This window comes from Balaenoptera physalus, assembly GCF_965194825.1.
Source record: "Balaenoptera physalus genome assembly, chromosome: 12".
Lineage (NCBI taxonomy): Eukaryota > Metazoa > Chordata > Mammalia > Artiodactyla > Balaenopteridae > Balaenoptera > Balaenoptera physalus.
Window position 1 is genome coordinate 96,627,414 of NC_138897.1, and position 104,908 is coordinate 96,732,321.

Consider the following 104,908-nt stretch of genomic DNA (forward strand, 5'->3'; position numbering starts at 1 on the left):
GGGGTGCAGGGTGGTGAGGGGCCGAGAAACTCTCACCCGACTTTCACACGCCCCCACTCGGGGCGGAGGTGGTCTGTGCCCCTCCACGAGCGGAGTAAGACCCTTACCCGCCCCTGTATCAGGAGTGGCGGCGAGGACGCCCCACCCTCGGCCCTCGCATCAGGGCTGGGACAAGGACGCCTCATCCGTGCTCACCCTGCGGGGGCGGGGTGGGGTGACGGTGAGCGTGGAGAGGCCCCCCACTTTTCTGCTCATGCGCTCCCATTTAAAGATTCTTCGGAACGAGGCTGCGCCTGGGGAGGCGCAAAGACGCCCCCCTCACCCCGCAACTGAAATAGCGGGCAGCGCTCCAGCTCCCCACACCTCCCACTTTCAGGGACGCCTGCCCAGGTGCGAGCGGAGGGGCGGGAAGGGGGGCGGCTTCCCAGCTCCCTCCCCCGAGGGGCGGGGTGAGGGCGGGGCGGAGCGCCGCTTGGGCGGGGCGGGGCCGGAGGCGGGGCGGCGGGGCAAGGCCGAGGGGCAGAACGCGGCCTGGGCGGGGCTAGGAGGGGCGGGGCCATGGCGGGGCGGGGCTTGCGTCGGCCCCGCTGAAGCGCCCACTTCCTCTGGCGCCGGCTGCCTGGCGGAAGTACGTCAGTTGTTATCCGCTCGGGGCGCCGCTGCCACCGCCGCCTCACGAGCCCAGGCGCCTCAGCTCCGGTCCGCGCCCAGCCCGCCCACCGGGCCTCCGCCCAGCCTTCGCCCGCCGCCAGCTGCCCGCCGCCAGTCGCGCATGGGGCGTGCCCCCGGGGCCGCGGCCGAGGGCCGCTGAGCGCCGGCCGCCCCGCCGATGCGCGCGGCCTCCCGCGCCGAGGCGCCCAGGCCGCGCCGGGCCCGGGGCTGAGGCCACCCGCGCGGCATGTCTGGCCCGGCCCGCCGCCCGCCGCCGCCCACGGCCGGAGTCCGCGCGGTCCGCACCGAGCCCGGCGGTGCCGCGTAGCGCAGCGGCAGCGGAGCGGGAACCCGACGGCGCGGCCGCAAGGTCACCGCGCGCCATGGAGGCCAAGGTCCGCCAGAGCCGGCGCTCGCGCGCGCAGCGGGACCGCGGCCGGCGCCGGGAGGCGGCCCGCGACGCCCGCGACCAGAGCGCGTCGTCGGGGGAGGAGCCCGAGCCCGGGCCCGGCAAGGAGAACACGGGCCTGCCCCGCGCGCCCCCGCCCCGCGCCGCCGCCGCGCGCCCCCCGCGCCGCCGCCGCCGCGAGTCCAGCTCGCAGGAGGAAGAGGTCATCGATGGCTTCGCCATCGCCAGCTTCAGCACGCTGGAGGCCTTGGAGGTAGGTGGGCCCCCGCGAGCGTGCTGCCGCGGGGTCGCGAGCGGGAAGCCCCTGGGGCATGGGCACACCCACCCCTTAGGGCTCCCCGGGCTGCGTGGGCCCCGCGCGCCCGGCGGGTTGCTCCTGGAGCACCCGGCAGCCTGCGTTGGGTGCAGGTGTGTTTGTGTCTTGAGGTGCTGGGGAGAAAAATCTCTAAATTACACTGTCCGAACTGGAGGCCGTTTAGCTACTCAGCCGGTCTTTTTTCAGTTGTGTTTCTGTTGCCAAAATATCACTTGATTCGGTTCAGGATGTGCTAGGGAGGTGGACACTGCTGGACTTGGTGGAGGCCGTGATAAAGTGGATACACGGGGAATTCCTCCTGTTCCTCTCCTCCTCCTCGAGGTTTCTGTTCAGACGGGGAGAGGGAGGGTCATGTTTTATCTCCCTCTCTGCGACTGCTGTTTGCTGCGTGGTTAATAAGATGGCAAAAAAATATCGTTTCTCTGGTTGAGTTATCATGGAAGTATCTGTTGAGCAAATGCTTCCCTTCTCGCCTGGAACCAAGTGAGTGGAGAAGGAAATGGACGCTGTCAGAGTTGGCAAGTGGACCGGTTGGGAGCTGCTGTCTCCTAGAACTGGCCTGGGTAGGAATGCCGCCTGGCCGCGGAGTCCCGTGAGCCGCAGCCAGCTGGCCAGCCCGCCAGCCCCTCCACCCTCCAGGGGCCCCAGGCAGCACTTACTTTGGGGGACCGGCACCCACTGGGTTTGGGGCCCCAGGGGCCGCTCAGTTAACAGCTCTCCTTTTCCTGGGGGTTGGGGGCCAGTGGCCTAGGACTCACCGGTCGCAGAGGCTGAGCTTTGGGGGAAGGGAAGCCCCCACAGTTCAGGTCTCTGCAGTGAGCCCCCTCCCAGGGGTGCCCCGGGTCCGTAGAGAGCCTCAGGGTCGGGTGCTGACAGCCAGGGAGAGGTGGCCCAGGGACAGGTTTGCCCCTTCTTGTCTGGGCACATGGATGTACAGAGGTGGGGCACCTGTGTCAGAGCTTGTGCTAACACAGAGCCCCAGGATCGTCTGTTGTGCACATCTGGGGGGCCTGAGATGGCTCCTGGGCCTAGGGGGTCCTCAGCGAACGCACTTTGTTGGGGTGTGGTGGCACGTGCCTTGGCTCCGTTCTGGGCAGGGGAGGTCCCAGGGCTGAGTTTTCTGCCTTTGTACAAGCCAGGTCCTGCCCTGCGGCCTCTGACAGGGGATACACCACCCACCTTCCAGGTGTGTAACCGCTCTGCCCCGTGGGGAAAAGACAAAACCCCTACTGGGGCCTCCAAGGCCCTGCGGCCCATCAGCTGGCCTCTGCCACCTGACATCCTCTCACACCAGCATATCAGCCCCTTTCAGGTTTTGCCTCAGGGCCTCCGTACTTGCTGTTCCCTCTGCCTGGGTTGTTTGGCGCCTTCATGTCTCAGGCGCAGATGTCACTCTGAGAGGCCCTCTCCGGGCATGGCCTGAAGCAGCGTGCCTTTCCCCCCAGCTGTCCATCTCCCCGTTTTATTTCACAGACTTTCTTTGCTGTCAGTTACCACTCTTTCCGAAGCTGTCTGCTCTGTTGTGACGCTCTCCCCACCAGAACTTGTAGCTGAAAGAGAGCAGGCCCCATGTCCGTGTGTGTGTGTGTCCCCTGCGGGGTCCTAGTGCCCCATACGTGTTTGTGGAATGAACCAGTGAGAGGAGATACTGAGGTTCAGGAAAGCTGCGCCCAGGGTCACTCAGCGCACCTGCTGGGCCCACACGCTGCCTGCAGTGGCTCTGGCTGCACCCCTTCTGCATCAGGGGCCGGAAAGTGCGGCCTCGGCTGTAGGGGACTTCTGCAGGCTCAGACCAGCCCCGGCCGGGTCATAGTGAGACTGAGCTTGCTTTCTGCTTGGCATTCACGCGGCCGCATCACCCCAGGGCCACTCCATGCACCTTTCTCTGCCCTGCTGGGCCAGGGAGGAGTCTGCCTGCCTTGGAAAGTACGGGACTTCTGGACGAGTCATAACTCCTAGATCAGCCCCGCTTGTTTGGCCTCATTTCTTGCTAAAGTGTAGTGGTTTTCCCCCAGAGTTCAGATAGTTGATAACGAGGCTGATAGTGACAGCTGGCACTCAGCAAATGAGTGCGCTCTACCAGGTGCTGTTCTGAGGCCTGCTTGTCCCCACGGCACAGATAGGGACACTGAGGCCCGGCACCGTGAGCGTGGAGGCCTCAGCCTGCCTGGTCTCAGAGCTCTGCCAGGCCCTTGGGAGTCCGTCTTGGCCTCCATGCGGACACAGGCTGCCACCCCTGGAGCATAACCTAATGTTAGGTGTGGCCCTGCTCCGGAGGTGGGACCTGTGCACGGTGCCAATGTCCCTCGAGTCCTCCTTGCCTTTGTCCTGGGGATGCAGGCCCCCCCCCCCCGCCGCCACATCCCGACAGGCCCCTCCCCCTCTCTGCCCGGGGAAGGCCTTCCCGCCCCCTGCGTCCCGGGCAGGTCCCAGGCACCCTCACCCTCTACCCTGTGTACCTGAGTGTGCCCCTGAGGGAGGACGAGACCGATCCCTCCCTCTGGGGCAGCCGAGAGGATCACCGGCCGCCTCCGTCAGGTGCTGTGGACACAGCAGGAGCTCCACAACGTGGCAGTGATGTTGTCGGCTGAGGGCAGCACCTGCTTTGGCCTGGCTCAGGATGTGTACACAGTCCTGGAGATAGAGTTGTCTCCTGGGATCCTGGGTCGGGCGGCTGGAGTCCAGCATCTGCGCTGAGGGTGTGCAGAGGCCACAGTCTGGGCAGGGGGTCACACAGCTGAGCCCTGGTCCCCATCGGCTTTCTGAGTCTCCATCTATCCGTGTGGGGGCAGTGAGCAGGTAGCAGTGGGACAGCGGTCTTGTGGTTTGGGCAGGACAGGGGCTCTTTCTTCTGTTCTCACTGAGCAGGGACATTTGGGACAGACTGATGGACAGCCCTTGCTGTCCCTCTGGTTCCTGTGATGTCTCCGCCTCCCGGTGTGTTGACCAGAGGTGATGGGAAGGCCCTTGGGGGCAGGCCAGAGCAGCACTGTGGGTCTCTCCCCAGGTCCTCTCAACCTTTTTTCCCTGTGGCAAATCTGCCCTCCGACCGCAGGGCAGGTTGTGCGGGCCCCGAGGTCTCCCAAGAGGTCGCCTCGCAGGCAGTCAGGACGTGCCCAGCAGACCTACTGTGCGCCTCCTGGGGCTTTCCCTCAGGGCCGCCAGCCCTTGCCCTCAGCTCCGTCTCTGCAGGTCTGGAGAGAAAGCATTTGCCGCTAGAACCACTCTTCTGGTTAGGCATCCACATGATTCTTTGTTAATTTGCTTTTCGAACAGCAGAATACTTTTACGTGCTTCAGAAGTCAAGCTTTATGACAAGGTGTATTTTGAAAAAAGTCAGCTCCAAACTCAGCCTCCTTCAGTGACCACTCTCGCCAGCCCCTGGCCTTTCCAGAGCATGTTGTGCAGCTGTAACCACGCTTTCGGTCTTGTGTCTCCTTTTTTGCAGCAGGAAAAGGTTATTTACCACATCTGTACACACGTCTGGGAGGTGTGTACCCGGGAATAGAGATGGAAAGGAAAAGACCCCCCATTTTAGCTGTGGTCGCAGGTGACTTCCTTTCTCTAATTCTGTTTCCTACACGCTGACCAACACGTGTTACTCTCATGAGCACAAAGCAGACCCCGAGGCCGCACGTGAGCTGCTGCACGTGGAGTCGTGCCTGCTCCACACCACGCGGGGGCTGCCCAGGGGCTCGCTGCGCATTTCCCCTGAAAACAGCGGCGCTCTTCCAGCTTGGGATGCGAGCCTCACGCCCGCGGAGGGGTGGGTTCCGGTCTGGACCTGGCCCCGTGGCGGGTCGGGGAGTCGGTGAGGGGTGCCGAGGAGGCTCAGTGGTGGCGGTCTGTCTGCGAGCCGGGTTCAGCGGCCCACGGGGGCGGAGGGCACGTGGTCTGTGCCGCCTCTGGGTGCTCAGGGCCAGGAGTGTAGGGAGCTGGGGTGTAGTCCCCGTGGCCCGTGGACGGAAGCCCATGCTGTTGGTGTGCCTGGAGGGCCACGTGTCCAGCCCAGCCCTCTGACGGGGAAGCAGGGCTGAGACCACGCAGATGATTGGGCTCTGTGAGGAGAGCCAGCAGCCAGAGAAGCCTTCAGCTTGGAGAGCGCCTGAGCCTCCAGGCCAGAGCACCTCCTCCAGGCTGCCTTCTAGTCTTCAGATGGGGAAACTGAGGCTGGGCCAGGGGACAAGTCCTCGCCCAGGATCTGCCCGCCACAGTCCCAGTCCGCAGATGGGAAGAGGCAGAGGGTGGTCCTGCGCGGCATCGAAGGGGCAGCCTTTCCTGGGCTGCAGGAGCAGCACTGTGGCTCGGGCCGGCTGTCCCACCTCTAGGGAAGGGCCGTCCCCTCTGAGCACCGTGGGGATTGACCAGACTGCAGAGCCTGAGGCTGCACCAGGCTGGGAGGGCTCAGCTGCGTTCCCCCCCCCGCCGCCCGTCACCACGTATCCATCGCGGGCAGTAGGATCACAGAGCAGACACTCAGAGGTGACACCCAGCGTGGAGGCAGCCGCTGTCCCGACGGACGGTCAGCTCATTACCCTTACCTGCCCCTGAGCACAGGTGAGGGTCTTGAGCCCCATGCGGGGGGCCAGGGCCATCTCCGCTCCGGCACGCTGGCCCACTCCCCTGCTCCCATGGCTGGGGCTTGCGCGCACAGCACTTGTGGCCCCTGGGCCTTGGTTTCCCTATGTGTCCCACCCACACTGTGAAGGCCGGCGGGGGGCTGACAACAGGAAAGGTGGCAGACATCCGTCTCCCCACTGCCACCCTCTCCCGGGCGCCTGGAGGCTGTGCTGCGCCTGGGGCAGAGCGTCGTGGACCCCCGCGGCCTGCAGCCTCCCCTTCCCACAAGCTGAGTTTGCCCCGGTGGCGCAGCCCGGGGGCAGCTGTAGCCCGCTTTCCCTTTGCGCCGCCCTGGCTTCTGGGCAGTGTGCGCATGTCTGCGCCGCGGAGGGCTGGGGGGCCGGGTACGCGTGTCAGGCGGGCAGAGTCGGCCTTCTGTAGGAGCGATGCTGGCGCCTGGACACCACCCCTACCGTGGGCGTGGGGTCACTGTGAGCTGGGGCCGCCAGAGTGACAACAGTGGCACGCAGTGAGACACCCGCTGGGGGACACCACCGTCCTGGCCTTGACCCGTGTGGTTTCACGTGCTCTGCGCGGAGCCCTGGGAGCGGGGAGCCGTGGTCACGGGGGCCCTGTGCAGATGGGGAGACGGAAGCATTGGTCTGGCCTCTGCCGCTCACCTGGGGCCCGAGTCCAGAGCCGGTCAGGGGCAGGGCCCAGGTGCCTGTTGTGGTCTTGCTGCCCAGGCCGTGCTGCCCGCCGACCCGCACTCCTCTGCCGAGAGCCCCTTTCTGCCTCCTTGGTGACCGGCGTACCTGCTGGTCCTGGTGCCCTGAGGACGCGTCCCCGGGTGCAGTCTCGTGAGGCCCCTGGGCAGCCGGGCCGCCTCCCAGTCTGAGGTTTTCAGCACCGTGGGTTGCGTAGCTGAGCCGTGGCCTCCCTCATCCAGCCCTGGCAGCCCTTCTCTCCTGGACTGCTGCTCGGGACGGTCTCTCATCGCTCTCGCTCCTTGGGGCCCAGGCAGTGGTGGCCCCGAGGCAGGCGAAGGCAGGCTCGCATGAGGCTGCCGGGCCTCTGGCAGCGACCGCTGGCCACCAGGGAGGGCTCTGACCCGTCCTTCTCTCCTGACTCACTGAGCATCGATAAGCAGTGGCCATGCCCCGAGCCGGCCGCGGGCTTGGCTCCAGGCAGATAGGTGACTAGACTCGAGGGAGGCTGGGGGGAGGTCATGGGCTGTCGTGACAGCGGCTGCTGGGCGGGAGCCGGCGCGGGTGGGGCTCTCAGGTGGAGAGGCCTGGGGAAGGTGGGTGCGGCGCTCGGCGGCTGGGGTGAGGGTGGGGACGTGGGTGGTCACTGGGGTCACCTGAGGTGCTTTCTCCCTCGGGAGCTGGAATCTGAAACCCGCATGGAGTCAAGTGCTTTGGGGACTTGGGGCAAATGTATTTGACTCCAGTTGGGTGTGGAGAACCTTCCAGTGCCCTGGTTTCCCACATTAGTCCTGGAAGGAAAACACACTGCGCTACTCCCTTCATTCAGCTCACCAGGACTCTGTGTGAATGTGCCGGGAGAGCTGATGGGATCCTGGTGCGCACGGAATGTTTGTGAGGGCAGGGACTGCCGGGTCACACCCTGTCCTGGGGAAGCGTCTCAGTGGCCCCGGCTCTGCTCCTTCCTTGGAGCAGTCGTCTGGGGCAGTCGCTGCCCTCTGGACGCTGCACAGAGCAGCACATGCTGACCGGCCGCAGGTGCCTGCAGGTCCCAGACAAGGGAGGGTTCTCTGGTGAGAGCTTAGCGTCAGCCGGTGGCTGTGGGGAGCAGAGCAGCCATCTGTGCGAGGCACACGTGTGGCCCTGGCAGGGGGCCGCCACTCATACACCGTTGGCAGGGAGGAGTGGGAGGCCCGAGTCCGGCCCGATCCGTGGTGATGCCGAAAGTCACGGGAATAGGAGCGATGGCAGTCCGGGCCTCGGCTCACTTCATCCTCCTAGCAGCCCTTGCAGTGGATGCTTGCTGTTCCATTGTATAGAAGAGAAAACTGAGGCATGGGGGTTAAGTCACTTTTTGAGTCTACATGGCTGGCAAGTGGCAGAGCGGGATGGGAACCAGGCACAGGGCGTGGGTCTGCGCTGCACCTTAGGGTCTGGGGGTGGAGGCCATGTGACCAGAGAGCGGCAGGGCTCCCACGTGTCCAGCCTGGGCCTCACCTTTCTGGCGTAGGGCTGCGTGTCTGCCACCCTGCCTTTCCTGTCCTTGGGAGGGACGGTCCTCACAGTTTCACGCTGAGTCAAGAGTTGACCCTATGGGGATCAGGTTCCTGGTGGGTCCTCCAGACCAGCTTCCATGGGAGCTCCAGCCCTGCGTGGCCATCAGCCACGTCCTGAATCCTCTCCCCTGGCCCTGTCCCACTGGTCGCCCCCAATCTGACATATTGTGCCACCTCGGGTGCCTGGCAGCTGCCACCCTCCCTGCAAATACTCTGCAGCCTTGGGTGGGGTGTTCTTGTGGCCCCAGGGGTCCCGCCTCTCTGTACGAGCCAGTCCCCACAGGGACCGTGGGTCTGCCACGACCCCATCACTCAGCTGACCTCACACACCACAGCTGTCCCTTCTGCCCCCCAGCCCTGGACCCACGTGCTGGTCCTCAGACCCTGGCAGGCCCCTGGCCGATGCTTTTCCCACGTGCTGCCTGGCCTGCCCTCAGCCCTGGCTCCGCCTGCGGCCCCAGTGAGGATTTGTCAGACAGGAATGCTCATAGACTCGTCTGGATACAGCCAGTGGCCCCTGGCTCCGGAGATCACATCTCTGCCTGGCCCAGATCCCCTAGGGGTCCCCTGTCTGTCATCTGTGGAATGAACCCATGTTCCCCTCGAGGCCTGGCCCTGCCCATCTCCTCACCTCGGTCCCAGCACCCAGGAACGTCTGCCTTGGGGCCTTTGCCCACCTCTCGCCATCACCCAGGAGCAAGTTCAGGTTGCTTCCTCCAAGGCCCTCCCCGCCAGCTGAGGTGGCCGGTGAAGCTAGTGAGTGTCTCCCTCTCCTCACGTGTGGCCCCTGGCAGCCCTGTGCCTGCTCCGGGTCTCAGTTTCCTCTAGGGAGTCTAGGGAGTGACAAGGTGGAAGTACCTGCCGTGTGGTCCTGCGCCCTCCCCACCTCCTCTTCGAGGCCCTTCTCTGAGCTTGTTTCTCTTCGTGCCCCACCCGGACGGAAGGCAGGCACGAGGTGCTTCAGCAGCAGCGGCCCCGGCCCCCGCAGCTTCCCCGGCCCCCGCAGCTTCCCCTGCCGGGCCAGGCAGGCCTCGGCAGCAGCTGTGCACATTCCGGGGCCGAGGGGGAGCTCCCAGGGCCACGAGCGTGAGAGCAACTGTGGCAGTCGTGGGCGAGTGCGGGATGCGCTGTCTGGGCGTGGAGGGACTGGCGGTCATGCTGAGAGGGGCCTGGACAGGCTGACCTTGCAACGTCACTGTCAGGACAGTGGCTGTGACCGTAAATCCCAGTCGAGTGCGGGGCAGAGGGTGGCCCAGGCCGTCGGCCAGGGTCGCGGTGGGGGACCCACACGTGGACATGGTCTTGGGTGGCGGCTCAAGGGGATCCACAGGGCGCAGACCTGGGCAGGCGGCCACCTTCTTCCACCAGGCGGCGTCTGGCTTGTCTTCAGCAACGGGGTAGGTCTGTGTTTTGTTTCCAGGTGACTCTTCTCTGTCCCGGCACACGGCGGGGGCTCACTGGATGTGTGAAGGGGTGGGTACAGGGCCTGGGAGGGGCGTCCCTCCCGGAGGCGCTCCCCACTGGCGTGCAGGGGGCTGGCGCTCGGGAAGCACTCCAGATGCCGTGGTCGTCCTGCTGAAGGCCCGGCTCCTGACTCCTGGCTCCCTGACCGTCTGCCATCCAGCCGTGCCGGCCTCACCAGGTGTTCAGTGCCTGGCGCCCACTGTGGGCGGGTGCTCGGGGCAGGGCACTGAGGAGGAGCACAGCGGGCCAGCGGGAAACGGACCCAGGGACCAGGATGCAACGAGTCAGGTTCCGGAAGCTTCTGGAGCAGCTGAGGTGTCAGTAAGGCCTTCAGGAAATGGTCCTCAAGGGCCAGGTGACTCTCAGGCAGGATGACTTGCCTGGGGGGTTGGCGCACTGAGCGTGGGATTGAGGAGAAGACGGGCAGCGGTGCCTGTGCGGTGTGAGTGTGACTTAGGCGGTGGACGGGTCAGGGAGGACAGTTTTGTCCCAGCAGCATAGCTGGAGGGGGTGACTGGACCTGGTCCCCACACCAGAGTTGGGACAGCCGGGCCAGCTCCCAGTTCAGTGTTCAAGCCCGGAGAGAGGTCAGCGGCAGGTGCTGGAGGTGTCCCCGGCCTTCCTGCACCTGGAGCAGGGCCCGGGGTGGGGGTCAGGCCAGGCAGAGGGACCTTCCCACCCCTCCATCCTGGCCCCCAGCCCACTGTGTGGGCAGGGAGGGGCTCTGGCGAAGGCTGTCTAAATGATGGAAGATGCTGTCGTCGTGGTTCACGGGGCCTCCCCAGTTTCTCTAGGACTTCCCTGATATTGGCACCGAAGTCCCACGTCGTCGCCAGAACCTTCTTAGTCCCAGGTAGGCATGGAGAGTTGGTCACTTGGGGGTGTCGGGCACCAGTTGCTGGTGGGTGGTGCAGAAGCTGCCTCCTGTCTGGCCGCCTGGGGAGAGACCCTGCGCTAAGCCACGTGCTCCCCCGACCACAGGAAAGGAGCGCCTGCACGTTGAGTTTCTGAGGAGTGGGGAGGCGGGGCGGGGCATGGGGGCTGCGGATTTACCCTGGGTGGGGTAAGGGAAGTTTGAGCCAGAACTTGCAGGTGAAGGGGAGTGAGCCATGTGGGTGCCAGGGCAGAGGGAACAGCCGCGCCAAGGCCCTGAGGCAGACGTGCTCTGAAGGGCGTCCAGGTCGGGGGTGACAGCCTGCCCGGTGAGCCATGGGCGAGGCCCTGAAGGTGGAGTGGGTGGGGCCGCACTCAGACTGGACGTGGGTGGCATGTGGCGCGAGCTCCCGGAACCATGGAGAGCAGGTGCCTGAACCATGCGTCGGGAGGGCTGCTGGGGCCCTCAGGTCCAGAGGCTCTGGGAGAAGGCAACCTCTGCCACCCGCAGCCTCCTGGCACCTTACGGGGACGGGTCTCCAGGACTGGCCCTGTCCCAGGGTGACATGGACAATCCCACAAAGCCTCCCTCCGGGAAGTGGAGCGACAAGTGGGGTGGGGTGGGGGGCAGTGGTGAGGGCTCAGGTGAGCCATCTGCCTTCTTGCCCCCGGCGGCGAGAGTTGCCCAAGTTTGGTGACGAGGGGTGAGCTCTATGGGCTGGAGCCCAGGTACTGGGGAGCAGACCCCAGCGTGGTTCGCAGAGTAGAGGGGCCCCCCGCCTGGTCAGAGGGGTGTGGCCGCGCTTTTGCCTGCAGGGTCTGGGGGCCTGAAAGGGCCTGATCCAGGTGGGAGCAGGCAGCCTCAGCCCCCGGTGAGGTGAATCGTTCTGAGTCTGTGTTTACTAGTTGTCATTGCTTTTATCTCTCCGCGGTCGGTTTACAGAAGCGAGTTAGAAATTCTGTCGGTGCTGCATAGTAATCGTGTTTAGGGGAGCTACAGGTGGTCACGTAAAATCGCTGCAGGAGGATCGAGTCTGATTTCACAGCAACGTGCACACCGCCGCCCCCGTGGTCCGGGAGGGTCAGAGGGCCTGGCTACTGCGGGGGGCTTCGCTGCAGGGCCGTTGCCTCAGGTCCCAGGGCTTGTCACCGCCGTGCCTGGCAGCGCCTGCTCTGGAGGGTCCCCTGCATGCGGGCGTGGGTGCTGGGGTCTGTGTGGCCGCGTCTGCCCATCTGTCCCTGTGTGCTCACAGGTGTGACTGCACGGGGAGATCTGGAGGGGATGGTGCCCCGAGGCTCTGTGGTGACTGAGGCCCTGCCTGGACACCCCCTTGGGTTTCCCCACTTGCAGCCGGACACCCTCTGGTGATGGCAAGAGCTGGCCACTTCCGGGGGACATGACTCCAGACCCTGGAGCACTGGAGTTCGTCCTGGCTCACCCTGAATTGTCGCAGCCTTGGCGGTGCCTCAGTTTCCCCATTTGTACTCGGGAGCACTCGTAGCATCAACTTCGTGGGCCCGCAGTGTGGCTCAGAAGTGTGGCTGTGGGTAAAACCCCCGCACGCCCCAGCTTCGCTCTTCCCTGCAGGCCTGGGCACAGCTGCCGCGCCAGTCTACAGATGAGGAAACTGAGGCCAGTGAGGGCAGAACTCTGGCACTGCATGTGCCCAAGCATGGCTGAGCCTTCAAAACGGGCCCAGACACACACCCCCACGGGTCTGGCGTCACAGGTGAGGGCAGCCCCATCCTTGGGCACCAAGCTCAGGCCTGGCTCGCGCTCACCAGCAGTGCGGTACAGAACAGAAGCCCAGGGAGCTCCGCGGTCGTTCTCATGGCAGTGGCTCGGTGTAGGAGCGGCTGCATCTGGACCCTGGTAAGCCCTGCTCCAGAGAAATCCTTCTGAGATGGCGATTTTCCTTCCAGGAGAGGAAACTGGCAGGGCCGTTGGCTTAGAGTTCATCCTCTCGAACCTTCAGGCGGGAAACACTATGGGCCTCTCTTGGAGCCGGGACGTGTGCAGCACGAGGCCTCCTGCCTGCGGAAGCCAGGAGAGAGCCCGTGGTCCTGCCGTCCCCTCCGTCTGCACAAGGCCCACGCCTGGTGCACCTCAGCCCGGCCGAGGCAGGTGGCTTTGCTGCTCCCCCAACTCTTCCAGGTGCAGGAGGTCCTGCCCTGGGCCCCACCTGCCACTGTGGGCTGTGGCCAGCATGGAGCTGGACTGAGTGGAGGCCAGGGGAGAGGCACTGGTGGTTCAAAGATTCTGACAGTCTAGTTGTTTCTAACGAAAGACAACAATGCCAAAAACAGGTTTACAGATGTGACGAGTTAGAACAATCTGTGGTTGACAGATGCGTCCTTTTTACCACATGAACGATGCGGTGGCCGGATGTGTCTGGAGAGATGACCTAGAATTTTCCTGAGGCCCTTCCAGAACCTGTGGAGGGGCCGAGGTGGGCCCCGGAGCGCGGCGGGGGGCGGGTCTGTCTGAGGTGCTCACCACGTAAGTCAGCACCACGCTTGCTTCGCTGCACGCCTGCCCTTCCCTGTCCTTCTTCTTTGTTCACAAATGCTTGTTAGAAAGACAGGTCCCAGGTGTCCCCCTGGGGCAGGCTGCCCCTGGAGATTCATGGTTAGTAGTGGACACGTTCTCTGTGTTTGCTCAGACGCGCCACAGGCAGCCCTGTTCTGTTCCAGGGCTCAGACCTGAGAGCTCAGAGGTTATCCCGCGGGCTAGAAGCAGTCTTTGTGACTTTAGCCAGGTAGGTCAAAAGTGGCCTCGGGCGGCCCTAGAAAGACCCTGAGGAGGGTTCTTGCTCCCTTCCTGCCCTGTAAAGGCGAGGCTCACCCCGCAGTGACGTGGGACATGCGCATCTCGGGACCAGGTCGCACGGGGGCAAGATGGTTAGTTAGTTACTCTTTCCGGAAGGAGGTGGCCCGTGGGGAGGTGGGGAGAGATAACTTGCCACTTTCTGTGGCGATGAGAAGGTCAAGGTGGCCCACGGTGGGGGGGCTCCGAGGTGTGGGAGTCGAGAGGCCCGTTGTCAGGGCAGGCTTAGGCCCGGGGCCTGACCAGCACGGCCGCAGCCCAGAGACTCGCGTCCTGCCCGGGGCCCCAGGGTCTCCAGGGTCCCGGGTGTGCGGGGTGGGGCTGCGTCAAAGCCCCGCATCCCCATGCCCGCGGGCCCCTCAGGTGGCACCTGCCGGGCCAGCCGTGCCAGCCTGGCCCCAGACGGGAGGGCGTGTGGACGGGGCTGCGTTTCCACCGCAGACTGAGTGCGGCAGGCGTCCTCTGCATGCGGGCGGGCCTCGTCCTGTCTGCTGAAGGCCGTGTGGAGCCAAAAGGCCCGCCGTGCCCCGAGGAAGACGGGGCTCCTGCCTGAGGGCCTTTCCTCCGCCTCCCGCGGCCCTCTGGGGTCACGAGGCCGCCCGCAGCGGGTCTCGGGACGTCGGCCTGCACGGTCGTGCCGCCGCCTCCTTCTAATCGAGCTTCACCTGCGCACGCACGCGGGGGGCCCTGACTGACGCACCCCTTACAGCGTGGTGCCTGGGGACTTGCCCTGTGTCTTCCCTGGGGCCTCTGACCGCAGCCTGCTGGGCCCACCCTCTGCACCACGATGGGGCTGGGGGGAGGTGGGCGCCCACGGGCGGGCAGTGAGGCTCTGAGGCAACGGAGCTGCAGGCTGGCGCCCCGTAGTCGGGAGGTGGCATCCAGGCTGGACAGGTAGGGACTCTGGGGGCCTCGCTGCGCTCCAGGGCCTGTGTGGCAGCAGCCTGTTAGCAGGGAGACCCTTGCGCGCTGGGTGACCGGGAACGTCGCTGGGCCTCTCTGGGCCTCGGCCTCTGTCTGTGGGGGGTGACATTCACGTGTCACGGGCGCACCAGGAGCCCATGCGTATTAAGTCCTTGGCGTGTGGAAAGCGAGCCGTCTTCACCAGTGCTTCCTCGCCGCCGGAGGGGCGGCCTCAGCGTTCTTCGCCAGGGAAACCCTGGCCGTATGCTGGGCCGGCTGCTGACCAGTAGAGCCTCCCTCCTGGCATCACCGTCCTGAGGAGACGGGCACCAGAGAGGGAGCATGGAACTCCTCGTCACCTCAGGGGCTTGGCACTGGCTGCTCCCTGAGGGAGGCTCCCTGGGCTCTGACCAAGGGTCCTCCCCGAGCAGCTCTGAAGCGGCTCCTTCCTTTCCGCTTCCCTGCCTGTGTCACCCTCCTGCCTTTTTGGGTGTCATGACAACGCTCCTGTTGGCCCAGCTCCCTCCCGATCTGGTCCCAGGTGCCTGGCGCCAAGCTAGCGTAGAGTCGGCGCTCACTGCCAGTTTAATGAGTTGGCCTGTGGGCATGGCAGGCGCTGGGAAGTCCTGGGGTCAGCAGGGGCTCTGTCGGCAGGGCGTGAGGGAGAGCGACCCCCTCGGGCTGAGATGAGCTGGTGCCCTTGGGGATTCCGGCAGTGGCCCCGGAAGTGTAGATGACCTGTGGGTGTCCCTGGGGTCTGATAGCCCAGAGTGTGAGCAGGGGGAAGGGTCAGTCCTGCATCCAGGACGTTGGGGTCCCACCTGCTGCTCAGGCGGAAGCCTGTGGAACTTTGGGCAGATCCACATGTGGTGGGAGCGCGCTTCTGCGTGGAAGGGTGTCTGACCTCACAGATGCACCAGGACGAGCGCCCTGCCTGCGGCCTCACGGTTCAGCTGACCTTTAGGAGCCCCCACTGGCACACCATCCCTCTCTCTCTTCCCGGTTGACGCTGATTCAACCCCTGAGTTGACACTGGGGACAGGGCAGGGATGCAGGGCGTGCAGGAAGGTGAGTACGCCAGCCCTTGGTGTGGGGTCAGAGGTCAAGGGGTGCCACATGCCCCCTCTTGAGAGGCCATGGATGGCCCTTCCCTCCCCAGATCCTGCTTGAGCCGCAGGTCTTTGGGCCTGGGAGAGGGGAGGGATCTGCTGCTGCCGCCGCCTTGTGCAGCCGCGACTGTGTGCAGCCGCCGAGGGGGGGTGGTCAGTCAGCCTGCGATTGGACGTGGCTGCTCCCAGGCCGGCCCGCGGGCCACACCAGGCGGGGCAGCTGGGGGGCTTCCGTGCCTGGAGGGGCAGCTCCAGTCTGGCTGACCTCATTGGCACTCCTCTCGAATTCTGGGAGTTGTGGGCCCCCTTCACTGGACGGGAGGAGGGGCGCGGGGAGTCACCCTGAGGGAGCTGCTGGCTCCAGGTCAGAGGACCCCGCGCGGCCAGCACAGCACACCCCTTTCCCTGCTGCCGGCCCAGGGGCCCTTTCCTGGGGGCCGTGAGGGTGTCGCCTGGGACAAGTCACCGTCGCCCTCGTTCAGGCTTTCCTCTTTCCCTCCTTCTTGGGCAGAGGCTTTCGGAACCTTCTGGGTCCCTTGTTGGCATTTCCTTAGCTCTCTCTTCAGCAGCCCAGTGGCGCTGGCGCTGCCCCTGCTTCCCCATGGACCCAAGCAAGAGGCCGGTGGGTGCCCCTTGCCTCTTCACCACCAGTGAATGCCAGCATCTCTGGGCACATTGGCAGAGCTGCAGGTGGGGGCGGGTCCAGGCCCCCTTGGCCCAGTAGGAGCTGCGCGGGCAGTGCAGAGGCCCAGCCGCCCATGCTGCCATTGTCGGCATCGTTTTAGCACGTGCTTATTACACACCCACTGTGTGTCAGGCCCGGCTCCAGGCACTGGGCACAGCTGTGAGCAAGGCGGGCCCAGGTCCCTGCTCTAGGGATGACATCTGGGGTCGCTGAAGCTCTGCACACCTGGCTGACATGGAGACTGCTTTCCCAAGACAGGCTCCCATTGGGTCAGGATGCCAGTTGGGCATCCTGGAGTTGGGCTGATAAACCCACGGGTGGCTCAGGACCAGGGGATGGGGCAGCTGGAGTTGCAGCATCTCTGCCTATGGCCAGCTACTGCGGCGGTGATGGCCCTCAGCCCAGGGCTCGCCCTGGTCTCAGACCAGGGATCCAGAGGGCACCCCCAGGATGGGCCATGCCGCCTGAAGGCCAGCACAGCTGCCGGTCTCAGGAGCTGCTTCCTGCTGAGCTTGGGTGAGGCCTCACACCGGGCCAAGGATCAGGGCCCCACGGTACTGGCTGGGCTCCTCGGGAAACTCACCCCAGTCACCCTCCTCAGACCCCCAGTCCTGACAGGCCCACCCACGCTCATCAGACCCGTCTGCCCCCTACCATTCATCCATCTCCCTTCATTCCCCCTCGTGCGGCCCTCCCAGGATGGGAGGCTCCTTCCCGAGGTGTGGCAGCCTGACAGCCCACTGTGGGGGGGTGGCAGGGAGTGGCATCTCCAGGTAGGTGCTGTCACATGCCCAGGGCCCCACCTTTGGCACAACGTAGTCTCTCCTGGTGTCACTGGTGGGATAGCACTTGGAATCGTGTCACCGCCGATTAACTGGCTTTGTCCTTCCTCACCCCACAGAAGGACATGGCCCTGAAGCCACACGAGCGGAAGGAGAAGTGGGAACGTCGCCTTGTCAAGAAGCCCCGTGAGTCAGAAAACTGCCCGTCTGCAGAGCCTGGTGAGAACGGGCGGCCCCTGGAGGCAGGCAGCTCCGAGCAGGACCTGGAGCCCACCTGTGACCGAGGGGAGAAGAAGGCCCCGCTGCAGCCCGCCAAGCAGGTGAGCGCTGGGCCCTCCCACTCCGAATCAAGGGCTCCCGGGCGGCCTGGGGGCCACAGCAGCACCTGGACACCACCCATCGGCATCTGGGCCTGCCTGGCAACGTGCTCCATCGTTGTCGGGTGTGGGATTAGGGGCACACGTGGATCGGGGCCGGGGGCAGCCGCCTGCTGGAAGTCTGAGGGCTCTGAGCGGAGGCAGGAGGCACCCCGGGAGGGGGGTGGCAAACCAGGCCAGGAACCCAGGAACGGGGCAGGGGGTGCTTGGCTCGGGCGGGGCTGGAGGGCGCACCCGCGGATAGGCTGGCCCCGTTTCCCCATTGCGTCTGTCAGGCTCCGCCGACTGTGGGGTGTCCAGCGTGTCTGTAACACGTGGGGACCGGGCTCGTCGCTGGGCGCTCTCCACGCGCTAAACTTACGCGAAACGCAGTGGGTCTGCAAGACAGGGAGGGAGTCACGTCAGTTGTGGTTGGTGGACCAGGTGCAAGGAGCAGCCCCGCTGGGAGCGGGCCCTCGGTGGGGGAGCCATCCTTGCTGTCACCCAGAGCTCAGCTGGCATGGGGCAGGGAGACTGGGGCCAGGGGCTTTCTCCCAGAGTACAGGGTTCTGTCCTAGGTGTCGGCTCAGCACTACAGCTGTTTTCCTCTCCAGGGACTCATTGGTTTGCGCCTTCTTTTCCGAGAGGGGTTTTTCTTGGTGTTTCACACTCCACTTTCAACTCCCTTGGGGATTGGAATGCTGGTGAGGGGGCAGCATGTCTCAGGGGCCTGGGCTGGATGGGGGGTCTACAGGCACACCTGCCCAGGTGGACACGTGCTCTTTCTTCCATGCAGGTGTGCTCCCCAGAAGGGGGGCCGCTCCCAGCCAACCACTGGGACCAGAACGGCCCGGCCCAGCGCCAGCAGCAGCTCCAGCCCAGCCAGCCCCAGGGGTCACTCCCAGCCCCGTGTCAGCGCTGCCAGCCCCGTCGGGCTCTCCCGGACCCTGGGCAGCCCTTCCAGCCCCAGCGGCCACTCCCGGGTCAGCGCAGCTGGCCCCAGCGGTCACTTCTGGGCCCAAGACAGCCCAGCCAGCCCCGGCGGTCACTTCTGGGTCCAGGTCAGCCCTGCCGGCCCCAGCAGCTGCTTCCAGCCCCAGATCAGCCCTGCCGGCCCCAGCGGTCACTCCCGGCTCAGCCCCGCCAGCCGCGTTGGGCACTCCTAGCCCCCAGGCAGCGCTGCCGGCGCCTGCGCTCCCTCCTGGCCCCGTGGCAGCGCTGCCGGCCCCTGCGGTCCATCCTGGCCCCGTGTCACCTCTGTCGACCCCTGCGGTCCATCCTGGCCCCGTGGCACCGCTGCCGGCCCCTGCGGTCTGTCCTGGCCCCATGCCACCTCTGTCGGTCCCTGCTGGCCCTCTGGCACCGCTGCTGGCCCACGCGGTCGTGGATGGGCCCGTGTCTCCGTGGCCAGCCCGGCAGGGCATCCTCAGGACAGCGGTGCCGGCCGCTTCGGTCACTGCTAGCCCAGTGCCAGCGGTGCCAGCCCCCACAGTCACTCCTCATGCTGCGTCCACGTCGCCGGCCCACCAGCTCACTCTCAGGCCAGTGCTGCTGCCCCCGGCGGGTGTCCCTAGCCCCGTGCCAGCCCCGAAGGTCCCTCCTGGGCCAGCCCAGCCGCCCCCGGCGGTCACTCCTGGGCCTCAGTCAGCCCCAGCAATTAGTCGAAACCCCAGAGCAGCCTGGCCCCCCCAAGCCTTCACTGTTGGGCCCTGGACAGCCGTGCCAGCAAAAGCGGCCACTCATGGACCCAGAACAGCCTCACCCGCCCAAGCGGCCACTCTTGGGCCCAGAACAGCCGTGCCGACGAAAGCGGCCACTTCTGGGCCCGAAACAGCCCTGCCAGCCCCTGCGGTCACTTCTGGGTCCGAGCCAGCCCTGCCAGCCCCAGCCGTTACTCCCCATACCTGAGCGCCCGTCACTCCTGGGCCGGCCAGCCCCACCCCGCCGGCCTCTCCTGGGGCCCCCGAGCCAGCCACGGCAGTCCCTGCTGGACCTGGTCCGGGCCCATCAGCCCCAGCTCTCCCTCCTGGCCCCAGGCCAACCCTGCCGGCCCCTGAGGTCACGACGGACTCGATCCTCCACCCCTGCAGTGGCCCGCCAGGCCCCATCTGTGAGCCCTGGAGCCTGACGCCCGTTTTCCCAGACCACCCCAGGTGTGGCTGTGCTGGGCCGGGCCAAGGCCCCCTCAGCCTGTGGCCCGAGATGTGTTGTCGGACTGGCCGGAGGCCTTCTCCGGACAGGCCGGGCCGTTTGCAGCTGGAGGCTGAGGCCCAGCAGACAGGAGCCCCTGCAGGGCCACCACCGAGCTGAGGCCCCCCACGCCGGGAAGAGCGGAGAGGACCACAGCGCCTTCCCACCTCCCACCAGGCTGGCCCCCGCCGTGCCCGCTGCTTTGTGACGCGCACGCCCCCGGGAGAGAGCGCACAGCCACCCCCAGGGGCTCAGGCTTGTGGGGTGGGGGGTCCTTTAGCATCTGTCTGTGCCTCTAAAGTGCCCACGTGTCCTTGAATGTTGGCCTTCCATGCCCGGGTGTGCTGCACAGCCAGTGTGTGAGTGTGTGTGTGCATATACGCGGCGTGTGGTCTGCAAGTGTCTGCGTGTGCGTGGAGTGTGTGCATGTGCGACTTTGGGGGGCGTGCCGGCTGTAGGCCTTGCCCTCCTCGGGCCCCACCCCATCTGGCCAGCGTGCATTCCCGCCCCCCACCAGGCAGAATGTGGGCACGACCAGAGCCCGGCCTGCGGTCCTGCTGCTTCCCTCTGCAAAGGGTGCTGTTCGTCCGGCTCTAGAGCCCTGTGACTGTGGAGGGGGACACGGGCGGTGCTCAGGGCTGTCTGTGGTTGAGTGGCGGCTGCTGCTGAGACAGCAGGCCCCCGTCAGCGCTCTTCCTCCACCCCAGTGACTGAGCACTGAAGCCGGGGCAGTCTCCTGTCCACCCCCCAGCTTTGGACCAAGAAAGCCTGCAGGGCCTGAGGCCATTCCCACAGTGTCCCCTCCCAGCATCCCATTCGTCCCCTACAGCTTTCCGGCGCCTGGCCCCCTAGGACGTCCCCTATCAGGACAGACCTCACACTACAAAACTTTCTCTGCTGCCCCCCACTCCCACCCGACCCGCACCTGCGCTCAAGGGTCACCACCCCTTGCCCCTGACGTCTGGCTCAGGGCAGCCCCACGCTAGTGCTCCTGGAGTCCTGGGCACAAGGTGGGAGAGCAGCGTCGGCCACCAGGGATGCCCTGGCCAGGCTCCCACTCAGTGCTCTGTGCGCCCAGTCTCATCCGGCTGTGACAGCCACCTCTAATACCGACCCGGTTCATGGAGGCCACGGAGGTGCCCCCCGGTTTCCAGACCCGAGCCTTCCTCCCTGCTTGGTCATGAGGGCCCTGGCCCTCCGGGGGTCCTGACACCTAGAGCAGAGCCTACAGATAACCTGGTCTCCCTCCCAGAAACATGGGGCTTATTTTTCTGATTAAAGAAAATAAAAAGTGCTGTGCCATTATTTTTATAACAGCATCAGTGTTTGTAATTTAACAGAGTATGTGTCGTACGGGAAGTGATTTACTCCGACAAGTGGTTTTCTGCACATCTGGACTTGCCTGTCGTTCATTCCGTTCCGGCTGAGCTGCGGGAGAGCAACCAGGGGAGGGGGCGCCTGGCCTGGACCTGGCTCACTGCGTCACATGGTGTGGGCCTGGGGGCACTCAGCTGGCCATAATCACCCTCCAGGCCTCCCTGGCAGCCTCCTTGATGGACTGGCTCCACCTGTCCTGTTTTGGAGCCCCGGCTCTGGAAGGGGTCATTTTCTAGATGCCACTGAAGGCGCTTCTGAGGTCTTGTCGTTGACCCTTCACGTTCGTTCCCACTGTTACCTGTCGTCATGCACTGAGGGTGGCAAGGCTTCAGGCCGCCCCCTCCCTCCCGCTGCCCTGACCTCCCAGCCCGAGGGGCAGCGCGAGCATCGCTGCACCGCCCGCGCCCCTGGCCCCATGCTCTTTTCTGGGCGTGGCACAGGCAGGCCAGGACTGGACGGGTGCAGCTGCTGCCTTTCTAGGCCTTTCTGCTCTGGGCATGTTGGCTGCAGTGCTTGGGTGCCACTTAGTGGGGCAGACAGGACTGTCGGGGCACCGTCTCTGATGGCAGAAGGGGGGTGGGGAAGAGGGCTGAGCCCACAGGGACGCCACGGCTGGGGCCACCCTCCTTCTTCCCCTCCGGAAGTGCTCCGGCCATGGGGGAGCTCCGTGGTGACTGGGGTGGGGCTGTTCCCTGCGTGATCGCTGCTGAGGAAGGGGCTTGGCTTCCGCCTGAACCTGCAGGGGCCCTCTAACCCCTCCGGGGCTCCGCACGGCCGCGGCTGGCCTCAGGTTCAGAGTGCTGGGACCCTGAGGGGTGTGCACTTTGGTGAGGCACCCACTGGCCACGGAGGAGACTGGGCTGCGTGTGTCGTGTCCTGGGGGACCCGTGTTGCCATGAGAATATGTAGGTCCAGTGTGGCCAGATCTTTGTTTCTGCGAACAACTGGAAACCTGGGTTTTTCTGTGGATTCAGTGATTTTTGAAACTTTGGTGGCTAATTCTAATTTGATGACTCACTTTGTTGGCCAAAGGACACAGCTGTGTGGGCTCTGCGTGGCCTGGTGGCAGAGGTTGGGGCCCTGGCAATTGACCTGGCCCCGAGGTCAGGGTTGTGGGGTGTGGCCCACCCCGTCACAGGGAGAGTAGGGCAGCCCAGCCTGATGGGTGGGGCTGGAGTGAGTCTTTGGGGGTGTCGTGGGGCTGTGGGGGAGGCCCCATGCTGCCCCAGGGAGCCCTCGGACGGAGACCAGAGCCTGGGCACAGTGCTCTACTGGGACCTCTCCTCCGGCCCTGCAGCCCACCTCCCCTTCTGCAGACTGGGCCGTGGGGAGGGGACAGGCACCTTCTGGGCGGGAGCCCCTGACTCGGCGCCTCGTCCCTGTTAAACCTGTGATGGGCAAGGGCAGTGGTGGTTGTGATTTGCTGCCAGGTTGAAGAGGGAGGGGTGAGCAGGTGGTCCATCCAAAAGCAGCCAGAGATGGAGCGTACTGTGCAGGTGCTTACTAAGGAGACCCCTTGGGATCCACCCCGTGGGTGGCAGGGCAGCCCCGGGAGGTGAGCGTGGGCGACCCCTGATGAGTCCCCGGCCCTCACAGGGGACCACACGCCACTTGCAGCGCCCACCTGGGGCACCCAGTCCAGGCTGGCAGTTTCCTGGGGAAGATGGCTCGTCTGCTGCTGTGCGCAGGCCTTCCCCACGTGTGCGTGTGCACGCACCTTTTCTGAGCACGGAGGTGCTCCACACGTGAACGCCTGGTCGCTCCCAACACGGTCTGCTCCTTCACGTGGGAGACACCCTGGGGAGGACAGGCCCCTGGACCGGCCGCTCCCTGCACGAGGACTTCGTCAGCACCTAAGGCGCCAACGCTGAGGATGCGTCCCGACTGAAGCAGATCACCCGCGCCCCGTGAAGCCTCTGTCCCAGCAGACGCGGAACGTGACTCAGTCCCCCAGTACGTTAGGAGAGGCAAGCGTGCGTCTGGTGTGCACAGACGTCTGGCTCGCCCGCCTCCTCCCAGCCAGGGGCTGCATTGACCGCAAGACGCCCCTAGCAGCTCGTCAGAGCAGGGGTGGTGGTGTCTAAGGAAGATGGTGTCCATGCCCAGCCACCTGCCCTTGCCTGGGGGGCTTGGCAAGAAACCTATCCCAGGGGTGGGACTGGGGAGCCTGGAGGGGTGCACAGCCCAAACCCCTGGAAGGGTCCCAGGGGCCTTGTCAAAAGGCAGGTCCTGACCCTGCAGACGAAGCTTGGAGCAGCGCTCTTTGATAGGACTGTAATAGGACCCACATTGCAAGTGTGAAGAGAAGAGACAAAATTAACCCTAATGTATTTTAAATCCATGTACCGTCAGCTCTGTGTATCCGCGGACGCAGCAGGCTGACTGGGCTACATCATTTTATATGAGGGACCTGAGCAACCGTGGATTTCAGTATCTGCAGGGGGCTCCTGGAACCAGCCCCCCACGGACACCGAGGGCCAGCTACATTCTAAGTAGTATCGTTTCAATATGTAGTCAGTATGAAAACTATCAATGGGATATTCCAGTGTTTTTTTGTACCAAGTCTTGGAAAAGCAGCGTGTATCTTACTCTGCCCTTATGCAGCCCTTCTCAGTTGAGACTGGCCTCAGACTGGTCCAGTGTGTCTCAGAGCTGGCAGGCCGGGGAGGTGACCTTCCCAAGGTCACTTTCTCCCCACACTTGCTGCTCTTGTTGGTTTCCTCATTCTCTCGCTCAGCCAGCCTTGGTTTGACCCCTCACCACTGGACCGCAAAGCCGAGCGCGTGTCAGCCTAGAACCTCCCCTTGAGCACCAGGCCTGTGTATCCAGAGCCGAGACCCTCCACTCAGATGTCACGGCCCCCGCACTGAGCGAGAACAAGCCAGAACACAGCTCTAAAGCTTCCCCGCACTTCAGTGGGGAGCCTTGCGTCTGCCCCGGTGATTGGGCCAGAAACGGGGAGCAATCTTCCACTGCTCACTCCTACCCAGGCCGGTCCTTCGCTTCTGCCTCCTGACTGTCCTTCTGAGCAGGATTTCATTAGAAAATTCAAATGGAAACAAAAATTCACCGTATAGAATATGTGGGGTGCAGCTAAAGTAGTGTTCGGAGTGAGACCTCCAGTTTCAGTGCTCGTGTTAGAAAAGAAGACGGGTTCAAGATCAGTGACCTGAAGAAGCTAGAAAGAGAAGAGGAAAGTATCCTAAAGAAGAAAGGCGAATACAAATGAGAGCGTAATTAGTGAACCAGAAAGCAAACAATAGAGAAAATAAAGCCAAAAATTGTTTCTTGGAAAACACCAACAAAATTGAGAACTCCCTAGTTAGACTGATCAAGCAAAAAAGAACACAGATTACCAATGTTAGGAACGAAAAAGGAACTACCACTGCAGGTGCTACAGACATGGAAAGGATGGCACAGAAACAGTTTTATTCCAGTAATTGAACAACTTAGGTGAAATGAACAAATTTTTTGAAAAATACAACTTGCCAAAACTGACATAAGATGAAATAGGTGATCTGAATAGTCCTGTACCTGTTAAAGAAATTGACTTTGTCACCGGATGCCGTGCCTACCCGTCACGGCCAGCCCACCACCGTCTCACCAGCAAAGACAAGCTGACCCCACAGTCGGCCCAGGGGCTGTGTTCAGCGACCACGCCTGTGAGGCAGCGTGTTGCTAGTGCCATTTTCAGGTGAGGGCACTGAAGCAGAAAACAAGCAATAGCAACACGAGGAAGCATATCCGTAACTTGCCCAAGACAAGCAGGAAAAGTGGCTGAGCCAGAATTCAAACCAGGTGGCTCGGCTCCAGCGTCTCTGCCCTTGACCCTGACCTTTCCGTGGAAGACAGCAGCAGCTGGCCGGCCCCCGTCTCCCTGCCCGTCTGCGGGCAGTGAGGTTCCTCTAAGGAGCTCATTTGAGCATGCCCTTCCCTTGCTGAAAGCATTCTGGAAGGTCCCCTCCACCCTCGGGAAGTCCTGGCTCCTGGATATGGCCTGAGCTCCCCCCTCCCCCCACAGCCTGCCTCCCAGCTCACTCACCCTGTGGCTCAGCTCCCGCACCGCCCACCCCTCCGCGCACGCCCTCCCTCCCCTGTGCCCGTGCCCCTCTCCAGCTTTTTTTTTTTTTTTTTTTTTTATTTTGGCTGCGCTGGGCCTTCGTTGCAGCACGTGGACTTCTCTAGTTGCGGTGCGCGGGCTTAGTTGCCCCGCGGCATGTGGGATCTTAGTTCCCTGCACAGGGATCCAGCCCGCATCCCCTGCATTGGAAGGCGGATTCTTAACCGCTGGACCACCAGGGAAGTCCCCCGTGCCCCTCTCTTCAGCTCACCCTTCTGCGGTGTGGTTATTTCTCATCTGCACCCCTCCACCAGGCCTGGTAACCCCGAGGCTGGCAGAGGGCTGGGCCCCTGGAGCCTCCGTAAACGCCGAGAGAGTGAGACAGAGAGGGACAGAGTTCTGGGTGCACTCCACGTTGGCCCGTCCGTGCTCCTCACCATCACATCTGTCGGCTGGGCCCATATTTGTTTGCCAGTTTGTTCAGGGGTTTTCTAATCACTCACAAGACAGTTTCCAGACTGGGCCGGGTAGAGTCCTTCCAGAAGATTCACACTTGGCCTCTGGCAGATGAGCATCGTGGTGGGGAATAAGCTCTGACACCTACTAGCGGTGTGGCCTTGGGCAGGTGACTGCCCCTCGGTGCCTCAGTTTTCTCATCTGTACAGTGGGGTAATGACACCCCTCCCTAAGGATTTTCGGTGAGTCAATTTAAAGTCAGAACCATTCTGGGTCCTGGCTAGCTGCTGTAAATGCCTGGCTCCTTTAATGTGGATGGTTTCTCCCACCTCCACCTGTTCTGAGGCCTGGGCTGCAGCTTGTGGGGAGGGGCAGCCGCGGGGGGCTTTCCTGGGTCGCTCTTCATCCTCTCCCCCTCCCCCCCCATCATGCCGTCATCGTCATTGTCATCGTCGGCTCTGCGCCAGCCTGGCTGGGACCACACACGCGGAGGTGCAGTTCCAGGGTTAGGGGCCCGGGCTCTGCAGTGGCCCCAGGCAAGGACTCCTCCTTTCAGATGGCCTGTTTCCTCATGTGTGAAGTGGGGCTGTCACTACTGCATGCGCCTCAGGTTGCTGAGATGAAAAACTGAGTTGGCGTGCACGGTCCGTGCTAGATACGCTTGTTTGCTGCTCTTATTGTGGTTACTGCTTTATCGTTATTCCTTGTAGAAGGGTTCCTCCCGCCTCCTGGGTGAGGCCTGGCCGGGCGAGGCTCAGCTTTGGCCTCCTTGGCAAACTCACCTGGCCCCATCCTGCGGGGGGAATCCGGCGGCCTGGCAGGGCCTAAGGGCAGAGTGCTTGGCCTTTCCGTGGCTTTGGCGCCTGTGCCCGGGGCCTGCAGCCTAGGGCGCAGCAGGCTAGGTGCCGAGGCGGCCTGCAACACGGGCCCCCACCCCAGACAGGACCCTCACGCGGACGGAGCATGGGAGACTTGCTGAGGGGCGCTGTTGGGAGGAGGGCGGAGGGGAGTGGACGCCTGGGGCGCAGCCGGCACCCACCCCACGTCCCCGGCCCGCCATGCTGTCACAGCCTGTTCGGCGTGTACTTCTTTGGGCTCTGTTGTCAGTCCCTGTCTGGGCCCAGGAATGCCTCGGTGACTATGACACCCATTGGAGTTCCAGACAGGCGTGACAGGAGTGGGGAGATTTGGGGGTGACAACAGGCCTGCCTGGAAACGGAAGGGGGCTGCTTTAGACCAGGGGATTGGGGCGGCCTCACCCAGGAGGTGACCCGAGCTGAGGCCCGAGTGACGAGGAGCCAGCTGGCCAGTACCCTGGGATGGGGGTGGCGCAGGGCCTGGGCAAGTGTGAATGCCACTCACCCACAGAGGGCCACTGGGGGGTTTTAAGCTGCACAGTGACATGAGCTGAGTTATGTGTTTCAAAATTCACACTGGAGGAGGGCTGGGCAGCTGCGGGGAGGTGCTTGTGGCTTGACTCAGCAGACAGATGGGGACAGCAATGGAGCAGGCTGAGTGGCTCAGCCAAAGAGTGGAGGTGAGATGGAGCCCAGGGGACCCTGCTCTGGTGGCACACACACCTAGAGTCCACTGGCACGACTGGGGGCAGGGCACGGCACACCACCGCTGTCCCCCAGCAAGAGGGACCACACTGAGGCACAGGCAGGGTGTCGCGGACACTCACATGCACTTGCTTACATAGAGCTCCCAGAGCCTGCTGGCTCCCCGGGTTGTAGCCTCAACTCAGCCAGCGTCCCATATACAATCTGTTGTACGTCTCCATCCCCCATCTGTCCATCCATCCATCAATCACCCATCTGTCCATCTGCCCACCTGGCCGAGTCCCAGGGGAAGGATGTGGAGCAGCGGGAGGGGTGGCCAGCCTCAGAGGGCAGCAGCTCGCTCCCTGACCCTGTGCTGGCGTGGGACCCCTCCTCACTGTGCCAGGCCCCATGCCAGGTAGTGGGGACTTAGGACAGCCCCTGCCTATTGGGCACTCGCGGTCCAGCGACCCTGCTTCACTCTCAGAGGGACACGTGGTGACGCAGGAGTGGAGGGAGCATCGGGAAGGATTCCTGGGAGAAGCAGGGCCCACGCCCACAGCCGGGGCTCCTTAGGGCTGACTGCATGGTTCTGGAGCCTCCACCCCCTCGCAGCCTGGAGGACCGCCCCCCTCCCTCCCCCTTCCCCGGGTCACCCGGCAGCTGCAGTGCCACACTTCACCAGCAGGCGCTGCTGTCAGTCGCGGACGCCAGCCTGCAGTGCTGCACTTGGGGTGACCGTCCTCCACGCGGAACTGGGGGGTGTGCTGTGCGCATGCGGAGGAGAGGCCGTTCAGGCCGCCTTGTCGGGTGGGGCGGGGGCCCTGGCCTTCCTCGCCCACCCCAGTGTCTGACCCGCCCACCAGCCCCCTCGCGGGTGTGTTTGCCCAGTCTGCGAGAAGGGCCCCTCCCTGGGCCAGCCTTGCTCTGTGGCCCTGCCCGAAGCCCGGGCTCCCCAGAGTGGGAGGTAGAGCACAGACCTGGAGCTCGGAGGGTGGGGGCGGGGGGCTGAACAGAGTAAAGTATGTGATGTCCTCACTGCTGTCACATGCCAGACGGGGCGGGGTGCAGGTTCAGTGGGGTCAGGCGGCCCCCTGAGCGACAGGGAACCAGGTACAGAGCAAGTAGTCGGGCGGCAAGGGGCTTCCTGGGCAGAGCTTTGGGTTTACAGCCCTGGGGCACTGATGTAGCGGGGGTGACAGAGGGGCTAGGGGGCGGGGCACCGGGGGGAAGGGGGCACCATCCCCGGCACAGCCTGGGCCTCGGACCCTGCTGCAGTCCAGGCTTCAGGTGGACATGACAGGCTGTCGCCCCCCACTTAGCTGTGCCGGGCACCTGCTCCGAGGGGTCACGGAAGGCTTCGGAGCCCCCAGAACGCACTGGACACTGGGGATGGGCTGGAACGAGCAGGGACCGCGAGGGGGGGGCGAGAAGGCAGGTGGGTTCTCGTGGATGAGCGCGGCGCGGCCTCCCCGTCCAGCCCGCGGGGGCCACTCAGGGCCATGGGCTTGGCCTGTGGCTGCCCAGTCGCCCTTGAGGTGCCCAGGGGAGTCACCTGGGGGGCCCACACGGTCTCTGAGACCCAGACCCACGGTGTCCAATCCCTGAGGAGGCCCAGGAGCGCTTGCTTTGCACGGGGGTGGTCCCTGAGAGGAAACTGGGGTGCTGGGAGGAGTGGGGAGTGAAGGAGGAGGGGCCTCCGCCGCAGGCCTGGGTTGCCATGTGGCCCCGGCACGGAGAGGCCAGGTGTGTGCACATGCGTGTTTGTGCGTGTTTGCTGAGTGGACACGGGATGGGGCGCCTGGGCTCTCGGGAGCCTGTGCTCGGTTTCTGCAGGGGCGTCGTGGAGTTGGCCACGGGGGCACTTTTCCCGACTCCCTTCTCGCTGGGATGTGCCTGACCCTTGCCCCACCCTCCCAGAGCCTGTCCCCTGACTGGTTTGAAGGAGACTCTGGGTGGCCTCAGCCACAGCCCCCTTCTCAGGGTTCCCCAGGGTCTGCACTAGGCCATCCTCCACCCCTTCCCCTCCCAGGCCTGCAGGTGTGGAGGCCAAGTGGGCCTCTCCTTATCCTGGAGGCCAGTGCAGACCAGCCGTGGGCCAGAGGGCACCTCCCAGCCCTGCGGGGCAGTGGGGAGAGGCATGGGGCAGAGCCCAGAGCCCCTGAGAACGTGTGTGCTCGCGTGCACTCCTGAGAGCTCCACGGGCTGATGGTCGTCTGCGGGCAGAACGGTGTGGCGGGGCGCCAGCTCCTGCAGGGGCTGTCACGTGCGGCTGTCCAGGTTGTGCACTGCACAGCTCCAGGGCCGCCACCCCACTGTCGCCAGAGGTGGCGTGTGCATCTGCACGCGCGCGCAGCAGTCGGGTGTGCGGAGGGAGGGCGCCTCTATTCCGTCTGCGCAGCAGGGCTCTAGGGGTCGCGGGGGCCCTGTGTGCGCCCTGCTTCAGCCAAGGGTCTCGGCAGGGTGGTGTGCGTGTGGGGCACTGGGCAGGTGTCAGGAGCAGGTGGGTGATGGTCGGGCAGGAGGGGCCGGGTTGGGTTCATGCAGGGCCGTCCGGGGCTCTCAGTCGCCCTCGTATCTGTGCGCTCTGGTGGGTGCTGGTCTGTGAAGGGTCTGGACTCCCTGTGAGCCTGCTCACTGCTGGAGAGAGGGGTTCCGGGCGCCCCCAGCCAGCCCCAGGGCATCCCAGGCCCAGGGCGTTTCCTCTCCGCACCAGGGGGGAAGCCACCTGGTGTGCAGCTTGAGGGGCAGCCTGGGGACACCGCTGGGTCCCACCTCTTGAGCCCCTTCTCAGCCGCACCCCCTGGGCTGGCCGCCCGCCCCCCACACTCTGGGGGTCTGATCACCAAGTGGAACCACATGCTGCCTGTCTGCGGCCAAGTGCGCTTGGCGGCCGGCCCGGGAGACAGACGCTTCCTCCTGGGATGTGCCACAGAACCCAGGGCGGGGAGGGGAGCCCTGCTGGCCAGAAAGCCCAGGACCCCAGGTGCTCCTGGGGTGCCTCAGTCTGAGGGCGGTGCCCCTGACCCTGCTGGTCTGAGGGAAGTGTCCTCTCGCCACCCTTCTGAGGGCCGTGAGCTCACCCTGCCAGCTGGAGAGCAAAGCCCTGCTTCCACATATCCACCCGTCTAAAGGGGAGTCCTGGCCCCGCCAGCCTGAGGACACGTTCTGGTGGTGTGCCAGCTTGCACGAGCCGATTGGTACGTGCTCAGGAATTTTGCACACCTCGCGGAAACCGCTAGGGCTCTCCTCTCCCCATTGCTCCCAGCGGTGCCGTCCCCCCCTCTTCCCGATAGCCCCGTGACCCACCTCCTCGCCTTTCAGAAGTGTCACCTTCTCAGTGAGGCCCGCCCTGGCGACCCTTCTTAGCTCTTCTCCGCTGCTGTCCTTCCAAAGCACCTGTGGCCGTCTGCCGACCGTGTGCCGGCCTCTTTGTGGCTTCAGGAGGGCGGGGGCTTGGATCTGTTTGTGTTCACTGCCCAGAATAGAGCCAGCTCATAGGCACGCAGTAAGCCTTGGGTGGGTGGATGGATGGATGGGTGGACGATGGGTGGGTGAATGGATAGGTGGATAGATAGGTGAATGGATGGTGGATGGATGGATGAGTGGACAGGTAGATGGGTGGATGGATGGATGGATGGGTGAGTGGATGGGTAGGTGGGTGGATAGGTGGAAGGGTGAATGGATAGATGGATGGGTGGATGGATGGATGGGCAGATGGATAGACCACAAGGCCCAGGGGTGGGCACAGGCACAGGGGCTCCCAGCTGCCCTCCCAGGACAATCAGTGCCCAGGGACTCTGATCTTATCTCTCCAGCTCCAGCTAGAAATGGAGGCATGGCATCCCTGGCCTTCTGGCATAGCTGGCTAGCAGCATTTCTGAGCCGCTAGGAAGCAGGTAGGGCTACAGGACAGCCAGACGCCAGCTTGGGCTGTTTGGGGTCCTGGCCTAGGAAGAGAAGGTGACCAGCCATCCCAGGCCAGGGTTGGGGTGGTTCCCAGGGCACAGGACTCAGTTTTACAGGATTTTCTGGGAAATGGGGATTTCAGAGCTAAAACTGACTGCCTGAGGAAGGATGACAGACCCCAGCCTGCCCCCCTCTGCAGGGCACCACCAAGGAGTCAGGATAAGGCATCCTCTCTGAGGCCCAGCTTAGAGAGGAGACAACTTGTGTGAATGTATGAAGTGGAATGTGGCATCCTCCCTCCTCACGTTTCAGCTGTGTGTGGGTTGTTCTTCAGCCTCTGCTTCCCCTCCTGCTTTGTTGGGTGTCCTTGTGCAGTGAGCAACCTGCACAACTATACAGAGCGGCCCTGCGCCAGGCCTTTCCTGTCCTCGCAGTGTCTCTGGGTCCAGCCTTCTTCTTCTTGGGCAGGGACCCTGCTCCGAGCCCAACCCGAAATACTGTCCCCCAGCAGTGAGTTGGGGCTCATGGTGATTACTAATGATCAGAGCTGTGAGTCTCAACTGGAGCCACAGCAGAATCCCCCGAGGGCCTGATGGCACAGCAGGTCTGGGGCGGGGCCTGAAGGTGCGTGTTTGCATTGCTAACCAGCTCTTGGGTCCTCCTGCTGCTGGTCCGGGGACCCCACTTTGAAAACCACGGGACTAGGGCGTTTGTTTTCTCTCAGAGGCTGCCTGCCAGCAAGGTGGTGAGGAAGGTCCCCCAGGCTCCCATATTCCCTCCTTTTGGTGAGACCTGTCTCGGGGTCCAGAGGCAAGAAACGCCCATCCCTGCGGGGCAGTTAGAGCCCACTGGGGACAACAGGGACACCTGGTGGCTTCTCGGTGCTGGAGAAGGGTTCCGGCTCACAAACAGAACCTCTTACCCCCATAGTGCCTGTGAAGGGCTCTGTCGGCACCCCCATTTCACAGATGAGGAAACAGGCTCAAGCACAGTCAGAAGAGGCAGCGCTGGCCCAGGGGCTGCGCATTCACCGCTTGGCTGAGCACGATGGAGCTAGTGAGGCTGGGGTGCCACGGGCTCACGATGGGGGTGCTGCTGCCTGGGGTAGGACTGGAACCCCGCCCTGGGCCTGCCGTGGGGAGCGAGGGTGGTATTGAGGCCTGGGCTCCCCCCGGTGTGACTGTTCCAGCTTCCCAAGAGGGTCCTTGCACCCAGGGCCCGGGCTGTGGATGGACACTGGTTCTGTGTTTTGTCATTACACTCTGCTGGCCACACAGTGTAGGGGCCTGTGGCTTTGGGGAGTTGTACCCCATCTCAGGGCTTAGGTTGGCCCTGGGGAGCAGGGGCTCTGAGGGGCTGCCTCGAGAGAGGCTTCTGGCCGAGCCCACCCTGGGGTCTGCAGGAAGAAGGGCTCAGGCCATAAGGGGGTTTCCTGGGGACTCGAGAATATTCCAGAGCATAGCTGGTGCACCTTGCTGACCCGTCCTGACCTCCCGCCCCGGCTGGGGTCTCTGGGGCTGAAGGATGCTTATGAATAAACGGCTGGGCGTGGAGGACTGGGCCTGCCTGACCCCGGTCGTGGCGCAGCTTCTGAGCACTCCTGAGCTCCGCGAGCTTGTGCGCTGGGCTGGGCGGCCTGGGGGTGGAGAGGGGGGCAGGCCGTCCGCACGCCCCGCACGCCCCCCACGCTGCCCCACAGGGACAGTGGCAGCCCCTGGAGCAGGGGTCATCGGGTGCTAGGCAGCATGCCGGCCAAAAGCCACGGCCTCGGTCTGCCGCTAGGAGGCGTCAGACACGCAGATGAAGGTGTGGGCCGTCAGTGCGTGTCCAGACGAAGCTGCGGGAACGTTCCAACACAGGGAGGCTGGAGAGACCGGGAGGTGGTGGGATGGCCGAGCTCAGCGGGTCCTGCCGGGAGGGCACCAGGAGCTGGCAAGACATGGGTGGAGGCTGGCCTGGTTCAGGGGTGGTGAGTTCCTGGGCCTGGGAGGGTGGAGGTCTGGGGCCGTGATGGGCACCCCTGCCCCGCAGTTTTGTGAGGTTTGAAACTATTTCCGAGTAAAAAGAAAGATGCAAGCAGGATTTTGGGTCCACTTTCCACACTGTCACGTAACCTCTCTAGGCCTTGGTTTCCTCCTCTAAAGTGGGCACAAAGCATCTAACAGGGCTTTTGTGTGAGGAGCAAAGAGCTGAGGGCCCGCCAGGTCTACAGAAATTCTGGCAGATACATGACCTAGCAGCACCTGTCCTAGTGAGTACTACTTGCTTCGTTCTGCAGATGACAGAACTGAGGCACAGAGAGGTTGAGTAATGGCCCTAGGACACAGAGCGGGGAGTGGCTCTGCAGCCCTTGCAGCCCTGACTGCCCACCATGGGTTGTGGTGAGGACTGAAGGGGCCCGGGAGTGGTGTGCGTGCCGGGAGCGGGGGTGAATTGCCGCCGGCCTGTCTTGACGCCCCCTGACCGGCCCTGGTGGAGTGGAAGAGGGCAGGGCGGCCCACGGGCCCGCTCCGCAGCCAGGAGTCTTTACAGTCGCCCGCTGGGCCAGCGGGAGGAGAGGAGAGACCGAGCTGGCAGCAGTTCATGCTGCTGAGTGCTCGCCCTTCGCTCCCTGAGGCGTCTCTTTCCCATGCTGGGTAGGAATGGGTGGTACTGGGTTGTAAATGCTTGGCTCTGCCCCTGCCGCCCCCTCCCCAGGTTTCAGCCCAGAGGGACCGGGTCGCGGAGGGGGGAGGAGCCCGAGCCTGGCTGTGCCCCGGCCCTACCCTGCAGGGTGTTTGCTGAGCCTGTGTCTCCCGTTCCCCAGATGAAGGTCACAGTGTCCAGAGGGGGCGACCACAACAGTGACGGCGACAGCGTCCGAGAAGCCACCAGCTCCCGGAGGAGCAGTTCTCGGGACCAGCTCAGTGACGTGAGTAGCCCAGCTGCTCACTGGAGCATTTCTGGGTCCCTGGGGTGACTGCCAGACCAGCCCCCAACCTTCAGACACTGTAAGCCGTTTGCTTAGGGGCCCAGAGTCTCAACTGAGGGTTTTGTGCTCACAATTAGCATCTGCCTTCATTAAAACATGATTTTTCACTAATTAGGGCTTCCCCGTTAGGAGGGATTTGAATGAGGCGCAACCATGAGGCACTGGCCGGGGCCCGTGGAGGCGACCGTGCCGGAGTGCAGGTCCTGTGTCCCGCTGGGGGCGGGCTCGGGGTTGGTGCCAGGCAGGCAGCTTGCAGGGATGTGGATGGGGAATGACTCGCACAGATGTGTTTATTAAGAAGGGCAGGGGGAGCGTCTCTGGCCCGGTGAGCAGGTCTGGAACTGCAGGGAACAAGCTGGAAGCACTCCCACCTGCCCAGGCGGACCGGCCTGTCAGCTCAGGCTGGCAGTGGCCTGCGTGTCCAGCAGTCCAGGTCTCTGCCTGGATGCTGAGGTGGCCACTGGGGGCCACGCGGAGGGGAGGGTGCCCCGCCGAGGCACAAGCTGGCCTGTCAGGGGACACCCTTCGGTGTCCTGCCTAAAAGACAGGTCCCTGAGCTCAGGTCCCGGGGTAGGTGTTCTTGGGGCCCAGTGTGGGGATGACCCAGGCAGGCAACACACAGGAGCTGCCGCTGGGATTTGGCCCACAGTGGGGATGCTGGGTAGCCCTCCAGGGCCCCTGGGTCTCCCTGGACCTTGGAGAAGGGGATGGGCAGGTGATGTAAGGGCTAGGGGTGGGGACAGAGGGGCCCCAGGGGGAGGGACGACTCAGGCAGAAGGGTTCCCAGGAGGAGGCATTGCTCCTGGAAGAGGCCTTTGTCTTCTTGACCCCCAGCTGCAGAAGTGGCCGCAGAGCAGAGACGGGTTTTCTGCAGGGCTAAATGGAACGAGCCGTATCTCATTATCATTTAAATGGGGGCTGGGGGAGGGCGGGCACGGGAGGCCGGGAGGAGGGCCTAATTGCCCGGCTCCGATCTTGTTGCCACAAGATGGGAAAATAGGCTGGTAATTGTCTGGGGCCGCGGGGGCTGCCCTAGTTCGAACTCCTCTAATTGCCAGCCGCGGTAAATGAACGGAGACAGATTCTGAGCACAGTGCCAGCGGTGTGAGGGCGCAAGCTTGGGGGCAATTATGGCACCCTACCCACCCCCATCAGCAGGGCCTGGGGCTGGGCCACCCCTGGTGGTGAGGGACCCCCACTGCGGTGAGCTCGGCCTGGCAGACCCCCAGGGGCTGGCCCGGGCCGGCCAGGGTCTGCCTGGGGCGGGGAGGGGTGGCCTGGCCTCAGCTGAGCAGAGCAGAGTGGGCCAGGCTGCAGTGGTCGCCCCTCCCAGAAGAATCTTGGCATCTGGACCTCAGTGTGGCCTGGACCCTGGTCTGTGGGTCCCACACACCTCAGACAAGCCCACTCTCGCTGACTGTGCCAATGTCCCCCGCACACACACCTGCCCGGTCACCATGTCCTGTCCGCCTGGACCTCAGGGCTCAGCCCTGGGGAGCTGGTGAAATGCACTTGACTGGTCTCTCCCATCGGATCCGAAATGCCCTTTTGAACCAGAGGGAGCTCCATCAAGCATTGCTGGGGTCCCCTCACAGGGCCTCTGGGGTGGCTGCCAGCCTCCAGGCCACAGCTGACCCCCACATCTTGACATCTGAGGCCCCAGTTGCCCAGCTCCTCCTCCAGGAAGGCTTCCCGAGGTTTCCCGCTGGACCCTGTGACCTGGGAGGCTGGTGGGTGGTGAGGGAAAGGTCGACCTGAGCACAGAGAGGGGTTCGACCCCTGGCCCAGAACCCTGTGTGGAAAGGTGGGGTTGGTCCTCTGGGAGGGGCTGAAATCTGGCCAAGGGCTGAGCCCCTCCCCGAGGAACGTGGGGAGGCCCCTCTGGGCTGGACCACATCTCCAGGTCTCGGGGTGGAAGGCTCCTGGTGCAGGTCTTTAAGCCAGGCCCCAGGCTGATCTGGGCTCCATGGTGCTCGGCGTGGCCCCAGGCCAGAGTTCCAGCAAAGACCCTGGAGGGGGCTGCCGGGCTCTGCCTGCTCAGGTCCTCGGAGGAGAGGGTGGCCATCAGGGGCTGCCGCCGGTTCCTGACTGTCCTTCTTCCTTCCCTGCAGAGCTCGGCGCAGGCGGTCTCAGGCAGAGGTTACTCCGTAAGTGTCCCGCCCTGCTTCTGCTGTCTGCTCCCCGCACCCCGGCCCTCAGGAGCCCCGACTGTGCCAGGCGCTGCCCCCAGGCTGGAGGGGGGGCTGGTGCAGGTTGGGGATGGGGCCAGAGTGGGCGGAGGTTCCGAGGGAGCATCCCTCCTGGGGTCCTGCCCTGCAGCCCTGGCCTGCGAGGAGTGTGGGTGGGCCGGACACTCTGCCTCTGGGTCCTGTGGGGCAGCGCTTGGTGTCAGGGGTCCCACCCGTGGAGCAGCTGCCCCCCAGTGCCCTGACACCATCTCCCGGACCATACTCGGCCGGGCCGGAGAGTCTGGACCGGGGTGTGTGGCCCCAGTCCCTTAGCTGTCGTCTGGAGCCCAGGGGCAGGAGGGGGACGGCCTGCTGCCGCCTGATACTCCAGCCAGGGGGGGGCCCCGTCCCTGTCCCCCAGCCCCCTCCTCACGACTTTATTTCATTTCCTCTTAAGTATCGGGAGGACTGTTAATGACACCATAAAACCCAGAGCTCCATAAAAGCCATTTCTGCAGATTTACAGCCGTTTCGGCTCATTGGAGGGCAGGGTCCTGGGCTCCGCCCGCCTCATCCCCGCAGCCCCTGATTTACTGCGAGTTCCAGAGTTCCAGGGTTTGACAGGCAGCCTCTCTAAATCACAGGGGCTTTTTATAGGGTGTGTAATTAACCCATTAATTCCCCGGGTGGCAGGGACAGCCATGGATCCCTGGCCGTCCTCTCCCCCAGCTCCCCGACCCCCAGGGTCCGCTGGCCCAGGCAGCCCTGCCTTCTGCCTCTAACCCCGGGCCAGGCCATAGCGTCTTCGAGCCTTTGACCTGGGGGGCTGGACACTTCTGGGTGGTGGTCCCAGGGCCGCCCGAGGGGTGTCTTCCTGGGGAGGCCTCTGCCCTCCTTGGGCAGCCTTGGTGCTCTCATCTGCGGTCACGGTCATGGTCGGTGGCCCGTGCTGCTCCTTCCTCCCGCGGGCCTGGGCGGTCCTGACACACCAGCCTCCCCGGGAGCTGACTGTGTTGGCAGTGGCATTCAGGCCAGGAGCTGGGCCAGGACCAGGGCTGTGGGAGATGGTTGGCAGTGTGGTGCAGGTCGGCACTGGGGCGAGCTGGCACGGTAACGGGGACAGTGGGGGCCAGAACGCCCACCGGCCTGCATCGGTCCCAGAGGGTCCAGGAGTCCCGAGAGGCTGGGCCCAGGGAGGCCCTGTGTGGAGCTTCCCGCTGTGTCTGAGACGCCCAGGGCAGCTGGGGTCTCCCTGCCCCAAGTCTCCTTGCCAGAGCTGCTGGGCGGCCCTTCTGCTTCCAAATCACCATGTGTCATTCGTGGTTTCTCCCCAGAACGCTGCTTTGAATGTTTCCTGGAGAAGAACCTGTAATTAACATGCCAGCTGCTTGCAGCTTAGCTCTCTGCCGCCGCTGCACGGGAGTGACAGATGGTGGCGGGCAGGGGCCCAGCCTGCTGTTCAGCCGTGGGGTGTTCCTGAACCATGTCTGCAGACGCCTGCGTGTGCGCACCAGGCCCTGGTGTGAGCAGATGTGTCCGCAGGTCCTGACGTGTGCCGGCCAGCGCTGCAGGGCACGCATGGTCAACCCGGCCCTGGTGGCCCTCTTGCCCAGTTGGCGTGGTAGCAGGTGGGGCTGCCCCTGGGGCTGGAGGAATGGAAACAGGCCCAGAGGACCCTTGCCCAGCAGGCAGCGGCTCGGGGCTGGGGGCAGGCAGGCGGCCCTGCCAGGAGCCAGGGGGCTGGGGTTTGGAGGCCAGCTGGGCCGAGCTCAGGGCGGCTGCAGTCCTGCCTCTAGATCCAGATTTCACTGTGGAGGCCTCAGACACACCTGAGGGTGCCACTCAGGTTGGGGGCCATGTCTGTGTGTGGCTCTCAGTGAAAGGGGAGTGTGTGTTGTGTATCCCTGTGTGTTGACATGTGTCGGTCACATGCACGTGCCTTGAGGCGGTGTCTCTGTGTGGCCGTGCGGCTGCACGCCTACGCGTAGAAGCGTAACGTGTTTCTCTCTGGCCATCTGTGTGTGTGTCTGGGTCTTGTCCTCTCGAATGTCTGTCTGGAGGTGCCCGGATGTGTCTGTGGGTGTAGCAGGTGGGTGTGTGCCTGCCACACGTGTGTATCTGCATGTAAGTGTCCATCTGAGAGCCTGTGTCTGGACGTGGCACGGGTGCCTCTGTACATGTACAACTGTGATTCTGCAGTGCGTGTGTGTGTGTGTGTGTCTGGCCACGTGGCATTGCGTGTAGGTGTGTACCTTGGCCTGTATGTCCCTTGCCGTCTGTGCGTGTCTGCAGTTGGGGCCTCAGGCCCAGCAGGGGTCATGCTTGTGCTTGCCTCTCCCCAACAGTGTCCCTCCCCCCGTACTAGGTGACAGGGCGGGGGGCGGGGGCATTTGTCATCTGACCTGGTTTATAGACCGTACTTAAAAGAGTTTAATTTGCCGAGATTTATCCCCAGCAAATCCCCAATTGCCGTTCATCCCCAACAGCGTCCGTCCCGAAAGCTCTGTGCAGCCTCCCCAGCCCGCCGTCAGAGGTGCGTTAGTGCCATAGGATTACTTAGAAAGTAATTTTCCTAATTTGGCTGCTTGCAACCAAGGACACGAGGATTCGTCTCCCGCCGAAGCTGGGGACTTGGGGCTTTCCTCTCTTAAAGAGAAATGAGTATCTAGACTCCTGCCGAGGCGGGAGGCCGGCCCTGCCCCCACCCTGAGCGTGCTGCCCGGGGACGGGAGCGGAGGACGCCGAGCAGCAGTGACGCCGCAGTGACCCGGGCAGGTGTCCCACGGCCACCCTCCGGGGTGGACGTTGTTATCCTGGCGATGACTGCCCACCCTGTAGATGAGGACGCTGAGGCACGGGGGCAGAGACCCCGCTGCAGCGCCCACTGTCAGGAGGGGTCTCTGCTAAGGGACCCCCGGCACTGGCCACACCCCGACGTCCCTGCCGTCCCCTCCCACCCAGCCCCGCCCCGCCCCGGCCCCTGGTTGTCACCAATGGGAGGACGCCTGCCCTCCACCTCGCCCGCCTGAGCCCAAGGCACAGCACCTCTCCCACCCTCACTGGCCAGTCCCAGCTGAGCCGCGGTCCTCCCGCCCTCCCCTGGGCTTGGGTGCATTTGTTTCTTCCCTCCTCCCCTCAACACACCTGGGTTGAGCGTCTGCTCTGCACCGGTCACCGCCCACCGCCCGTCATGGCGGCTGGAAAGGAATCAAACAGCCAACGCCCCTGCCCCGGGGATAAGTAGCGTCCCCCATGGAGGTGGTGAGCTCTGCGGAGGAGTTTGCGTGGCGTGGCGGGAAGGCCTCCCCACCTCGCCCTGACACCGGAGCGGCCCCGACACACACGCACACACCGGGAGCGAAGGCCCTGGGCCGGGGGGCCCACGTGTGTCGGGAACAGTGCGGGGGCGGCCAGTGAGCCTCTAACTCTGGTTCCCAGTAGAGCGGCGGAGGGCTGGGAGGAAGGGGCACCTGCCTGCACCCCGGCCTCCAGGATGCCCAGGCTCACCTGGGTCGGGCGGGGCCCCACCTGCCGAACCTGCTGGGGTGGCCCCCATACACACATACACACAAGGCATCGTTAGCTGATGGGCGTGACTGCCTCAAGGGGGTTTCTGGAAATGACCTCTGAGCTGTTGGCCGGGCTGCAGAGAGCCTGCCAATCTCACATCACCTGCACTGCAGCACCAGCCCCGGGTCTCAGGGACCTCCACACCTCGCATTCCTGGCGCAAGTGGGCGAATAAGACGTGCCAAGGCCCAGCTGGCGCCCTGCCCTGGGGCCGCGGAGGGGGCTGCTGCGGCCTGTGGCGCGCCCCTGGCTGGTCCCTTCCCCTCGGAGCCTGGGCAGTAGGGCAGAGTTAAAACTAGCAGCTGGCGTGGCCCAGGCAGAGCCGACACCAGGGCTGGCAGGGCCCAGGCTGGCGCTGTGCCCAGCCAGCTGTTGCCGAGGACGTCTGTCTGGAGGGGCGGGGAGGGGTGCGGGGGCTCATTGTCGAGGAAACACCTCGACATCTGGGGGTCACGGGAGGCTCCTTTCCTCCCCCGTCTGGGGCTTGCTGCCAGCTCGTGGTTGGTGGCCTCAGTTCCTCTGACGTGGCCTCGCCCGGCGGGCTGCTTGGGCTTCCTCGAGCGCGGTGGCTGGTTCCCGGGGTCCCGAGAGCTAGGAGGAAGCGGCAGCGGTGCTGTGGCCTCAGCTCCGGGTGGCACGGCGTGGCTTCCTGAGGCTCTGTTGTTGTAAGCAGCCCTTAGGCTCGTGGGGAGGGGCTGTGGACGCCCCCCTCTCTGGTGGGAGTGTCAGCACCTCATGAGAGGGCTGCAGGCACCTGGGCAGCCTGGGGACGCACAGGCCGCTCACGCAGCGGAGCCCCTACCCACCCTGACGAGGCCTCTCACACTCGGGGCGCAGCGGCTTCTGCGGGGGAGGTCCGCCGTGCACGCGTGTGTGACAGCTGGCACCAGCCCGCGCACAGCCCTGGGAGGTGCGGCAGTGCACGAGGCCAGCTGAGCTCCAGCCGCGCCGGCAGGGCCGTGTCCCGTGAGCCGCGTGTGCACGCGCCCGCGCCCTGTAGGTCCTGCCAGCCTTCCTCCCGGGCGCGCTCGTCGTGGCTCCCGGCTCCACGCTCAGGTTTCTGCCCCGTCACCCTCTCTGGCAGGAGCGAGCGTCTCAGCCCTGCCTGCTGGGAGCCCCGGTGTGGGACGCGGGAGGGCAGAGCAGGTGGCCCCCCGGGGACGGGGTACCTGGTTGGCCGCCTGCAGGTCACTTGCCAGCTTTGCCCGTAAGCCAGGGGCGATCGTGGCTGAAGATGAGGTGCGGCACGTGGCGGGGGAGTTGGCTCCCGTGAGCCCTCAGGGGCGGGAGGGCTGGTGGACGCAGGCGGCGAGTCCTGCAGGCTGGCAGGGGCGCCCGGGGGGCCCTGGGCCGTCCTGAGGCCTGCCTGCCCCTGTGCCCACCGCGGCCGCGGCTCAGCGCCCTCAGCCCCTGCAGCGGCCCCTGCTCGTTCTGGCGGCCGGGCCTCCTCTGACCCGCCCCGCTGCCCCACTCGCAGCCCTGCAGCAGGCTCCGTCTTTACGAGGCGGGTTTACGACACCCGTTACCCTGCTCCTCGGGCCTCTTCCGAGCAGAGCAGCCGTAATTTGTACAAAAGCAATGAAAGCCCGTCAGGCTCTCCCTGGAGCCGGGAAGTGCACCCTCCTCCCACCTCTGAGCACAGGACCGTCCTCAGCCGGGAAGGGGCCGCTGGGAAGGGGTCGCCAGGGACGGCAGGTGTGCGGTGGGCCGTGTCCTCACCTGTGATGCAACCCCAGCCCGTGCCCAGCCAGCCTTCTGTCAGGAGGCACCGTCTGCCCATACATCAGTCCGTCTGTTCGTCCGTTCTTCCATCGTCTGTCCTTCACTTGGCCCACCTCTCCGGGTCCTGGGGTACAGCCGTGCCCCACATCTGACCAGGTGGAGGACCCGGAAGTCCTTCCCTGTGGGCTGATAGAGAGCCTGCGTCCCGCTGCCCCTGTCATCCAGCACCTCTCCTGGCCTGGCCTGGGGCAGGGGGGTCAGCACCGCCTCCTCGGCCAGTTGTGAGGGATTCTGAATGTGGCATGTGGGTACATCCGCGGTTGTTATTCCCAGGGAAGCAGACCGTGATGTGTTCGCCTTGGGGGCCTTCGCCGCTGGGAGGAGGGCCAGGAGGGGAGAGTGCCCAGGACAGCGGGACCGTTCTTCATCGCTGACCTGGGTCGGTGGATGTGGCACCAGGAAGGGCATGGCCCTCAGGGCCTCTGCTCGGCTTCCTGTGAGCGGGCACTGGGTGGGGGGCCTCTCCAGGCAGAGGGCAGCAGGTTCTTCCTAAAAGGGGTCTAGGCCCCAGATAGAGCAGGGACAGAGTAAGTGATAAATAAGAGGAGCAGGTGACCTGCACGGTGCTGTAGGCGTAGGTGGTGCAGGCAGAGGGGTGCTGGTATGGGGGGTGGGTGCTAGCTTTAGAGGGGGTGCTGGTGTAGAGGGAGGAGTGGTCAAGGACTCGGGATTTCACCGACACGAGCGGCCCTGAGTGGAGCCGTGCGCGGCTGACAGGTCTGCCTGCCGGGGCTTCCCGTGGGCACACTCTGGGCCCCTCTGCCTGTGGCCATCCTCTGCAGGCAGCCGGGTCCTTGGCCCCTGACTCTGCTGTCCCGCATAGAGGTCAACCTGCCAGGGCGGGGTGTGCAGCAGGCAGGCCAGGGCGGCACGCCCTCCCCCTGAGGGCTCCAGCATCTGGGCCCCTCCGGGGTCCTGGGGACCCGCCCTCCCGGCCAGGAAACTTCCTGCGGCCACCCTCTGTCCGGCCAGACGCTGGGGTGGGAGAAGGAGGCGTCCTGTGCTCCCCGGGGGTCCCTGGCCCAACCTCTTGGCCCTGAGCCCGCATCACTCTCTCCGCCCCACTGCTGTATCCTGCTCGCCCTCTCATGAAGCAGCGCCCCAGCGTGTGCTGGGGGGAGGCCGTCTCAGAGCCCCCGCGGGTCACAGTCAGGTTGGGGTGGCACAGACCTGGACAGCCACCTGCCTCTGGGAGCCCTGGGCCCTCAGGCCCCTTGGCCTTTGGGCGCTCGACCCAGCAGGACGGCTTGGCCCTCCGGGTCGGTGAATATTCTGGCTCCTAGCTCTGCTCTATCAGGAACACGCTGGAGCCACCTCCGGGAAGGTCATGTGTGGCCCCCAGGTGTCGAGCAGGGGAGGAGCAGGGATGGCAGAGCCAGAGGCCACTAGCCCCTGCCCGCCTGGAGGCTGCACTGCCAGTCCGAGGTCCTGCGAAGCCTGAGGGGGTGAGCGGCCCGCTGGGCAGGGCCTAGCAGGGTCTCAGGTCGGGAGAGGAGGTGAAGCCGCCGGGCCGGGTGCCGGGACCCGGTGCCCCAGTCTTCTCATCTGTAAGACAGTGGAGCCCCGGGACCCGCCCCACAGGGCTGCGGGGAGAATCCGCGCGCCTGCCAGGCACCTGCTGTTACTCTCTGCGCTGTGCGGCGGGTCGCTGTCACGTCACGTGTCTGCCTAGGCCTGTGGCCTCTGCGCCGCCCGCCCTTGGGGCCGTGCTCCACCGGGGGCACAGCAGAGCGAGTCTTGGGGTCCCTGCCCTGGCGGGGAGATGGTGGGAGAAAGCAGATGCATCAGCGGCAGGTGCTTCCAGGAGTGCTGGCTGCTGCGGAGGGCATCTGGGGCAACTGTGCCAGCGGTCAGGGGCAGCGTCCCAGGAAGAGCCAGCAGGGAGGTGGGGCCAAGGGCAAATGCAAGCTGGGGTGCAGGTGCGCCAGGGGCCCGAAAGGAGGAAGGGAGGGGCCCGCCAGCCCATGGCTTCAGCAAGGCTCGTCCCAGCTGCCCACACACGTCAGGCGTTGGCGCCCCTCTGGGTGGGTGGCTCCACGGGAGCTCTGGGGAGTGGTCGGCAAGGCAGACTGGAAGCTGGGGGCCTGAAGCTTCAGGCTGGGTTGTCCGGGCCTCGGGGGTGACATGGGTGTGTCACCCGTGTGTATCTTGTGCTGTCATCTGAGCAAGCGTCGGATTTAGTGGCAAGAGAGCATTCATTCGTGAGAAAACCTCAAGTCTCCGTGGCATTTTGCAACCATCTTTAAAAGGCTCCCCCCCACCCCCCATTATTTTATTTCAAACCGGCAGCAGACCCATGAAGAGGCCTCAGCCCGCTGCAGAGGTAGGAGCTGCGGCGCACGCACCAGCCCGCCTAGCGTTATGGAGCCGCTGACGGGAGAACACCCGCAGCCGGCGCTTGCGGGGTCAGGCCTTCAGTGGGCCTTGGATTTGGGCCCCCCTTGGGCACTTTGCAGGCACTACCAGGAGAAACCACCCCGGACACCCTACCGTGCCCCTGCCCTACAAGCTCCTCCATCCCGATGCCGAGCCCCTGGCCTCCGTACGGGGTCCCTCCCCTCCCCTGCTCTCCATATGGAAGGCTCTGGGACATTCTAGAAACCACTGGCCCCCAGAGCTGCACGTGTTCTAGCTGTCTTGTCGTATCCCACTGCTTTGTGCACTCAGCTCTGGGCGTGCTGCCCCCGTAGCTGGGCGGCAGGCCGCAAGGTGGCCTCACTCACACCCTTGGCTCCTGGGTGGGCACGGACCCACCCTCTCCATGGCAGCTCGAGGCCCTCCACGGGGGTCTCCCTGTGGGACAGTGGGGCAGCGCGGGGCTCTCAGAGGGCAAGGCAGCCCTGGGGCTGGCCTGCTGGCACGTGTGCCGCTTTCCATCGGTCAGCTCAGCCTCGCCAGCCCAGGCCCAAGGGGAGGGGATGGGCCTCGGCCCTCAGTGGGAGGGTGACCAAGAACATGCCTGCTGCGGTGTGGCCCTGCCACCTCAGGACCCCCCTCGCCAGGCCAGCGAGCTTCTCACTCGTGTGTTTGTCATCGGTTGCTAAGTAACCAGTTGCCCTGACTTAGTTGCTTAGGGCAGCAGCGTTCACCATGACCGTTTCTGAGGGCGGGCATTCAGGGGCGCTTGGCTGCGGACCTCTCCAGAGCGCAGCCTGCGGGGGGGTGTGAGGCCGAGCTCTGGACGGCGTGGTCACTCCGCAGTGGGATCTGGGAGGGCTCGTGGGGGCCACCACAGCCCCCTCCCCAGGTTCCTCCCCCGCCCCTCCGGGCAGGCGGCAGCTTCTGCCCCCCGGCCGCACCCCTCCCGCCCCTCTCGGCCTGCTCCCACCCTGAGGCGGCTGCAGAGGCGGAGATGCGGGGGCGCCCTCCCCTCCTGGCCCAGCCTGGGGTGCGGGCAGACCCTGGCCCCTCAGGTTAGCCCAGAGCAATTCAGGCCCCTGGAGGCCCCGCCCCCCTCGCACCTTCAGGCAGCACGAGCCAAAGACTCTCGTCCAGTCGGGTCCTGTCCCTAGAGGCTGGACGCCGACGCTCTAGGGAACCCCTCAAGGCCACGGCCACGTGTGCCAGGAGCCACGGCTGGAGGGAACGGTCATTCTGGGGAGCGGGTGGGCGGCGGGCAGGCCGCTGGGAGTGAAATTCAATTATGTGGAACAGGCGGGGCTGCCTGGACCCAGAAGGTTAGGAATTAATGTTAACACCATTCTGGTTAAGACTTTTTGTGTTGATAAATAATTCATAAGGCAGTTAGCGCTTTGAGTCTGACAACAGGAGAATATATTAATACGGTCGACTCCAAAAAGGTCAGCGGCGGGCGGCAGGGCCAGGGGCCATCTTTTATTCATTCCTGACATGGGATCGTTCATTATTCCAGCCCAGCGAGGGCTGTGGGGAGAGCCGCTGATGAGAAAAGGGAGAGCGGGTTTGGTGTGACCCACCGTCCTAGGTGTGGACCCAGGCCCCAGCAAGGCCCCTGAGACGGAGCCGAAAGCGGCGGGGTCTGCAGCTCAGGCGGGGCCAGGGGTGGGCGGGAAGTGGGTCCTAAAGCGGCGACTGCTGGCCGTCCCCAAGTATTTGTGGCACCCTCGCTGTGGGCCAGGTGCCACTCCAGGCCCCAAGGTCAGAGGATTGAAGAGAACCCAGAAATCCCTGCTCTCGTGGAGGCCATGGAGGGAGGGGCAAATGGGACAGGGGAAGCGAGTCAGAGGGGTGTCGTGTCAGCAAAAGTGCACAGAGCGGATGTGGAGGGCGCCCTGAAGCTCCGGGTCCAAGGGTGCCATCCATCCGAGGAGAGGCTCGGAGGAGGGGCCCGGCCTCTCGGGGTACCTGCGGCATGGGCGTTCCTAAGGGGAACAGAGTGCACGGGACCCTAGCCATCACGTGAGCATTTGTGTGTCAGTGTGTGTGTGCTTGGGCATGTGTGCAAGTATGTGTACAGGTGTGCGCGTGTACACGACAACGTGAGTACACGTGCGTGCATGCAGGTGTAATTACAGTCACAACGTGGCCGGCCAGTGGCGGGGGGATGTCAGGTGAGCTGGTGGCCCGTGAGGCCTGTGGAGATTCGGGGACGTCACGTTTGCCCCGGGCATGAGGCGATGTCACCCTTGGCACTGAGCAGTGACGTGGCCGCCGCTCTGTTGCCAGGAGCTGCTGGAGGGGACCGATGAGGCACGGAGCGGAGGAGGGGGGCTGCAGGGACAGACACGTTTGGCCCATCTGGGGGCAGCAGATTTGCCTGTCGGCTGGCGGCGCCTGCAGGGAGGGCTTAGGGAGGGCTCCCCGGAAGGACGGGGCTGCCCTCCGCGCCCAGTGTCACAGCACCCTGCATCGCCCCTCACGGTGGGACCACGCAACCCCGGCACAGAATTAGAAAGCTACAGGGGCAGAACTGATGGGAAGAGAAGTTGCTGGGGGAAAAGGGCTCGTTCATGATGTGAGTGCCGGGCCTGAGTCCCGGCGTGGGTGCGCAGAGCAGAGGCCGCGGGGCGCTCGAGTGTATCCTCGTGGCTCTTGGAAAAGTTACCCACAGGGAGGTGCCCCAGTCCTCCTTGGTATCTGTGGGAACTGCACCCGGAGAAAATGAAAAGTAACTTTGTGTTTTTCAGAACAGGGTCAAGGCTCTGGTGATACCGAGCAGGTTGTCGGCTTCGTGAACTTTGTCTGACAGAACATTCCAGAATTATGTGAGGTGCTAGGCAGTGCTGTGGGGACGGCCCCCAGCACAGGCAGAACGCCACTCTGTGTGACACCCAAAGCACCCTCTGGATGCCGACCCTCGAGACCCCGTGAGGGGAGGAGGAGGGTGGGACCGGTCAGTTGTCAGGGCCTAAGTCATCCATCTGCTCCTTCATTCCTTCCCTGCCTGTGCTGTCTGGGGTCTCTGTGTACACCCACGAGTCATTCATTCATTCGTTCCCTACCCCTTGCTGTCTGGGGTCTCTGTGTACACCCACGAGTCATTCATTCATTCGTTCCCTACCCCTTGCTGTCTGGGGTCTCTGTGTACACCCACGAGTCATTCATTCATTCCCTGCCTGTGCTGTCTGGGGTCTGTGTACACCCACGAGTCATTCATTCATTCGTTCCCTACCCTTTGCTGTCTGGGGTCTGTGTGTATCCCCCTTGAGTCATTCATTCATTCACTCCCTACCCCCTGCTGTCCAGGGTCTGTGTGTACCCCCCAAGTCATTCATTCAGTCACTCATTCCCTGCCCGCGCTGGACTGCAGGAATGAGATCTTTGTATTTTTTTTTTTTTGGCCTTGCCGCGTGGCATGTGGGCTCTTAGTTTCCCGCCCAGGGATGGAACCCGCACCCCCTGCATTGGGAGCACGGTGTCTTAACCACTGGGCCGCCAGGGAAGTCCCGGAATGAGATCTTTGTTCTCAGGGAACTTGGGTTTCACTGGAAGGAGGCTGATGATAAACAAATTAGCAACTAACTGAAGATGGCTGCAGGGCGAGGTCAGGACTGCATAGGCGGCTGTGGAGCGCTGCGCCCAAGCTCAGCTCAGGGGAGGGCGGGGAAGGCCAGCCTGGCAGGGTTATGGGGGGCGGGGCAGCAGGCCAGTCGCACAGGCCAGGCGTGGGAAGGCCTGGAATTCTGTTCCAGGTCCTCCTGAGGTTGGCGCGTTGGGAGGGGGGGCTTTTGCTGTGTCGGCCTCCCCTCTCACTGGGCACCGGCTCCACCCCAGACTCTCCCCACTGAAGACAGACCACGCGCTGGCCACCCGTAAGCCGCGGCGTCCACAGCGACAGCTCAGGCTTGGGACCTGGGATGACGCCGGGCTGCCAGCGAGACCCGCCCCGTGTCCCCGGTGGCTTCCCTCAGAGGCAGCTCTCAGCCGCGTCTGAAAGTGCAGGAGGGGCCCCAGCCCCCCGTCTCTCAGGCCCCGTGAAACCCGTGGCCCGGCTGCAGGGCCGTCTCTTCTCAGCCAGGCTTGGCGGCCGCTGTGGCCCCCAGAGCTCCACCCACTGCCACCGCCGGCGGGGAACGGGCTGCGGGGCTCAGCCCTCCTGACCCGGAGGGGCCTGGGGCCGGCAGGTGGGCCGTGTGGGCTGAGCACCTGGCCCAGGTGACTCGGGCCCCTCTGTCCCCGCTGCGCCCACCCCGTGACGGGTGGCGTCCCCACAGCGCATCCCTGCTCAGTGGTCCCCTCACAGAGGCGTTCCGCGCCCGGCTATTAGGAAGCAGTAACTTAATTGCTCGTTAATTGAGTAATTAGTGCTTTATTTTGCTTTAAAGCCTAAACACTCACAAAAAGTGACTTAGCTGAGTAAACAAGAATGGGATTTTCAGGATCCACCATCCAGGTATCATGCCTAATTAATCAGGGCCGACTGTGACTTCCTGGGCCGAGGGGGCCAGGGGCTCTTTGAGGGGCAGTACTGGGACCTCAGTGCGGTCTTGGCCACCACGAGGGAGTCGCTGGCGTGGGGCCCTGACCACGTGGGCAGGTTAGGACTGTGGGTTCCGGAGCCTATCACCCACCCTCCAGCCATGCCCTGGGAGGACGCCCAACCGCTCTGCCTCCGTTTCCCCGTCCGTAAGCAGGTAGATCTGTGGTGGGACTAGTGAAGTGTGTGGAAGCAAGCCCAGTGAGCAAACACAGCGTCAGCCCCGTGCCCTGTGGTTTTCTGGGCCTCTGCCTCTCTTCTGCCCCCACTCCTGCCAGCCCTACGGTCCCAGGGCTTGCCTGGGGTTCTAGGGCAGGTGGACAGTGGCACAGGGCCATTTGCGGCCTGGACCCAGCTCCCGGCCCCTGCTCAGTGGCCATGTGGCCGCAGATAAATCCGTTTACCCTTTGAGCCTCTGCTTTCTCATCTGTGAAGTGGGCTTGTGCCACGGTGAGCACTGGTGGCTGCAGCCGCCCTTGAAAGGAGGGTGGTGCCAGCCTTCTCCAGCCGTGTGCCCAGCTCCCAGCACGTCAGACCCGGTCACCCGACAACCCCGCGGGCACCCCATTCCGCAGATGAGACAGAGGAGGCCCCAGCACTGCCCTGGTGGCACCCCCGCCCCTGAGGGCCCCCAGGGTCTACTTCTGACGGGGGTGGGGTGGGGGGGTGCCTGGCTGAAACCCTCAGCCGCGGTGCTCATTTACATGATGGAGGCGCGCATACAAGGATGAGAAGTGGCCTTCCCACTGCAGAGCGTAACCAGACAGTGCTGCCTCTTCCCAGGCTGCTCCCTGCCCAGCTGGGGTTCACAGCTCATTTGGCTCTGTATTTTAGCCGAATCGCTTAATTGGCATGTGTTCTACATCCCCATAGAGCGTTTGCAGCAGAAACGAAGGTGACATTTCCGCCCGGGCTGGGGCCCCTCTGCTCCCCAGACAGCGACGCCCCTCTCTTCTCCCCCAGTTCTTCCAAAGCGGCTCCAAAAGCAGAGTGTTTAATAAGCTGGAGCTGACGTGCGGGCCAAGGGCGGGAGCCCCGAGCGCAGACACGGACTGTCCACACAGCCACCGCTCCTGGGCCCGCGTGGCCCCATGGCAGGTCGCCTGACTGTTCAGGTGCCGCACACTCGTGGGACATCTGGCAGGACACGCTAGGGTAGAGCGCCCCCGGACAGGGTGCCCAGGTGCTCACGTGTGAGACGCCTTGGAGCACGACTCCCATGTCTTGGCGCTCAAGCGTGCACAGGGCACACATGAGCCACGAGAACACGCCCAGCGAGCGCTGCCCGCGCCGAGGACTGGTGCCACCTGGGCTTCCCCGGGCGTCCCCTGGCACACCTCCGGCCACGTGGCTACGACCCAGGGCGGGGGTCAGCAGCGGCTGCCCAGCAGCTCAGACCTTCCTCGCCGCCACGCCCAGGTGGCCTGAACAGAACGTCCCGTCACCTTCCGCTCACACACAGACCGCGGATCCTGCCTACTTTTTCGGTTCGCAGCTGCTCAGGCCTTTGCAGGTGACGGTGCCCACTGGGGGCCCGGCCCAGACCGGGGGGAGGGCCCGGCCCTCCTTGGCCCCCAGCAGCTCTGCAGTCAGGGCCTCTGTGGGCCCTTGTGCAGCTCAGGCCCCGCTGCTGGGCAGGGGCCCGGCCCACCCCCGCCTCCAAGCGCCAGGCCACGCTGGCCCTGAGCCTGCTGGACCCCTGGATGGAGGTGGGGCCGTCTGAGTGAGAAGAAGGGCCGGGGCGGTTTCACACCCTCCTTCCAGCAGCCCCCTGGCAGCCCCTCGACCTGTGTCTCCATTGCACAGTGGAGACCCCGCAGCGATCAGGAGGGACAGCCCCGCCCCCATGGGTGACCTGGCCCAGCCCTGGGTGCTGGAACGTCTGCTGGGGGCACGGGCTCAGCGGCAGGGCGCCCTGCCCATGAATTTTTCATGCCTTTGTTCGAGGAGTGGGAGCGGCAGCCTTGCTCAGCGCTGCTGCGACGCAGCGGTAATTAACGTTCGCTCTGAGAGAAGAGCAAGGCCCGTCTCTGCGGCTGCTGAACAACCGTGTCGATTTGTGGAGGCCGATGAGCAGCCCTCGCCCCAAGCAAGTAGCTGCCCAGGTTTCTGGAAGGGTCTCGGTGACGGAGGCCAAGCTCTCCAGACCTGCTGTGCAGGTGCCCCCGGGGAAGCAGGACTGTCGGGCGACAGTGTCTGTGCCCAGGCCCGTGGATGACCCAGGTGCCTCCAAGGGCTGGTCGGGTGATAGGGGAGAAGGGGCTGGGGCAGATCACGGTGACGGCGAAGGTGTCAGTGGTGATGGTGAAGGTGACGGTGATGCTGAAGGTGACGATGATGAGGGGGGTGACACTGAGGAAGGTGGAGATGACGACGACAGCGGCTCCCATTTATGTGCCCGGACTGCCAACCAGCTGCTGCCCTGAGCACCCCACCCACACTGACCGATGTGACCCCAAGCCCCCGCAGCACCGAGGCCCCCGTCTCGGCGGACGAGGAACTGAGGCCCAGAGAGGTGAAACGAGCGGCCGCCATTACCGGGAGTGAAGGCAGGACGGAGCCCCGGGCTCCGGGACCCACCGTGGGGCTATGTCCCCAGCATGCGACAAGGGCCAGCACTCGGGCCCTGGACGTCAGGAGAGGCGGGGAGGGGGCCCAGCGGGGCCCTGCCTGGCACTGGGCAGGGCTGTCACGCGGGCATGTGGCTCCCCGTTCTCAGTAAGGCGCAGGATCTCATGAGAAATCTCCAGATTTTTAAATGTTGGCAGCAAATTTTTTTTAAAAATTAGGCCAGTTAGGCCAAACAAAGCCTCATCTAGCTTATGGCTTCTCACGCTGTGTCTCAAGGCCATGTCCACCCATGGATGGGTCCCTCGTCATGTCACGTCCGTGAACGTGGGCGACACGCAGCTACCCTTGGGCATCCCCACGTCACATCTATTTGCGTGAGTGACACAGTGGCCTGGGACATGGAAGAGCTGAGCTTCGGGGCTTTGGGATGCGGGACCCTGAGCTCACATCTGCCTCTGACCTACACTGGGTGGTCTTGAGCTCCCAGTGGGGTGCCTCTCCCCAGCCCCTCATTAGAGTCACCTGGCCCAGGCTTCAGGCTGACGGGGTCTGAGGCCCCTCGGGTGAGCTGAGGTGCACTCAGGACTGTAAGCCTCTGGGCTGGCTGAAGGGTGGACAGAGGGGATGGTCCTGGATGAGTGGGCCTGCTGGTTCATTGTTTGCTGGCTCGACCAGGCTGGGAGGAACCGGTAGGCAAGTAAAGGGGTGCGCTACCTCCTGAGCGGGATTGGAGCTGGGGGCAAGCAGGGAAGGATAGAGTTGATGCTGGGCTCTCATCTGGGCCAAGGAGTGCTCCCTTTCTGGCCACCAGCCATCAGGGTCAGGGGCAAGAGCCGGCACTTCCAGGGCTGGGAGACACCTCCCTGAAACTCTCAGGTTTTGGCCTTCAGCCATTCCAAAGGGGAACCTCTCATTCTCGGCCTAGTTGGAAGACAATAATAATTAATACTGAGTGATGATGGTGGTGGTTATGGTGATGGTGATGATGGTAATGATGGTGGTGACAGTGGTGGTGGTGATGACGGTGATGGTGATGATGGTGGTGGTGGTGATAGTGATGGTAATGATGGTGGTGACAGTGGTGGTGGTGATGACGGTGATGGTGATGATGGTGGTGGTGATAGTGATGGTGGTGGTGATGATGGTGGTGATGATGGTGGTGGTGGTGGTGATGGTGGTGGTGGCGGTGATGGTGGTGATAGTGGTGATGATGGTGATGGTGATGGTGGTGGTTATGGTGATGGTGATGGTGATGGTGATGATGGTAATGATGGTGGTGACAGTGGTGGTGGTGATGATAGTGATGGTGGTGGTGGTGGTGATGATGGTGGTGATAGTGGTGGTGGCGGTGATGGTGGTGATAGTGGTGATGATGGTGGTGATAGTGGTGATGATGGTGATGGTGGTGGTGGTGATGGTGGTAGTGGTAGTGGTGAAAATACAACCACACGGTATATCATGATGAGTACACACCCAGCGCTGTCCTAGTGCTTTGCATGTATTCACTCATATAAGCTGTACAACAATCCTGTAGGTGGGCTGTTGGCTCCGTTTTACAGAAGCATAACTGAGGCACAGAGAGGTCATGGCACTTGCCCAGGGCTGCACAGCATAGGTGGCAGCACAGCGTCAGAGAAGGCGTCTGCTCCAGAGCCCATGTCTTGGGCTCCCACCATACCCAGCACATCCCTTGGGGCCTAGGGTCTGTCCCCTGCTCTGTGGACTCCCCGCCTGGACCCCCACCCATACCAGGATGACGCTCTCCAGGACCGCCCAGCCCAGCCCAACCCCGTGAAGGTCGCCTCACTCAGGCAGCTCCCACGAGACAGATGTGGCTCTTTTTCCCTCTTTGTCCTGATTAATTGCCTCATTCAATTCCGACTCTATTGCAGTTAAACATTAATTCAGTAGGACTTAGTAACGTGAATTCATCTGCAGCGCAGCCTGTGCTGGCTGAAAACGGTGAGTTGTTTGGTTAATTATAGGCTCCGTGGACTCTCTGGAAAGCACCCTCACCCCCTCCTCGATGTCAGATCGTTTAGCTGTCACCAGTGGCACCGTCTGAAAGCGCGGAAGGGATGAAACCGGGCCTGGGGTGGAGCAGGGCCAGGCCTAGGGGTGCTTCCAGGCTGCCCAAGGGACAGTGTGCTGCACCCGAGGCCCGGCCCCCTGATGGTTTGATGGGATTGCAGTTTCCACCTCAAGGGCTTGTTAGGCATAAAGAGGCCTGATTGGGGGTGTCTGGCAGCTCGGCTAATTCTGCAGCATCAGAGGGGTTCCTGTCCCCCACAGCCCCCCTCCAGGCCGCGCTCCCACAGGCCACGACCCCCCGGTTCCCCCCACCCTTCCCTCCTGGCACAGAGAACGCCCGGAAGTGCTGGTCATGTGACCGCACAACACAGCTCAGTCCAAGCTCGCTGTGCGGTGAAGCTCTGCATGTTCTGGCCACTCACCTTTCCAGCCTCATCTCCCACCTCCCCTCCTCGCCTTCCTGCTCTGCCTCTGGGTTTCAGCCGCCCTGCTAGAGCCAGCCAGCCATGAGGGGCGGACCTGGCCTCTCACCGTGGCTGTACGGCCAGGAGACTGGGCCCGTGGTCCTTCTGCCATTTGTGAGGGGACACCCGCCCTGGAGGTCTTGGGCCAGGCCCTGCAGGGTGCAGTGCGAGGTTGGGGGGCAGAGGGTCCACGGGGCTGCTGTCAGCCTCAGGAAGATCCCCGCAAATGCCCATCCCCCCTGTCCCCAGGGACACTCTCCGCCTGTGGTGAGTGGCTGATAAAGCACAAGGCAGGTCGCCACAGCTCCGTGAACCCTGTCATTGAACCCACCCCGGCCCTGGGGCACGGAGGGCGTGTGCCCGATCGCAGAGTGGGTCTGGTGGAGGACCCCACAGAAACAGCACGTGTCTGTGGAGCACCTCCACATGTCTGCCTGGGGCCCATCACCCTCCTGTGCGTCCCGGGGAGATTTATTTTCAGCAATATAATTCACTTGACATAAACGTGTCACAATTACAGTTGCTGGGAAGAGATTCTTTATGGTTTATATTCTTTTAGGGGGAAAATTGCTGTGGTTTCTAGAGCAGGCTTTCTTTTTAAAGCTCTGCTCACTGAAAATGGAAAACGAGGATTTGTTTGCACGATTTTCACAATCTTCCCTTAACCAGCTGCGCTAACCCGTGGAGCGGTTTCTGCTGGGGCATCTGCAGGGGCGGGCGGGGGGAGCAGGTGGCCCCCACCCCGGCAGGCAGCACCTGCAGCACAGGCTGTCCTGACTGCTTGTCTTCCACGGGCCGCAGCCCTCACTGCCCCCCGCCCTCCCTGCGGCCCCTTCAGGCCACCCGAGGCTGGGCCTCTCTGTCTCCCTGCCCAGGCGGTGCCCAGAGTCCCTCCCCTGAGCCCTGGTCCGTCGGCCTCGTAACCAGCCAAGGGCCCCTCGCGTCTCACCGCGGCCCCCCCACTGCCTGGAGAGCTCAGCACCTGGGAGGGAGCCTGAGGGGGGCGGGGGGCTGCTCCACGTGTGTCCTGGGGTTACCGGGTAGCTCGGGCCTGCTTGGGCGTGCCGGTGCTGGTCTGCATCTGCCTGGTCACGTGCGCTCCTCTGTCTCACCTCTGCCTCGCCTTCCCCTACGACCAGCCCCATGCCCCGGTCCTCGATGGAGCTCCCACCCAGGGCTTGCCTAGGCCCCCAGATCCCTCCCAGCTCCCTGCGCCTGGGCCCCTGGTCCTGCTGGCTGGGGACACCCCCATCCCAGACCTGAGGCCCCGAGTCGGGGCGTGGGGCGGCCAGAGCCGCCTCCTCTGGCCCTGTCCCCCAGCCCAGGCCCCTCCCACACTCTCACCTTCTCACCCCCTAGCCCCCAACCCACCTGTGGGGCGCTGACTCACCTCTCTCTCTCTCTTCCCCCCACTGCAGTGCGACAGCGAGAGCGACGGGGATGACAAGGTAAGCCTTCCACCCCCTCCCCCGCCCCTCCCGCTGACCTGGACCCCAGCAGGCTGGGCCCTGGACCCCAGGCAGAAAGGTCGTGGTTCTCCTGTGGGGTGTGCGGGTGACTGTCGCCTCCCCGACCTGGCTGAGGGCCAGATGCGGTAGACGTCCACGCTGGGACCTGGGACGCTGCCCGGGCCCCTTGGGGCTGCAGGACCGGACCTCAGCTCCTGGCCTGTCGGCAGCTGTCTCAGTCCAGGGTTCCCTGGGATGGGGGAGCCGTGGGCAGAGCGGGGGCCACACTCTGTTGCGTTTCCATGCTGGGGGCCGTAAACATCACCCCAAAACAGAGACTTCCGCTAATAGCAACAGCGCCTGGCCCCTCGCAATTCCCTCCAACCCCCCGCTTTTCAGGAACAATGAAGTTTCTACTAACTCGGGATTTATGCAGTGGGAGAGTTAGCACAGGGACAGCCGAGGGGCCTTCCGGCGGTGCCGTCATCCTTCTGCGTTCCTTTCCGCAGCTCCTGCCTTGGCCCTTGGGGTTCGGGAGTCCTTGCTCCTGGCCATCTGCCGGGCCCTGTGTGTCCTGGGGGAAGGGGAAGAGCTCTTGGCTCAGCAGGTATTGGCAGAGCACCTACTGTGTGCTGAGCTCTGTGTGGGCAGGGATACAGTGGGGGGTGCCGCTCGGGACTGCCTCTCGGGGGCAGCGACCGGGGGCAGCGGCCAGAAGCAGCGTGAGGCCCAGCGGGCGCAGGCGCCCGGCACTCACCGTCCCAAAGCCTTGTGGGGCAGGGACTGTCGCTTCCTGATGTAGAAGTGGAGACAAGGCACAGAGAGGGTAAGGAACCTGCCCGAGGTCACACAGCTGGAACCCGGGCAGGCTGGGTGCACCGTCCTTGGGGAACGAGCTAGCAGCCCACCTGAAGAGTCTTAGGTGGTGAGACAGGCAGGAGGTGGCCACGCCGACGTGATGGAGCCCCTTGTCCTCGGGGTGGGGCCCCCCCGGGGGTGGCACCGGGCACCAAGGAGGACAAGTGTCCAGGCAGTGGGGCCAGTGTGCATGAGGGCTCTTCGTGTGAGGCGGATGGAAGGGCAGCTGAATACCGACTGGTGTCTAGGCAGGCTTCTGTGAACTGGAGCGTGGTCCTGTCGGGAGGTCTGTGCGGTGTGAGAGCCTCGGTTGCTGCCTGTGGGGTGTGCCCTGGCCTGCGTGGGCAGGAGCTGTGGACGGACAGGCGGCCAGCCCCCCTCGTACAGGCTTCGCACTCAAGCACAGAGCCGCCTATAAGCGCGCGAGCAAGCGTGGGAAGGGCCCAAAGGCCGGCTAGCAGGGAGCTCAGGGTCCGGGCAGGCCTGCAGAGGGTGCCTGGGGTCCGGACGACCAGCCTCGTGAGGTAGGGTGCTGGTCTGGGCTGGGCGAGCGTTTACCCCAAGGGCCGGGAGGGCGACGGGAGTCGCGTGGTGAAGGCAGGAGGGGCAGGTGTGGGCGGGTGAGGTTGAGGATGTGCCGTCCGAGGTGAGTTGGCCCAGAAGCCCCGTGTGGAGTCATTGCTGTGGTCGAGACCGTCCTGGGAAGGCGCCAGAGGGCAGGGCAGCTAGGAAGTGTCTGTGGTCCGAGTGCTCCCCGCTCAGCCGTCCTGTGAGTGGGCGAGGTGTCGGGCCGCCGGAGGGCACTGGGACAGGTGCCGCGTTTTCGCAGGAGCTGTCGCTCCTGATGTCTTTTTTTTAATATAAATTTATGTATTTATCTTTGGCTGCGCTGGGTCTTCGTTGCTGCGCGCGGGCTTTTCTCTAGTTGAGGCGAGCGGGGGCCACTCTTCGTTGCGGTGCGCGGGCTTCTCATTGTGGTGGCTTCTCTTGTTGCGGAGCACGGGCTCTAGGTGCACGGGCTTCAGTAGTTGCGGCTCACGGGCTCAGTAGTTGTGGCTCGCGGGCTTAGTTGCTCTGCGACATGTGGGATCTTCCTGGGCCAGGGCTCGAACCCATGTCCCCTGCATTGGCAGGCGGATTCTTAACCACTGCGCCACCAGGGAAGCCCCACTCCTGATGTCTTTAATGTATTAGATCGCAGCACCTGGGAAATTGCTGTGCTGGGCCATCACTTTCAGCACCTCCTTTAATTGAAAAGCTGCAGGAAACGCTCTCTGAGGCCACGGGCTGCTCTGAGGGGGGTGTGGGGAGGGGCTTCTGAGACCCTGAGGCTGCTGACTGCTCTGTCCAGGGGCCCCTTGGTCAGCGCTGGTCCTGGCATGTTCCTCCCTCCATCCCTCGGTCCACCCCTCCTGCCGGAGCGAGGACCCTGGAGTGGAGACCAGGCGCCGGAAGGGGCCGAGCCGGGGCACAGCCCCACATGGCAGCTCCGACCAGGCACGCCGAGAACTTCTGCCCAGGGCCGTCAACCCCGGGCACCGAGGCCGGCAGGCTATGACCGAGGGCTAGCCGGAGGCCGTGGCTTTGGCCTCCTCTGCATTCACGCCCACCCGCGCACTGGCAGTGGCCCCGAGCTCAGCCTGGCCAAGGACTGACGGCACAGCAGGCGCGGTCACCAGGGGCGGCCGGGGGTCCTCAGGAGGAGGGGCAGAGCCCAGTCTTCCCCATGGTGACTGGGCCCCCAGTGGGCTGCACAGGCGATGCGCACGTGTGACCGCCCCTGGCTCCGGCGTGGGCAGGCCTTGGTGGGGCCCAGGCAGGGGGAGGGAGAGAGAAGCCTCCCACTGTTGCCACCTACTCCGGGAGTGACGGGGTGCCTCTCCTGGGCTATGGTGAGCTCTGAGTGAGCTAGCACAGGGTGACTGAGCCTGCCATTTGTTTGTGGGGCGGTGGGGCCCCTGAAGTGGGCAGAGCTGGGCCATGCTGCAGAAAGCCTCTTGGCTGATGAGCCAGGGAAAGGTACAGGATTCCTCCCCGGTCACCCGAGTTTGCCTTCTCCATGAGCACATGGGGCTTTTGGGACACTAGGGTGTGTTCCAGACAGCTTGAGATGCAGGCCAGAGGCCAGGGCCAAGATTCCATGCAGCTGACCATGGTGCCGCTCGGAGAAGGGGGCCTGGACGGAGCCCAAGAGCGGCCTGGTGGTGGGGAGGTCTTGGGGCTTCCTAGAGCAGCCCCCTGGGATAGGGGCCCCCTCTAGGGCCCCAGGGCTATTCACCAACCAGCATGGACAGATCTTGGTATTTCTGCCGCCGGGATGGGGATGTGTGTGGTCAGCACTGGCTGGGCTGTTGTGACTCGCCAGGCCCTGCGTGGCTGCCCGGCTGTAGGTCTGGAGGCCGCAGCTGCCCTCGCCCTGCCCTCACCAGCTCTCCTGTGGGCGTGGCACAGTCTCCTTGCTCGCCAGCTCACATCTCTGCCCTTACCAGAAAGATGCAGAGACCTCTGTTGCCTACATGATAAAGTCCCTACCTCTGTCCTGGCTTTCAAGGTGCAGACACCAACTGTCTACCACATGGCCCGTGTCAGGGAGGAAGCTGTAATGGAACTGGACTAAAGAAGGAGTTTGCATTTCTCACCTAAAGGCCTGGATGTGGACCCTCCCGGCTGGCATGGCCTGTCTGTGGTCATCAGTCTCCTCTGTCTTTCTGCTTGGCCATTCTTGGCATGTGGCTTCCTTCCTCATAGTCACCTCTTAATCCACAGAAGCAGCTGTAGCACCAGCCATCTTATCTGCATTCCCCTTTCCCACATCATTGATCTTACAACCTGACTGATCACCTCCTGCGTGGTGAGGCAGGGATGATGTTGATGTAAAATGTCCAGTGGGGCCGAAGCAGAAGGAGGGAGGGAGTGGGTGAGCTCAGAGAGGCCACACTGTAAAAAGTCATGGCAAGAAATTCAGCTTTTGATCCAAGTGCGGTGGGGAGCCACCATCCTGGGAGGTCCCTGACACACAGCCTCACCCTGGCAGTGCTCCCCGGGGACACTAATTATGTACCAAGGGTATCACCTGCGGTCCAGACCTCTGTTTCCTCCATGGCAGGGACACCCGGTTACTCGAGGCTGTTTGGGTCTGAGTTGGGGTGGTGGGTATGGAGAGACCTTTGGAGTTCCTTCTGTCCTTTACCCGAGCTGGGTTTCTGGGCAATGAGTAACTTCCTCTGGGCCCATCCAAAAGCAGGCGCAGGTCAGAGGGCCACGGTGGACACTTGGCTGGGGCCTCGGCCAAAGTTACCATCCCCCGCCTTCCCCACCCCATAGGGCGGGGAGAGCAGAGAGAGGCGTCCGTCCTCTGCGGTGCTCCGGGGCAGAGCCCTGCCTTTCCGAGGCCGTGAGAGCACAGGTGGCAGGGAAAACACCGTCCACTGACAGCAGTGCCCTGGCCTCCCCTGGAGCCTGGCCGCGAACAGGCTGAACGAAGCTGGGACAAGCTTGACTTGTCACACTCCTCGGTGCACAGCAGGCTGGAAGCAGCGGTCAGAAGGCACCCGGGCTGCTCAGGTCGGTGAAGGAGACGCAGCTGGGTGTGCAGGTGGGGCGGGAGAGTGAGGGCGGAGCCCCGTGCCCTGGGTCTGTCGGCGCTGACTCCACACCCGTGCTGGGCGCTGGGGATGGCGTGCCAGGCAGGCAGCCCCAAGGAGGCCTCCTCCTGAGCAGGGCGGCGGGAAGACCAGCGCTCCGTCTCTCCTGGCCAGTTTGCTCCTCCCGCGCCTGCCAGCGTCTGAGGTCAGACGCGCCTGCACCTCCAGGGCCCACTGCTGCCCCTCCTGCCCCGCTTGCCTCCCCGGCCCCGGGCTCCTGCCGGCCCACCCGCCCCTTGCCTGCCAGCCTCGGGCTCTGCCTCTTGGCTCGAGGTACAGACACGCTGAGGACAGTGTGCCTCCCAGACACGGACAGACAGTCGGAAACCAGCGAGGCCTCTCCAACCAGCCCAGCCCCAGAGGCTGACACGCAGACAGACAGACAGACAGACAGACAGATGGAAAACCTCTCCGCCGCCTCCCCTTCTGCGGGACCAGGCCCTGCCCCGGGGGCAGCCCACGCCCGGGATGCAGGCCCCCCCGCCCCCCTGAGATGCTCCCCTCGCCACAGAACCCCTACATGCTTCCCCACGCCCCACCCCGGCCCTGCCCTGGGCGCTCAGTGCTGGCGGGGAAGGCGGCCTGAGCTGCCAGGAGGCTCCGGAGCCGGGCGGCCAGATGGCTGCGGTCGGTGTCTAACTGCTTTTTTATTGGAAAAATATGGGGTGAAAAATCGTGTGGGGCTCATCAGGCAGCCTGCTGGTCCGGGCCGGCTGCCGTCTGCCTGAGCGGCCCGGCCAGCACCCAGCCGTCTCTTGAGGGATGTCTGTCTGGCCTGCCTGCCAGGCTCGCCCCCGCCACCCCGCCAGGACGTGCGCCCCGCACTGGGCCGCAGGAACGGGCAGGGGCAGGGGTGGGGCTGTCAGGCGGCTGGCTGGAGGGCCGGGGGTCCTCTGAGGGCCAGCCCTCCAGCCCCGAGCCTCGGTTTCCTCTTTGCTGAGCGTTGCAAACGGGGGGTCGCGGCGGTGCCTGCGGCCCGGGGTGGAGGCCGGGGTTCGGGGGGTCGGCGCTGGCTGCTGAGATGGCCGGGCGGGCGTCCGCCGCCTCAGGCCCCGGGTCAGCCTGGCTCCTCGGGGCCCTCAGTCTGCGGTGAGCACGGAGCCCGGTCCAGGCTCCTCCGCCTGGCGCCTGACGGGGGCCTCCTCTGAGTCCCCGCCTTCTCACCTCTGGCACGAGGCTCGCGGGCCCACCCCTTAGGTCCCTGTGGCAGCAAGGAAAGGGCACGGCAGCCCGACAGCAGCTCAGAGCAGCGCCCGGCGTGCGTCCCTGCCGCCCGCCTCGGGGCAGCTCCCCTCTGCATCCCGGGCCCGCTGGCACTTGCCTCCCGCGCCGCCGCCGCCGCCCCCACTTCCCGCGGGACGCCCCTGCTTGCCCTCAGAGCGTCCCTGCTCGCAGAGGTTTCCTCTGTGTGCCGACCCAGCCCCACTCCTGAGAACACCTTCCCGGAGTCTGTAGGAGGCTCACCCGTCCTCCCCTCTCCCAGCCGCGGGCCCCCCCTCCAAGGCCGGGTGCTGGGGGGATGGAGGTGCAGTGGGCCCTGCACAGGCAACCTCACCGGGTGTCCTCACGAGGGCTCAGGGCTGTGCACCGTGACCTAGGGCTGCTCCACCCAGAGTGTGTCTTCCCACGGGCCTGCCCGAGGAAGAGGAAGGGCCTTTGGCAGTTTGCTCACTGAGGGTCCCAGGCAGGCACTGGGGCGGCACGTAGGTCCCAGCAAGGAGCACGATGTGATGACTGAAATGCAGCCCGCGCCTCCTGGCGCCTGCACGCGTCAGCTCGTTCAGCCCCAGATAACCCTCTGAAGTGGCATCTGTCCTGCAGCCCCACCCTCAGCGAGGAACCCGAGGGACAGAGTGAGCATCTGCTAGGACCGGAGGCCTCAGGGGAGTCAGGCACCGTCAGGCTACTGCAAGAGTCCCAGCAGGCGAGGGCGGAGGCCTGGGCTGTGGATGCAGGGGTGAGAGAGGCACTTGTGTCCTACAGCTGCTGTAACAAATTACCACAGACTGGGTGGCCTAAAACAGCTCAAGTTTATAGTTCAGGAGGTCAGAAGTCCAAAATGGGTCTCCCTAAGCCAAAACCAAGGTGTCAGCGGGGGTGGTCCCTTCCGGAGGCTCCAGGGAGAACGTGGTTCCTTCCCTGGCCAGCTTCTGGAGGCTGCCGTGTTCCTGGGCTCGTAGCCTCCTCCCGTCGTCACTCTGACCTCTGCTCCTGAGGTCACGTCTTCTTCTCTGACTCTCCCGCCTCCCTCTTGTGGGGACCCTCGTGATCACGTTGGGTCCATCCAGGCCCATTAGGGCCTGTGGGCTGCGACGCCAGAGCCCGCTGATGCCTTCAGGACGCCACTGCTCACCTGGGACGGCCCTGGGTGCGTGGGGGGCCCCAGGACGCCACGGGGTAGAGGTAGGGGAGGGCCTCAGTCTGGAAGGTGTTGGGTCTGAGGAGCCTGAAGGGTGTCCCAGCATAGGTGAGACAGATGTGATGGCCGCCAGGGACAGAGAATGGGGGGTGGGCACGGACGCCAGGGGCCCCGTCCACGAGCGCCGTGTAGCGTGAGGCCCAGCACGGCAGCGAGGGTGGGAGTGCCCGCTGTCCTCAGCGGAAAGCTGGGTGCAGAGTTTAACTTCCTGCTGGGGTCACACAGACCTACGTGCCAGGCGGGATCTGAACCTGCACCTTCCAGCTGAATGGGAACGCTGAGGCTGAGGAGAAGCCGGGAGGCTGGAAGAGAAGGCAGGAAGACCTCCACGGTGGGGGCCATCTGCCCCTCCCACCTCCCCTGCCCCGGCCTTTCCAGAACTAGCTGAGCAGGACCCCGGGCAGCTCCCACATCCACCTCCAGGTCTCCCCGGGCTCCCCCAGGGATGTACCAGGCTGCCTGGGCGCCTGCAGGGAGGTTGTCCTCTGGCCCTGGCGTGTCCATACCCCTCTGTGCCCGGAAGGGTCGTAGCGCCTTCAGACCACACCTGCCCTGTTAGCCTCGGAGGGGGCCTCACTGGGCGGGGGCGCCAGGGGCCTGGTGCAGGCTTGCGAGGTGGGTGGTCCTTACCTGGGGGCAGGTGGGAACCATGGGATCGGTCAGGGCACAGGCAGAGGCCCAGCACGCAAAACAAGCAGATGCTTTCCGAAATGGTCAGAGCTTGAGGACCAGTCAAGTGGCTGGGGCAGGGGTTAGAGGGCGGCCGAGACACCCCACCCCGTCCCTGCACGCCCCGGCCCTGCCACAGCGGAGAGCTGGATTAGCGCCACGACAGCGCTGTGCCCCCGGGTCCCCAGCAGGCCCAGAGGCGCTGCCCCGAGAGAAAGGGCTTTGCTGTTGTTCTGGCTGAAGAAAGCCAGGCCTCCGTGGCCTTCGTGCAGACGCAGACGCGGCTGGGGACAGGGAGCCGCCGCACGTCCCTGCCCTGCGTCGCACGCACGCGTGCTCCCACGCTCGCACACGCATGCCTTCACACCCGCACACGTGCGCGTGTTCGCCCAGAGTGTCGCACACACGTGCATTCAGCGGGCACTCACGGGTGCGCTCAATGCCCACACGCCCCTCCTGATACCTGGAGCTCATGGCTTCTGCTTTAGACACCAGCAGAGAACCCACTCCCCTCAGGGATGGGCTGGTCAGGGTGCCCACCACACACTCAGTGGACCCCAGTACCACACTGGGCAGCTTAAACCACAGGAAGTTATTCTCCTATGTCCCAGAGACCGGGAGGCTGGCATCAAGGTGTGGGCAGGGCCGCGCTCCCCTGGAGGAGGCTTCCTGCCTCTGGTGGCTTCAGGCTTCCCTAGCTCGTGGAATCGCTCGCATCTCCGCCTCCGTGGTCACGTGGCCTCCCTCCCCCACCCCCGTGTCTGTGCCGCCTCTGTGCAGAAGGATGCAGTCATAGGACCTGGGCCCCCAATCCAGGGTGCACTCACCCCGAGATCCTGAATCACAGCTGCAAAGACCCTAATTGCAAGTACGGTCACATCCCGAGGTTCTGGGTGTGCGTGTCTCTGGGGGCCACGCTCAGCCGCTGCAGCAGGCCGCCCTGTCCTCCTGCTCGCAGCCCCCTCACGGACAGCACAGAGCACAGACCACAGAGGGTTGTCGTGGCCGCAGCGCTGAGGACTGCGGAGGGCCCGGGGCCTCCTGCACCCTAGAAGCCCCGCTCAGCCTCACTCGGCATCCACGCGGCTGTTCTCCCAAGCCCATCAGGAGCCCGTCAGCCTCCTCCAAGGCTTTCCAGAGCGTCTTCTCGGTTGCACGAACTCTCACATCTTTGGCACAATCTGCAGTTACCCCTCTGCTGTTTTGCACTGAATTTGCGTTTTCTGGTCAGTAAGCAGGGCGAGCCAGCGTTGAGCGGGGTCTGAGTTCACCCTTGGTCGGCCCATTAGTGAGCATTTGTAGATTTTTCTGGCCTTTGCTTCTTCCCCAACACTGGACACCAATGATGGACATGCCCAGCTAGCGAGGACCCTCTGGACTCCGCCCCGCCCCCCATGCCCTCCCCTCCGTTGAGCCCGCCAGCCTGGCCGAGAGGGTCTGTGCTCCGGTCCACAGCCACGGGGTCGCTCTGTGTGAGGCCACACTCGCAGCTCGGCAAGGATGAACCGAGGCTGGGGAGCCCAGCCCAGGAAGCCTGTCCCCCATCCCCCTAGTGATCCCCCCAGCCACACTGGCCTTCTCACACGCATGGGGCCCTGTCTCGGCAGGTGTCCTTGTCACACGGCCCACGGGCCTTCGTCTGCAGCCCCTGCATCCACTTGCCTCCCAGAGAGGCAGCCACGAGGGAGCAGGCCAGCTGTCAGCGCCTTAGGCCAGCCGAGGGGAGCCCAGCGATTGACGTGGCTGATTGGCAGCGGGGTGGGCACTCCCAGTGCCCCCCGGCTGTGGGTGGAGCCCCCTCCATGGCCCCTGTGACGGTACCTCCCCCTTGCTCTGCGTAACGATGACAGATGTGGTTCTAAGATGGGTTGTCGGCCCCTGCCCACCACGTGCGGGCCCTGAGTGGATTACCTCTGTTAGGCCTGGGACGTCCCTGCGCTCTCTGACGGCGGCCTTCATTCCTCCCGGTAATCTAGGCCTGCTCCATTTCCTTCTAGATTTCCAACCTCATTAAATCTTTCATATCACAGCCACTTTCCTCTCTAAACAGAATTAAAGCCAGTCCTGCCCAAAGTCTGATTTTACTCCCAAACCAGAGGGCGGGGCCGTGGCTCGGAGGTGGCATGGCAAGGACTGCGGCCTTTTCAAGGACCATGAGTGCCCAAGGTGGTCTTGAGAATGATGTTTGAAGTGAAGCCACGTCATTACAGGAAGACAGGCTCCTCCAGGGTCAGGCTGTGGTGGGAGAGGAGCCGGGGGGCACATTGAGACCTTGACCATGACCTGATGGTCAGACTCAGGGGCTTGTTCCGGACCTGGGTGACAAGGCCGGGCTGGGGCTGGAGAAGCTCCTAGCTGCTCCCGCTGGTTCCCGGCGCTGGCCCAGCCCTCAATTGCCACCCGCTCTCCCCACTGCCACTGGCTCCAGGAACCTTTTACTGCCAGGGGTGGGGTCTCCAGGTAGCTGGGAGAGACTGGGTGCAGCCTGGCTGCTCATCTGGAGGAGACATGATGATGGAGCGTACCTTTGGGGCCCCGAGGATTCAGCAGCTCCACTGGGGGAGGTTGCCTGACCTGGTGCACCAGGGTCACTGCCCCCAGAGCTCCAAGCTCCGTAACCAGCTGCCAGCTGACATCTCCAACGGGATGGTCCCTGTCCCCACCTCTGGAGGGGCCCCACCACCTGCCCCCTTTCATCCCCACGCCTGCTTGTCGCTGCAGCTCCTAGCCCAGCTCCTTGCGCCCCACCCAGCCCTGTGGCGGATCCTACAGAGGGGTCTTTTTAAAGACCTCATCATCCCTCTCCTCCTCAGATCCCACACACATCTCTTCCTGTTGCTCAACACAAATGCCCAAGCTCCCTCATGGCCCTCAAGGCCCTGTGCCCCACCCCACCTCCCTGGCTGGCCCTGCCAGGTTGTTCCTGCCTCAGGGCCTTTGCACTGGCTGTGGCCACCCCAGAAGGCTCTTCCCTAGAGCTCCCCTCAGCTTAGCCTGGTCCTTCTCGTCTTTCAGGTCTCAGCTCAGACGCCCCTCATGGGAAGGCTCCCCCAGCTGCCATTCAGATCAGTGCCCGTCACTGCTTTTCACATTGCCCTTTACTGTCTGTCCACCCCATCTGTACTCGTATTACCTGTCTCCCTGTGTATGGCCCTTCTCTCCCACTAGGCTGTGAGCTTGACTCAGGCCTGCTGATGGGGCGGCTTGTTCTCCTGCATTCCATCCCCTAATCAGGGTCCTGGCTGTGAGTGTAAGTTGAGTGTGGCTGCGGTGACAAGTTGTCACCAACTCGGCGGCTGAGTACTATACTATTATCTCTCAGTCTGGAGGCCAGAAGTCCCACAGGAGTGTCCCCGTGGGAGTCAAGCTGTGGGCTGGGCCGGCCCCTCTGCGGCTCCAGGGAGAATCCCTTCCCGGCCTTTCTGAGCTTGTAGAGTCGCCCACATGCCTGGGTTCCCGGCCCCTTCCTCCATCTTCACAGCCAGAGGGCAGCGTCTTCCCATCTCTCCTCCCACTAGTAAGGACCCTGAGATTAAGCTGTGCCCATGGCATCATCTCTCCATCTCCAGGTCAACTGACCAACCTTAATTCCACTTTGCTGTGTAAGGTTCACTGACTTCTGGGCTTAGGGCACTTTTGCTGCTGACCCCAGAGGGGTAGATCAGGACACCCCACTGCATGAACACCTTTCCCCTTCGCTGCCAGAGGCCTTGGAGCTGGGCCAAGTGCAAGAGCTCACGCCCTGCTGGGGCACGGTGCAGTGGGCACGGGGGCACATGGGCCCGCAGACACCCACCCTTGAGGTAAAGCCACCCCCCAGCCTGGGAGTCAGGGCTCTCCCGCCAGAATCCCACGTCCCAGGACCAGTCTCTGCTGCTCTCCTAGAGGAAGAGCACGTCTTGGCTAAGCCCACGGACCCCAGGGTCGGACTGCCGGGTTTCCAATCCCAACCCTGCCACATACCAGCTCCGTGGCCTCCAGCATGTCACCTCACTTCTCTGTTTCAGTTTCCTCATCAACAAAATGGAGATGACAATAGTGTGTCGTCAAAGGATAGGCGTGAGGGCCCAGTGATTTCATGGTTAAAAGCCATTCAGCACGGTGCCACATACGTGCTGTTTTTATGGCAGGAAACGGTTTCGTGGTATGACGTTTATGGGGGCGGGGTAAGGGGAATACATGTAACTGGTAAATAATTCAAACAGAACAAAAGGACTTAAAGGCCCCACCTAGAGGCTGGCACCGTTGGCCATTTCTTCTTTACGGTTGGAGATTAACTGTGGGCTGTCTAAGTGCATGTGTCTGCCTGTGTTTTGCCGCCTTTTGAAAAGGGAGCGCTGGCCCCGTGCCCGCGGTTCTGGAGCCGTGTCCCAGGGTCCTGTTTGAATAGCTGTGCGCTTCCCCGCTGAATGGACCCACCTCTGATCGCCCAGCTTAGGGCAGGCGTATGCAGGCCCTGAACCTGGGCTCTAAGCTGTGGGTCCCTGGATGCCTCAGGAGAGCTGACCTCCTGGTGCCCCTAGCCCCACAGCAGCTTAGAGGTGGGCTCTCAAACTCCTTCCAGGAGCCCCTCGGCCCCCTTACCCTCCGTGGATTTTTTTACAGCAAGTTTCATGATTGGGAGTTGTGCTGCTGGTGTCCTGGTGTTGCACCTGCGCGCTCTGGAATGTTAGGTGCCACCCCGTGGGCCTGGATCGGTGTGGGGCATATACTCGGCCTTCTCAAGGGGCGGTTGTTCCCCCTGGATCTGAACTCGGTTTGGGCCCACGGAGCGGCCAGGTGGTTCCGGAGTAGTGGTCAGGGTTGGCGTGTACTGCGCAATTCGCAATTACAGTAACTACTTGGACCCGTTCTCCCACTTTGCATCCCCATTTCGCAGATGGTGAAACTGAGGGCGGAGCTTACATCGGACAGATGTGGGGGCTCTGTTGTCCTTCCTTCAAGTCCCAGCTCCTCGACCTTGCCGCTCCGTGACTCAGTTTCCCCCTCTGTAAACTGGGCGTAGGAGCCATGCATATTCGTTGCTGTGAGCGTCGGAGTAGCCGGCCCATACAGCGTTCGGTACAGCTGGCACCGCGCGCCCTGACCTGGTGACGGGGATGGGACCGCGAACGCTTGAACCCAAGTCCGCGGCCCCGTGCGGGCAGATCCGCGCCTCGGGGCTGGATTAATCGGGCCTGCCCGCGCCCCGCCCCCGCCCCGCCCCGCCGCGCTCCCTGGCCGCCGCCTGCGCGCCAGCCAGCAGTGCGCCCGCCGCCGCCGTCCCCGCCGCCTGTGGGACACGCGCCGCGCCCGACGGCGTCCGGGAGCCCGGTGCGCACCGAGAGCCGCCCGGAGCGTGCCGAGTCGGCGCGGCGGACATGCGTGCCCCGCGCGCCCCCGGCCTGGGTTCCGGCTAGGCAGGGCGCCACGGGAGAGGGGCCACCTCGACGGGCCGAGGCTGGCGGGGGCCCGCGTCCATGCCGCCCAGCTTCGACTCCGGCTCCGGTACGAGGACTAGCGGCGGTCGCCTGCAGAGCGCGCCGGACCCGGGGCGACCGCGCGGTGAGTGAGCGCTGGTGGCTCCGGGGAGGAACTCGGGACTTCGGGGGCCGGGGTTGGGAGAGCAGCCGCCCCCTCTAGAGGAACGGGGAGCGGGAGAGGCCCCCGGCGCTCTGCTCAGTCCGTCTCTCACGGGAGCCGGGCGCGCGGACACCCCACGTACCTCCGCCTGCGCCCGTGGGGCGCACGTGGCGGCAGACCCGCAGAGAGTCCTGGGTCTCGGCCAGGGCGCTGGGGGGCCCGCGGCGGAGGCGGGGCAGGGCGCTGGGGGACGCGCGCCTTTGTCTGCGCCCTGGCGCGGGCTCGGCCGCCCGGGTTCCCGGCGCCCGCCGCGCTCACCTGCCCGGAGTTGGAGCTCTTTGTCTGGGGCGGGGCGCGGCCGGCGGAGTCTGTGCCGCGTGTCTGGGCCGAGGCTGCCCCGCAGGTCAGGTCCTCGCAAACAAAGCGCGCCTTGACCTCCGCCCGCGGCCGGGATTGCGTATCTCCGGGGAAAGAGTGCTGACCCTGACACTCTCCGTACGGAGCGGGCGCCTTCCACGGGGACCCTGAACTTGCAGCCCGGGGACCTCCAACCTGGACTTTGGCCTGAAGTGACCCTTTCCTTTCACACCCACACTGGCTCAGTGCCAGGATTGGAGGGTGCCGGCGCTGCCTGGGTCAAGTCCCAGTGGATAATCCTCGGGAAGTTATTAGCACAGATCTGGTGGTTGCGCTAGGGCTGCCCACCCGCCTTGGGTCAGCTGGCCGGCTCCGGACCCCTTGTCCTGGAAGGGAAAGAACCGAGGGACCTCGACCTGGGCCAAGTCCCAGAAGGGGTGGCTTTGTGCCTGTGCTGGGAAGGGGGCTGGAACCTGCGCCACGGCCCCAGAGGTCCTGGGAGCTAAGGGTGCCTGTGGGTGTTTGTTGAGAGCCTTCTCCAGTGGGCCTGGCCGTGCCTGGCCCGGTGTCCCGGCCCTTGCCGTGCGGTGGAAGCCTGCCAGGTCCCTGCCCACGACTCCTGTGGGGACTTGGATCCCTCATCTTCCCTGAGCAAACTTTAATTTGGGCAGTGTGGCTGTGAGGACCGGACGGACAGGGGACAGTGGCCTTCCCACCTGCCTCCCGCCTTTGCCCGGGCGGCATCCCAGGGGTCGGCAGCGCCAGGGAAGACACTCCCCGTCGCTGCTCCTCGCCCCCCTCCGCTCCCCTCCCTTCTCTGCTCCCCATTCACTCTCCCAGTGTCTGGGGCGCCACCTCCTGGCTCTGGGGTCCGGTGCTCCAGCCTGGGGCCTTGAAGTGAACCGGAACTGGCCTGGCTGGGCCTCCCGGGCAGGGCAGGGGCACCTGCAGACTTAACTGGACTTGCTGCTCTTCCCTCCACCCCCGGCCTAGGACCGAGGGCAGTCCTGCCCCACAGGAGCAAACGCATTTTCTCAGAGTGACGCCTCTACCACGTTCCTTTGCAACACCAGCCTTGGTGGGACGGGCGCCCTGCTGTATCAGAGGAGGGCTCCGGTGAGGGCTGGCACACACGGGGCAGCTGAGGCAGGTGCTCGAGGCCGACCTGCCATGGAGTAGCCCCCTCCCCCTCCCAGTGGCCCAGCGACCACACCCCTGGGAGCTAACGACAGCTTGCAGGCTGAGCTCACTCCCTGCACCTGCTGATGGCACGCGATAAGGCACTGGGGTGGGCTGCTTGCACGGTCAGCACCACCGCCAGGCCCAGAGGGGCTGTCGGTGCCTCAGGTAGTGGAGACCTTAAGGGGCGGCTCCGGAGAGCAGAGTGGCTGCCGCTGCTCTGGTCCATCTCATTTGCGGGGCGCCGGCCCTGCCCACTCATGCCCTTCTCCCGCTGGTGCAGGGCAGCAGGCGAAGAGGATTTAAACGCGCCAGTGGGGGCGGGGCACCCTCAGGCTGACGGGGTCTGGGAAGGCCTGGGGGTACTTGGCCGAAGCCACTGGGTCAAGGGCCCAGACAGGCCGGCCGGCCACACCCTTTTGGGGGCTGGGGGAGAAGCTCACACTGTAGTTTGGGGCAGTGGGAAGGCACTGGAGTGTTTTCAGTCCAGGGTGACTTGTTCTGGTTTGGCTTTTAAAGATACTCTTGGCTGCTGTGTGGAGAATTAATTTGTGAGAGTGTTAACGAGACCAGCTAGTAATTAAGCAGCTGTCACTCGGGCTGTGTGGCCTCAAGTGGGAGTGTCAACAGGACCCCCTCCTGGGGTCGTGGCGAGGGTCCAGTCCTGTTAGGCCTGGGGGTCTTTGGGTGGGAGGATAGGTGACTCATGGGCCTTTGCGGGAGGATACAGGGCTCTGGGGGCACCTGGCCTCACGCCTGGACACGTGGCCGTAGCTCCCAGCAGAGCTGGGGCCGTGCCTGCTGCAGAGTGAGCGGGCGTGAGGTGTCCCCATCCTGGCCCTGAGGGGTGGGCGGGCTGGCACTGCTGACTCTGCCATCCTGACCCCGCAGACCCCCAGCTCAGGTGGGCCCCTCACCCACCCATCCCCCCACCCCGGGGTCTCCCCGGGTGAGGCCATGATCCAGGCTGCTCACCCCGCAGGATGCCTCGGGAACACCCTCAGGAAGAGGTCAAGGCACAGCCTCCCTGCAGAGGGCACCCCGGCCTCAGCTCCCTGCTCCCCTGGCGCCCCGGTTAGCAGACTCCCCTCTGGTGCGGGTCCGAGTCCAGCCCGGGGAGCGTGGGCCTGTGTTTTCGGGCTGCGTTTGCCACCTGTTTTCTTCCCAGTGCGGGGTTTCGGGGCGTGGTTAGGCAGGTGGCCCCACCCCAGCACGAGTGTAAGGGGCACAGCGGTCTGTTCACAGTTCGCTCTGCACGTTGCCGGCAGCAGGCCTGGAGTGACACGGGCCCGGGGAGCCCCCGTCCGAGCAGCTCCTGCCCTTCCCCACAGACCCGGGCCCTGCCTGTGCTGGGCCTCCCGTGGGCGTCACTGTCTGGGACTCTTGTTTCTGTTCTGTTCACCTGTCAGTCTGTTCTCGCCTCAGTCCCCATCTCATGATTGACTTTCTTGCACCACAATTTACGCGCAACAAAATGTGCCTGTTTTAAGTGTACAGTTGGGTGCGTTTCGACAAATACATACCGCTACATACCCCCACCGGAGTCCGACAGAGAATGTTTTCATCACCCCAGAGAGCTCTTTCATGCTTTTTTCTTTAAGTTTTTTATTTATCATGGTGAGATACACATAACAAAATTACCATCTTAACCATTTTAAGTGTACAGCTCGGGGCATTAAATACATTCATATCGTTGTGCAACCATCACCACCATCCAACTCCAGAATTTCTTCATCTTGCCAAACTGAAACTCTGTCCCCATTAAACACTAAGGCCCCCTCCCCCAGCACCCACCAGCCTGCTTTCTGCCTCCATGGATTTGCCTGCTCTAGGGACGTCATGTAGTGGAACCGCACAGGATTTGTCCTTTTGTGATGGGCTTACTTCACTGAGCGTAGGTCATCCACTTGCAGCATATGTCAAAGTTTCCTCCCTTTTTAAGGCTGCATAATATTTCATTGTGTGCATACACCACGTTTTGTTTATCCAGCCATCTGTTTATGGACACTTGGGTTGCTTCCACGTTTGTTGTTTTTTTTTGTTTTGGGGGTTTTTTAAAATATTTATTTATTTATTTGGCCCGCGCCGGGTCTTAGTTGCGGCACTCGGGATCTTCGTTGCCACGTGTGGGATCTTTTTAGTTGCGGCGGGCGGGCGGGCTCTTAGTTGCTGGCATGTGGAATCTAGTTCCCTGACCAGGGGTCGAACCCAGGGCCTCTGCATTGGGAGCGTGGAGTCTTAGCCACTAGACCACCAGGGAAGTCCCTGCTTCCACGTTTTGGCTATTGTGAATAATGCTGCTGTGAACACGGGTGGACAGATACATGTTTGAGTTTCTGCTTTCAGTTCTCTGGACATACGCTCCCAAGTGGGATTGCCGCATCATACCGTAGTTCTATGATTGATTTTTTGAGGAACCTCCGTACCGTTTTCCACAGCGGCTGCGCCGTGTTCCAGTTTCTCCACATTGTCCTCGCCAGCCTTGGCTGTTTTCTGTCTTTCTTGACAGTGGCCGTCCTGGGGGGAGGCCTCATGCCCTTTGGTACTCAGTCACCCCACGCCAACAGCAACCACTGTCTGCTTTCTCCCCGAGGAAGTCCACGATGGGGGCATCGGGAGACGCTGGGAGCAGAGTAGCGGTGCCCGGGGTGGGGGGAGATGCGAGGATCGGGGCGATAGCTGAAGGGCATGTGGTTTCTTTCCGGGGTGCTGAGAATGTTCTACAACAGGTGGAGGTGATGGTTGCCCACAGCTGTGTGCCTTCAGTGGGCGTGTTGTATGGTACGTGAATCGTATCTCAGCGAAACTGTTTTAAAACACCACCAGCTAGGGAGGAAAGGTCTGCTCAGAACAGCCTTAGGGGCTTGCGGCTGTGAACCGGCGGGCGGGCCACGTCCTCATCCTGACTGTCCTCACCAAGGCCCGGCACACACAGGGGCGTCTCCCCCGGAGGGGAGAGGCCGAGCGGCCCAGGGGCCCATCAGAAACTGCCACGTTCCCTCCTGAAGTGGGTTGACCCCACTCCACCCTGGACACTCAGTGCATCATGGTGGCCGGGGTCCCCAGACCTGTGACTCAGCATGTCTGGGGCGTGGCACGTGGTGTCCTGCAGCCTGGGGCTGGGGGGCGCGGGCATCCCAACTCTGCTCCCCCCACCCTGCCACCTCCAGTGCCAGGCCCAGCGGAGCCCTCGGGTTCCTGGTGCCGGCTCCGCGGGTTGGCGCCCCGATTCCCAAGTCCTAGCTCCCCACCCAGCAGGGCCACGCTGAGCCCCTGCATCCCTGCTGAGTGGGGCGTCCTTGGTTCCCTGGTCACAGGCCGAATGACCCGTGTCCAAGTACTTGCAGCTGGGCCTGGGTGTGGTCACCCTCCTCCATGGGGGCTGTGGGCCCAGAAGGATGTGTTCTGCCAGGCTGGGCGGCCCTAGTGTGCGCAGAACCTGCCCAGACCTGTTTCCAGGGTGCCAGGGGCAGGGGGTGAGGGCCAGGTTCACCCCAGCCCTGTAGGTCTCTCTGGCCTCTGACCCTCCTCTCTTTCTTTCAGGCGTCTGTGGGCTCCGAGAAGCTCTTTGCCCCGGCAGCCGATAAAGGTAAGTGTGTTCCTGGGCTCCTGGTCTCTAGGAAGGGACAGGACACATTCCTGAAGTCCGTGGTGGCCCCCAAGTTAGGCTCTGTCTTGGGTTTCAGGTGCAGAGCCCCAGGCAGGAGTTGGGTGCTGTCATTTACTGAGGGATGCAGCCCGCCCCCCCCCCCCCCACCGCCAACCCCCCGGGAAAACCACAAGGAAACAAGGGAAGCTGGGAACGGGGCCAGTGTCTCGGCCAGAGCTGGCCAGTTCTGGAGCGGCGGTTCCCAAAGTGGGGTCCCTGCACCGCTGGGGACCGTGAGGAGCGCACTTTCCCGGGCCCTCCCCGGGCTCACGGGCTCAGGTGCTCTGGGATGGCCAGCAGCTCCTGGCTCGGGATGCAGCCCCGCCAGCACACCCAGGCCCTGGCCAGTGACCCCCGAGTGGCATGGCACAGGTACCCAGCATTTCACTGTCCCACAAAGCTCTTCTGGCCGGCACTGCTCTGGAGGGTGGATGCCTGGCCACGGTCCCATCAAGGCCAGGATAGGCCTTTGTGACCCAGCCTGTCGGCTGTGGGCTGTGGCCGGGAAGGGGGCTTCACTGGGCCCAGCACAGAGAAGGGGCCCTTTTGCTTGGGGGGCTCACTCAGGATGTGAGCACACAGGACAGGCCTTGGGGCACCCGCAGCACCATGGGTCCTGCTGGCCTGGTAGCTGGGCACGGCCTCTACGTGCCTTGAACTCGAGAAGCCCCTTCCTCCAGTCAGAGCATTGCAGCCGAGCAGACACCTGCTGGGGAGTCTGGGTAAGGCGGCCCACCAGAGGCTCCGAGGAGCCAGGCATGCTCAGCTGGCATTTCAGCCGGAATTAACGTAGGGTGTATCAGTTTCAACAAATGACCACAATCCGCATGGCTTGAAACAACAGACATTCACCTGCTCACGGTTCTGGAGATCAGAAATCTGGAGTCAGGTGTGCGCAGGGCTGCGCTCCCTCCAGAGGCTCCAGGGGAGGGGTGCCTCCAGCCTCTTCCAGCTCCTGGTATTGCCTGCAAACCTGGGCATCCCTGGGCTTCTGGCTGCATCCTTCCCATCTCTGCCTCCGCCTTCATGAGGCCTCTTCCTCTTCTGTCCTTTACAAGGACACCGTCACTGGATTTAGGGCCCACCCAATCCCAAGCTGATCTCATCTTGAGATTCTTAGCTTGATTACGGCTGCAAAGAGCCTTTTTCCAAATAAGGTCCCAGTCACAGGTTTGGAGGTTATGATTCAGCAGAGTTCAGGGAACTCTGGGCTTTGAGGTACCCAGAGAGGTGGCGGTGGGGGGGGGGTCGGTGATGAGTAGCAGTGCTTTTCCAGTGGCAGGAGGCTCTAGAAGGTTCCAGGCGTCTCCAGAAGGGCTGGGGCACTGGTGGCACATGTGGGGTCATGTCCAGGTCTGCATGGCCCATGCCTGCCTCTTTCCATCCTGATGGCTGCTCTTACTTTGTGAGGGCCTCGTGTGGAGATGTGAGAGAGACAGGAGGGGAGAAAGGGCTAGCGTCCCTGGGCAGCTGTGAGCAGCAAGTGGGCTGAAGCCAGCGGCCCTCTGTTCCTGTCCTTGTTGCAGGAGTGGTGGCAATGGCCTCCTCTGTAGGTGCGTCCCTAAGCAAACAGACCCAAGGCAGAGGGAGGTGTCGCCCTAGGGAAGGAGACTTCCCAGAGGCTCCAGACCTCTCACCTCTCTGCCAGCCTGGGTCACACTGCCCTGCAGCCGCAGGGGAGTCTGTGGCCAGCTCTTCACTCAGCGTGGCAGCCACGGGGTCAGCCCACAGCCCAGCGACCTGAATTTCCACTCCTCCTGGGGACCGGGATGCTGCCCCCTGCAGGCAAAGCGGCTCACATGCGTGGTGCTGCCCCCCGCCTGGCCGCTGGGTATGTGACCTGAGGCCTCCCTTGTAGCCGTTTCAAAAGGAGGGTCTCAAGTGAGCAGGCGGCTGGCTGGAGCTCACGGCCCAAGGGCAGGCCCGCAGCTCGCAGGGGAGCAGAGGCTCTGGGCGGTGAAGCGGGGGGCAGTGTTGGCCCGCAGCAGCTTCCTCCCGGCAGACCAGGCAAGGCTTGTCATCCGGAAGTCTGCCCCAGGGCAAGGGCCCACAGAGGGCTTAGGCCAGGGGTCACCCGGGTGGGTCCAGAAGGAGCAGCCGCTAGCACAAGTGAAGCTCCTGCCGGAGGAAGGAAGGGCGACAGAATGACTGGGAGCCCAGCGCCCTGCTTGGCCCGGCTCCCTCATGCACCTCGGTCTCCCTCTGTAAAATGGGGCCGGGACAGTCCCTGCGCTGGGATCTCCGTGGGCAGGAGGTGCAGGACACTCCATGTGGGTCGGCCCTCGGGGCAGGTAGCCTGGGGGGCGGGGGTACCGAGGTGTTGTGGGCAGGAGCTCCGCGCCGCGTGTCTCCCCGTCGGAAACAGCCCTGGACGGCATTCAGTGAGCCGGGACCCCGGCTCACTCCGGCCCCTCTCTCCGCAGGACCCACGCTGGGCGAGAAATCCGAGGCCAAGGCCGGGGCGGCGCTCAAAGTCTCGGGCCTGGAGCGCAGCCGCGAGCTGAGCACCGAGCCGCCCTTCCTGCCCCCTGTGCGCAGCCCCGCGCCGGTCCTGCCCTCCGCCGGCCCCGCGCCCGGCGCCCCATCCAGCCCGCCCGTCAAGAAGGAAGCCCCGGCCCTGCCCCGCCTCACGCCGCAGCCGCCGCCCGCGCCCCTGCAGACCCGGGCCCCACTCCCGACGCACGTGCCTCTCCCCGCGGGCGCCTTCCCGGGCCCCGGCGCGGCAGCGCACAACGGCCTGCACAGCCTCAGGTGGGCGCGGGGCGGGGCCCGCGCAGCCGCAGGTGGGCGCGGGGCGGGGCCTGCGCAGCCGCAGGTGGGCGCGGGGCGCGCGCGGTCGGCCGGGCACTGAGCGCCCCTCCCTGCAGCAGGAGCAGCAGCGCCAGCAGCGGCGCCAGCCTGGGGCTCGCGAAGCACGCGTCCCTGTCGCCTCACGGGCCGGGCCCCCACCTCTCTACCTCACACTTGGCGCTCCGCTCGCAGGCCCAGCACCAGCACCACGCGGCGGCCATGTTCGCCGCGCCCCCGACACTGCCCCCGCCCCCGGCGCTGCCGGCCAACAGCCTGGTCATCCCAGGACACCCCGCCGGTAGGTCCGGGTGCCGTTGGTGGGGCAGCGGGGTCACTGTTCCCCTGCACTCTGGGACCCTAATCCCCGGGGGGAGGGACGCGGCCCCTGGGGAGGGGGCCAGCCCCCGAGGTCTATATCCTTAGTGATCACCTGGCCCCCCCAGACCCCACCCAGCTGGATGGCAGCCCCCCGGCAGCCCATAGCGCTAGCAGGCCACCTTGCCCAGGGCAGAGGAAGCTTCCTGCCAGGGCTTCGGTTGTGTGTGTGCGCGCACACACACACACACACACACACACACACACATACAGGTGCTCACACACGCGTACACGGACACACACATCCCTTGCTCCATTCTGAGCCCTTGCCAGGCCTGGTCAGGCAGTCTGGGGCAGGGAGTTGGTGAAACCTGGAGCTGCTCCGTGGTCATGGCAGTGAGGGCTCCCGGGTCCTGCCGTGGCTCTTCCCCTCCACCGTCCCTGGGCTGCTGGGGGGGCGGGGGAGGGGGGAGGGTTGAATTGTGGAGGAGAGGGGCCCCAGGTGAACAGCAGCTGGCCTGGCCCAGCCTGGCCTCTCCCTCCCTGCCTGATTCCAGCAGGGGCCCCTCACGGCCAAATCTTAGGTCACTAAGGATTTCTCTGTGGGTCGCCAATTTTTTTCTAAAATCTTGTCGGCCTAGCTTGGGTTGGGGGCAGCTCAGTGCCCCAGGATGGGACCAGGACACTGGTCTGGGGGTGCTGGGACGGGCAGGGCTCCCCTTCAGGGCTGTCTCCGGGGGCTCCCAGGGTGGCTCACGGTGTTCTCTCTTGCCTTTAGATGCCAGCCTGTTGATCTCATTCAGCCAGCCAATCATGTATTGCCAGCCTCATTCGGGGATTCTGATTGGTACTTGGTCACAGGCACCTCTCTTACCTCCACCCTGGGGCCCGCACGTAGCGAGCGGCCACCACGGCTTGGCCTGCCGAAACCGGGAGTGCCAGCAGGTGACTATCCGCCTCGCCCCGCCGGGAGCCCGCGGCCGACGTGCCTCTCTGTCTCTCTCTTTTTCTCTTGTAGATCACGAGCTGCTCAGGCAAGAGCTGAACGCGCGTTTTCTGGTCCAGAGCGCCCCCCTGGGCCCGGGAGCTCTGCTGCGGGCGGAGTTCCACCAGCACCAACACACACACCAGCACACACACCAGCACCAACACACATTCGCCCCCTTCCCTGCCGGGCCGTCCCCGACGCCGCTCCTGCCGCCCGCCGCACCCCCGCCGGTGCGTAGGCTGCGTGCCGGCGGGCGGGCGGGCGGGGGCGGCCCGGGCGCGGGACACGCAGCAGGCACACGCAGACGCTCTCTGCACGCATGCAGGCTGACACCATCCCCTTCCGTCTGGCTGTCCGTCCAGCCCCTCCTCTCGTCCCCCCCCCCCCGCCCCGCCCCGGGTCATGCCACGAGGTTCCCCATCCTGAGCCGTTCTTTCGAGCTTGGGGGGCACCGTGTGTCCACATGGCCACGGGGCCAGTTGCACCCACGTGGGGTCCTCCGTGTCTCCGCTGGCAGCAGGGCGGCAGGTCCGGAGGCCCGACAGGACTGAGGGGCCACGGGAGCCAGGACTCTTCCCACGTTCCCGGTCCTCGAGGTCTCCTCCCCTGAGCCAGCTGTTGTGGGCCAGGGTCCCCTCTGCTCCCACCTAGCTTTGCTTTGTCACTGACTAGTCTGCCAGTGGCCTAGGTGTGTCCTGCAGCCTAACCACCAGCCTTGGGCTCCACGCCCCCCCCCCCCGCCCCCCCAGTCATGGCCACAGACACCAGATGGGCGAGTCTGCGCCTCCCGTGCTGGGACCACTAGAACAGGGAAGGCCAAAGGGCAGCACCCTCGGGGAGCCTAGGGGACAGCTGGCCTAAGGCCACCAGCCTCACTCTGGCTACTGCCTGGCCCGAGGGCGTGGGTGGGTGCTTGGCCAGCGGAGGGCGTCCGCGTGGACGGAGGCCTCACTCTCTGCCTCCTTCCCTTCCAGTTTGACAAGTACACGCCCAAGCTGGACAGTCCCTACTTCCGACATTCCAACGTGAGTGTCCCTGCGCGCTCTGGGCTGTCCAGGCAGGGTGAGGGGTGTGGAGGGCGGCGGGGGCTGTGCCGTGTCCGTGTAGCCTCCCACCCAGCGCAGGGGTGACGGAGTGGGGACCAGAGGGCTGGGCCCAGCGTCCCTGCCCTGGGCGTCCTAGCGTCCGGCGAGGCCCCTGGAATGCCCCTCCCGCCTTCTCTTGCAGTTTTTCCCGCCCTTCCCTCCAGCCGTCCCAGGACTGCCCGCCTTGCTCCCACACCCAGGTCCCTTTGGATCCCTGCAGGGTGCTTTTCAGCCCAAGGTACCAGCTGCTCCCAGGAGGGGGGTGGGCACTGTGGGTGGGGTCTGCAGGACCGCCTCCCCCCCCAGCCAGCCCTTCCCTTCCTGGGGCAGCTCCAGCCGTCTCGCACGTGGTTGTGTGTGTCCTGATCCCGGGTGGCCCCCAAGGGGTCTTCACCTCAGTGCAGAACATCCTGACCCTGGGTGGGGCCCTGTGTGCCCCACGGGGCCGGGAGAGCCTGGCTTCGCTCGTTCTCACCTCTCCCGCTGGCAGCGCTCGGGGTTGGGGGTGGGAGGAGCAGCACAGCAGCGGGGTCTGGCTGGCAGCAGCACAGGGCCATCCTCGCTGCAGGAGGCCCGGGCAGGAAGCACCCCCTGAGGCCCCAGGACCAGGGACTGGGCTTCCTCTGCTCACCTTCCCTGAAGTGGGGCTGCCTTGGCCCTTGGGGAAGACCCTGGCCCAGGCACGTCGGTCAAGAGCCTTTTCAGAAACCTCTGGGCAGGATATGGTGGGAGGCCAGGCCGCCCCTGGGTGGCGCCTGGGGGGTCTCGTGCCGCCTGGGCGTGGGGCCTGCAAAGTCGTCTCGTGCCCTGTCCCTCTCTCCCCTCAGACTTCAAACCCACTCGAGCTAACAGGCCAGGCCAGTGCTGTTCACACCCTCCTACAGAAAGCCCCTGGGGTAGGTGGCAGTGGTGCCCGTGCCTCCCTCCTTCCCTGGCGGGCATTCCCGCCAGCGTGGCCCCTCGTGGAGGCCCACATAGTGCTCTCCCCCCGACCCCCCGGGGCTGGGCTGCTTGCAGAGCCTGGGTCTAATGCTTCTTCCTCTGTCGATGGCAGGTGTCAGACCCGTACCGGACAGCAGTCAGGGTGAGTGTGTGTATGCCTGCTTGCCTCACCTTGGGAGGAAGGGGCCTGGCGGGACCTCAGGGGAGGTCCAAGGCCAGGGAGGACTCTGGGTGCCTCTTGAGTGGCCACAGGGGTGCGCTGTGACAGCAGGAATCTGGCAGGGGGTGGGGGGAGCGAGGGGGTCCTGGCCTCAAAGCTGAGCCCGTCACCCGCCCTGTCGCAGAAGCCCGGGAAGTGGTGTGCCGTGCACGTGCAGATCGCCTGGCAGATCTACCACCATCAGCAGAAGATAAAGGTGAGCCTGACTGCTCATCCTGCGGCCAGGCCCGCGGCTCAGAGGGTGCCCCTCGCCCAGGCGCTGTGCCGGGCTGTGAGGGGTCGGAGCTGGGGAGGGGACAGGACAGCAGTGTGTGGGGAGCTCAAGGCCACTTCCCGCCTGGTCACCCAGGGTGACACAGGCAGGGGTTTGGGAGGCGCTGACCCTGCGGGCCTCCCCACCATCAGTCGAGTCCTCCCAGCGGGCCTTCGGCCCTGCCCCCTTCTTCCCCCCAGGTGTCTATTAGCACTTGGGCCTGCTGTGTGCCTGGGTTTTTAGCCAGGGGCAAAGACGACCAAAAGTGCTCACGGAGCCTGCGTGCTCCTGTGGGGGGGACAGGTGGTGAACAGGATCCCAGCTCGAGGCCGTCCCCCTCCCGGCAGGTGGTGCCAGGCGCCCTGGCCGAGCGACGCAGGGAAGTGGGAGACCTGGGGACCCACGGCTGGGGCAATGGGCCGGGGCGCTGAGGGGGCCAGGACGGGACCCTGCCCTCGTATCACAGAAGGGTCTCCGTGCTCTCCTCTGCCATCTCAGATAACATATTACCCCACGCACAATATCTTTAACTCATCACGTCCTAAATATGCTACAAAGGACCAGTCACAGAAAGGGGTTTATGACAGACTATTGTGCGTTTCAACATGCAGATGCTCAGACAGGGCCACCTGGAAGGCACAGTGAAGGAGGTGGGCAGGGCCCCCAGCTAGGTCCCAAGCACCCGCTCTGTTGCTGCCATCTCGGCAGGTAGAACTCACCTAGCCCCATGCCTCCTGCGGCCCTTGTGACCCAGGGACTGGCTTCTTAGTTTTGTTTAACTTTAATGAATTTGAATCTTAATACTGAAGCTAAATTTAGTCATTGGAAAACTGGAACAACTTGTGTACGGGAATGCTTTTCCAGCCTAATTTTACAAAATGTAAACAAAGTATTTCCAGTGAAAATGTGGCATCCAAATTGAGATGTGTTTTAAGTGTAAACACACCAGCTTTCAAAAAGCGCATGAAAAGGAGTGAAACACCTCAATCAGGAACTTGTGTCATCACACATGGTGTTCGGTTATCCTGCGTCCGCTGAAACGTCGTCAGGATAAATCTTACCTGTCTCTCCGCCCGCTGGGCAAGGCCAGCGGAGCAGGTGGCGTCCCACCTTGCTGTCAGCTCACTGGCAGCCCCTGCGCACACTCTGTCCTGCAGATGCAGCTGGGCCCTCACAAACTGGACGTGGGCGCCAAGCTGGACTTGTTCAGCAGACCCCCCGCCCCAGGTGTGTTCGCCGGATTCCACTACCCGCAGGACCTGGCCCGGCCCCTCCTCTCCAGCTCAGGTAAGGCGGCCTGGCCCATGGGCGCTGGGGGCTCAGCCGCCATGCAGGCCAGGGGGCGGCCGGGCGGAGGCGTTCTCGCCTTTTCCCTCTGGCTGGTGCGGGCGCCACAGGGCTCCTGCTGCTCGGGCAGCGTTCTTGTTTCTCCGGCCGTAGCCAGAGGGGTCTGGCAGCCCTGCCCTCCTCGAGCTTCTCCCCCCGCGGAGACTCCCCCCACCGCTGACCTGAGTCCCGCATGGAGTCTGGCCAGGTTGCCCTCCTCTCTGGGGCGTCCTTCCCCATGTCCCTCCCAGGAAGGGTCTGGCTTTTCTCCGAAAGGTGGGAAGCGGCTCCCGGAACCCCTGTGCTCGCCCCCGCCAGCAGCCGCGCCACAGCCTTGCTGTGTCAGGGTCCCTGGAACTACCCCCAGGCTCGCAGTGCTCCCAGGACTCGGCACAAGTCACACTCCAGCCCTGGCTGTATGCATTGCAGCCGAGGGACACACAGCAGTCGGCAAGGAGGAGGGGGAGGGTGGAAATGGGCTGGTGCCTCCTGAGCACTGCCCCGAGGGGCCCCAGGACGCAGTTCATTCCCCAGCGAGGAGCCATGACAGCAGGGCGAGGTGCTGTCTCCCAGGGAAGCTCGTGGAGACCCAGCGCCCAGGGTTCTTACTGGGGGCCGGTCACGCAGGCAGCTCTGCCTGCATGGACCAAAACCCGGACTCCCAGAAGGAAAGCAGGTGCTCAGCACAGACCACCTTGTTTGCACAAGCAACCTGAGCGTCCGCGAGGCCTTCCTATCAGAGGGAAGCGAGAAACTTGTTGGAACCCGAGTTCCCAGACACCGAGGGCAGCCGTGCAGCAGGCCTTTCTGAGGTCAGCGACCTTGAGCCCTCGCGCCGGGGCTGCTGTGGCTTCCTCCCCAGCTGTCAGGCCCTCAAAGGACGTCACCTCCTCAGAGAGCCCTCCCTGACTGTTCCTCGGACACCTCCCCCCGCCCTCCTCCGAGCTCATGTATGCTCACCCCCACCTGCTGCCCCTTGCACGTGGACACGTGGTGCATGCGGGCAGCCCGTTGGCACACTGGCGTGACGGGTGTGGATGGGGTCATGCTGGCTGGCCTGGTGAGCGTGGCGCCTCTTCCCAGCCCCAGCTCCACTGCCCTGATGGCCTCCAGACCCCAGCCAGGCGTCAGGGCCCCTCAGAAAGCAGAGGGCCTCCCATCTGGGCCAGAGCCCACAGGCTGTGGCCTGGGCCCCTCTGTGCTCCGCACCCACCCATGGCCTCTTCGATACACCATCCTCTTTAGCCCTGGGGCCAGCTGTTTTCCTAACTTATTTGACTCAGGGTCACTTGGAGGTGAGGTCAAGTTTCTAGTTGGGAGCTCTCTGGGAGCTAGAACCTGCGTGTGTCTGGGTGGAGGAGCCCGCCGGTGACGCACACAGGAGCGCGCCACTGTTGGGGTCCCCACAGGTGCAGGGAGCTGGAGGGAAACGAGGGGGCGCGCACGTCACTGGTCTCGCCAGGCACTCACCTCTAGGCTACGGGGCGGGGCACCCTAAGCAGCAGAGTTGGCCCCTGGCTCAGCCCCGTCTCCAGACTGGGCCCACCGGCTGCCCTCCAGGTTCGGTCCTGGGGGGTGTCGGGGGAGCCGGGGCTGGCGCCGCCGTGACGCTTGTGGGCTGTGGCCTGCAGCCAGGGGACGCCGCAGGAGGAGCTGCGGCCTCTGGCAGCCGTGACTCGGGCCAGTGTCCGTCAGCACCCAGGCCGCACCCACTGTTAGGTGACCGGGGCTGTAGCTCTGGTTGGAAACTCCAGGGCCGCTGGCTTTGGGAGAGCCCCCTGAAGGCTCGATCGCAGGCCGTTCCTCTGCCCTTCTTCCTCTGGGGGCTCCGCTGCTGTCAGCACCTGCCTCCCTGCTCCGCCCCCTCGGGGTCTTCCAGGCTCCAGGGAGATGAAGGCCCACCTCCTACCTGGTCACGTGCTTGGAGTGGGGGGAGCAGCCATCCAGGGCGCACCCACCCTTGGAAGGAGCCACAGCCGAGGCCCCAGGTGCACTCCGGCCTCCATCAACCTGTCCCCCTCCCCAGGTGCTGCCCATCCCACCACCAACCCGTTCGGACCCTCAGCCCATCCTGGCAGCTTCCTGCCCACTGGTCACTTGACAGGTAGGTGTTCTTTGAGGTCCGTGCCGTTTGGCTGGCCTGTGCTGACCTCAGGGCTGCGGGGATGCAGGTGGGTGGGGAGATGACCTCAAGAACCCGGGTACCCCTCAGATTGCAGAGGTGGCACCTGCCAGGTTCGGGAGCCACGGGGTGGGGGGAGGGTCCGGTGCGCACGTGGAGGCCCCTGAGCCCTCGTTGCCCCCACAGACCCTTTCAGCAGATCAAGCACCTTCGGGGGCCTGGGGAGCCTGGGCAGCAACGCCTTCGGGGGCCTGGGCAGCCACGCGCTGAGTGAGTGACCGCGCCCCCTGCTCTCCCCGCGCATGCGCCCTCACTTCGCGCATGGGCACGCACCTTGTTCTCTGCGCGCGCCTGCGCGGGCCCGGGCCGCCCTGACGCCGGGCGCGCGGACCCCCTTCACCACCTCCCTGGGGCTCGTGTGGGTCTGAGGTCGGGACTCTCCGCGTGTGCGCACCTCCCTGGCAACCCGGCCTCACGCTCCCACCGCCACCCACCCCCCAGCTCCCGGTGGCGGCCTCTTTGCCCCCAAGGAGGGCCCCACGCTGCACGGCCTGCCCAGCCCCCGCGAGGCCTGGAACCGGCTGCACCGGGCGCCGCCCTCCTTCCCCACGCCACCCCCGTGGCCTAAGCCTGTAGACGCCGAGCGGGTCTCAGCCCTGACCAACCACGACCGAGAGCTGGACAAGAGCAGGGAGGAGCGGTGAGTGGGGCCCCCCTCCGTTCCCCTATCCTGCCGGCTTCCCACCCCCGCATCCCCTAGGCAGCTCCGCCGAGCCCCGGGTACCCGCCCGCGGGGCACGCTGAGCTCTGCCTTCAGTCTCCTTGGTTGGGAGGGTGTGAAGTCTGCACTCTCAGGGCCGGGAAAGACTAGGGGAAGGGGGCCCCCATACCCAAGCACCTTCCATTTCGCCCGCACGGAGGGTTCTTGTTGGCGCAGGGTCTGGGCAGGCACCATGCAGGGCGGGGGTGCACTCCCTCCGAGGCCCTGGCGGGGACCATGGGCTTGTGGACCACAGCGGGGCCTCCAGGGAGCTCAGATCAGCAGGGCAGAGAATGCCGTTGCACGCTGCAGGGGGCTGCTGAGCCACCAGGGGGACCGAGTCTGGGAGGTACGCTTGTGGGCAGGGCAGGTGGATGGGGGCTGAGCTTGTGCGTGCCCCCCTGCCCCCAGCCCTATGGGCCGCAGAGCTAAGCCGGGGCAGGGGAGGTGGGAGCCACCTTCTCAGGTCAGCGGCAGAGGCTGGGACTTGAGTGTTCTTGAGGAGCTGTGGCCCGCCACGTGGACGGGAGCAGAGGAGGGCTCCCTGTCTGGCCCTTCCACCCAGGTCCTGTCCCCCCCAATCCTGAACTTGGGGCACTTCACTCATGGGCAGTGCTGCGTGCCGGGTACTGGGGGCACAGGGTGGAGGTTGAGAGCGAGGAGGCGACCTAGAATCAGTCTAGAAGGCGGTGGGGACGTGTGTCGCCGGACCCAGGAAGGGTGCCAGGGAGCAGCCCAGGGCCTGCCCGCATCCTACAGCCAGCACCGTCACCACAGAGGGTCAGGAGCCCGGGGAGTTGCAGGTCCCCCATGGGGACCTCAGGGTCGAGTGAGTGGGGTTCAAGTAGAGTGATGGTGGCCAGGTGCAGCACTGAGGGTTGGGCAGGGGTCTGGGGAACCTGGGGACTCCCAAGGGGAAAAGGAGCCTCGGATCTGACCCACTCAAGCCCAGCTGCTGTCCCAGCCCCTCATCAAGGTGGGGGCCGTGCCCGCTGCGCTCCCAGCTCAGAGGCAAAGAACTGTAAAGTACAGGGTGGCGCCTCGGGTGAGAACCAGCCTGCGATGGGGCGGGCGGAACTATGGTGACCGCAGCCAGGCCACACACTGCCCACGAGGAAGGAGTTGCAGGACCCTGTTCCTGCTGGGTGGAACTGCCCTACGTTCCTCACTGAAGGACTTGTCCTGGCTCAGGGGCTCAGCGGCCTGGGTCTCCGTGGAGCATTTTGCGGTTCTGCTGCAAAGTCGGTCTCCGTGGTGCTTGTGGAGGGGAGACGGTCGTGGGGTAACCCGCGTGGGGATGTGGGTTGTGGTCGCCGTGTGTGTACGGGGTGCCACTAGCAGTGATTCCATGGGAGCCCGGGGTGCTAAGCGTACCCCACACGCACGCACGCAAGGACCCTGAGGTCACTGCGGTGGGCAGTGGCCTCGCCGCGTTGAGGTGGGAGCTTGGTGTCAGGGGAGCTCGCTGCCCGGTGTCCCGCCAGGCTGAGGAGGGCTCTCTGTCTTGTCACTCCCAGGGACCTCCTGGAGAAGACGCGCCTGCTGAGCCGGACCTCGCCCGCGGCCGCCGTGGGCCACCCAGGCAGCGGCCTCCTGCTCCGCGGCCAGGGCGAGCCGGGCCGGCCCGGGCTTCCTGCCGAGCGCGAGGCCGAGCCCCGCGTCAAGGAGAGCCGCTCCCCGGCCCGGGAGGACAGCGCCAAGCCCAGCAAGGCGGCCCTGGGGGACGGCCTTCGCCTGGCTGGCCTCCTGGGCCGTGAGCCGGCGAAGCCGCTCGAGGCGGTGGCCGAGCGGCCCCAGAGCGACGTGAAGGTCAAGGAGGAGCGCGGGGAGGACGGCGACGCGCCCCCGCACCCTGGCCCGGGCCCCGCGGGCCGCGAGCGCCCAGCTTTCGCCTGGGAGCCGCTGCGGGAGGCCTACCGCGGCCCAGAGCCGCCCCGCCGTGCCCCGCTCGCCCCGGGCCCCGCCGCCCTCCTCGAGCCGCCCGAGCGCCCCTACCGCGACCGCGAGCCGCACGACTACAGCCCCGAGCGCTTGCGGGAGGCGCGCCGCGACGAGCTGGAGCGCGCCCGGGCCGCGCACCTGGACGGCACGGCGCTGCTGCCCGCGCTGGGCGCCCTGCACTACCCGCGCCTCGCGCCCGCCGCCGCCGCGCTGCACAACGGGCTCCTGGCGCGGACCCCGCCGGCAGCCGCCGCCTCGCTCGGCGCGCCGCCCCCGCTGGTGGCCGCGGCCGGGCCCCCCACGCCCCCGGGGCCGCCGCGGAGCAGGACTACGCCGCTCGGGGCCCGCGCGCCCGGCGAGGCCCGCGACTACTCCCCCTCGCGCAACCCCCAGGAGGTGGAGGCGCGGTAGTGGCCGCGGGGCCGCGCCCGCCGCGTGTGTGGAGGCTCCTCCACGAACGAACGCACTGCTGTCGACTAACCTAAACGTCTGTTTCTAGAACTTAAGCACAGTTCCATCGGCCCTGGGGTGATGCTCGCTCTTCCACTCGCAGCCCGTGGAGTCGGGGTGTCATACACAGCTTTTCTGGGGGTGATCTTTAGTTTTCCGAGCTTGAAATGAGGCTACTGGAAAAAAAATTCAAGTTTGTACCTTTTTTCCCACAGGTGAGAAGCGTTTTTAATAGATTTGTATTTTTTTCAACTTTGTGCTGTTTAGACATTTAAATGAAACAAAAAAGAGACTTTTGCTTTTTAACTTTTAGTTTGGTTTTGCGATTTAATGGCCTCAGAGCCCCAGGGGGTTTTTTTGTCTTATTTATGGAGAAGAAAACGGTCATTTTGTCCAACGCACTGTGAGGTCCCCACTCAGGCCCGGCCCTGGCCCTCCCTTGGTACTTGGAACCGAAGTTACAGATATATATTAGGATAATTAATAATGTACAAAACTTTATTTGCCTTATTATGCAGAAGTGTAAAAGGGTTTCTTTTTCAGTTTGTTTTTTTAAAAAAAAAACACAAACTGTAAATAGTCTGTTAATATAAATATATGATGTTATTAAATTCTTAACCTAGGTAGACTTTATAAAAACGGTTTCTAGAAACTCCTCTGGTTATCTGTTTAACATGGTCACAAAAACCCACCCGCTGTCAGTTGGAAATGCCCTCAGACGTTTAACTGCGGCAGCGTCCTTCAACTATGCAAGCGGTCAGGGCGGCCGGGCCGCCGGGGGGACCACGGAGCGGCCCTGGGACGTGTGTGCTGACAGCGGTGTCCTCGGGATCCACCCCAGACAAGTAGGCTTTGGGAGGTGAAAAGGCTAAAGGCACAAAAGAAATAACTTCTGTCTCTTCTCACGGAGGACATCAGCAGACGTTTGTCTCATGTTTTCCCACCGGCCAAGGCCTTGGCATGATTTCCTTTTGGTTTCAGTCTTACTTTCATAACCCCGTGAATGTCACCATGCCCTGTCGTCAGCGTACCTTGTTTCCTGGCATCCACACCTGTGTCCTCGGTGTGTGAGCCTTGGTTCGGCCATCTGTAGCTGTTTGCTTTGTTCGGTTCTGTATCTTCAACCCCGTGTTTCCACTGTAGACTCCGGTTATTTTAAACATTCTGTTCTCCCATCAACCAATGAAGGTAAATACAGCCTTGATCTTGGATGGACAGGTGGTTGAGTGTTTTGTGGGGCTTTGTGACAGCTGGGGGTCGCGCACCCGCCCTCAGTTCCCTCCCGCACCCTGGCTGCTACCTCCACCAGGGCTGCCCAGTGGAGCGCCGTCCTCGGCACCAGCCTCACCTCGCCCCGCTCCCCCAGGCCGTTCCGTTCCCCCTGGGCCGTTCAGGCTCCTCCCTCTGACCTTTGCCCGGCACCTCTCGCTTGGCCTTCAACTCTGCTCTGGCCACGTGGTCCCCGCCCTGTCATCTGCCCCATCTCCCCTGTGCGGTACTTGTCCGCTGGCTTGGTCTTGCATTGGCTGTCGGGGTGCACGTCCTGGGCGGGGCGGGTGGCGGCTGTTGGAGAGGGGAGAGCTCAGGAAGGAGGGGAGCAGGGGAGCAGGGGCACAGCTGGCTGCCGCCACCTGCCGGAGGAGAAGGGCGAGGGGGCGCCTGCCCTGCAGTGGGGACCGCAGCTACTTGCGCTGAGTGCTGGGCCCTTAGCCCTGCCCTGGCCGTAGTTTAGAAATGGGGCCCTGACACTGTACCCCAAGTGGATTGGCCTCCTTGGGTGAGCAGCCAGGGCCTAAGCAGGGCCTCTGAGCCCATGAGGGTCCCCATGGAGAGCTGGGGACGCCCTTCATCCCCGGGGACAAGCTGGTCACCGTTGTGCCCTGGAGCACCAGCCAGGGGCTTCTCCAAAGGGGTTTGGTTCCCGGGGACCAGCCCCACCGGGCCGCAGTGCCTTCCTCTCTCACTCCTTGGTTTTCCCTTGTCTCAGTTGTAGCCTACACAGCAGAGCTCCAGGAGCAACCCGTCTCCGAGTTCTCCTGTAATGGACTGGGGAGGCTCACGACCTCGCCCACCCTGGGCCGGTCTACCCAGTGGCCTGGGCTACACCCCACCCCACTGCAGGGTCCCTGCGGAGCAGACAGAAGCAGAGGCCCAGCCGGCCGGCACCCAGGGCTCTGGGACCCCACCCATAGGTGTAGTTGCAGGGTGGATGCAATTCAGGGTCTGCCCTTGACCGAGACCACTTGGGAGTCCAGGGATATCACGTGAAAGAATAAAATACTTGAGTTAAAGCCAAAGGACACAGTCTGCATTGAACCGTAGGGACCAGGAGAGTAGGCCTGTGCTGCTTGCCTTTTCCCAGACAAGGGCCCCTAGCGGCATGTCACCTGCAGGGTAGTGTTGGTATCTGCCCTGGGGCAGGCCATCCCTAAGGGACATCCTTTTCAAGGGATCGTGTTCTCTAATGGAGTGTCAACCAGAAGGGCATGATTTTTGGTGGAGCAAAATCAATAACGGAATTCTGCCCACTGGGGAGCGCCCTCCGTGCTGGCACATCACCCAACAACGACCGTGGTCTACGCAAGTGGCCCATAGGGACCGTTGTCTGTAAGGCAGCACCAACCTCCAGGGACCCACAGTCCGTGCTGGAGTGCCACCCCCTGGGAAGCGTCTGTGAAGTTAAATGATTGTCAAATAAAATTTTTCAATAAAAGGATTAAAAGATAGAAATTATAGTTTATAAAATCCCCTAGAAGGTAAAACAAAAAGACAGTGAGTTGAAAATGTGAGAAAAGGTGAACGACTTAGACGGCCTTTCCAGGATGTCCATCATCCAACTAATAGAATTTGGGGGGGCGGGGTGGGGGGGTGGGAAGAAAGCTAAGTGCAGTGGGACATTTTAAAGAAGCGATTTTAAAACATCCTGGCCAAATACCAGTCAAGAAAAAGACGTATCAGACACGCAAGGATTCAGACATACATTCATTCCCTGCGTCTTTTGTTTGCAAGCCACTGGAGGAAATATTCCAGTAAAATAAGGGTATGAACCAAGTGAAAGAGAAAGAGAGGGGCCCAGGAGGACGCCCTCCTGACCCAGGAAGGAGGTGGGAGGCCTTGAGGGAGGCTGTGAGCACGAAGTTTGCTGCTGTTCTTGCAGACAATTTCTCTATGTGAACTTTAGGGTTAGCTTGTCAAATTTTGTTCGTTTTTTCCTGTCACTTTTATATTGGGATACCATTGGATTTATAGACAAATTTGGGAGGAATTGACACTTTTACAATGTTGATCCTTCCTGATCCATCACAGGACTCTCACTAATGTATTTAAGTTTCCTCTTCTGTCTCTTGGTAAAGGTTTTAATTCTCTTCAGCTGTCTCGCAGCTTCTCGTGTGTACTCCTAGGTGTTTCATGCTTTCGGTAAAGCCGCGTGTCGCGCTGGTCATTATGACGGTGCAGAGTAGCTCCTGGTTCGCGTGTCTGCCGTGGGTCTCGCTCCCTTCCTGTGGCATCGGTGCTGCTTGCCGAGCAGCCCCCAGCCTCCAAGTGCACGGGAGGGCCGTACCACCGGCCCCCGTGGGTGGACGGAGCTGTGGGACTCGCCCTGGTCGTCGTCACCTGCGGAAAGGCATAAGCTGCTTCTGAGCAGGGGCGCTCGATCGCTGGTGTGGCACCCCCCAGGGCCTCAGCGCCCAGGACTGTTCCCAAGGGGGCTGCTCTGTGGGGTTCGTGGTGGGAAAGCACAGAGCAGAGCCCTGAGACGTGGGGCTGTTCATCAAGGCAACACACCGGACCTCTCCCGACCGAGGTGCTGACCAAACCTCCTACCAGCTCCACCGGCCTTTATGTTGGCTCTCTTACGTTGCAGGTAGACTGGGAGGTCATCTTCAGGCGAGAACAGTGGCTGTCCTCCAGCGTCTTTGCACTGTCCCCTTGTGCCGCCCCAGGGCAGGCACTTCCGTGCTGTACATAGACAGTGGGTAGTTTGATGTTCAGTCACCAGGTTTTCTTCTTTGTTAGCTCCCTTTTTCATTTTTAAATCAGACACAGGTGTTTTATATCTATTAGCTGGCCATGTGGGTTTTCTCCTTGAGTCGGTAACGTCACACATCGCACAAACAGCTGTCCTGACGCTGAACCGCCTTTGTGCTTACACACTCAAGTTCTTGTGAAATGGCCAAGTCTGACCAAGCAAACCCTGTGCTCTCCTGCATGACCATCGCTGCCTTGAGCCAGGCACTCAATTTTAAAATGGTTTTGTAAGTTGCACACTTGACCGCTTTAACCCAACAGGTCTTCTTTTTTTTTTGGCTGCGTTGGGTCTTCATTGCGGTGTGCGGGCTTCTCATTGCGGTGCCTTCTCTTGTTGCGGAGCACAGGCCCTAGGCGCCCGGGCTTCAGTAGTTGTGGCGTGTGGGCTCAGTAGTTGTGGCTCGTGGGCTCTAGAGCGCAGGCTCAGTAGTTGTGGTGCACGGGCTTAGTTGTTCCACGGCATGTGGGATCTTCCTGGACCAGGGCTCGAACCCGTGTCTCCTGCATTGGCAGGCGGATTCTTAACCACTGTGCCACCAGGGAAGTCCCGCAACAGCTCTTTGGTGACCAAATTTTATTCTGCTTCTCCGAGTCCTGAGGGGGAAGTTGAGACTTAGTTTCCTGTGCCTCCGTGGCTGTTTAACGCGTTTCCTGGCAACCTTGCCGACATCTTTCTGAGGATGTCGCGTTCATCTGTGACCACATCTGTCCCCCAAGGAGGTCCTGGCGAGCCTGCCCCCAGCCAGGCAGGGGCACTGACCGTTTCTGATTTTAGGGGGTAACCAGTCTCTTCAGCATTACTACCTGGTTTTAGAGACAGTTTGGGCAGTTTTTATCTTCCTGGGAATGGGTCTGCTCTCTGAGGAATGTGGGCACATCAAGTGAATGGGTCCACACAGCACGCTTCTTACAGTTTTTAAAACTGTCTTTCCTCTGAGACTCTGTCGTCTTTCACGTTCCTCGGGCTCACCGGTGTCTCCTCTTTCGTCAGTCACACTCTCAGAGGTTTGTCTATTCTATTATATTTTGCAAAAACCAAACCTTCGGGTCTTCCCTCCCTCCCGCGCCCCTCACGCCCGCAGGACGCAGCGCCCCCGCCCTCCTGCTCCCCAGCAAACCTCCCAGCGCTCGGGGCTCCCTGCCCGCGGGTCCTGCAGGGCCCACGCCACCCCGAGGCTCTAGCCACCGGCGTTCGCCGCTCGCCACCTCGGTACCACAAAGCGCCCGCTTTCTCTCCAGCCACGTTACTGAAACCACAAAGCGCTTCCAGGGGCGTGCTTGCCCTCAGCCCGCGGCACCTCGGGGATTAGCCGCCTAGAGACTTAATCTAAAACCCTACCCGGGTAGCCGACACCTCTTGTCACTTCTCATCAGAGTTTTGGGGGAGACCACGCGGAGTAAGTCTCTCCAGTGACGGCCACTTGTCCCGAGCGCAAAGCTCCCCTCCCCTGGCCATCTCCCCATCGTGGCCCCGCGTCCCGGGGAATTATCGATAGTTTCGTGACCCACTGGGCTTTAAGCCAGAGCTTCTTAGCGCAGGGAGAGGCCGCAGCAGGGAGGTGGCTTCATCCCTCCCCACGTGGATGGAGAGACGGTGCCGACCGCTCACAGGCAGGGCGGCCACGGGCTGCGGGCCCGGCCTTTCTCGGCGCTGGAAGCCTGCCAAAGTGTCAGGGGTCTGAGGGGGCAGCTTCCGTTTGGGGAGATGAGAATTTGTGGAGATGGTGGTGGACGGTCGCTCAGTGCGAATGTACTGAATGCCCCTGAGCTGTGCGCTTCAAATGGCTGAGAGGGAAATTCTTATGTCGTGTGTATTTTACCACAATTTTTCAAAAATTGCATTCCATGACTACAGAATAAAAAATTTGGGGGAAGAAAAAAAGCCAGGAAAACTGTAGACCCACTTCCTCCCCACGGTGGGCAGGCGTCTGCGACATTTTGCATGTGAGCTTGGGGGCGAGGACGCCTGGGGGGCACCCGTGGAGACCGCTTTCTTGCCTGCAGAGGAGGTCGTCCCGTCCTCCCCATGACGTGGGAGACGTGCGACTTGCTCTGGACGAAGAATCACCCAAGTCCCTTCCGCAGGGTGGTGCCCGGGACCATGTCCCCCGGCCCCCAGCACCGCGGCAAAGTCCCCGCGGCCGCCCAGCCACCAGGCCTCAGAGACGGGGCCATGAGCGGGGCCACCACCATCGGGTGACCCCCGTGAGCCCCTGTGGAAAGTGGTCCTCGGATCACCTGTCGCCAGCTCCCTTGCAGACCCCCTCCTCCCACTCTGCCCGGCCCTGGACCCGAGGTGGATCCCAGGGTCCCTCCTCCGAGGAGCTCTCGGTCTGCCATCAAATCAGGGCCACCCAGGATGGCGAGGAGGCCAGCGGGGGGGACCCGGAGGACCTTCAAGGTGACAGACGAGAACCGACCCGGGGCCCCTCCGTGAACCGCCCCTTCCTCTCCCTCCCTTCCCAGGGCCTGGGGCCCAGCAGCTCTTCCCGCCCATCTACGGTGTTTCTAGAACGACTTGGAGGGTGTCACGGGCTGAACTGTGTCCCCCAGATTCACAGGTTGAAGCCCGACCCCAGGACCTCAGGATGTGACTCTGCGTGGAGACGGGGCCTTTAAATGGGTGACTGAGGTAGAACGAGGTCATTAGGGTAGGGCCGAATCCCACAGGACTGGCGTCCTGAGAACAGACACAGGGAGGACCACGTGGGGACACGGGGAGGACGCAGCGTCCGCGCCGCCCCGAGGCACTGTCAGCCGTGCGCGCGGGGGCAGCTCCCGCCCCGGACACCACGTTCTCCGAGGAGTGCCCGGCCTCCAGGGGACCAGGCTCTCCTGGAGGGGGAGGAGCGGGGCTCCGGCCGATCCCCGCGGAGGGACCCCCCCCGCCAGGAATCCCCTCGCGTGCGGCGCTCACCCGGGCTAACCTGCGCGAGGCCGGCAGCCAGTGGGCACACTGCTGTTTTCCTGCTGCAAAGGGGAAACTTCGGGGTCTGTCCGCATCCCCGGAGGAGCGAGCCGCTGGGGCTCCCCGGGGCCTGGCCGGCTGCCGACCCCGAGCGCCACCTGGCGGCCGTGGGAGGAACTTCCCTTGTGCCCGCGGGGTGCCGGCGGGTGGGGCCGCTGTGGGTGCATCAAAGAACAGAACAGGCAAGACGCCCGCGCGGCGGGCCCAGCGCCCCAGGAGCTGAGGCACCATGAAGCAGGCGGAGCGTCCGCAGCATCGGAAGGCCCCGCACCTGAGGACACACGGAGGGGCCGGCACTAGGGTGGCCGGGGTCCCGCTGAGAACCAGGCGTCTGAGTACGGACTCGGCTGCGGGCGCCGCGTGGCTCTGCGGGCCGATCCCGGGAGGCCCTAAGGCGCGAGACCGGCTCCCGGAGAGGGAGGGGTCGGTGGGCAGAACCTCAGGGAACGAGGTGGGGACAAGGTCGGACACTGCTGGTCGTACGGGGGACCCTGCGCCTCTACCCCAGAGTCTCCAGAATATTTTGAGCTAAGGAGAGCGATCCTTCTGGTTTTGCTGTTTTTATTTTATTTATTTATTTTTGGCCTTGCCGGGAGCGGGGCCGGGCGGGCATGCGGGATCTTAGTTCCCCAACCGGGGATCGATCCCGTGCCCCCTGCAGGGGAAGTGCCGAGTCTTGACCACTGGACTGCCAGGGAAGTCCTGGTTTTGTTGTTGTTGTTTTTTATTTATTTATTTATTTATTTTTGGCTGCATTGAGTCTTCGTTGCAGTGCGCGGGCTTCTCATTGCGGTGGCTTCTCTTGTTGTGGAGCACGGGCTCTAGGCACGTGGGCTTCAGTAGTTGTGGCACGTGGGCTCAGTAGTTGTGGCTCGTGGGCTCTAGAGCACAGGCTCAGTAGTTGTGGCGCACGGGCTTAGTTGCTCTGCGGCATGTGGGATCTTCCCGGACCAGGGCTTGAACCTGTGTCCCCTGCAGGCGGATTCTTAACCACTGCACCACCAGGGAAGTCCCTTAACTGGGTTGTTTCCACTTAAGTTTTGAGAGTTTTTTGTATAGTCTGCATCCAAGCCCTTTGTCAGATGTGTCATTTCTTCTCGTCTGTGGCTTTTCTTTTCATTCTCTTAACAGTGTCTATCACAGAACAAAAGTTTTTAATTTTTATGAAATCCAATTTATCTAATTTTTCTGTTATGTGTGGTGTTTGGTCATGACTAAGACCTCTTTGTCTAATCCAAGATCATGAAAGTATTCTCCTCTTTTTCTTCTAAATACTTTACAGTTTTATGTTTTACATTTAAATCTATTCTTTTTTTTTTGTTTTAAACTATCCTTTGTGGCTTACCTGGCTTGTTCTCATTATTAGGGTGGGAGCAACGGCTTCTCATGACTTACTCTGCAAGGACCGTCATAGTCAGCTCCAGCCCAGGAGGAGCGGGGAGAAGGGGAGGAGGAGAAGGGGAGGAGGGAGGGGGAGGAGAATTTTTTTTAACAGAGCCCAGAAAAGCAGCCTGGTGTCTGCAGGGTGGGTGCTGGGCACAGAGGAAGGTGACAGTTAAATTTCTGGCACTCTGGGCACAGAGCCGGCTCTGGTGTTTGCCCCGAGAAGCCACCAGAGGGAACAGATTCTGGATCAGCCAGGACTTCTGCTCCAGGGGAAGGTGGGGGACCTGGGGGCCGAGGGGGCAGGAGGAGGGACCAGTGGGAGGCCCCCTCCCCCCAGGGGTCTTCAGCGGGCTCCAATGTCCTCACTGCGCCATCCGCAAGGTCAGGGGAGCCTTTCCAGTTGGAACGGCCAACTGATGACTTTTACCTGCAATGACCTGTGTGCTCCTGCGGGGGAGGGATGTGTCTGCACCTGCCCTTCCCTCTGGGGAGACTTGGTCTCTGGTTAAGGGGGCTCCTTAGGATGGCGCTGAGCTGAGACCCGGTGTCTCCACGTCCACAGAAACACTCGCTCAGTCGGGAGGTTTACTGATGCTAAGTTGTCACCTCGAGGTTCCAGTAGGTGCCACCCGGATACGGGTGGTCTCAGGAAGTCACAGCTAGACATCTAATACCTACAGGTTTTCGTCGTCCCAGGAAGAGCAGCCTGAACACGTGCGGGGCTCGGGGTCCAGGGAGGTCTCCAGGGCACAGACCGGGTCCAAGTCACTAGAAGACACAGCAGAATTGGGAAGCGCACAGGGAGACGCATCCTGCAAGGCAGGAGCCGGAGGTGCTGGCCTTCGGGCCGGCTGGGTCGTAAGGGCCACACGCTCCTCAGGACCGGCAGTCGGCACCTCTGGGCGAGGCCGCCGGCGGGGCCGCCTTGTTGGCTCCGACACCCTCGGGACACCCGTGGGCTCGCTGTCGTGGCACCCGCGGCGCCCACTGCTGCTCCGGGTGCGGATGGGCCAGGCGGGCGTGCTCAGAAAGCTCTGGTTCTCAACCTCGGGGCTCAGACACACCTTTACGGTCAGACTGAAGTCACGGGTCCCGGCGTCCGAGCTCGGGCACCAGGGTGTCGTCTCCCAGCCGCTCGCCGCAACCCTCCGGTCACCGTGCCCCACCTCCCTCTGCCCCCCACCCTCGCCGTTCTCCGTGCCGTCTTCAGGTTCTGCGTCCTGGGGGGCCGCCTCACTGAACTTCCTCTGGGGAAGGCGATGGGAGGGGAGGAGGGGGGAGGAGGAGGCTCCGGCGAGGGTCCTTCCCTTCGTCCAGCCCGGGGTGCAGCCCCACAGGAGTCAGTCCCGGCGCCGCCCCGTCCCGTGGGTCCGCCACCTGCCGCTGTGCTGGCCCTCCACCGGGCGTCCGGCGCCGTGTCCTGCTGCGACCCTGGTGGACCTGAGAGCCCACCACCCGTGACCCATGTCCTTTTCTGACGCCTCATCCGGGCTCTGCTTCAGGAAATGGGAACGGAGGCCGATCTGCAGAGGCAGTTGGCGGCCTCTCCTGGGAGGGGACACACCACTTCCAGGTCACTGCCCGCCCGCCCTCAGGCCAGTCACCGGAGTTAGCCCCACAGGCGGGCCGGACCCGGTTCCAGGACTCACCCAGGGCAGGCACTGGAGCAGGACGCCGCTCCGGCGGACGCAGCGGTGGGGGCCGGCCTCGTTCGCCTGGATGCAGCACTTACTGCGGCACTCGCTGTGGTCCATGCAGTGGTCCCCGTTGGGCTGGGGACAGCGGTCAGAGGTCAGAGCCAGCAGGCGCCACCCTCCGGCCCCGCGGCCCTTGGCCTCACCTTGCGCCACGGCACGCACTGCAGGAAGATGGTCTTGGCCGTGCAGTACGTCTGCGGCCCGTAGCTGCTGGTGACGCAGCAGCCGCTCCGGCACTCCGTGTGGTCCAGGCAGGTGTGCCCATTCGGCTGTGGGAGAAGGAGACCTGGTCCCTTCCGCCAGGCCCCCGGCCCTCCTTCCCAGGGTCCGCCCTCCCTGGCCCCTTGCCCCTCGCCGGCCGGGGCAGGGCACACCTTCTGCCAGGACAGGCACTGCTGGAAGACGGTCTGGGGGCTGCAGAACTTCTGGGGACTCAGGCTGTTGGTGACACAGCAGTCGCTCTGGCACTCCGAGTGCTCCTTGCAGGCCTCCCCGATGCCCTGTCAAGTCAAGGCTCACCCACCTGTGCCCACCACAGCCCCGTGTCCTCCCCCACCCTTCAAACTTAGCTCACCCGCCTGACACTGTTCTGGAACATCCGCAGACAGTGGGGGTCCAGAAGACGGAGAGCCAGGGGAGGGAGGCAGAGGGTAAACTGAGGCACAGAGGATGGAAGAGGCGGGCAGGGAGGAGTGCCACGAATGAAACTTCCAGGCCCCCTCCCCACGCTGTCATGTTTTACAGGTGAGACGCTGCGGCTCAGAGAGGGTAGGTGACTTGCCCAGGATCACAGAGCCAACAAGGAGTTGGACTGAAGCCCAGGCCTGCCGCCCGCCCACCACCTGTGAGGGGCCCTCCACTCGGCTCTCAGAAATCTCCTTCACAAACTCAAAATTACTGAAGGTCCCAAAGAGCCGTTGTTCCGCGTTTACTGTTCTGGGTAAGTCACTTCAGCTCTCGAGGGCTGAGAATAAAGCCGTCTGGGCTCAGGGTTGGGGCGGCCCAGCGGGTGAGACCCGAGGATGGAGGAGGAGCAGCTTCTGAGCCGCCCGGAGACAAAGCAGACAGGAGGGCCCCAGGGAGGGGGCTACACAGTGCGGGGTCCTCCCTGCTGCATCCTGCGCGGGGGCCACCGCGGACCAGGCAGGACGCGGGGACCAGGGAGGTGACACACAGCCCCCAGCACAGAGATCGCGTTGTCTCTGCTGTCACAGCACGATGCACACGAGCTGACCACTGTCACCCTGGCACCCGCTGCCCCCTCCTCCCCCCCTCCTCTGGGCCCACCCCCTGCCATTCCACCCCACGCTGCCGGGGCCCTGGAGCAGCTTCTGTCCCAGGTAGCAAGGGCCACTGGACTTGGGACTTGGCGACGGGCCTGGGTGTGAGTCAGGGGTCAGCTGTCCTGGGGGCTTGAGAGCCTTGGGAGGCAGATGTGCTCACAGGCTGGGCGCAGGAGGGGGGACGGAAGAAGGAGCACAGAGCCCGGGGCAGGAAGGCAGGCTGGGAGCCAGGGAGCCCCCGTGGGCCTGGGTGCAGGCAGCCCCGGACCGTGCGGCGACAGGGGGCAGGGACGTGTAGCTCACCTTGTGGGACTGCGGCAGGTGCTTCCCCCGCATCGTCACCAGGGTCGCGGGCAGCAACCAGAGCAGCAGGAGACGCCCGGCGCTGGCCATCGCTCCTGGCCTGTTGGCCCCAGAGGGCGTGGAGTCCCTGCCCGCAGGGCTCCTGCCCCCCCCTTCCCAGTCTTTCTCCAACCAAATGGATTTTTAAACATGAGTAGACATTGTTTTCTTAGAGGGTTTTTTTTCTTAGAGGGGTTTTGTTTCCAAGATGGGGCAGGAAGTGCAGAGAGTTCCCATACATGCCCCTGCCCCGCCTCTGTTTCCATTATCAATATCTTAGTCGGTGTCATGCATTTGCTGCAATCCATCAAACGATTTTGATACATTATTATAAACCAAAGCCTGCCGTTTCATGAGGGTTCGGTCTTGGTGTTGTACACGCGATGGGCTTGGACACATGTCTGAAGTGTACCTACGCTTGAGAATCATACGGGGTTGTTTCACTGCCCAGAAACTCCTCTGTGCTCTGCCTGTTCATCCCCCAGCCCTGGCACCGCCCACCCCGATCCCTTCACGTCCCCATGGCTGTGCCTTTTCCAGACCATCCCAGGGTTGCAGTTGCGCAGTGTGTCACCTTTCAGGTGGCTTTTCCCACTTCCTAATACGCACCTGAGGGTCCTCCGTGTCACTTTAAGGCTTGGTAGCAAATTTCTCTTTATCACTGAGTGGAAAATATATTTTCAACAGCCTTTCTCTGGGGAACAATCGAGCCCTTTATTGGTTTAGACAAGAGCGTCTCTGAGGTTAGCGCGCCCAGAATCTCTCCTCGCTTCTCTTTTGGGCCCACCTTGGCAGCGGCCCCCTCTGGTCTTCAGCTCTGGACCCTGCGATGTGACAGGACGAGTGTCCTCAGGGCCCACGGGCCTCACCCTCAGACTGTCCCAGGTCACTCTATTTGTTGTGGGGCTCTGGGGAGACCGCCGGGCCTTTCTGGGCCCTAGTTCCCCTCCCTGTGAAGTGAGGGGTGGGCCCACTTTGAACTGTCAGTTTTCAGATGATTCCGTGAAGCATGGGGTCATCTGCCTCGCAAAGCACCGTGGAAATCTGCTTTTTAAGTTCCTGCAACTGTTCAGGAGCACGCCCAGCCCTCCAGGATGAGCCCTGGCTGCCCGTGCTGGGAATTTGGGAATTCAGAGCCTTCCGGAGAACAGAGCTGGGTGGAGCACAGACAGGGAGGCGGGGTGGCCTGGGGGTGGCGCCCCCCCCAACCCGCCCGATTGGGACAGATTCTCAGACCAGGAAAGTCATCGTGGGCAGGGGCCTGGTGGGGCAGTGGTGTTGGGTACCTGGGGGTGGGCAGGCAGGGCTCTGGTTTGTCTCCTGCTCATTGCACCTCACGCAGAGCACCCGACCCAAACAACCAGGGCTGGTATTTGCTCCAGAGCCATTCCTGTCTGTCAGCACAGACTCTTTGGGCCCCATGCAAATATCCAGAAGTTACCCTGTGCTTTCAGTAAGGACAGAATTGAGCAGCACAGAACATCTCAGAGCGGCTTCGTTTATACTTTTGTTGTTAATGAAAATGGCAAGTCACAGGACATATCAATCACTTCTCTGAGTTTTGGTTTTCTGTAATTTTAGATTTAAATTTATCTGCAGTAAACCATAGCTCATGAGCCACAAAGCAGTGCTAAAGCATTTCATTCAGAAGTTTTGCTGTTTCAAACGAGACACAATAGCATGAACTCAGAGCCCTATTTGGATCTGCGGATGCCGAAAAGTGATAAAGATGCAGAGAAAAGAGAGCAGAGGATGCCGGTCTGAGTGACAACAATACCATTTCTCTTTTAAATTTTACCTTTGAAAAAGCACCTCGAAGTCTATTTCAACCTGTGTACGACAACAGTGTTTTAAACTTTTCCCCTCAAAAAAAAAGCACCTGCAAAGCTGGGATGCACCTTTCCCACACGTGTGTCCTACGTGCCGGCAGAGGTCCAAGTGTGTCTGCAGGTCTCCCCGCAACCCCATCGCAGGTCGGCAGATGTGAGCGGGCCGTTCTGGGTTCTGGGGCCTCACCGGGCGCCGCTGCCCGCACATCCCAGGCCCTGGCCCCGCCCAGGCTCCTGTCCCTCCACTCAGAATCGGCCCTTGGGAGGAGGACAAGTGTTTCCACAGTGGAACCCAAGACACACTCTCTGGTCCTGGGAGACTAAACCTACAGACAGACCCACAGCCTGGAGCAGCCAACCTGGGGAGCTGGCCAAACCTCTCAGTGACCCCAGATGCCAGCCCCGGGTCAGTGACCCCAGCTTCCCTGGCTTTGCCCCTCCTCCAACTCAGGACCAGCCTGAGAAGCCAAATGTGCCCCCTAACCCATCACACGGGACGCCCGTATCAGTCTGCCAGGCTGCATAACAAACCCCACAGACAAGGATGGCCTTGCATCCTGGAGCCTGGCAGGCCTAGGTCAAGGTGTGGGCAAGGCGGGTTCCCGCTGAAGCCTCTCTCTTTGGCCGTCTCCTCCCCGTGTCCCCACGTGGCCGCCCCTGTGTGCCTGTCTGTGTCCTGATCTCCGCTTATGAGGACACCAGTCCTATGGGATCAGGGTCCACCCTAAAGACCTCATTCTACCTCAGTCACCTCTTTAAAGGCCCCGTCTCCGCATAGTCACATCCTGAGGTCCCGGGGTCAGGACTTCAACATATGGATTTGGGGGGACACAGTTCAGCCCATAACAACACCCCACATCTAGTCAGCTGCCTCACTTTCCCCACCAACACCCTGCCCTCGGTGCGCTGGAGCCGACCCTTTCAGCTGCCGGCGTCCCGTCCCACCGCCCGCCTGCGGGTCTGGTGCGGGGTGGACCAGCCCCGATGCTGGGCAAGCTCTGGACAAGCGCCCTTGTGCTGACCACTGCCCTCTGCCTGCCTGCTGATCTGTGAGGGCCACCGGCCACAGGCTCCGGGGACGGCGCAGGAACTCATTTGGTTTCTTTCATAGCAGGTCAAAGGTCTTGGATACCTCAAATCACATGATTCAAGGAAAATTACACCAGACAGTTGGGTCATATAAGCAGTTTCCAAGATAAATGGCAACCCCACAGCCATTGTAGGAACTTTGTAAACCCTGTTCCCACATCATATCAAACCTATCAAATATAATCATTATGTCACAACTACGTAAGAGCTAAATTTCAATCAATCAATCACACCTTGAACACCCTTAACTTTCAAACCTGCAGTGTTCTTTTTGTACTTTAAACCAGGAAAAAAATATTTTCTGGTCTCAAACCTTTTCTCAGGCCCTTGAAAAGTTCGCAGACCCAGTGCACGCAATTGGGTACGATGTGCCTGATCAACCAAACAGCCCACGCGGCACGGGAACACTGTACCCCTGGGAGAAAGTCCAGTTCACGGAAGGTCACAGCCCACCTGTGCTCACAGCCCATCACTCACAACAGCCGAGGCGGGAGCAGCCCGAGGGTCCACCGATGGGACAAAAATGTTTGTCCACATAATAGAATATTATTCTCCTTAAAAAGGAAGGACACTCTGGCACCTGCTACAACACAGAAGAACCTGGAGGACGTGATGCTCAGTGAAATAAGCCAGACACCAAAGGACAGATTCTGTGTGACTGGTTCCACTCTATGATCCTCCCTGGAGGAGTGAAGTCCACAGAGACGGGAAGCAGGATGCTGGTTTCCAGGGTCTGGTGGGGGGGGATGTTATTTTATGGGGACAGAGTTTCCGTTTGGGAAGATGAAAGAGTCCTGGAGATGAGGGTGGTGAAGGTTGCACAACAGTGAAAATGAGCTTAATGCCCCTGAGCTGTACACCTAAAAATGGTTAAGATGGTACATTCTGTATTGTACACATTTTACCAGAATTAAACTCAGGGCCCTGGAGGCGTAGCTGGTCCTGAGCTTGAAGAACAACGCATTCGCAGCCCCTAGTTATTCTGAAATATCCTTCTATGTATAGAATCTCTTTTCTTGGATATTTGTTTATAAGTCTCTCGGCTCAGGCATCTTTCCACAGTTTTGCCCTCCAACATCAACGTCAGGTGTGGTTCCACAGTGTCTCAATCTGACAAAAGCCCGATGCCAAATCTTGTGAAAAACTTTACACATCCTGATAAATTACATTATACAACCACAGGTACCGTATTTAGAGCATAAACCCCTCGTGTTGGTCCCATACCCACCCGGCCTCATTTAGTCTCCGAGCGGGGAGGCCGGCTGAGCCTCTGGTGCCCACGAGGAAAGGTGACCCGAAGGTGCAGCCCTGACGAGCGCTCGCGTGCAGGCCGCCCAGCACCCTCACACGCAGAAGAGTAAGACGTGCCAGCAATCGTGTGAGAGTGGACGTCCCCTGCAGAAGAACGCCCTCTGGTAGCTGATAATGGCTTAAATCCTCAGCGGCCCTACCTTTGAATCTTGGGTCCCACCGGCTCCTCCGTGTAGAAGTGAGACTGGCCAGGCTGTGGCTTCCGGAAAAGACTCCCAGCCCCCAAACAGAGATTCACACAGGAGCCAGGCTCCAGGGAGCCTGGGGCAAAGCCGCCGCAGAATCGCCGGAGCAGCTCCCAGCCCCACCTCTGTTCCCGAAGTCTCCTCCCTCCTCAGGAGAGACCAGACGCACAGTGGGCGGTGGCCGGGCCACACAGGACGGCGGGACGCTGGCCCACGGGGAACCCCAGGAACCAGCTGCAGCCTCTGCAGCCGTGGCCCCGACGGCCGGCCCCGGCCAGTGACCGCAGCTCCCCCGGGTCTGCCCGCCCCGACTCAGGACCAGCCCCTGACCCATCCCGTGGGACGTCCCGCTGCCGGTCAGCCGCCCTGCCCTCCCCACCAGCACCCCTCAGGGCCCCTGGAGCCGACCTCCTGCACTCTCAGGGTCCCCACCCGCCTGCCGGGGGGGCTGCTGACTCCCAGCCCTGCTTGTCCTCATGGGGGTGGTCTGAACACAGTGTTCATTCAGTTACATTTCCTGACTTACTTATTAGTGACGACAAGCCAGGCTCTGCGGAAGAGGACTGTGTGTCCCCAGCCACCTTATCACCTAGGAGGGGGTTCTTGGCCTCGTGTGGGAAATGGACCTGTCGACAGATTACGTAACGTGTGGAAGATGCCTCTTGGGGGGCAGTGGGGATGCTGGGAGGCAGGACTGGGGTTCCCCAGGTGGTGGGATGCAGGACAGGGGTCCAGGCAGAGGAGGGGGTGAGCCGGGAGGAGGCTCGGACTGGGAGTTGGGGACGGATGGGAGGGTCGGGCCTGGAGGGCTGGCACAAGAACCTTCACAGGACCAGAGAGTGTGTCAGAAAGCTCTGGGCACCACGCAGGACAGGATGAGAGGCTGGCACTGCTGGACCACTGCAGTGGGTGCTGCCTGGGTGTGTGGGGCGAGGGCACCAGAGACCCAGGACGACTCTGGGCTCTGGGGATGGGGGTGTGAAGGGCTCAGTTCCACACAGCGTTTCAGGGGTCCACCACTGCCTAGCAGGCCCCCAGAACTCAGTGGCCCAAAGGGCAATTTGTGACTGCCTCTTGGGTCCTGTGGGCTGGCTGGGCTCAGCAGGGCGGTTCTCGCTTGGACTCACGCGGCAAAGGGCAGTCAGATGGCACCGGGCTGGCGAAGTGACCTGAAGCCGCGACTTCTCCGCCCGCTTGTCCACGGTGGCTGGATGGCGGGGGCACCTCCCCAGTGTGTCTGCCTCACATCACTGAGTCCCAGGGGGACCAGCCCAGGAGCCAGCATCACCCCAGGGACGCCCGCGTCAGTGTGGGAAGAGGAGTGGCCAGAGCCAGGGCTGAACCCAGGAGTGGACACGAACCACCCAGGAGCGGACACGAACCCCCAGGAGCGGACACGACCCCCCAGGAGCGGACACGAACCTCCCCAGGAGCGGACACGACCCCCCAGGAGCGGACACGACCCCCAGGAGCGGACACGACCCCCAGGAGCGGACACAAATCCCCAGGAGCGGACACGAACCCCCAGGAGCGGACACGACCCCCAGGAGCGGACACGACCCCCCAGGAGCGGACACGAATCCCCAGGAGCGGACACGAACCCCCAGGAGTGGACACGATCCCCCAGGAGCGGACACGAATCCCCAGGAGCGGACACGAACCCCCAGGAGCGGACACGACCCCCAGGAGCGGACACGACCCCCAGGAGCGGACACGACCCCCAGGAGCGGACACGAACCTCCCCAGGAGCGGACACGACCCCCAGGAGCGGACACGACCCCCAGGAGCGGACACGAACCTCCCCAGGAGCGGACACGACCCCCCAGGAGCGGACACGAACCTCCCCAGGAGCGGACACGACCCCCAGGAGCGGACACGACCCCCCAGGAGCGGACACGACCCCCCAGGAGTGGACACGACCCCCCAGGAGCGGACATGAACCCCCAGGAGCGGACACGACCCCCAGGAGCAGACACGACCCCCCAGGAGCGGACACGAACCTCCCCAGGAGCGGACACGACCCCCCAGGAGTGGACACGACCCCCCAGGAGCGGACACGAACCCCCAGGAGCGGACACGAACCTCCCCAGGAGCGGACACGACCCCCCAGGAGTGGACATGAACCACCCAGGAGTAGATATGACCCCCAGGAGTGGACACGACCCCCCAGGAGCGGACACGACCCCCCAGGAGCAGACACGAACCCCCAGGAGCGGACACGACCCCCCAGGAGTGGACACGAACCTCCCCAGGAGCGGACACGACCCCCCAGGAGTGGACATGTCCCCCAGGGAGATGGCAGAGGGTGAGGAGGGGCAGCTGGTGACAGGATATGGTTTCTTACAGGTGTGATGTCTGCACAACTCTGTAAATATACTAAAACAATGAATTATACACTCTAAATGGGTGAATTGTATAGCATGTGAATTTTATCTCAATAAAGCTATTTAGAAAAGGAAATCTATTTGAACTTTTACCTATAACTTCATTGTTTTTACATTGTTATTTATACGTTTTTAAAATTCTGTCCTTGTCAGAGAGTAACATTTCCTTTTAACCAAAGAATTAGAATTCAATTGAATAACTTGCTTTTTTCACTTGTAAAATGCCTTTTTAAGTAAAAAAAGAAA

The 104,908-nt window shown here is 63.3% G+C and overlaps 2 protein-coding genes across 11 annotated transcripts; one reads left to right on the forward strand and one right to left on the reverse strand.

Annotated features, from left to right (window-relative positions):
• Window positions 1–621: 621 nt before the first annotated feature.
• Window positions 622–87,376, forward strand: FBRSL1 (fibrosin like 1). 10 transcript variants are annotated; one of them, XM_082418451.1, is made up of 20 exons: window positions 622–1,313; window positions 16,962–17,162; window positions 33,538–33,642; window positions 35,814–35,849; window positions 54,601–54,630; window positions 72,862–72,907; window positions 75,391–75,718; window positions 75,835–76,055; window positions 76,851–76,919; window positions 77,091–77,290; window positions 78,035–78,085; window positions 78,288–78,383; window positions 78,973–79,041; window positions 79,200–79,229; window positions 79,432–79,503; window positions 80,718–80,847; window positions 82,913–82,990; window positions 83,195–83,278; window positions 83,510–83,708; window positions 85,286–87,376. In XM_082418451.1, exons 1-20 carry the CDS (start codon window positions 1,035–1,037, stop codon window positions 86,118–86,120), a joined length of 3,159 nt encoding a protein of 1,052 aa, XP_082274577.1. In that variant the 5' UTR covers window positions 622–1,034; the 3' UTR covers window positions 86,121–87,376. The 10 variants fall into 10 exon arrangements, with proteins under 10 accessions (XP_082274577.1, XP_082274579.1, XP_082274580.1 ...); XM_082418453.1 differs by having other exon boundaries at window positions 79,435–79,503; XM_082418454.1 differs by having other exon boundaries at window positions 75,838–76,055.
• An 8,452-nt stretch (window positions 87,377–95,828) lies between these two features.
• Window positions 95,829–97,915, reverse strand: LRCOL1 (leucine rich colipase like 1; the record flags this gene model as incomplete). Its single annotated transcript, XM_082417042.1, has 4 exons — window positions 95,829–96,314; window positions 96,383–96,508; window positions 96,614–96,739; window positions 97,826–97,915. The coding sequence occupies 4 exons, from the start codon at window positions 97,913–97,915 to the stop codon at window positions 96,117–96,119; spliced, it is 540 nt and encodes a 179-aa protein (XP_082273168.1). The 3' UTR covers window positions 95,829–96,116.
• Between the last annotated feature and the right edge of the window lie 6,993 nt (window positions 97,916–104,908).

What these genes read in the sequence shown, in the direction of transcription:
- FBRSL1 (XM_082418451.1), top strand. Translation starts at nt 1,035, where the DNA reads ATGGAGGCCAAGGTCCGCCAGAGCCGGCGCTCGCGCGCGCAGCGGGAC. An exon ending in GCCCCTCCTCTCCAGCTCAG is followed by an intron (nt 80,848 to 82,912) that starts GTAAGGCGGCCT and finishes CCCCCTCCCCAG; the next exon opens with GTGCTGCCCATCCCACCACC. An exon ending in CCTGGGCAGCCACGCGCTGA is followed by an intron (nt 83,279 to 83,509) that starts GTGAGTGACCGC and finishes CCCACCCCCCAG; the next exon opens with CTCCCGGTGGCGGCCTCTTT.